The sequence below is a fragment of the Hyaena hyaena genome, unplaced genomic scaffold, assembly GCF_003009895.1.
Source record: "Hyaena hyaena isolate Hyena2069 unplaced genomic scaffold, ASM300989v1 scaffold_6, whole genome shotgun sequence".
Lineage (NCBI taxonomy): Eukaryota > Metazoa > Chordata > Mammalia > Carnivora > Hyaenidae > Hyaena > Hyaena hyaena.
Window position 1 is genome coordinate 5104057 of NW_024080638.1, and position 144179 is coordinate 5248235.

The 144179-nt window shown below is 40.4% G+C and overlaps 1 protein-coding gene across 5 annotated transcripts; it reads left to right on the forward strand.

Annotated features, from left to right (window-relative positions):
* The first annotated feature begins 21813 nt into the window (after positions 1-21813).
* MUSK (muscle associated receptor tyrosine kinase) lies at positions 21814-112449 on the forward strand. Of its 5 annotated transcripts, none has more exons than XM_039240411.1 (15): positions 21814-21892; positions 33133-33259; positions 37951-38102; positions 42749-42876; positions 44145-44286; positions 63232-63261; positions 70664-70788; positions 80071-80230; positions 90337-90343; positions 97254-97517; positions 100721-100896; positions 107359-107560; positions 108193-108384; positions 109749-109897; positions 111266-112449. In XM_039240411.1, exons 1-15 carry the CDS (start codon positions 21814-21816, stop codon positions 111946-111948), a joined length of 2616 nt encoding a protein of 871 aa, XP_039096342.1. In that variant the 3' UTR covers positions 111949-112449. The 5 variants fall into 5 exon arrangements, with proteins under 5 accessions (XP_039096342.1, XP_039096360.1, XP_039096368.1 ...); XM_039240429.1 differs by lacking the exon at positions 63232-63261 and adding an exon at positions 101817-101840; XM_039240437.1 differs by lacking the exon at positions 97254-97517.
* Positions 112450-144179: the final 31730 nt, after the last annotated feature.

The following is a 144179-nucleotide window of genomic DNA, read 5'->3' on the forward strand; positions in this document are numbered from 1 at the left end:
CATTACTCACTCAGCACATGACTGCTAACACAAGATGGTGTCTGTTTTATTCCCTAAATATTCAAAACGTGATTTCATTCAGACCCTTCCCAGATGGACTTCCTTTTTAGTAAAACTAATCAGAATAATCATGGATTGTGTGCTCACTAAATCTATTTTTTTCTTAAACTATTTATCTCTCTTTTATTCTACTAAGTAGTGCATATAAATAAAACTTCACAAATGAGAGAGCTTGGATATTAGCACTGACTTATCAAAGGTAAGGCAGGTTGGAGCTGGGTGGGAACTCAACCTGGAATCCAGGTCATTCCAGTTGAGGATCTGGTCTTCTACTGTGAACGCTTGGAGTCTGAAATTGACAAATTTGGTAAGAAGAGGCCAGTGTACTGGAGGTTGATATAAAAGTAGATTTAGTAATTTATGAGGAGAAAGGCCTCTCATGATGACCAAAACACTTTAAGTCTGCACAATCAGTACATTCTCTTACTATTAAAGTCTGTGTGAAGCCAAAGTATCATAAAATTGTTCAGTGAACATAAAGTCAGAACAAGGGGACATGGAGAAATTTATTTTTAATGGCACTGAGAGCCTGATATGTCTATCTCCCTATGAAGTCTTGTCAAAGGGATTAGAAACACTTTGCCATGCTCCTCCCAAAGCCTGGTACATTCTTTCCCCATTCTTCACTAACTTTTACTAATCCATCTAATCTTAGCTTCATTATCACTTTCTTAGGGACACCTTATTTGGTCTTCTTATCTAAGACAGGGTCCCCACCGAACACTCCAGAGCGCTCTGTAATTTCCCTTTATAGCACTTACCTCACTTGGATACTCATCTGTTGCTTTAAGATCTGTCTGCCTCTAGACTGTAAGTTCTAGGAGAGCAGGAACCATGTTTGTTTGGAGTCCCGCTAGCTCCTCAGTGCCAACCACCGTGCTTGGCACATCTGCAAGCATTCAGGACATGCTTGATAAATGAACTAATGAAAGCTCATCCTGGAGCTGGGCAGAGCAATGGCTAAGAGCACAGGTGCTAGATTCAGGCTTCCTTGACTGAAATGCTGCCTCTGCCTCTTAGTGACTATGTGAGCTGAAGCGAGTTACAAAATCAGATTATTTGTAAAAGGAGGACGGGGCGCCTGGGTGGCTCAGTTGGTGAAGCATCCGACTTCGGCTCAGGTCAGATCTCACGGTTCATGGGTTCGAGCCCCGCATCAGGCTCCGTGCTGACAGCTCAGAGCCTGGAGCCTGTTTCAGATTCTGTGTCTCCCTCTCTCTCTGCCCCTCCCCCACACATGTTCTGTGTCTCTCTGTCTCAAAAATAAATAAGCTATAAAAAATTTTTTTAAAAACTTAAAAAGGAGGACAGTGATAGTGCCCACCTCCCAGCATTCTGATGAGGATTAAATAAATTAATAGATATAAAACACTTGGAACAGTGACCGGCAAAGCGTGAACATGCAAGCAGAGTTAGCTCTTCATATTATCTTGTAAAGGACAATTCTAAGAAAAATGTTAAGCCTGCCTGCTAAAACTCAGTTTTCTTGGGATGTACCTGGGGTGGGTATGATTAATACTAACCTCTGAAGATATTTGTTCATTCATGTCTTCCAAGTTTTAGCAGAACTATCTTTCTGATTAAGAATACTTCAGGGGCACCTGGGTGGCTCAGTTGATTGTCTGACTTCAGCTCAGGTCATGATCTCGTGGTTTGTGAGTTCGAGTCCCACACTGGGCGCAGTGCTGTCAACTTGTCAGCGCCAAGCCCGGTTTGGACCCTCTGTCCCCCTCTCTCTACCCTTTCTGTGCTCTCTTAAAAGTAAATAAATATTTTCTAAAACTAATACTTTAATTAAATAGGTGAATGTATTAAAACAGGTTATACCCAAGCCCTTCAAGCCTGGACCCACTTTATCTTCTTTTCATGATGTTTTGTGTCCATGCACTACCCATCACGCATGAACATCAGAGCATAACTCTAACGGCAGCTCTCTTATCTTTATCTCCAAGTTCTTGGGACAGCCATCTCTGTAACAATGAACTATGGGCAACAATATTCAAGGTGGATATTTTATAACACTTGAAAAGTAAAAAAGAACATTATAAATACACACAATTCCATAACAGCAGAGGTATTCATTGTTGTATTTGTCTTATCTGGTTTTAAAGGCTTTACTGCTAAATACTATGGGGCAAAGCACCATATTAAACAATTACATATTATAATGTTGTCGGGCAAAAATTCCATGGTAGTTAAAATCTTAGTCCCTGGATCATTTGTTGAACCTGTATTTATTGAGCGCCTAATGTGTGTCAGCCATTACACTAGGGGTGGTCTATAACATTTTGGATTTGAACTGAAGAATGATACAAATAGGACTCCGTTATTTGATGAATTGGTATTTCAGTCATCCAACATTAAATGCATTTTTAATGTATTATTGTCTGCTAAGTTCAATGACAAGATGCTGGCAGTGATAATGTGTGAGAATGTACCGCTAAGACAATGAATGTGGTGGGCAACCACCTTTTTCTCCCACCTACATACACATGAAATGTGTCCTTTGATCATTCGCTGTGGGCGATATTCAAAGAGCCTATTTTCATGCACAATTGAGCATTATTTAGTTGAAATTAAAACACATCTATGTCAAAACCTACCTCTTCCTTACTTTTAATGTCATTATGGTAAACCTCAAATCAGGCCTTTCTAATGTGCCTCTCTCTATTTGAGCCTTGATTGTCCATCTTCTCTCTGTTCCAAGCCCCCATCTTATTATTCTCTCATATAAGAGATCTAGCATTTTTAGTCCATAATTACCTGTGTCCACATGAATATCCCAAAGGTTAAACTAAGAAACTGAATCTCAGAACTGGGCCAAACTCAACGATCTCATACAATTACTCATTTGTTGCTGAATTTCTCCTTGCAAAAGAAAAACAAAAAGAGAAAAAAAAATTTAAAAACTGATGAAAGAAATAGAAGACACAAATACATAGAAAAATTTATATGTATTAAAAGAACTGATACTGTTAAAATGTCCATGCTACCCAAAGCGATCTATATATTCAGTGCAATCTCTGTCAAATTCCAGTGGCATTTTTCACAAAAACAGATGAAACAATCCTAAAATTTGTGTGGAACTGCAGAAGACCCCAAAAAGCTAAAGCATTCTTGAGCAAGAAGAGAAAATGGCAGACATCACATGTCCGGTTTTTAAACTACACTACAAAGCTACAGTAATCAAACCAGTATGGCATTAACAAAAAAATAAACACAGAGATCAATGAAACTGAATAGAGAACTCAGAAATAAATCCACGTATATGAATTCAACCAATTTTCCATAAAGGCACCAAGAATACACAATGGGGAAAAGACTGTCTCTTCAATAAATGTTGATGGGAAAATTGGATCTCCATATGAAAAGAATGAAACTGGACCCCTATCTTATACCATACACAAAAATCAACTCCAAATGGATTAAAGACTTAAACATAAGACCCGAAAAGATAAAACTCTAAAAGAGGACATAGGGGAATAACTCTTTGACATTAGTCTTAGCAAAGATGCTTTGGACTTGACACCAAAAGCAAAGGCAACCAAAATAAAAATAAACAAGTGGGACTACGTTAAATTAAAAAGCTTCTGCACAGCAAAGGAAACCATCAACAAAATGAAAAAGTAATCTATGGGATAGGAGAAAATATCTGCAAATCATACAGCTGTGAGGGATTAATATCCAAAATATATGGAGAACTTATACAACTTAATAGCAAAAACAAACAAAACCATCCAATTACAAAATGGGATGAGAGCTAAATATCATTTTTTCCAAAGAAGACATACAAATGGCCACCAGGTATATAAAAAGGTACTCAATATCACTAATCATCAGGGAAATGTAAATCAAAGCCACTATGAGACACCATCTCAAACCTATTACAATGGCTAGCATCAAAAAGACAACATATGACAAGTGTTGACAAGTGGATGTAGAGAAAAGGAAACACTTGAATGCTTTTGGCAGGAACACAAATTGCTGCAGCCACTGTGAAAAACACTATGGAAGCTCCTCAAGAAATTAGCAGCAGAACTACTATACATTCCAGCAATTCCGCATCATGGTATTTAAGCAAAGCAAACAAACTCATTATCTCCAAGAGACATCTGAACTCCCATATTCATTACAGCATTACTCACAATACCCAAGATAAGAAAGCAACCTAAGTGGGGTGCCTGGGTAGCTCAGCTGGTTGAGCATCTAACTCTAGGTCTTGGCTTAGGTCATGATCTCAGGGTTTGTGGGTTGGAGCCCCGCGTTGGGCTCTGCACTGACAGTGTGGGGCCTACTTGGGATATTTCCCCCCTCGCCCCCCAACACATTCCTCTCTCTCTTTCCCTCTCTCTGTCTCAAAATAAATAAATAAACATAAGAAACAACCTAAGTGTCCATTAATGGATGGATGGAAAATGAAAATGTGGTATATACACACAATAGAACATTACTCAGCCTTAAAAAAGAAGGAAAGCCATTTGTGACAACATGGATGAAACTGGAAGACGTTTTGCTAAACGAGGTAAACCACACATTACAGTATGGTATAATTTAGCAGAATCTAAAAAAAAGTTAAACTCATAGAAACTAAGAGTAGAATAGTGGTTCCCACGAACTGCAGGGAGGAGGAAACAAGGAGAGGTTTGTAAAAGGGTACAAACTTTCAGTTATAAGTTGAATGGGTTGTGAGAACCTAATGTATGTCATGGTGACTACAGTTAATAATACTGTATTGTATACTTGAAATTTACTAAGACCATAGATCTTACACATTCTTGCCAAAAACAAAATTTTAAAAAGGTAACTATATGAGGTAATGAATGTATTATTTGATTGTTGGAATCATTTCACAATACATACATATATCAAATCATCAAGTTGTATAGTTTAAACATCTTACAAATTTGTCAAATAAACCTTAAATAAAGGTAAATAAATAACCTGGGGGGAAGGCACCTGGGTGGCTCAGTTGGTTGAGCGTCCATCTTGGCTCAGGTCATGATCCCGTGCCGCGGTCCATGGGTTCTAAGCCCCGCATCAAGCTCTGTGCTGACAGCTCGGAGCCAAAAGCCTGCTTCAGATTCTGTCTCCCTCTCTCTCTGCCTCTTCCCCACTCTGTCTCCTCCCCTCTCTCTCTCTCTCTCTCTGTCTCTCTCTCTCTCTCTTTCTCTCTCAAAAATAAATATTAAAAAATAAATAAATAATAAAGGTGGGGAAAACCTACCATTTTACACTTAAATTAACAATTATAGAGAGGTATGTTAAAATCTTCCACAGAGGCTATAGATTTGCCAATTTCTCATAGTAATTCTATAAATTTTCTTTTATGTATATTGGGGCTACATAATTAGATGTATAAAGCTACAGCATATGACAGTGGGTCAACAAGGAACATATATTAATGAAACACAATGTACAGATATAAAGCATGTTTACATTCGTGTGCTCATGGGAGACATCACTAATCAATTAGGGCACTCTAGTTTGCTCCTACATTGCTCCAGAATGTTTTAGCACATCATTCTATGCAAGCATCTTAGTTGTCATTCAAAAAATTCCTTTTGCCTTTCCCTGGCCTACCAATTTATCACCCTAACGGCTAGAATATTCTAAAAAGAAGAGATTTCAGATCAATGGGATAAATAAAAGATTATTTAATAAATAGTGGTGGAACAATTTATGCCTTAAGAAATAATGTCATATTTCTGCTTTCCATGATAGAGTAAGAATAATTCTGGATTCACTGAAAAAGTCAATATAAAAATTATGAACTCCTAAACAGTCTAAAAGAGAACATAAGTGAAAATAATCTTTTCTGGGGATTCAGAGCACTTTAATGACCACAAAACAGAGGCTGGAGCGAGGAAATAAGAAATAAGTCTGATAGATTAGGTTTTATAAAAATTAAAATCTTTTTTTCAGTCGTAAAAAACAAAGTGAACAAATAAGGGAAAGCGTAGCAGTGTATATGATAAGGTTATTTTTTTTAATGTTTGTTTACTTATGCATTTATTTATTTAGAGAGAGCACGAGAGCATGGGAGGGGCAGAGAGATGGAGAGAGAGAATCCCAAGCAGGCTTCACGCTGTCAACACAGAGCCCAATGCGGGGCTTGAACTCACAAACCGTGAGATCATGACCTGCACCAAAATCAAGAATCAGATGCTTAGCCAACTGAGCCACCCAGGCACCCCATATAATAAAGTTCTTAATGTATAAATGTCTTATAAATTAAATGAGAAATAGACAAATAACCTAGAGGAAAAATAAACTAAGAACAAACAAATACTTTACAAGAGAAGAAGTATTAATGGAAAATACATAATGGCAAAAGGTTACACTTCATACTAACAACAAAAAACCATGAGATATCTTTTTCACCCATCAAATTGCCATAATGAGTTCAAAACTGAGAACATTGTGACAGAGTGTGCATCAGCAAAAACATCTGGAAGGAAACTTGAAAACACATGCCAAGGGCCTCATTATTATTCACACACTTTGACTCAGTAGTTCCATTTCTTTAATTATCGGAAGGCCATAATTACAGCATCACAAAAACACAAGGGACAAGACGCTGACATTTTATTCCTAATAGTCAGAAACTGGACCTACGTACAATGGGAGAATGCTTACACAGATAATAGTGTATCTGTACGTTAAAATAAAATATGTAATAATCAGTGATGGTGGAAATGTACACAAAACCATGTGCAGTGTGCTTCATATCTTATTTAGCATGTATTTTCTCTACATATAATATGAAAGAAGCTCAGATATAAATGCAAAACGTGGTAATAATATTTGTTTTCCAAGTCTAGGCATGTCTGTGAAATGACTGACTATTGTTTTTATTCTCAATATCTTATGGTTGCCTTCTTATTTTTTACAGTGAATGGCTAAAATCAGAAAAAGATTTTTAAAAAGAAAATGTCAGAGAACAAAGGGTGCCTAAAAATCAGTTTATTGCAGTCTCAAATATTTCCTAATCCAGAGACGTACAATCAGCAACCGTCTAATTAGGCTATTGTCAAAGAAACATCTCCAAATCGTACTTTGCTCGCAAAGAAAGAGAAACCACAGAAAATGTGTGCACCCTTGAGTACGTGTTGTGATAACGCATAAAGGCCTGTGTATATCACAGCTCAAAATCTCTAGGACTTTCCCTAGTCAGCACAGTTCTGTCCGGCCCCTGCCCTGCGCTAACCTAAAGCAACCCCTATGTCTGGCCCGCAAGCCACACGCCCAGGCTTTGAGAAAGAGCCAGCAGCGCTGTTGGGTTGCCTACCCTAATCCTGTGATTACCAAAACATCACAAAAATAAGACTTATATGTGGGTTTATATTTTTATTAAATTAAGTCTCCTGAGAGCATCATGGCTATGCATAAACCACGCATACTAATCCTGGCATAGCTCAAAGAGATCCCTGCAAAAATAGACTATGAATAAATTGACCACGTCACACTTACTCAGTGTGCAGCATAGTTTTCCTAGTGTTATTTTGTGCTGCTGAGCCACTGAGTTGCTGAGGGGTTAAATGAAGGATTCTCTTCCCCTGAGGTAGTATAGTTTTCAAAACTGGAAAATTCCTTTCCATGCAGTGTTGATATACGTACACACTTCCTGAGCCTTTATTTATCTAACATAGTCACTGTAAGTGTACGGTGCTATTTATTGAAGATGCTAGAAGATGCATCTAGCATCTAGAATTCATTCAAGATGGCTGAATTCCAGAATATAAAGAAGCATTTTCATAATCTGTGTGTGCAACTTGCAATTATTGCTAGGTAAGGTGAAGGGCAAGTCGACTGTATTCATCTTCTGATCTTTCAATTATGTGGCAAAAATGAGGGCTAGTCATTTTGAGAAGCAATTTGCCAAGCTATCTTAAATATGGTGTTTAAAACAGTTCAAATATTATGCTTTAGATTTCTTTTTTTTAATTTTGTTAATGTTTATTTACTTTTGAGAGAGAGAGGAGAGAGAAGCATGAGTGGGGGAGGGGCAGAGAGAAAGAGAGACAGAATCTGAAGCATACTCCAGGCTGTGAGCCGTCACCACAGAGCCCGACGCGGGGCTCGAACTCACGGTCTGCGAGATCATGACCTGAGCTGAAGTTGAACAGTTAACCGACTGAGCCACCCAGGCGCCCCTATACTTTAGATTTCTGAAGTGAGGATCCCACAAATCAAATTAAATCAAACTGAAATTTAATAGGTGCACAGATTCCTGAGGATTAGTCACATGAAATATTGTCTGCAGCCTTGTGTTTCTGGGCTCACGTTAGCCCTCACCTCTGCAAGTTTGAAATATTCCTCATATCACCAGCAACCACCATGTGGTCAAATCAGATGGCCACTTCCCACTCCTAAACTCCCTCACCCTCTCAAAACCCTTTGACCAAGGTGACCACTCCCATCTTCTCAGGGAACTTCCTTCTTTCCCACAAGAATGCTCGTGCCTGGAGTCCCTCCAGCTTCTCTGGCAGCTGTGTCGCACTCTCTCCTGCTTTATGAATTTGCTCTTCTTCAACACAGCCTCTTACGGTTGACATTACTCGGGGCTCAGTCCTGGGTCCTCTCTTTGACTCCATCTGTACTCGCCCATGACGATACGTGCTGTCTCATTAAACAACATGTGTGTGCTGACGATACCCCAGTTTATACTCAAGCCCAATCCTCTTTTCTGAGCTTCGGTCCTAAATCGGCCCTACCTAGCAGGCATTGTTACTTGTATTGTCACATACCCATCTCAAACCTCATATCCAAATAGAAAATCACGATGAAGAACATTTCCCTGCCTAAACTGGTTTTTAATCCAATCTTCAGCATCTCAGTCCCTGACGCCACACCCACCTAGGCATTGTACCCCAAAGCCTCAACGTCATTTCTGTTCCTCCTCTTGCTTTACCGAGTCCTGTTGTTCTGAACCCCTGACAGAAGCAGCCATCTTTATAGAACCTCATCTCGTAAGTGACATAACATCACTTCTGCTGTGTTCTGGTCTTTAGCAGTGAGTCATCAAATCCAGACCATACTGCAAGAAAGAGGATCGAGCACTGGGGGGCCACCTTAGCGGCTGCCTGCACCACCCCGGCACTGCCAGGGCAGGCGTGGCGAGGGCTGCTCTGACCCCTGTGCAGTGCTCTCAACCCTGCCAAGAGCTTCTCTTCTTACGCCGCACATGGCCTACTGGAAGCAGTTGGTGATGTTTCCTTTGGACTCCAGGGCCTGGCCTACTGCCTAGCCATGACCTGCTGAACTGAACTGAATTGGGTGTTTCTAAGCCAGGATCAAAATATACATAAACAGTGCTGAGACTAAACTGAGAAATGAAGCTCCTAGGATGGGATGTTTCCTTTGGAGGTGATCTCACGGTGCCCTAAAAACAAATCTAACATATTTGAGGGATATGCGGTAGGAGTCTGGAACACTCCAGTTATAATGAAGAAGCAGAAAGGAGACAGGCAGTGAGAAACAGGGAGGAATCTGTCTCCCTGGTGGGAGCTTCCATAATGGTTTCCAGTCTTCTGTGTCTCTTCCTAATGCTTCAGGAAACTCTGGATGAGATTTGCGATTGAGGGAAGCAGAAAAGATGAGCTATAGAAGGGAAGGCTGTAGGGTGTTCATACCAGTTTTATCATAAGAGGAACCAAGGAAGGGCACTGGCTTACCACTACCCTCAGGTCCCCAAATGACAAAGGCCAAAGAAGGCCCAAATCGAATCCACTCTTTTCCTGTACACAGAATATGCCCTGAATTCCTGCTCAACATTTCCCTCCTAATTTAGCCAGATGAGTAACACACATAACCCTTCTTCTCTACCAAAGCATAGACTTTAAATACATAGCACTCAGTGACTCCAGCTCTCCTTTCTCTCCAGCACGCAGTGGGCCTCCCAAGTTGCAGAATGTGGTTCTGTACGATTTAGCCTCCACATGCTACTATAAAGAAAAAGGGAGGAATAAAAAGAAGACCTGAGGGAATAAGCCAAGGAAATCTCTTTAATGCTTCATTCCCCTATCAAGAGAATCCATCAGTAAGGCCTAAAATTCTTAGGGAGAAAGGGGGATGTGGTTTCATTTATCCACTCTTTCATCATAAAATAGGTCCCAAGGGCTACAATACATCAGTAACTCTGCTAGGCACAGGAATCACAGACATACAGGACACAAAAATCAGCCTTCACTAAGCTCACCCCCTTGTGCAGAGAAAGAGTCAAGAGCAGGTAAGAATTCTACTATGCAGTGTGCTGTGGGCTAAGCAAGAGGGGAGCACAGAGTGAGAGCAGGGGGCATGCCACCTGGACGGGGGCATCAAATGAAACTTCTCCAGGAAGCAAGAACCAGGTGGGATCTTGAACGACAAGCCATGTTTGGCTAAAAGAAAACAGGGGATGACATTCCAGCAGAAAGGCAACCATGTGAAAAGGCATGGAGGTCACAACGAGTGTGGTGGTGATTTCAAGGCACTACAGTTTCTCCTTGAACGAGGAGTGTGAGGAAAGGAAGACGAGGAAAGAGGGAGGAGAGGGCAGCGGGGGACTTCCCAGCTAAGGGAGTGCGGAGTTCACCCCCAAAGCAGCAGGAAGTCATAAAACATTCCAAACAGGAGAATGACAGGGCCAATGTATATACTAGAAGGAAAGTTCTCACGTCAGTGCAGACAGCGGATTGGCAGGGAGACCCACTCGCTGCTGCCTAGAAACAGACCGGAAACTAATGAGAATTAAAAGTGACATGGTGAGGGCAGTGAGAAAGGGCTAATCCAGACAGGCCTTCAGAATGTAAACTTGATGAAACTCAGACACATACAGGGTTAAGGAAAAAGAAGGGTGTCAGGGGTGGCTCAGAGCCCAATGGCTTAGGAAGCTGAATAGAAGATGTAATGTTCACTGAAACAAGAGATAAAGGAAGTAAAAAAAAAAAAAAAAAAAAAAGAAACCCCAGGCTTTAGGGAAGGTGATGAGTTTAGGATTAGACATATTGAGGTTATAGGGACTTAGGATCAGTCCAATCTCGGATGCATTTAAATTCAGATAGAGTTTTGGGGGGAGTAGAAATTTAGACTCTAGGTCTTGAGAGCCTTGAAATAACAGTTTGAATTTCATCAGCTCTGAGACTGTGATACCTTCCCAAGCTCTCTCCCCACAACTCCGCATAATTACATCTCTCATTCAGATAGGGTTGGGGCAGTTGGGGACCAAACAGGTAGAGATATGGCTAGGTGTACAGGGCTGGCTCCTTTATCTTACTGTTCTAATCCCTGAGATCACTTGAACGTTGAGAATCATGTGCTACAGATCAACTTAAAGCCATGTCAACTTGAAAAAGCTCTGAATTTATATACAACTCATATGTATTAAATACATTCCACATGCCAGTCACTATTCTAAAGAACCTGCTTTCAGAGAACTCACTAATAAGAAAAAGCATATATTCTTCAACTTTCCCACTGACACCTTCATTTACAGGTTCTTGGAACTGGGTACAGTATTTGGAGGCATGTAAGTTTCCAGAAATATTTTAGCTCAATGACAGCGGTAGAAAGCCATTACAGAGATATGGCCTGTAAAAGTGGCATTTTGTCTTAGAGAGCCTTTTGCAGTGATGGGGAGAGAAAGCAAAGTGTGAAGGTTTCCTGTCCATCCTCTCTGATCTCATTGCTAATTCTAGTTAAATATTAAGTGTTTTTAAGATTAATAATATTATATATCAACTGTTGAGTTTCAGTTGCTTGTGAGCTAGCCAGACAGGTGTTTCCAGCAGAGATTTAATTCAGAGCTACAGGTAAGAGTCATACATATTTAGATGTTGCCTAATGCTTTAAAATGGTCAAAACCACTCCTAGAGTATGTGTATGGTCAAGAGAGGTGTGCCAAAGACTGCACATTTAAATTCTTCATGAGGGAATGGGGCGGGGTAGGGGTGGGGGTTGGTTATGAAGGAGACCACAACAAAAAATAACAAGAAAACCAGGAAATAACTCTATCATAAACAAGCCAGGTGAAAAAGAATTTTAAGTAAAAAGAATGGCTAATACTACCACACACTGAGGAAAATTCAAGTAAGATGCATAATGAGTTATCTATTAGCTTAGCAAGCCGGTTTTTTAATTTCATTTTGATATTTAACTTTTGGCAATATATTTTTTTCTCAAGTGGATTTTACAAGTTGTCAAGCGGATTAATGCTTATATGACTTCTAGGTTTTGTGTCCTACCAAAGGCTTTTTTCATGAGAATATACATATATATGTAATTTATACATTTATTCATTTATTTATATTTTAGATGTGTATATATACATCTAAATAAAAAATATATATGTATATATATATATATTTCCTACAAGTAAGTGTGTATGTGTGTGTGTGTGCATGTGTGCGTGTGCGTGTGTGTGTGTGTGTGTATCATATAACATGAGAGAAAGGGTTAACTAGGGGGAAAGGAAGTGTTTCGGAAGGATACTAGGTAGCTTCTGGAATACTTGGGAATACTGGAGAGGCAGGCAGGAAGCAAGCGGTCAGGTGGCCAGCACCATGGCCAAGCTCTCGGCAGAGGGACAGCCTGGTCAGGGTGACGCAGCTCCCCTGCTGACGCTGGGCACAGCCGCCGGCACTGCCCTCATCGGACACTGGATACGGCTGAGGCACCGGCATGGCTGTGTGCCGCTCTTGGCACCACTGCCACCGAACACTTGATGCCGCCTCCACCAGAAAGAATTCTCACTACCTCCTTTGTGTCACCAGCTCCAAGTTGCGAGTCCCAGCAAAGGCCTCTGATTGTCTGAGCTGAGGCCACTTGTCCATACCCACCTATCAGGGATCACAAGAGCAGGTATTCATTTTTCTCAGCTTACATAGGCGGAGCTGGGATCTGCCGCTTCTAAAACTCACACGAACATAAGAAGCATTTCAGATACTCGGTTTAAAAGCCAAAAACAAAAGTAACTTCACTATAGAGAGTAACGCCTTCCTGGCAAGGCTGAGTTTATGATTTGTACTTGCTCCTAATATGCCTTCTGTAGTTGTCATATTGTTTTATATACAAAAGCTTTAATCAAACCATAAATTGAGGGGGCACCCGGGTGGCTCAGTTGGTCAAGCGTCTGACTTTGGCTCAGGTCATGATCTTGCAGTTCATGAGTTCAAGTCCCACGTCGGGCTCTGTGCTGCCAGCTTAGAGCCTGGAGCCTGTTTCATATTCTGTGTCCCCCTCTCTCTCTCTGCCCCTCACTTGCTCACATTCCATCTCTCCCTCTCTCTCTCAAAAATGAATAAATGTTTTTTAAAAAATTAAAACATTAATTGAATAATATCATCATACTTGACTCTATGTAAATTCTTGTTTTTTCAATTAGCAATAATCATGCCTGTTGACTTACTGGCTACAATATTGCTACTGCACAAAGTTACAGACGCTTTTTTTTTAAGACTTTATTTTTTAGAGCAGTTTAGGTTCACAATACTGAGGAGGAACAGAGATTACTCATATTCTCACTGTCCCTACACTTGCTTACCTCCCCCATTACCAACATCACTCACTAGGGTAGTACATTTTTTGGCAAAGATGAACTTACATTGACTCATCATCACTACCCAAATTCCACTGCTTACCTTAGGGTCCACTCTTGGTATTGTATGCTCTGTGGGTTTGAACAAGTGTATAATGACATATAGCTTTCTTCCTTATAGCATAGAGAATATTTCCAGTGCCCTAAAAATCATCTGTGCTATGCCTTCCCTTCAACCCGCCCCCCACCCCCCTCACCCCTCCCGCTGCCCACCACTGCCTCCAGAAACTACTGATCTCTTTACTGTCTCCATAGTTTGGTCTTTTCTAGAATGTCATTTAGTTAGAATCATATAGTATGTAGACTTTCAAATTGGCTTCTTGCACTTAGATTTTAAGATTCCTCCATGTCTTTTCATGGTGTGATAGCTCATTTCTTTTTTTAGAGTTGAGTAACAGTCCATTGTCTAAATGTGCCACAGTTCACTTATCCACTCACCTACTGAAGAACAGCTTGGTTGCTTCTAAGTTTTGGCAATTATGAATAAAGCTGCTATAAATGTCTGTGTACAGGTTTTTGGGTGAACATGTTTTCACTCCTCTGGGTAAATATCAAGAAGCACGTTTCCTGTATCATATGGTCGGATTATGTTTAGTTTGGTAAGATACTGCCAAACAGTCTTCCAAAGTGGCAGAAGCCTTTTGCATTCCCACCAGCAGTGGGTGAGAGTTCCTATTGCTTCAAATCTTTGCCAGTGTTTCAGATTTTGGCCATTCTAATAGATGAGTAGTGGGTTGTTGTTTTTTTTTTAATTTTTGTAAGGTTTATTTTTGAGAGAGAGAGAGACAAAGTGTGAGCCAGGGAGGGGCAGAGAGAGAGGGAGACACAGAATCGGAAGCAGGCTCCAGGCTCCGAGCTGTCAGCACACAGCCCGACACAGGCTCAAACTCATGTACAGTGAGATTATGACCTGAGCCGAAGTCGGATGCTTAACCAACTGAATCACCCAGGTGCCCCAGTGGATAAATTTTTAAAGAAAAAAATCCCTCTGGAGGCAGCATTAGGGTCCGAACAGCCTGTGGCAGCAGACTGAGGCAGGGTGGATGATGCTGCAAGAACAGCGGCCACCCGCAGCTTTCTCCTGGAGAGGCTGATGGAGCGGACATCCCCCGGAGGCACGGTGGAGGGCTTCTTCTTCCCTCAGTACGACTTACACCATATGTGTAAACTTCAGGGTCTTTGAACTGTAGCCATATGTGGGTTTTCCACTGGGTTTTCAGACTGCCAGTGGGGCTGGATGAACCAGGAAGAAGCGCAGAGTTCATTCAGGTGACCAACGGGTCAGAGGTCTCAGAGAATAGTTCTGTTCTACAGTACAGAAAATCCAGACAAACAGACCCATAGTCTTGGGGGGAAAATCCTATAAATGCTGGGGAACCAAAGATGCACTTCAGAGAGGCAAGGGGTGGTCTGATCTAGAAGCAGTGTAGTCTTTGGGAGCAGGTAGAGAGGCGGGGTAAAGTGTGATATGCCCATCAGATGACTGCAAAGGTACCTGCTGAAGACTAATTGGAGTAGTGGCACACAGTCTCCTCTGGTGTCTGGTGTGTGCTCCGGGGAAAACCGGAACTCTTTAGAGAGACCAACTGGGGTTTCCTTCCGCTTGTCCTGTGGATCTACTTGTCCCCGGCTCTGTGCCTGTGGAAACTGATTTCTATAAACTCTATCTACGGGCTTTCTTGCCCTCCAATTCCTTATTGGCCAATGGTGAGAATCTGCCAGAAATCAAAAGCATTCTCATGAGCTAGCCAAATCCCTCAACCAAAAGTCTTAACTCCTAATAGAGCTGTCCCTCGGCACAGTCTTTAGTTTCCAATAAGTGGTTTTCTGCCCCCTTCAACCCTCAGGCCTAGAGATGGCAAAGAGCACCTGTTAGTAGTTCACAGTCTCTACCCTGATTCTTGTGGTTTCCCAATATTCCCAATACCCTACACCTTTGTATATCGCCTTGTATTCTATTTGAGCAGGCCATCGATTTCATTTTGGGACCCAGACAGCAGCCTAAGATATAAATTTTATAAGATACAAATTGACCATTTTAGTAGACATCTTTTCCTTTTAGAAGTTCCTGCTAGCATACAATTAAATACTCCACTTTCTACATTCACTCCATTTTTCTTCCACCCACCCCTACCCAGTCGCTTGCCCACCCACCAGAGGTTCACTGAGTCTCCACACTCCAGCAGCCTGACTCCACTCAATTTTTCAAGTTGGATATCTGGTATTCATTTTGACTTTATGACCCAGGCTTCTCCATATTTGTCTCCAATCTACCCCTTCTTCTCCATTTACCTCCTTGTCCTTTGTGGGCAGGAACAGTGGCCTCAGAGCTGGTCTCCATTCTGAGAAATGAACTTAACTGCACATAAGCAAAATGGCCCCAGGTCATGGGCTGTGTTCCCAAGGTGGACCCCTGAACTGGCTTGAAGCTACCCCACATCACTGAGTCTCTGCCTTTCCTGTCTTTGCCCCTCCATTGTCTACATGCCTACCTTCTTTGTGCTGCCAGGATCGTCACTTGTTTATTGAGTGTGTCTCTTCTCAATACGTCCACTTTGCTCCCTAGCATCACATTTCCTTCTCTCTTCTGGAATGCTGCTTCCCTGGACTAATGTATCAATAACTAATGCCCTTTCCTCCCCCAGCCCCCAAAATAAACCTACCCTTTCAACATCTGTCATTTGTAAAGCTGAGAAGTGCTGGAGGAAAAAAAATCATACTAGGGTGTATGATATCAGCATAACTTTAAAGCGACAACCTCAACTGTGTGCTCTCTTATTTTCCAGAATAACTGTTTTAAATCTTCTTCAACCTCACCTTCTACTTCACAGAGGTGATAGAAGTCATCAGGTGAGGGCTCAGTAAACTCTTTCCCATTCCCACTAAAAACGTGTCTACTTATCCCTTCCTCATCATTTCCCATTACAAGATCCAGTTTAGGGCTCCAATCCCTCCTGCCTTCCTGGAGACCTTGAACTATCTATTATCTCTCTTTTTCTGTCTTTAACCTCTTTCTCTCTACAGGATCCTTCACAGCACACCTTCAAAATAAATAAAAATAAGTTCTGGGGGCGTCTGGCTGGCTCAGCTGGTAGAGTATGCAACTCTTCATCTAAGGGTTGTGAGTTCAAGCCCCATGTTAGGTATAGAGTCTACTAAAAAGAAAAAAAAAGAATAAATTCTGTCTCTGTCCAACCCCTCCCTCCAGCTGCTGCTTAACTTTCTCCTTGTCACTCTTCTTGAGAGAATCCTCCTCACATACTGTCTCCATTTCCTCACATCCTGTTCACTCTCCACTCTGCGTACACCACTCCGGTGTCTTAGTTCATTCCCTACTGCTCCCCGGGACTGCCCTTCACCAAGATCACAAACTATTTCTGTGATGCTAAATTCAATGGAAACCTTTCAATTCCCTCTTACTTGACCACTTAGACGCGTTCAACATACTACATACTTGCCTTCTAGAAATGCTCTCTTCCCTTCTCTCCCCTTTTGTGACACTCTATTAGTATATAGCTTTCTACCTAACTAGCTGCTTTGTGTCCATCTCTTTTTCTAGCTCTTTATCTTTCACTGACATTTAGAGGTTGGAACGTGTCATGGCTCAGATCTAGGGCTTCCTCTCTGTTCACGTGTTCCCTTTGGCATATTAGATTCTCTTATGTAGCTTGTACTGCAGTCTACATTCCCATGGTGTTTCACTTCTCATAGAATGAAGCTCTTACGGAGACATTCAAGAACCTGAGTTATCTCCCCTACTTGCCTCTGTAGCCTTTTCCCTCACTTCCTGCACTCCAAACAAACTCTTTTAATTTCTATCACAGCACCATGGTCTCCATATCCCCAGCCATCTCCACATTCCTCTCCCACTGCCTGTTAGTCTACTCCCACACCTCCCAAGTCTGGCTGTCTGGCTGTGAGTTATCCTGCAGGCGTGTCCCTCAGTGGCACTTCCTCAGAAAGGCATTTCTTGCTTCTCTAACTAGGCCAGGCTCATTTTTTTATTCAGGATCGGTTTTTATATAATTTTACAATGTAGTGTATCTCTCCAGATTATAATGTATTTATTTAGTTGTGTAACTGTTTTGTTATTCATTCCCTTACCAGACATTAAGCCCCAGCTGTTGTTGCTGAATGTTCCACATACAGTGGGTCTTCAGTATAATTCATTCATCATTCATTGAAGATTTTCTTTCAAGAGTCCTTTCCAATTTTATAAGGTATAGGCTCCAAAAATACTGATGCACCTCTAATAGCTATCCTCACAGTTAATGGGAGATCCATCTATTTAAAATATATATATATAAAATATAAATACATATAAATATATTTATATATATTTTATATATAAATAAAAAATATATAAAATATATATGGTATATATATACCTTGAAAAATATATATTTTATATATATACCATATATATTTTATATATATACCATATATTTTTTTTATATATTTTATATATATATACCATATATATATATACGGAGTCTTCTGGAAAGGGCCATCCAAGTGGCATTCATGACCCATTGTCTGCTGACCAGTGAGGCAGAGAATTAGGTCATTGCCCTTTGTGATAATTAGAAGGGGCTCTTTGCCAATCGTCACTAGATGTATGAGAGCCCGGTGCAGACCAGAAGCGCTAACTTGGTGATGTGCTGACTTGAGCAGGAATGGGGCTCGTGTCGTCAGCTGCTGTACAGCCAAATGCCAGTGTCTAGTTGAAGATGGGGCTCAGAACGGTGCTACCTGCTCTTCGAGTCTCCTTCCTGGGAGTTTGGGCCCACTTCTGAGACAAAGAAGCAAAGATAGCAAAGGTGGTGAGGCAAGCTTCATTGCCATATTTATTTATTTATTATTTTCAATGTTTATTTATTTAATTTGAGATAGAGAGAGCAAGCAAGCAGAAGAGGTGCAGAGAGGAAGAGGGAGACAGAGGATCCCAAGCAGGCTCCACACTATCAGCTCAAAGCCCAACGCAGGTCTCAAACTCATGAACTGTGAGATCCTGACCTGAGCCGAAATCAAGAGTCAGACGCTTAACTGACTGAGTCACCCAGGTGCTCCTGATCGTTTTTTATTAATGGGAAGACTGGCCATCAGCCTCACGTACTCTCCTCAAGCCCTGAGGACCGGCGCCCAGTCTCAGTCCCTGGGGTGAATGAGTCTGCTACTGTAAGGAACAGATTCGCTTGTACTGCAGGAACGAACGCCATTTCGTATCAGGGGTACAAGAAATTGCTGCGGGGAATGTAACTTTGGAATCGGCTGCAGTGTTCCTACGGAAGCCACGCTCCTCATGGGCTTCTCGCTCGGCCAGACTGCTCCATCTTGAGCAGTACATTCTAGTTTCAATTTTTCCTCAACCGAGTTTTGTCTCCCCGTAGCACTGTGTAGTACTGCAGTCACCTTCAGACCCAGGTCATGATGGAATGTGAAGTAGGAAATAACTTCCTGGGGTTCCTGGCCTAGAGGGGGCAGTTTCTACTGGATTCAAGACTGGTGTCATCATTGCTTGTTCTTTATCTTAGGGGAAAAAAGTTGAAAAGTGCTCCCTTACAAGCCCTTCTCCCAGCCATCTGAAGGAAGAGGGTCCTTGGGCGCTCACAAATCTATAGCCAACCAAATTTCCAGAACCCTGCACTTTCCCTAGTGTTATTTACAGAAATGACAGGTAGCCACATTGTTCATCCTGCTGATTCCTAAATTCCTCAGAAAAAAAATGTGCCCATCTTACTAACATTCAAATTTCCCATGAAATATATAGCATTCACAGGATATTCTCAGCAGAAACCTAATCAAATCTGTATCTCTTCTATTAAAACTACATTAGGATTGGGGCGCCTGGGTGGCTCAGTTGGTTAAGCATCAGTCTTCAGCCTAGGTCATGACCTCACGCTTCATGGGTTCGAGCCCCGCGTCGGGCTCTGTGCTGACAGCTCAGAGCCTGAAGCCTACTTCAGATTCTGTGTCTCCCTCTCTCTATGATCCTCCCCTGCTCATGCTGTCTCTCTCTCTCTCTCTCAGAAATAAATAAAACATTAGGATTATTTTGATTGCAGCTTAAGGACTCAAATTCATGTGTAGCCAAGTTTCCCCAAAGGGTGAATCTATTAATTTAAATAACAAAGAAGTCCAGTAGACAGATCTGGCTTTGCGCATTATTTCTTTTTAATGGAACATAAAAGCTTCCAACAGCTCTGATAACCTAGTCCTCACAGGTGCGGATCTAAAAAGGAAGAGCTTTTTTAACATGAGCTCCAGTAAAATGCAAGAGTGACCTCAGCCTGGCCAGCATGAGCCATAAGCCCACTTCATTGTTTTATGTTTTATTTATTTCTGAGAGAGAGAGAGAGAGAGAGCATGAACCGGGGATGGTCAGAGAGAGGGAGACAAAGAATCTGCAACAGGCTCCAGGCTCTGAGCTGTCAGCACAGAGCCCGACACGGGGCTCGAACCCAAGAACTGTGAGGTCATGACCTGAGCCGAAGTCAGATGCTTAACTGACTGAGCCACCCAGGTGCCCCTGTAAGTCCACTTCTGAATCAATCCCTACGGTTTGGTAGCAGAGGTGTTCCACATGGAAAATACTGGCAATATATATAACAGACAGAGGTCATAAATTGTTTATATTGAGCATATATTTAAGATTTCTATAAATAAGAAAAAGAAAAAGAATGTTAGAGGAAGATAGACAAAAGCCACAGAAGAGGAAAATGAATAACAATAAACATATGAAAAATTCTTGTTACCAATAGCGTTCAGTGAAACAAGTGTATATTAAAACAAGGAAATAATCATTTTTACTCTATATAAATGTAAGAATGCAAAGGGAAATGTTGATAAGAGTGTGGGAAATGGGTCCTCTCAATACATTGCTGGGGGACAAATCTGTACCATCACACATGCATAATTTAGAGAACTATGTTGTCAATGGAAATGATGGCTAGTGTGGTACGTATTAGCTTGGTAATGTCTCCAAGACATATCCTTCAGTGAGAAAAAGAAATTTGCATAGTAGAACATTTTGGAAACCATGGAGCTGCACCTTTAGGAAGATCTGCTATAAGGAATGAATTTGGCTGACAGCCCACAGCTGCCAAGTCCATAGACTCACGAGGCCCAAGAATGAGGATGCGCCAAGGCAAAAATGTTAAAACAATGTGGTAAGTGCAATGATAGAGATGTGCACAAGACACACACACCCAGAGAAGGCAAACCAAAGTAACTTTGGGAAGATGAGGAACTTTTGGTCTGGGATGGCTCCCAGGAGGAGATCATGATCACGTTGGGATAGATAAGTGCGTGCAGAGGAGGGGAAAGAATTCCAAACCAGCAGAACAACCTGAGCAATTAACAGAGGGAAGGAAGCCACATTCAGGGAGTTTACAACAGGTTGCTAAATATTAAGATAGAGGCATGGATTATAACAAATGAGGCTAACAAGATAGGCAGGGGCCAGCAAGGCCTCCTATGTCATGTTAGGGAGGTCTGAATGGGTTTTGATGTGGCCAAGATCCACGAAAGCCTTTTGAGCAGGAGAGTCCCTCTGAGAAGAGATTAGACGACAGTACGACAGAGTAGAGGAGAACAGATAGGAGGCTATCGCCATCATCCAGAGAAGGTGAACGTCTGGAAAGGAGATTTGGGGGAGCGTTGTTCTAGTTGGAATCAATGGAAGGGAAGAAATCCAGGAATACGGAGCTGGTACCGTCCGTAGGAACTGGTAATGGGCTGGAGGCAGGAGGTGGAGTCAGAGATGGGGAGGAGCCTGATCAGATACACCCAGGGCGCCGGCGCGAGCGCAGAGAGGTGGTAAACCGAGTCAGATCAGGAAACCTATACCTCAGGGAATACAGGGATGGTTGCAAAGGCATCTGGTATTGTCCTTCTGCCACTGTCTTAAAAGGGATTCTAAAGGGATTTTCTTTCCCTTGTTCCTCCAGCACTACACTCGCATTACTGGCCTAAGTGGATACTCACCAGCTGGCCGTGTCCATCACTACAGCCAAGACTGAGAATTCCTGATTATACTTAGAGCCTGTGGAGCTGCTGACACAAACAGTCATTAGCAGACGACCCTTTAGTAACAAATTATGCTTTAAAATGTAAACTGTGGGGGCATTTTCCTTGCGTTGTCCAGAAGGAACTTTCTCCTGCCTGAGCCTGGATTAATCATGAGAGAGCTCGTCAACATTCCACTGGTACATATTCTCACTTTGGTTGCCTTCAGCGGGACTGAGAAACTTCCAAAAGGTTTGTTTGAGGAATCTTGTCTGCTTCTTGCCTTGTCACAGTTCTAAAGTGCATGTGTGTGCTCCGATCACGATCGATTCATATGATGGTGGGCTTGGGTTTTACTTGGTGAAGTAGGGGTGCGGTGTATGGAGAGGGAGAAAACTGTAGAAACAAGCAGTTGAGTGACGGTCTCCTGTCTACCAGTATCCCTCCCCCGCTTACGTTCTTTAATAAAAAGTCTAGCCACACAGGGCATGCAGAGCCCTCACTTGTAGGAAAACGAAAGCAGGTAGACTGCAAGTTATCAAGGTCTGTTTGGCTTATGTGTGTGTGTCAAACTTCAGGGTGGTCTTAATGGATGATGAAAACCTTTTCACATTAGTTTTGTTGGGAATATAATCAACTCTACTCCCAGATGTCCAGAGTGTTTGCTTCTGAACAAAAATCATTCCCATTTTCCGTTTCAGTTTTGCAAAATTTTAAAGAGTATTTTAGTTCCTAAAAATCGGAATTAAAGAAGGACTTACACAATTTGCCTATATAATAAAAGCCTGAAGACAATGAGTTCTCATTAACTTTGAGGTTGGAGGCACGAGTTGGCTCAGCAAGAGACTGTGAAAGTTTTTTTTCAGAGCCTTTGGAATGTACCGGAAATAACACCACCTCAGGGAAAGGAAAGCAACTTAAGAAACTGACAAACACCTGTTGCAGCAACAAGAATGTCCACAGTGATCTGGTTTCTGGCCAGTGTATTATAAAACGGAGACTAGTGTATTTCAAATCAGGAAGAAAGACAGGAAAGTATGTGATTTACAAAGTGACTGAGGGGCTTCTCTGAAAAATTTTTTAATGATGTGAAAAAGACGGAATGATATCAATGAAAGAGTTTTTGAATTAAGTGTATTAGAGTGAAAAAGCTCTGTGTTTTATGATACACTCAAATTAATTATTTTCCCTTTATGTTACTTTCCCAAAGAACTGAACACCTTTGTATTGCATAGGTAAGTGAAGGTAGTATCTCTATGTAGATGGGAAACATAGCTATAGATTTCGTGGGTCACTAGAATTTTTGGAGCCACAAGGGCAAGATTCACATGCTAATAAGATACAGCTTTCTTCACAATCTGATTTCAGAGACTTATGTTTTGTTTTCTTTTTCTGTCTTACACAAGCAGAATAGTATCTTCAGATGTACTTAAACACTTAATTGCCAACTAATACTTTAAGGTATCGCCAGATAAGGAAGAATCTAGATCTTTTCAAACAGCTAATAATAGCCAGAACGACTTAACATTGGCTTCAGATTATTTTAATACTTCCTGATCATACAACGGATGTCCGGTAAGGTACTACCTGAATGTTCACACTTATGGCCTTCTCTTATAAGTCTTATTTGTGCTCTCCTATACCACAAAGTTACATAAAAGTGGCATGGGTAAATGCTAACATCTACTAAAATTCAGTCTTATCAGGAACAAGACAATTGATTTTCCTGGTTCAAATCAGGATTTGATGCATTAAAGAAAAAAACTATCTCCCTGTATAAACAACTCTTAATTTATATTCTAGAAAGAAATGATTTACAGTTCCCAAACTTTACAGGTAAAGCCCTTTAATTCAAATGCACACCATCCCCATTCTGAAAAATTCAAAATATGGTGATCTGAAGATAAAGCCAAGCATCTTGGACTTCAAATAAAATAATCAGATTGTTTATCTAACTTTATGTATAATTAATTTACTGCTATAATTAGATTATAAACCCCCAAAATTAAAAGAATGTTTTTACCCAGTCTGCCGTATTTACGTTAAAATTTAAATTAGTTATGGATTTAACACCAAGCTTAGCCAAGAACACCAGACCTAGGAGAACAAACATCCATTAACGACACACACCAGTTCTGAGAATAAACATGATCATAAAAACACAGTTCTTAAAATTTTAAATGTTAGAGTTCATGGAATATATTGGTACAGAAAACAATAATATGTTATTATTTTAATATTACTGAAAGTAATAAAGATGTTCCACACAAAGTATCTCAGGGTTATTGTCTCTATTCTTGACAGAGAATAAAAAGAATTTGTTTAGACAGATACCTTTTTCCTAAGTCCTTTAAAAGAAATGAATCAAGGAATCTGCATAATAATGTGTTACAAGATGATGGGTTTTAAATAGCACAAGAGTATTTAGTGGATTCTTTTCTAACTCTCCACATACCATTTCCTCAGTAAAATTAATAACAGACTTTGTAGAAATGACAAGCTCAGTATCATAACACAAGCAGGAGAAATTTACAAACCATCATGTATGAAAGTAACCCACGTTTCATTGAATACTTGCCTGAGCCACATACTTCAATAACAGTGCTTTATCAGGAGATATTAAGTGTGCCGTGGGATTTAAATTCTGTCGAAGTATAGGAGTTCACGTAAGCAGTACTGAGTTTCTTTAATACGCACAAAGAACTCCTGTCCAAACTCCACTTTTTTAAATTACCCCATTTACTCCCATACCTAGAAGTTTTTGAGCCTAAGTGATTTATCTTCAGATATATTTGAGTAACTTCCTCTTCTAGATCGTAGGCATACAAAGATAGGGTTCACAGATTAAACAAATGACTAAGTCAGAGCAGGCACAGCTGTCATTGAAATCCAGGACACCGAGTCCTGGATGAATATTGACGTACATTGAAAGAGCGACTCATTGCGGGTTTGGGGAAACACAGTTGCTTTAAATAATACTGCCCCTTCAAGAACAGAAAGAAAGAGCAGAAATGTCAAGATTTCTGCCGTCTTTCCAGAATAGCAGGCAAGTTTCCAGTGAACTAGGACTTAAAGTCACAGGACAAAGAGACAAGTGAGGGGCATGTACGGGACCTAAAGGATGTGGCCCCATTCAAGAAAGTGAGCACAGAGCGGACCAGAGTCATGCAGGGGAGCTATGAGGGCCATGCTGAGGACCCGGCTGGGGCTGGGGGCTGAGCCTCTATAGTGGCCTTGTTTGCACCAGAGTTTCACTCCATCTAACAATACTATATGAACATAGGAGCAACCGAGGACAGCGGTTAGATTAGTTCAAGGTTGGTTCCTCCCAGAGTCAGGGCGGCTAAAGGACTAGACAGAAAGGGAGCTGAGATTATATGGCAACATACCACACAGCCTAGGCTGAATAACCTAGGCAGTGAAGTGAGGACATTTAAGGCTGGAAGGGAGTGTCAACATCAAGTTCCTTTTCCTAATCTTCAGTGTCTTTCTGTGTGTGTTTGGGGACAGCACGTAGTATTGGAGAACCTCCATTTCCTAATAAAATGAAGAGGTATGTACTAGTGTTCAACATATAATATTAGTTACTATGCTAAGAACAGTCAGGGATTACTGAAATGATCGCTCTTGGGTAACATGCACATTTTAGACGGGTCCCTTTGGGACTATATCTTAACCCAAATGAATTCACCCAGCAGAGGCAATTTCAGAAATTCTGAATAGTCTGAGCCAGAAGCCCCTCTGGCCTATTCCCAGTACCATTCCTGAGGGCAAGGACCAAAAGTGAGTTCTGTGACAAAAAAATGAATGATACAACACTAATAAGTAATTAAGATTATCAATGAAGCTTACAAGTTCCAAAGGCATCATAATAAAAAATAACTTTTATTGTATCACCAGTAGGATAAATGAGCCAGTTTCTAAGATAAGCCAAATGGTGAGCAATGCTAAATAACCTCTTTCTTTGGGGAATCTGAAAGATTTCCAGCACCAAAGTGTTTTATCATATTGAAAAAACAATACTGTATTCATGTTAGAAAAAAAAAAAACATGAATACATCCCAAGTCTGAGCTCTAATTTTACTAAAACAGAAAGGAGCAAATTCACCTGACTTCTTGCTTTACTCAGTCATTTGGTCACGTTAGTCAACAGCTAGTCAATCAGAAGCTGGTCTGTCCATGACCATGCGGATGAGCCCACAAAAGGGTAATGTCAAGTTCCTTCTCATCACGCAGCTAGGATTCAAGTGAAGTTACTCTTTGGGTCCAGGAAAGCGTTGTGCTCAATTTCATGTATTTGTTATTCATGTGGTCCTTGGATTGAGGGAAGAAATAGTGCCCTGGTTTAAACAGGCTCTGGCTGAGATGAAAGCTGGATAACAGAATGAAAGTAAACAGGAGACAGTCTGCTGAGTCAACAAATGTCATTAAATACAACGATGTGATTTTGCCAGTAACAATTTGAAAATGGATTTGTTTGGATGATTTTGAAAGATGGGCAAAGTGAGCTTAGCCAGCTATGCCCAGCCTATATAAATTGATACTAACATAAATCTTCTTTTTCCCTCTGTCTATAACTAATATTATGCTGAAGGCATGGAATTGCTTAGAGTGAAAAGATAGGAATTTAAACTGCCCTTAACCTTGAAGTTTAGCTGTATTATTTTCTGCTTTTGTAATGCTTAGACAGTTATTTAGCCATTCTTAGCCTCCATTCTTCACCTGCAGATGAGAATAATAATAGTATCTACCTTTATGTTTGCTGTGGTAAATGAGATAATGAATGAAAAGTATACTGCGTGGCTCATGGCAGGTTCTTAATTTTGGAGGCTACAATTATTAAAAACAGAGTCAAACAATGCACAAGATTATAGTGTCACTGCACATGATGGGAAGGTGTTAATCTAATAAAGGTCTTAGGAAAACCTCATATATTTCTCCACAACTGTGTAAAGACATTCTAAGATTGAATACTGAGAACAAACTGAGGGCTGATGGGGGAGGGAGAGAGAGTAAGGGGGGTGATGGGCATGGAGGAGGGCACTTGTGGGGATGAGCACTGGGTGTTACATGGAAACCAACTTGACAATAAACTATAAAAGAAAAAAATAAAATGAACTGAAAAAAGACATTCTAAGATTTACTTTCTTGATCTTAATTGATCTCCACAGTTGTAAAAATATTAACAACATACGTCTGTTACCTCTGTCACTTCTGAAGTATCAGGCAAGAAGAAACCAATGAATCAAGTTTATTTTCTTTTATTTTTTTTAATGTTTGATTTATTTCTGAGAGAGAGGGAGAGACAGAGTGAACAGAGGAAAGTCAGAGAAAGAGGGAGATACAGAACCTGAAGCAGGCTTCAGGCTCTGAGCTAGCCGTCAGCACAGAGCCCGACGCAGGGCTCGAACCCACAAACCGTGAGATCATGACCTGAGCCGAAGTCAGATGCTTAACCGACTGAGCCACCCAGACGCCCCTCAAGTTTATTTTCTTAGAAGAATAATACATGGCCATTAAGAACGGCTTTGTGGATACAAACTACAGAAAAGATTAAAATAGGGAGGGCACCTGGGTGATTCAGTCGGTTAAGTATCTGACTCTTGATTCAGGTCAGGTCACGATCTCACGGTTCATGAGATTGAGGCCCATGTCAGGCTCTGCATTCATAGTGCAGAGACTGCTTGGGATTCTCTCTCTCCTCTCGCTCTCTGCCCCTCCCCAGCTGGCTCTCTCTCTCTGCCCCTCCCCTACTGGTGCTCTCTCTCATGCTCTCTCTCAAAATAAATAAATAGACCTTAAAAAAAAAGGTTAGAATAGAAAGTCACCTTGACTTCCAAGACTGTTTGAACATTTATTTTCTTCCATTTTTTCCTATGTATCATAAATGTTTATATACTTCTGCTACCTGCCATTTCTACTTCACATGAATGCACGAGCATATTCTATTTTATTTATCCTCTTAAAAATACCATTCACAGTGATTATGTACATAATATCTTGTTAAGAGTTGCTGATAATATGCTTAATATTTGCCTCCCTGAGACAAAGAAAAAGAAAAAAAGGCCCTGATTTGTTGCCTTTGCTGATTTCTGACTCCAACCACAGCCGATTTCAAGCTAACAATGAACACTGAACTGGGAAGAGATGTACAGTAATGTGGTTTTATATACTAATTCTACCATACAGTTATATTAGGTGTAAATTACTTCAAGAGTATAGATAATAGTAAAGTGTAGGAAAATAATTAGGAAGTGATAAATTTTGAGTATGATTAATTGCTTTTAATATAATTTATTGCATTTTCAGGGTTTTATTTTAATTGTTTACCTTGAGTATAGTTGGCACATGACGTTACATTAGTTTCAGGGGTATAGCGTGGTGATTCAGCTTCTCTAGATGCTATGCTATGCTCACCACAAGTGCAGCTACAATCTGTCACCTAAATTCATATAATTCAGTTGTTTTTTTAAAAATATATATATATTTTTCCTTTTGTGATCATCTTCATTAATTATTAGTTTTTCAAATTTAAGTATAGTTGACATACAATATTATATCAGTATCAAGTGTACAACATAGAGATTCAACATTTATATACATTGTGAAGTAATTACCACTATAAATCTAGCTACCATCTGTCACCATACAAAGTATAAAGCAGTTTTTAATAATGGCTGTATTTAACAATCGTCTCACAGAATTCTGGAGAAATTAACGCTTGGCTTTAGCAAGCCAGTACAAGCCAGCTCCAGAGAACTGCACTTATGAGGCAGAAACGTGGGCCGAAACTTTCTTCCCCTTCAGCACGATTCGTACGATCCAGTACAATTAACCTATCCTGTACAGTGAAAGTCATCTGTGTGCCTTTCCACGGTGAGATTATTTCCTTGGGATAGATTCCCAGAGGTAAATATTAACGGTAAATTTGCAAGTTATCCAGACACTGGGAGAACAATTGAACAGTTCAGGCCTCTGTTTCGAAATTACAGAATCAAATAACACACAGTGTCCCATATGTGCAAAGGACCAATTTAAATGCTTCACATGTATTCATTTAACTAATCCTCATGACAAGCCTCTATGGCCGTTTTATTATCCTCTCCATCTACAGCTGAACAGGCCGAGGCACGAGCTGAGCGACCTGGTGTATCAGGAAGTGACAGAGCAGGTTTTGAATTCAAGCCCTGTGCTAGCTAGCGTGCCTCTCGTTGCCTGGCTACTCAGTGGTCTTTCTTTGTAAACAACAAAGGCATTCACTATTATCAATTCACCTTTGGGCCCTCATTACCTGCATCCCGCAACCGCAACCGTAATATAATATTCATTGTTTTTATTTCTTTATCAATATGACTGTACAATTGATTGTTTACTCTATCCACAGGAGCCTTGATGCCTGTGTATAAAAGAGGTCATTTCAGGGGCGCCTGGGTGGCTTAGTCGGGTAAGCGTCCGACTTTCACTTAGGTCATGATCTCGCGGTTCGTGGGTTCGAGCCCCACGTCGGGCTCTGTGCTGACTGCCAGCTCAGCGCCTGGAGCCTGTTTCAGTCTGTGACTCCCTCTCTCTGACCCTCCCCTGCTCACACTGTCTTTCTCTCTCTCTCCTAGAAATAAATAAAAATATTTAAAAAAAAAAAGAGGTCATTTCATGTAAATATTTTCTGCTCTCTTATTTCAACTATTTGCTTTCAACCTTTAAAAAAAATTTATGCCTTTTATAAAGGCCTCAGCAATACAGCTCATTTAAACATTACATCAGTAAATGTGCTAACCCTGGGGATAGTAAAAGGTCTAGGACATGGTCGTTGGCCCCAAAGCCCAAAGCTTTTATTATGGAGTATGAGATAAAAACATCAACAGATCAGTTTAATAGCATCTGTGTGACAAGTGCTATAAGAGTGACATTTATAGGATGACCCCTAAGGAAAAGGGCATTTGGCTCTGTCTAGCTAGGCTGGGAAACTGGGAGAAGATGCTACTTAAACTGGATCTTAAAAGCACCACATTGGGGCACCTGGGTGGCTCAGTCAGTTGGGCGTCAGACTTCAGCTCAGGTCATGATCCCACAGTTCGTGGGTTCGTGGGTTCAAGCCCCGCATCGGGCTCTGTGCTGACAGCCAGCTCAGAGCCTGGAGCCTGTTTCAGATTCTGTGTCTCCCTCTCTCTCTGACCCTCCCCTGCTCATGCTGTCTCTCTCTCTCAAATAAATAAAACATTTAAAAAAATTTTTTTAAAAAGAAAGAAAAGCACCACATTAAGGAGGAAGATGGGGGCTAAGTAGGGCACTCCCAAGCACCAGGTTCCCTTACGCGCAGCCCATGAATGTGTCTCTGAGTTGAGTGAAAAAATAAGGTTTGTTTAGATTGTGGATGCGTGTTTTATGGCCAGTGTGCCAATTTGCCCCAGGTATCTCATGAGGCTGTCACCCCCTATCCTGCGTCTACAATATTGTTCACACTACTTACTTGGCTCTGATAGGTACCTTGCATTTTACCTAAAATGACCATCTAATTGACTGTTCAAACTCGGATACTTTTGGAATACAGGGAGCACTATTAATAATTATGCCAGGAGAGCAGGCATAGCTATTATAGCTGATCGTTTTATGTATCCGTCCATCCTTATTATCTAGATTGTAGGCTCTTCTTCTTCTTTTTTTTTACACCACAATAGAAACTTACCTTTTAGTGGTTTGTTGTCTATCTATTCTTCTTCCTAAGTATTTATACTTACATTCACATTCATATTATTTACAAACTTGTTTTCTTGATACATGTATCATTTCAAATCTTCTTTTTCACTTAAAAACATATTTATACATTTTTCCATGATATTAGAAATCTTTCAAAAATCTTTTTTTTAACATAATTTATTGTCAAGTTGGCCAACATACAGTGTATACAGTATGCTCTTGGTTGTGGGGGTAAATTCCCGTGATTCATCACTTATATACAACACCCAGTGCTCATCCCAGCAAGTGCCCTCCTCGATGCCCATCACCCATTTTATCCTCTCGCCTAACCCCCCATCAACCCTCGGTTTGTTCTCTGTACTTAAGATTCTCTTATGGTTTGCCTTCCTCTCTGTTTGAAACTGTTTTCCCCTTCCCTTCTCCCACAGTCTTCTGTTAAGTTTCCCAAGTTCCACCTATGACCAAAAACTTATGCTAACTCTCTTTCTTGGACTTATTTCACTTGCATAACATCCTCCAACAGCACTTTACAACAGCCAAATTATAGAAAGAGCCCAAAAGTCCATCAACTGGTGAATGGACAAAGAAGATGTTGTTTATCTATACAATGGAATACTACTTGGCAATGAGAAAATTGTGGGCTCTTCTAAGGCAGAGATGGGCTTTACACATCTTTTTGCTTCTAGTCAACCTGGTGCTAAATAAATCTCTAAACAGTAAATAAATCTCTGATAAGTAATAATAATGATAACAAAGTGGTAATGATGATAATTATTTTAAATAAGGTCATGCAATGGGATAGATTTCCAGACTCATGCAAATACAGGTATTGACACTTTCGTTCCCACACCATCCAGATCTTGAGATGACCAGGACCCCACTCCGTTTGCTTTGGTGGATTCACAGACTTCCTAAATCATTAAAGAGGGCTGCACCCCACTATCAACCGACTCTCATTCTTCTTAACAGCCTCGTCCTCCTAACTCCTATAATCCAGGTGACCCTCATTTCATGGGCGGACAGGAGGAGAGAAAGAACAATGTCAAAGCCTCTCCTATTTTCTCTTTTTGCGGAACACACATACATGCAGCGACACATACACACAAACAATGAAAAACAAAGATAAGACCAGTTTTGAAATATAATTTACATACTATGCACTTTACCCATTTAAAGTGTACAACTAGGGCTCCTGGGTGGCTGAGTCAGTTAAGCATCTGACTCTTGATTTCAGCTCAGGTCATAAGCTCACGGTTTGTGGGATGAGGTCATGTTGGGCTCTGCGCTGAGCGCGGGGCCTGCTTAGGATTCTCTCTCTCCCTCTCCCTCTCCCTCTACCCTTGCCCCACTGGTGTTTGTGCTCTCTCTCTCTCTCAAATAAATTTATAAAAAACTTTAAAAAATTAAAGTTTACAATTCACAGTTGTGTGTTTATCATCAAAATCAAATTTAGAACATTTTTATTACATCTCAAAGAAATCCTGTGTCCTTTACCCTTCTCTTACCCCCTAATCCTTCCATCCACTCCCCCAATCTTAGGCAATCACTAATGTATTTTCTGACTATAGATTTGCCCACCTGGACATTTCATATAAATGGAATCATGCAATATGTTGTCCTTCTGACTGGTTTCTTTCACCTAGCTTATTGTTTCCAAGGTTCATTCATGGTATGGTATATATCAATACTTCATTCCTGTCTTTTGTCATATAATATTCCCTTGTATGGATATACCAATTTTGTTTATCTGTTAATCTGTTGGTAGACATGTGGGCTCCTTCCACCTTTTGGCTATTGTGAATAACGTTACTATGAACATGGTTCTACAAATATCTGAGTCCCTACTTTCAATACTCTTGGGTAGGTACCCAGAATTGGAACCACTGGATCATATGGTAATTCTATGTTTAAATTTTTGAGGAACCACATACTGTTTTCCACAGAAGCTGTGCCATCTTACATTTCCACCACTAATGCACAAAGGTGCGTTTTTCCACTTCTTGGCAAGAGTAGTTGTTATCTTTCTTTCTGATTATAGCTATTGTGGTAGATATGAAGTGGTATGTAATTGTGGTTTTGATTCACATTTCTTTAATGGCTAATGATACTGAGCATCATTTCCTGTGCTGTGTCTCCAACACAAATGAACTTTGTACAAATTCTTTGGAGAAATGGCTATTCAGATTTTTGCCCAGTTTTTTTTTAGTTGGGTTTCTTGTCTTTTTATTTATTGAGTCTTTTCCTACTCTACTCACATGCAGATCTGAATTCTTTATAAATTGGATGAAGCCTAAGCTTTAAAATCTCGTTTGCAGGAGTCCCTTTCTAAGATCCTCAGTGGACATTAGCAATATGTTCATATGAACATATATTATTATGAAATTTAGAAAAAATTGTTTTTAAACAACTGTTAAGATCACTCTTTCAATTCTGACTTCTCTTCCCTTCAAGTTGATCTGTGTTGGGTGGCCACGGATATTTTGTATTTATAATTTTATGTTTTCTTCCCCTCAATGTGTGTACTCAAATTACATTAACTTTGGGCTTCACAAAACCTGGATCTGACCCTACTTATATAAAATAAATTCTAAATCCTACTCTCCTGAGAGCGTTCTCTTTTGGTTCCCAAACATCTATTTTGGAAGTAGAAACAAAATTCTCTATATACTGTCTCCCTTCCTTTTGGCAATTTTCTGCTGTGGGGAAATATAATTCTCATTTAGGTAGATGGTGGCCTCTGACTGCTCACGAGGGTTAGTAAATAGCATTCTAGAATGTTTTCTGATCTCTCCTTGTAGCTCCTGTCATCACCACTCCACTGGAAACAGTGGACGCCTTAGTTGAAGAAGTGGCTACATTCATGTGTGCAGTGGAATCCTATCCCCAGCCTGAAATTTCCTGGACCAGAAATAAAATTCTCATTAAGTAAGTATTCTGCCTTTTGGGTAAGGCTGCCCATGGCTGCCTTGCAATTTAAGTTTGTCATAAATGTAATCACAGCTCTTGGTAGGACCAAAGTTCACCTTCTAAAATATGTAAAATGCAAATTTCCTCATTTTATAATTGTAAGATCTGAAAGTCAGAGAGGTTAAGAGAATTGCCGAAGGCAAAAAAGTGATTTAATTGACATGGGGATGTCAGGACTATTTCATGGACTTCGGGTTAGGACTCAGAGGAAGTTTCAAGTAATGGGGACACACAATGACATCCTAAGTCTGGGGGAATAGGACACATGTTCCAGGACATGCTGGGGAATTAATAGGGACCGGATTCATCTCCTCTATTTCTATTCCAATAAAGTAAAGTATGTTGTCTAGGAACCTGACCTCTAGGTCACCATAGCTTTTTCTTTTGAAAGTCAGAAGGGTTCCTAGTAGATAATGAGGCAGCCTCTCAACCAGATAAAATTCCCACTTGACATGAAAAGGTCATGCTATCTTTTCCTCATTTGCAATAGTTTTCTGATCAAAAATACTCTAAAAAAAAGGGAACCACTGGCTTCCCAGCAGGCAATATAGCTTGCAGTAGAGCCAGAATTCTTGAACTGGTATCTATACACTCAGATCCATGAACCTGCATAAGGAAAATTATGTCTTTATTTGCACTAAACTCCAGTGAAATTTAGTGCTTCCTTCAATTATACATGTTGTAATATGGGAAACTACCCTGTGCTGCAGTCACCTTCAGGTTGTCTACTTGGAAAACTATTCCAGAAGTCTTGGAATAGGAAGGCTCAAAATAAGATGTTTGAAATACAGCTTAGTAAATTTGAAATCTGTATATAGAAACAAGGGGAAAGAAATGGGATAAGTCAACGTACTTAGGAATCTTGGTTCACTTAGTGTTTATATGTCCAGTTGCTCTTATGCCTCAGACTTCCCCACTGCCATGTTCTTACAAGGACCAGAGTGGAGACTGGGTCCACAGGTGGAAGGCACCAAAGCTAATGACAGATTCTTGCACTGTTCGAGAAACAGAAGGACAAGCACCCCTGGCCATGACGATAGCTTTCCAATTAACCTGAACAGTCATGGATTTTATCAGTGTTGCTTGGGGAGAGTGCATGGGACCATAAAGGGACCACATTGTATGTCGCCAGTGGGTGGTTAAGGACTGACAGAGTTGTCAGGCTGGAGATGGCATGATTATAAACTTCTCTTTCTATCTCTTTCTACTCTAAGTGATGCTCTTCTTTATTCCATCATATTTTCTATTTATTCCATCAATCTTTGGCACGCTGCTATTTCATTTATTGCCTATATTCAACACATCTTACCAGTTCTACCTATGTTCCATAAGTGAATCTCTTCCTCATCTCCATTTAACATGAGTCATTGTGCCAATATCTCATAGGCTACTAGCTTTACAATTTATATGCTCAACATTTTCATGAGTTTTCTCTATTATTTATGTCTTTATATTCTCTAGTAAAATTAAATGTCTTTAAATAATACAGAAAACCCTCATTGTCAATATGCATCACGAATAACAGTGGTCATAAAAGCACCTGTGAAGGCACCACAGAAGTTACAGATAGCTTTGTATTACATTACAGCTGCTGCTTAGATCTTGACATATTATTTATGCTCTTCTCTACTGTAAAATTATAATAGTTGTTAGACAGGGGCACCTGGGTGGCTCAGTCGGTTAAGTGTCAGACTTCAGCGCAGGTCATGATTTGAGGTCTGTGAGTTTGAGCCCCACGTTGGGCTCTTTGCTGACAGTTCAGAGCCTGGAGCCTCCTTCGGATTCTGTGTCTCCCTTTCTCTCCGCCCTTCCCCCTCTTGTGCTCTGTCTCTCTTGCTCTCAAAATAAATAAACATTAAAAAAATAATAGTTGTTAGACAGTCAACTTTCAATATTCAAAGATCAATGATCAAAGACTATTCTCTCCACCATGGTCCTCTACCATGTCTGGGAAGGAAGTTTGATGCCTATATCATTAAATAGCTTAGAAAAATATGGCCCTGTGATCCTTTCACAAGTTTCTTTCTCAGTCTTACAAGGAGATGAAGAAATGAACAATGGAAGAGTTTTTCTAATTACACAAAGAAAATTGACATGATAAGAATATTAAACAAAATCGCTTAATAAATTTGAATCTTCCCTTTATTATAATGCAAAATGTTACAAATACATAAGAAATAAATGGAGCTATAGTTTGAATAGTCAGTTGTTAGTCAAAGGATCCGTGAAATAAGAAGAAATTACATTTTGAAAATATGTTTGTATTCCCTTTTAGGAATACCGAATAGCTTTACACCAAAGAAACCTGACAAGCACTACCTCAGCCAGGTGATAAAGGTCAATAACAATAGTGGGAAATCATATCGATAGCATGCACCCTTGTTTTTTATGTAATAAAATGGCCTTCTCCTTTTGTGATCCTCCTCCCCAAAGCCACAAACCCAATTTTATCATAATAAAAACATAAGGTAAACTCCAATAGAAGGGCATCCTACAAAATACTTAGCAAGTACTCCTCAAAACTATCAAAGTAATCAAAAACCAAGAAAAGTCTTAGAAACTGTTACAGCCAAAAGGAGCCTAAGGAGAGATGACAAATAAATGTAATGCAGGGTTGTGCATGAGATCATGAAAGAGACGACATTAGGTAAAATGGAAACAAATCTGAATAAGCTAAGACTTACATAAACTAGTTATTAGTGTCAATATTGGCTCATTAATCGTAACAAATGTACCACACTAAGATGTTAACAACAGGGGAAACTAGATGGAAGGTGGTATATGGAAAGTGCTGTCTTTTCAATTTTTATATAAATCTAAAACTGTTCTAATGAGTTCTTTTTTAAAAATTATAAAGACTTAAGCATCCTCACCATCTACAAGCAATTTACTCAAGTTAAGTAACAATGGTGCAACAGCTTATAAATCTTGGAAACTTTCTATTTCACAGAGTGGATGGACTCTTGGTCCACAGTTATGTCTGTGAAATATTCTAATGTTCATATCTTTCCACGAAAAACATAGCAAAACCACATTACGTGGCAGTGAGTATCATGGCTTTCCACAATTATTTACTGTGACTCTGTGAACCATCCAGTGATTATACTATCCTCAGTCAGAAGAGACCAAAATGTACTACATGCTTTTATTCTCTTTAGGATCAGGATGCGATGGTGGGCACCTGTTGAGATCAGAACATCAGGAATACACTTCCTTTTCCATTGTTTGTTTGCATATTAGTTTCCAATTTCTACCATAAGAAGGTATCACAAACTCAGTGACTTAAAACAATATAGATTCATTATCTTACAGTTCTGGGAGTCAGAAGTCTGAAGTTGGTCTCTCTAGGCGAAAATCGAGGTGCTGAAAATCAAGGGCTGGATTCTTTCTAGTGGCACCGGAGAATAGTCTGATTTCCTGCCTTCCCCCAGCCTTGAGGAGGCTACCTGCCTTCCTTGGCCCCTACCTGCACTTTCAAAGTCAGCAATCGCAGCCCTCTGCCCTCTGCCTCAAATGTCACAACTCCTGTCATCCTTCAGCTTTCTTCTAGCATCTTTTAAGGACCATTGAGATTACATTGGGCCCATCTGGATAAGCCACGATACTCTATTTTAAGATCCTTGACATCTGTAAAATCCCTTTTGTCATGGAAGGCAACATATTCACAGATTCTGGAGATTAAGACCTGGGTTGAGGTTGGGGGGCATTTTTCTGTCTTATGTATACATTTTGCATAAAGCATCTTTATTTGGTCATAAAACCCACTTTTATGTTGATGCTTCTGCTCACATTTTTCTGTTTCCCTAATTCCCTTCTCAACAAACAGCATGTAATTTACTGAGATAATATATGTAAGACATATTTTCAGTTTGAAGCTGTTTTGCTTCCTTCTATATTCCAAGGAAGTAGAACTGTGCTTGACACTTGTTTGGCACGCAACAAATATTTAATAAATGAGTACTAAGCTAATTGTTAGTTACACCCCTAAGTATTTAACTCTCCCCCCGGTCACATTTATGTATGTGTGTTCGTTCTCTAGCTGTTACTTCCCAGTAATTGTGGGGAGAAGACTCCTATATCTTGGTAATAATCTACTTTCCTGAATAACGTAAACTTTACATTTGGTCTCATCAGTAGACATTACATTTTGAAGGCATTTTTTTTTTTTTTTTGAGAGAGAGAGGGAGAGAGAACAAGCATGGGAGGGGTAGAGAGGGAGAGAGAATAAGCATGGTGGGGAGAGAGACAGAGAGAGAGGGAGAGAGAGAGAGAGATTGAGGGAATCCCAAGCAGGCTCCACACTCTGTGCTGAGCCTGCTGTGGGGCTTGATCTCACAATCGTGAGATCATGACCTGCACCCAAGTCAAGAGTTGGATATTCAACCGACTGAGCCACCCAAGCAAGCGCCCCTGAAAACATTTCTGAAGGACTCAGGTGCTTTGATTATTGGAGCACAGGACAGATAAGAATGTGAATCTAGCTTTATATTACCAAATAAGGCGATTCTATTATTCAGAACTCATCCAAGTTTCCTCGTGCTTTTAACCTGCGTCTTCCACTGACAGGTCATCTATTGATCAGTTAATCACAGCCTGAAAAAAAAGCACACAGGAGGCCCTAACCTGCCATTTCTGTCTGTGACCTGCAGGCTCTTTGATACCCGGTACAGCATCCGGGAGAATGGGCAGCTCCTCACCATCCTGAGTGTGGAAGACAGCGACGATGGCATCTACTGTTGCACGGCCAACAACGGCGTGGGGGGCGCTGCGGAGAGCTGCGGGGCTCTGCAAGTGAAGATGAGTGAGTGGGCGAGAGCCTCTGCTCTTGATGTTAAAGCTGACTTGGTACCCTCTGAAGCAGGCACTAAATAGAGCCCCCAGCATACCTGGGGGCTCCACCACCAGACAAGCTCAAGTTCAAAACACAACCCTGAGGAAGTGAATTCTACACCTTGTATTCCTGTCCTCAACCACAGGCAAGCCCCTCAGTTCTCTAAGCTCCCCCTGGTTTCTAGCCTGTACTCAGCTCCTGATTTGCTCCCCCTTGACTCCCTCCACCAGGGAGCTTCACTCTAAAATCTTCTCCTCGCTCCCTTCAAATGGTTCCGTTACAACCAGACACGCTTTTTATCTCTAACCTCTTTGCAGACACTTCTGCCCTTCGGCCTTATTCCAAACTTGATTTTCTTGGGTGACTTTTCAAACTTGAGTGGCGTTTCTGCTTCATTGGAGGCTTTTTTATTTTTTCCCCGCTTTTCCTGTCTACAAGGCAAGCAAGGACTCGTGGTTAATCTCCTAGATCTCATTGTGGCTTTTAAGCCATGACCTTTACATGGCTGTGCAAAGTCTTTCTTCTCATGAGGGCGTGAGTCGTTCTGACCATTCTCTCCTGTAACTCTATTCAAGTCACCTACTCATTTCCAGGTACTGCCCTCAGCCCCCACCCCCGCCTAATAGCTACCAAAGACTTTGATTCCTATCTACCATTATCTTCCTATCTACCCACCCCGACCCCTGCCCTGCTGCCATCGGGAATTGTACCAGACCATGAAACAGCCTCTAGCCACTTTGTCCCTACACCCCCTGACCTCCACAAGTCCAGTAATATTTGCCTTAACTTCTTATCAGCCTATCCCATCAATGACCTTGCCACCCCCAGGAAATGGTCTGTATTTAAAATCTTAAGCTCCAGTACGTCATGCTCACAACATGGACACTTCTATTCCCAGCGCTGTCCCATGAAGAAAACACTTTCCCACACTCAGGATGTGCCTCCGTCTGTCTCTTTCTCAGTTAAGAGTCAAAGTCAGGCTCTCTCCCTCCCTTACTCCCACTGCAGAGCCATCAGCAGCATGTTCACATTCTCCTCCTTTCTCCCTTCCCCCGACCCCCATGCGGGACTTAGTAACTTCTCTCTTCATTTGGTTTTGTCTCCCACCTGGTGTTGTATCTTTAAGCACTCTTACCAGCACCCTCTGATCTCATGACTTCCTTGCTAGAAGCATTAGCTGCTTGCAAACCATCTATCCTGTCATAACTTTTATTTCCTTCTTTCTGACATCATGCTGCTGAGGGCAAAAATCACAAAACATCCATATTGACACCATACGAATCAGCAGGGTCCAGGTCCACCTGAGAACTTTACTGCAAGTTTTGTTGTGGTTCTTGACTATCATCACTAAATCTTCTATCTTTATACTTTGTTGTCATTGTTTTTGCTGAGTTCACTGCTTCTTTTCAAAGTGTGAGCATGTGATCACATATAATCTGAGCATATATTTTCTGAATCTTTGAATTGCTGAAAGTCTTTGCCTTGCCTCCCGGATAATAACTTGTCCAGGTACAGACAAGAATTTAAAAAGGCTTTCCCCTTAGCTTGTATTGAAAATTATTCAGTATCATATGAGCATGCTATACTGCAGCTGAGAAAGCTTTTTCTTATTCCTATAGGTAAATCTAATGTTTATGTTTCTTAAAAATATTACTATTTTCTCTGTATTTCTAGAATTCATAAATTTCTCCCATTCATAGGAATATGTTAAATGTGTTCTCTTATGATTCCTATGGAGTTTTAGGTAGGCCTTCTGAATCTAAAGCATAAGGGTTGTTGTTATTGTTTTTTCAAAATGAGGTATATATTTTAATTTTTCTCCCTCTTTATTTTATCTCATTCTTAAACTTTTTAAATTAACACATTATATCTCTGTTTTTTTTCCATTTTTCATAACCCCAATTTTTTTCTCCTCATACTTTCTACAAATCTATCTTGATATTCTACCTTATTGGAGATATATTTAACTTTTCCTTCTATATCATGAACTGAAGTCTTCAATATGACCATTCTATTATTCTACATTTATACTGATTACTTCGATTTTAAAAACCCGTGTTTTTAATTTCTAGGAATTATCTCCCTGCTCATTTTTTTCTCATAGCAAACTCTACATGTTATATGATGCAATATTTGCTCATCTCTGTAAGGATAACACTAATGCATTAAAAAAGAATTCTTCTTTTCCTGGGGTGCCTCGGTGGCTCAGTTGGTTAAGCATATGACTTGGGCTCAGGTCATGTTCTCACGGTTTGTGAGTTCGAGTCCCACATTGGGTGAGTTTGAGTTCCACATTGGGTGAGTTCGAGTCCCACATTGGGTGAGTTCAAGTCCCACATCAGGTGAGCTCAAACCCTGTGTTGGGTTTTGAGGGCCCTGCTTCTCTCTCTCTCTCTCTGCCTGCCTCCCTCCCTCCCTCTCAAAAATTTTTGCCTTCTTTTCCTTATCTTATTTCTGTTTTCTTCATGAAAAGTTCTGATTTTCCTTTGGTTCTTTTCTTCCATGTTCATGTTTTTTCTCAAACATCTGTTAATCTTTTATGTTTGGTCATACTTATAAATGAAGTCCTAGATTCATTAGAATAGGAAAGTAATAGGGCTAGTGGGACATTGTGGGGAAGCTATCTGAGGGTTCAGTAAGTGGATAGGGATGTACCCACAAGAAGGCATTCCTTACTCGGGGAAATCAAGTAGGAAACTGGAATGTTCTCCTTTGCTAAATAATGAAGTCTTGATTCTGAAGACAGAGCACATTTAAGCATTTCACAACTTTGTGGTGCCACCTTTCCTTTGAGCATTTCTCATATTCTCTCTGGCACCAAATGTTCATTACTTTGGTTCTATCCCAAATCTTCTTTTCTTCTTTAGGTAAACTCACCCAGTCATGTGGGTATATGGTGGTGTGGCCATCCCAGTTGCTAACATTTTAGAATGCTCCCACACCACTTGGTACTGAGCTTCTTCCTGAGATGCCCAAGACTCACCCCCCCCCAACACTACTCCATCTCCCCCCAGGAGCTCCCTCTCCAAAATTCCCTGTCACCCATCAGAAAATTGTTCCATGCTGGCACAGCATGAAGTTCCAGCATCTCACTTCAGCCAGATGATCAGCTCATTTTAGTCGGTGCTCACAGTTCCACCTGAAGAGTGCTCTCTGACAGGGGGGAATCTGTGACTCAACATCAACGCTCAACTCATTCCTAGTTCACTTTACATTCAACTTCCTACAAGGGTTCTTCTCACCTCTCACCTAACAGATGACCAAGATATCTATTTCACTGAGAAGACAGGAGTTAATTGCTTTAAACAAAGGTCATCTACTTAAGACATCTGCCATAGGGATCTTCAAGGAGCCCAGTGGAAAGTATGGAAAACACTCTCTGACTATGTCATAGGAAGATCAACTTTTAAGCTCGGCTTTTGCCAGCAGCTGTGTGACAACCCAACTCATAATTGAGGTGGCTGGCCATCATCTAAATGGAGGGGTTCACTGTTGTTGATTAGGAGAGTTGTGTGCTTTAAATAGCAGGCAAAGTGACAAAGGTGATATTTTCCTATAACATGTTTAAAGCCTGTCTTGGTTTTTTTTTTTTCTTTTTTTTGCCACAATGCAAGATCATACCAACTCTAAATGGCACTAAATGCCTAGATTAAATAGCAATAGACCATGAAGTCTTTGCAAATATCACTTCCAAATACCATCAACTCCCCCACACACAAAGTAGAAGGAAAAAAGTCCTTATTTAGTGCTTTTCTGTCACAGTAGCACACTGACTACAGCACATGACCTAAAAGAAATAAAATGCATCCATTTCTCAGTAGTTTTACTCGCAGAGACAGTCCTCTGCTTTAGATCTATAACACGAGATTACTAAGGAAATAAGTGTAGTTTTCATTATTTATGAATGCTTCAAGTAGTAAAATAACAGGCATCCTGAACTTGTCAATTCTTCTATACATTATATTTAATAACTCCTGAAAGCTTACTATTAGAGAATAAACAGGAGCTGGCATAAACTATTCCTTCTGAAGGAATTAAGAGTGTTCAAGCACAGTAAATTACAAAATTTTGCCTTGCAGACTACAGTTACCCTATGTTCTATAACAGAATTTCTCCAATTACTAATATAATATCTTCTCCTTTACTTTCTAGAGGATAAATATATCTATTTTTTAATCACCAAATTTAAGGGCCAAACTAAGATGAAACTGAAGGGAAAGTAGGTCTTACTCAGAATTATATGAAAAATAGACCAAAAACGTCTCTTCAAAATTTTCATGTCTGTTGGTATGAATTAAACAATATTGAATTTTTATGGTGACAGTTTATCTTACTCAACTTTTTATTAAATATCTTTTAAAGTGAAGAATACTATGACTTCAAACTCCTAATATGTTTATGCATTTGTGTTTTGCAAATAAGATATTAATAAAACAGAGATAACCTAAACTCTGAAAAATGATTTCTGTTGTTATCTGCTAAAAACCTCTCAGCATGTGGTAAATTCTATAATGTAATTAACTATTCTTAAAGTGGATATTTAGAACTAAATAGAAAAGAGAAAGCTTCATGCAGCCACATTGCATATTTAATTTTGATGTTTTATTTCCCTTTAGAACCGAAAATAACCCGTCCTCCCATAAATGTAAAAATAATAGAAGGATTAAAAGCAGTTCTACCATGTACTACAATGGGCAATCCCAAACCATCTGTGTCGTGGATTAAGGGGGAAAGTGCTCTCAGGGTAAGTCATTATTATGAAAACATGTCGATACAACAGATTTTCAAATATGACAATTTTGTGCAAACTCAGTTACATGAGTCCAAATTTCTAGCATAAAAGTCTCCCCTTTTATAACATTTTAACCAAACTTAAACACTCCTGTTCCCATGCACACAAACTATAAGGCATTCTAGCCGCGGGGTGGCTGGTGGGGGGGGGGGGGGAAGAGATGAAAACCAACAATTCTCTTTAGGGATGAAGAAGGAGGCAAAGCCGAAGCAAAGTCCGAGTGGGTTTTGTTGGTTGGCGGGCAGTTGGCTCATGTATGTTGTAACACTGAATCTTCGAGACGGGTGATGAAAAGGATTAAACTAAAATCCAGGTGTTAGACCCGACAAACAAGTTTCTGGGAGGAGAGAGAGAAAGGAGGTTTGGAAGAACAGGCATGAGAGCCTCTGGAGTGAAGTTAGAACACCAACACTCAAGGCCAGTGAACTCACACCCTGACAAACACCTCAGTCACAGAGCAGTCAAATTAAAAATCTGTTGCTTACATGCTTATTTTATACTGCTTTCCAATCCCATACCTGGGAAACTGTTACATTGTATCCTCATTGTCACCTACTACCTGTGAACTCAGTGAGGCTGTTCATCTTACACTGCTCCGAATATTCCAGAGAATATGTAGGGGTTGACATACGTCAATCAACTGGAATGAAGTATAAAATCCATTAGCTTTGTTTTACTTAACAGACATAAAACAGATGACGTTAAACTGTTGAAGACAACCTAGATAATTTTCTGACTTTCCTTTTGTTATAAATATTGGTGGGTTTCCTACAATGAAAAAGTAGGAATTTTTGTATGAGACTGAATTTAGAGTCCCCAAAGGTAAATGTGATATCTTAACTTCAAAGACCACCTTTTTTGTTATTTGTAGAATTTTCCAATTTTTCAAAAAACATATATTCCCCTAAAGATACCTCATAGAGTGTTTTGAATCAAACAGACTTGGGTGTGACTTTTGGGAAATCAGATAAGCTTCGGTGTCCTTGTGTGATGAAAGAAAATGAAAATAAACTATATATTACAGAACCACTGTTAAAATCCATTAGGTAATCTTATACTGCCTCACTTAATATTGTATGTTATACAAAACAAACATCAAATAAATGTTCAAATCATATTTTTGATGACAGCAAGCGATGATGATGACCTGATGAAATAAGGCAAATATTTCCTTGATTAAGCCATGGATCTTTTAAAATTCATGTCCCTGTACCTGGCAGGAAAATTCCCGCATTGCAGTTCTTGAATCTGGAAGTTTGAGGATTCATAATGTGCAAAAGGAAGATGCAGGACATTATCGATGTGTGGCAAAAAACAGCCTCGGGACGGCATATTCCAAATTGGTGAAGCTGGAAGTTGAGGGTAAGGAGTTGCATCCCTTCCCATTCTGGTGCTGTTAGAGGGGCCTCACATTCAACTGTGAAGGCTGGACATAAGCCTGCAAAGGCAGAGGTGTGGGTGGACCTCTTCCCTCAACTGTTCCGCATACTAGGCCATAAGTTCAAAACTACGAAACTATGAAAAGAGAAAGAAGTGTTCACTGGTATAATAGATCATATTCTGTCTATTGCCCACACTCACTGGTAATTTTTTAACGAAACAGACTAAATTCACTAAGATACTAAAACAGTAGAACACCAGTTCAGAACTTCAGTCTGGCTTGGACAATTCTCCCTTGTTTATAAGTTTGAAAACCCTCATTTTTATCTCTCTCAGCATATAGATGTGACTTTTTAAAAGGTCAAAAGAAGAAAAGTAACTCTTTTTTTCAGGTTGTAGTCCATCACAAAGGGTTGAAAAAGAATAAAATACTGACTCCAAACGTCTGACTAAACACGTTCCTAGCTCTATGAAGTTACCTTGTCAACCTATTTTTCATTTTTCAAAATGTTCTTTTAAAGTCAACCAATTCAGCAACTGGTTGGCAAGGTCTTCACTGAGAAATCATAATGCAGATAGGGCTAGGTGCTCTACCCACTAAAATCACATCCCATTTTGCTTACAAGTAGAGAGTACCAGCATGCCTGTGCTAGGTACACAAGCCAAACACAAAACTCTCCGTAGCTCTTTCTATTCCATGCTACAGAGCCTCTCTCAGTTTTCTCATCTGTAGAGTGGAGTCTGCTATGAGTATTCACTGAGATAAGGTGGTGACAGTATCTAGCAGAGTGCCCGGCCTTTTGTAAACACTCAGTAAATGTTGACTATAAGAATCATCACCTATTTTTCAGCTTTTCCCTAATCTGAATGATAAATGTTTGGACTGTCACACGCTAGCCAGAAGTATTGTTCAATGGGGAGAGACTTCGAGAGTTCCCCATGGCTTACATCTATTTCTTCCTATTCATTTAAGCTCACGTCTCTTCCTTCTCAATCATACAGTTTTCTATTAGGTCCTTTTAGACTATTTTTATTTCCTAACTAGACCATTTTCTCACAGCATTAATAATCTTATTTCCCACATTTGCTTCTAACTGAGATACCATGTTTATTATGTCTGTGAGCATCCATCGCTCACAGAATTTCTATTAACTTCTGACAGAAAAGAATGAGGATGGATGATAGGAATAATGACTGTCAGATGTAAAAAAGATATATTGTCAGCATAGCTGCTATAATTTAGTGTCTTCGGCATTAGCAATGATATTTAAAGCTCAGTATGCAATAACCAATTGATGTGACTCATTCAGTGAAAAATAAACATACAAACATATTTGGTCACACATTCAGACATATTGACTATCTGCCTGGATTCAGTGTTTCCTTGAACTGTATGTGGAATGATACAGACTGAACGTTATCCATTGGTATATAATATCATAAAGATTTTCTTCTTGAAGATATTAAATATAAGCCCTCTGTATAATAATATAGAATACGGATAGTTTAGGTCCCTGTCTTCATAGATACTGAAACTATTTGCTTTAGCAGCGACTTAGGGAAAATTAAAACAAATCATAATTAGTTAGAGTCCAGTTACATAGTGTGGCCTGGACTTACCACTTAATTTTGTCTCACACCTATCAGTAAAACTAAATACTGTCTTCTTTCTTCTTAACATTTAAGGGGTCATGCTCATTGCTTTAACAATTAATAGAGAGGTTTTTATTAAACTTTATTAAACTTTTATTAAACTTTTATTAAATATTGAGAGCTCATAATAGCATTTAAGATTATACTAACAGGTATGATGATCTTCTTAGCACACATCTCTTTTTATTCCATTTGAGTCTCTATGAAAGTAGCCAATATATATGAAAATTTGCGGCATGCTTAGCATGGTTGCTGGTACATAATAAGCATTTAATAAATGGCATCACTTACAATTATTACTATTAGAACATAAAAATTGTAGCAAATCTGTATATCTTCTCTTGAAGTTTGAAAGGTTGGTTTCCACTTCAAGAAATAGTTCAGGCATTTCCACAAGATAAATGCAGACGTGATCTATTTAAAGGAAAGGCCAATTTAACCTACAATTCAGAACAGGTGAAAAACCAACTGAAACGCAACTGGCACAAGCCCAAAGTATCTGTGAATGCCTCGTAACTAGTAATAGTATAGCTGAAGATAAAGCCGGCCCATAGCCAGTGAGGCAGATGAACATTCGTTATGCATTGTGTCAGGAACTCTGAACATTCATTTGACTAAATTAAAATGAGAACTCCATAACGCCATTCAATGCTGCTAGCTTCTAATGACGAGAAGCATGCCCATTGCGGACTTGGTGGAGTACACTCACTAAATCTTAGCTGCCATAACAAACATGAAACACCCTCAACCCCAAAGGAAAGCTCCTTTTCCAGACCGCCATCCTCAGTCTGCTGGATTTCTGGAATGGCAACATGAAGATCCTCCACATTTCTGTCCCATCTTAAAAGATCCAAACAGTAAAATGCAAAATTACTAATGAAACCATCTCAGTCCAGCGCGGCCACACATGGATGTCTTTCCAAAATGCTGAGGAACGGGAACGCTAACATTTTAAAATGCCAGATGCTTACGTGCATTATTTTATTTAATCCTCACTAACAGTCGGTGAGGAAGGTCCTATCATTGTGCCATTTTACGAAACTGGGGAAAAGAGAGGACATGTAACTCACAGAGGTGTCTAAAGGATTGACTAATGCTGGCTACTGCTCCCTTAAAGAACAGATAACCACGTGTGACACTACCAAGAGCAGAGTCAGAATAGGGGTGAGAGAAAAAGCCAAAATTCCCCATAAATGATGGAGAATGGAAGCTAAAAAAAAAAGAGATAGTGGGGGGGTCAACAAACTTTTCAATAAACTTGGCAGAGAAAAGGGAAAAGTCAAAAAAGTGAGCAGGAACTAGAGCAGGTTTACAGGTCATGTTGCTTTGCAAGATTTCTCTTTTAAAAAGATTAAAATGTAAAAAAAATACTGAAAACATTAAAATCTGAATGAGAAGAAGCTCAGAGAAAAGGACATTTGAACATAGAGGAGAGAGGTGGATTATTCAAGGGAATATAGAGCTTGAGAAGGCAAAAACAGCATATTTAGGGGACAAGTAGAGTGATAAGCCATACACAGAGGGACCACTTGTCCCAGTTTGCCCAGGACAGCTCTGGTTTACACCTGTTGTCCTGGCACAATTATTAATAGAGTCCTCCTTTTACTTTCAAAATATCCAGGCTTCAATGATAAATTCTATGATCACTGTACTTAGGAAGAAGGAACTTCCTTCCTTGTAATAGGAAGGAGAAAAGCTTATACTTATTCCAGTATAAGCAAGGTAATGAGTTTGGGGGATGGAATATGATAAAGCTCTGTTGGTTTCTATTTTCTTTAGAAAGTAGAAAGTAAGTTTATCTTCTGAAAATACTTCTGTATGGGGTGGGGGGTGGAGGGCTGTGGAGAGTGGAAAGATTTTAAAATAGTTGTGGGGAAGACGAGAGATGACTCACAAGAGGAACTAGGGTTCCTAGGTCACATTAAAGTTTGAGCAGAGAATGGAAGTGTGAAGGCGGAGTGGCAGGAAAAGTAGAAGTTCAGAAAAGGTAGAATGGCATTTCCAAAGGCAAGATACCATTTTGGAGTTTGCCAGGAAGGAAAATAGGGCCAAGGATTTGGGAGCTATTGCAAGAGAATGGTTGAAGCAATGAATCATGGCACCTTTATGTACCAAAAATACAACTCTAGGATTAAACACTTAGAGCTTACAGACAAGATAACATAAACATCTTCCTACTACAAACACCCAGAAGTGCTGGGTTAGTCATACAACCCACAAGAATAAAATTAAATCTCCAAAGGCCAGGAATGAATTGGGAGTGAAAAAAAAAACAGAGCATTAAGCTGGTAAGCTGGTTCTGCATTGTCCTGGAGGTAATGACCCAGGTGCCCATCTCTATGACCTAGAATATTGGTTGTTTAAGACTCTTAAAGGGACAGGAGACAAGGTCTTGGTCCCCTGGGAAATGGACGTTAGCACTGAGAACCTTCTATAAAGCTTAGAATAACACAAGTGAGAAGATGGATCAGAAAAATTCCTTTTGATGGCACAGAAAGACAATGCAGAGGCTTGTCGGTCTCCATCTGAATTCTAGGCATGAGGGAGAAAAACACCACATTTTTTAATGAATGAATCTGTACTCAGTGCTCAGGACTACATCTCACATAGGTCTAATATTGAATTCATGCTGCCAGCACAGACTGGGGCCCTCCAGCTAGAGAAATTAACATAAAAATTGGTTCCAGGCAAAAAAAAAAAAAGTTAACAACCAAAAGCTTAAAAAAAATCTGACCCAGATTACATAGGATTTTCATAATAAAGCCATACCGAGGATGAGTTCACAATGCAAAATTACAGCATCCCACTGAAAACAAACCACCTTAAGTGATAGCGGACACAATATACAAAGGGATCAAAACCCCAGGAAATTAAAGCTAACACAATATAATAGAGACTCAAAATTAAATATGTTTGAACTAATTAAGACACAAGAGGAGAAAAAAGAAAAATACATAAGAAGAAAAGCAGTTCAGATAAAGAATTAAACAATTTTACCAAGTGAAAAAATAGGATTATAATTAAAATTCAATGGATGAGTATTGGTATGCTAGAGATAAGGAGGTAATGTACACCTTAGAAGTCATCACTTTAGAATTTGGAAATCAGTGCAGAGAAATGTAAGATACAACTGAATTAAAGAAATAATTCGCGATATGCATTATAGAAAGAGAGAAAAGAGAACATATAAGAGAGGTTATATGCAAAAGCATGACTGGAGAAATTGCCAAAATTAGTTAAAGACCTAAATCTTCAAGTACAAGAAGCACGCAGAGTCCCAATCAGTAAAGACAAAGAGCAGTATATAGTTTCACACCCAGATGCATCATGATAAACATCAAAGAGGTGATCTTAAATTATTGACAAAAAATCAGATTATTTATAGAAGACAATAATTAGGATGAAAGCAATAAAGAGGGTGTGGGGAAACCATTATTTGATATAATCTAGTGGAGGTCTCTTTGTTTGCTTCTAATAAAAACCAAACTTTATTTTTATTTATTTTTTTATTAGTTATTTATTTAATATTTATTTTTTCTTTTTATTGAAATATAGTTGACACACAATGTTACATTAGTTTTAGGTGTACAACATAGTGACTGGATAAGCCTATACCTTATGCTAATGCTTACTACAAGTGTAGTTACTATACAACACTATTCCAATACCATTCACTTTGTTCCCTGTACCTTTCATCCCTGTGTCTTATTCATTCCATAATTGAAAGCATGTATTTCCCACTCACCTTCACCCATTTTTCCATTCTTCTACTCCCTTCCCCTCTGGCAGCTGCCAGTTTGTTTTCTGTATCTACGAGTCTAAATGGATCTTAAATACAGAGAAGGAAAATTCAGGTAGAACAGAATAGGACAAATATTTGGGAAATAAGGTAAAAGAGGATCTAATGTGCTGGTGGATCTTTGCGATTGTTATAATGGTCACCTTAATATGAATTTATACACTAAAATGTTGTAGATTCATACAAAACCCAAATTACCTGAAACCCATGTTTTCTGCATGAAGAAAGAAGATTATACAAATCTTAAACTCTTATATATTAAACAAATAACCTAAAAGCACTACACTTGGCTTTGTAGCTTACTTAATGGAAGACGTTGGGTGGAGACAGTGGAGTTCATGAAGATTGTGAGCTAATAGTCTGTAGAAGGCTCCACTTGTTCATGGGGGAGTCCATTGTAGTTTGCGGAGTATATAAAAACCAAACTTTAAGATATGTATACATTGGTCTCAATAATTTAACTTCTGATAATTTATCTAAAGGAATTATTTACACAAGTGTATGTTCGAGATTATCACAAAGTTACTATAATAGCAAAAGTATTTAAAGAATTTAAATTCACATTAATAGGAGACTGATAATATGTGATAAAGTCCGGTGCAGCCATTAAGAAGAATGAGATCAATCAATACGCATTAACTGCTACAATTATCCACCATATATGTAATTTGGGTCTGTATCCCACCTGTGGCTTCAGTTTCCTCACCTCTAAAAGAGGGATAAGAAGCCTAGCACCTACCTCTTAGGTTGTTGCAATGATTACATGAATTAATATAGGCACACAGCAAACAGTATATAATTATTTGCTGTTTTTATATTTATTTAGTAAGTACTTATACAGTGCTTATTATGTGCAAGGTACTGCTCTCCTTAGTAATATTAACTCATTAGAAATATTAATGTGTTCATAAGTGAAAAAGTTACAGAACAGTATGTTTTATATATTCTATATTAGAGTGTATAAACCATGCTATTAATAGTCATCATTTCTGTATGTGCAATGACATAGGAGGTTAACATCTATCATATACTTCAAATAGTGCTATACTTTCTGGATTTTTATAAAAAGACCTTCATAATTAGGAAGAATCCATACATGTACTTATGCTTTTGAAAAAATTATTTCTTCCAAATGTTACACTATTTTGATAAAATGACATCAACCTTTCTGTTCATTGATTTGATATACTATTTTTGCAGTTCTCTTGCTCCATTCTGCTCTAGAACAAAACTCAGGGGTGGGAAAAGTTGTGTCAAGAGCAATTGATTCCTATGTTGATTAGATATTCACAACACTTGGCTATTGGCTGAGGATCTGGGGTTGAGGGTGAGGTCCTGATGAACAGAACATGAAACATGCCATTTCCTTAGGGAGGGAATCCATCCATGAAGACAGTAAGGTTGAGATCTGCAAGAGGAAGTCAGGGAGCCACGGAGATGGAGTGGGAATAGAAGGGGTTGAGAGAGTAGCACCTGCTAGTGGGTTCTCCCTCCCCCCAACCTCATTTGACTCTTCTTTCTTACTATGGGCAGACCCGGAATTTATGATTCCTTAGCGGCTTGGAGGATCCAACGCCAAAATTAAATTTGGGTTCTCATTTCTCAATGACCATTTTCTACAAATGTTTGGATGGTAACTGACTCATAAAATAAACAAAGGTAACTTCCCATGGAAAAGTGAAGCACTACTGCTAGGTAAGAACTATCCGGATAAACTGACTTAACATTGGTGGGAAAGTACCTGTGGTTTCCCTAATTCCACAGTCACTCGAAATGTAGCAAATAGTTCTCAATCTCACAACTATGGAGGCTCTTTCTTAGGAAGGTTTAACCCCGTGTCATGTACCTCTGTGACAATGGCCTTTAGGATAGGTAACAAGGGCCAGAGAAATCTCCACATGATATGACATTTCATAGATTGTAAGATGTTCATTTTAAATAGTTACCATATCTGGGGTGATCCTTGGAGACATTAGTTTCTTACAATCATCATTGGCTAAAACTTAGTTCCTTTGTTGTGCATTTTAATATCTCTGAAACTGCGATTTGTCTTATTGGTCTTAAAGGCAATCACATTTGGTTTGTGGTTTCTGCCCTCAAGCTCAGATCTTTCTTTAGCTGTCTCCAAATATGAGAATGAATATGAAATGATAAACCAGAAATAAGACAATTGCATTGGTTCATAAAGATCTCCTCATATTTCACTAGAAATATTCCTTCTGCTTCAGACCATTTCTTTCAGTCACTTCCTTGCAGAGGCGAAAGCATCATTTTCCATGGCAGGATTTCATGTAATCTCCCCACCAACCATAATTATATTTGCTGCATATTAGTTTTGTCAGGCTGGAGACAGAGACAAAGGGACTTTTCAGTGCCCCATGGAAGAAATTCTTTTCTAAAAATCAAGAGACAGTCTAATGTGCTCCATGTTCTACTTTAGGTATGGTATGTATCCAAAGAATGATCCATACTGTTTTTCTCCTGTACCTTTACTGAAAGTTTTCTCCCGAGTATCCTACAGGCCAGGAAGATAGACACACAGTGGCATGGGGGTGTGGCAATGAATAGGATGATTTGAATGGCAGGGCTGGAATTTTCAAGGAGAGGCTGCATCATGGAGGCTTCAGATGACCTCCAAAATGGAAGTGGAAGTGGAAGTGGAAGACTCCGATTTTTACTTTCCTGTTTTCAACAAGAAGGACACTCTCCCTTCAGAAAGCCATGTTTAATAAACACTATACCACAGAAATTTAACACTTTTAACATGATAATGTAATTCTTGTTGGGTGTGGGGTTTTTGGGGTTTTTGTTTTTTGTTTGTTTTTAGCTACAGCCAGAGAGGTCACTGTTATGAGGTTTTTAATCACTAGAGGAGATCCTCTTACAATTTTACAAATATGTCATTTTCTTATATTTCCCTTACATTCTTTGACTTAACTATAATGAAATGATTCACTCATTTGGAGCTGGGTGTGGATTTTATTACATTCTGTGAATTTCACATTCAGACAAATTCTGCTTTAGTACATGGAAACTGGTTGGGTGTAGAATGTTTGCAACTCAATTTAAAATACATGTATGTTGGGATGTATTGGATTCCCTGTCAACTGTATTTTCTACTACTATCTTGTTTACCCCCGGAGGTTTAAGCCATGAAGGAAAATATTGGGCAGAAGAGGAGCCAGAGGCAAGGGAGGTTTCTCCGTCAACAATCAGAAGTGGGAAAAGGTGGCTTAGCACTAGTCCAAAGCTGCAAATGAGAGCTCTAGAAGCAGAACAAGAACAGAACCTTCTGAGGCAAGAGGGTTAGTGTAGGCTTCCCAAATGTTTCAAGGAGACCTCATGTGCATCGGGCCTCAAAAAGCAGAACCCTGTCTCAGCACTCGAAAGAGGCATTTTAGGGAGCGAGGAGGGAGGGTGAGCCAACAGGCAAATCTAAGTGGCCTCAGTGAATGAGTCTCCATCACTTGTGAGGACCCTGGAGGGCTTTCAGTCTGTTTCCCTACAGTCTAAGGCTTTACCATGTATTGTTAGGGCGGACTTGGTCTATCAGAGGCATTTTTTTTTTGACAATTATTTGCAGACATATGCAGTATATCAGACAACAGTAGAATCCCAAAAGATAAAAACAAATTATTATATATACACATACATACATATCTGTATATGCATACATATGCATATGTATGTATGCATATATACACCTACGCATATATACACGCATACACACACACATGTGTGTGATGTCCCAGAAGCAAATATCAATAGGCCTAACTCTAAGAGATCAGCACGGTTTTCAAAAATGTTAGACTTCTGTCTGCCTTCTTTCCTAGATATCAGATTTCCTTACTGCATCTAGAAAAATGGAAGTGATCATGTAATGTTGACACATTTGATTTGCTTTTTCCTTTGTTTATGCTACAGCTCTTAATATGACAAATGCCACAGAGAGAGGTATTTAAATCCCAGCGTGTGTGCTGTGTTCTCAGTGATTGCAGTTTTAATAAAATTTGCGGTGACCCTGTTCCCGGCATCAGTTCTACTTGCTTGATGCCACTAACAGGTTTGATTTGCTGTCATGAGTACATTGTGTATCTAAAAACCAAACCAAAGAAAAAGGCATAAACCTTTCATACCCCTGGGGGAAGTTACCATGGGGAAAATTAAATCTGCATGATTAATAAGGTGCATGCTCTAAAATTACAGGAGTTCTACCCAATGATTTCGACTTTAGGGACTACCATGTTGCGTTCCCATCTCAAAAGCTCTTGGCTGCTTTCAAGAAACAACGGCAAAGTGGTCCTTTAGGTGAAGAGCTGCCAGTGAAATTCTCTAAGAAGAAGTTATATAATGATCACAGCACTGAACAGATAACATTTCAAGTTAAAGAACAAGGTGGCCCTCTTTAATTGCAGGTTTGAAGAAAAAAATGTGCCTCAAAGATTTGTCTTAAATTGTTCAAGTTCATCAAATTATTTAATATAATGTGGATATCATACTATTTGAAATGAAAAGTTACTGTGACCTGAAATACGCATACTCTAATCAGAGTAAGCTTTGATTTTCGTTTTTCAGGTTTTTTAGTTCAAGCATACATACACAAAAAAGGAAAAGTTCTTTCTCTTTAATACATTAATTCATCCAACAGGGACTCAACTCACACTGTGCAGACAGAGAGAGAAGGCCAAGCCTCACTGGCCTTAATTTCAAACTGCAACGGTTTCAGATCACGAAAAGCTATAACAGGAAGCTATTAGAACTTCTATGGCAATATGGAGCTCAAATAATGTCACCTTCAGTTATCTCCTTCAGAAATCAAGTATATGACTTTCAAACTGTAATTAGCATATGCATCTACAGGAATGATACGCTAGTCAAGCAGGATTTTTAGAGAGAACGTAATGTACTAGCTAATAACATGGGCGCTGCGTGGGACCCAGAGACTAGAGTAAACTCCTGAGTTCAGATCCTGGCTCCACCACTCACCCACCTGTGTAATATTAGGAAGGCTACTTAGTCTCTCTGTGCCTCAGTTTCACCACCTGTAAAATGAGGTGCATTTTACATACAGAGCATACAGAGCAGTTACTCAGATCCCAGCTATCAGTGTCACTTCTAGGACTAATGTAACTTTTGCACAACAGAAGCATTGATTTAAAAACACTTGTGGAGATAGTTACAGCATTTTAGTCCGTGTGGCATATTTATCTTTGAGGTAGAAGCAATCAAATTCAATGACAAAAAAAAAAAAAAAACCTACATTTTTCTTTAAAAGCAATTTTTATTAATTTTGGTTCCATCAGAAGAGTAATCATAGAATTTAAATCTGAAGTCAAAACTGAGTCTCTCATTCTGCGGATCAGGAAACTTGAGACTACAAAATCAGTACTTTTTCCCAAGTTAGCAAGGAGCTTGGACATGTTGATTCCCAGGCCAGGATATCTTCCACTGCCCCATTTGTGAGTTTTTCCCTTCTCTATGTTTGTGTTTCACAGACCAGCACGCCAGAGTGCCCACATGCTTTAGCACCATACAGCTCTGGGTGCTAATCCTGACTGTGCCACTTGCCAGTCATGTGAGGTCGGATTATTTACTCGACCTTTGCAAGTCTATTTCCTCATTTGTGAAATGGGGGCAATATTAGTTAGAGGGTAGAGTTCTTAAAGTGGCCTAAGAGAGCATATATACTGTGTCTACGTGGTAACTCTTTGATAAATATTGGCTGTTGTTGGTATTGTTGCCTGTTGTTTACATGGTTTACATTCTACCCAGGGAATATTGCTGGTTAGGCTTCTCATATTTCACAAAGAGAATGTCAACATTACCAACTGCTCCTCTTGTTTCCAAAGAACATAAATCTGCCCTCAATCAGCAATGCTTTATACCTGCATGCTTGATACTTGTTAGAGATTATAACTCTGGTTTGGCCCCACTGTGACAAATGATAGGAGAAAGCTTATCTAAGACATTGTGTGTGTCAAGACGTGCTTTTACTGGCAAACTGGGAAGAAGCTGCTTACAGTCAACCTGTACAAAAAACATCATCCACACAACAGGAAAGTCAAAGCAACCTTAGTGTACATCCTGAGCTACCACTTATTTTACTCACTACAGAAATAGCTGTTTGCCAAAAAATCTTGTTGAAAATATCAATCATTCCATCACTCACTCCTTTAAGATAAATCATAAGTGAGAAATTGCTTTAAAAATTTAGCACCAGGGGGAGGGGAGGAGAGGAATGGTCTTTCCTAAGAAATTGGCCTTTTATTTCCCTTCTTGTAGTGAGGAGGCTATACTTTATTTTTACTTTGTTCTTTTGCCCTACAAGGCATGTATCTCAGAATCCAACTTGGAACTGAGTCAGTATCTATTACGCTAAACCAACCAGAAGTCTCCTTTTCCCTGATATCAATGGGTTGTTATTTCATTTAATTTACTGTCGCACGATTGATCATATTCACTTCAAAACCTCTACAGTAAGGGATGGAAAAAAAACCCCAATTGTTGGATTAATGAAACTCCTTCTCCAAGGTAGGGGTTCTCAAACTTCAGTGCACATCAAAAGCATCTGCAAATCTTATTAAAAAGTATAGCTCTAGGGCACATTCCCCAGAGATTCAGATCCAACAGGTCTGTGTTATGCTCTTTTAACAATTTCCCAAATGATCCTTGCCCAGGCAGTCTACAAGCCACACACTGAGAAACATTAACTTGAGGATTTCTACTTGGAATGTCTTTATTCCAGGTGTAGACTTAAAAATTTAAGGAAGAAGTTAGCTCATCCATGATTAGTTAAAATGAGTTAAACTATAAGGTTTAAGTTTAAATGAGCTTCATGTTGATTCATTTGTTGAGTGCCTACTATGTTTCAAGGAATGAAGCTATTCCTAAAGAAATGGAGATAAAGATAAAGCTCATTTCTTGAAAAGTTTTCAAATTCAGTGAGGAAGATGGGCACACAAGCAAGTAATCACAATAATTAAAGCTTAATTATTTGCAACGATAGAAGTTTGTGTAGATGCATACACAGGACGGGGAGAAGGAGGGAGGTCAGGGACAGCTTCAGAGAGGGGAGGTCCAACAAGGCTTTGATCTACGGACAGCAGCTCACGGTACACATCACACCACAGGGAGGGGGTGCATGGGATGCGGGTTTATCATGAGAGCACAGGAGGCCTGCTGAGTCAGGAAGTAAAAGACGACTAGGGAGGAGGAGAGAGTATCTATTGGGATGCCATCAAAACCAGAATGGGCTGCAATTTGATTCACAGACTAACACTGAGATTATAACCCCTGGTATCCTTTCTTAGATGTGATTTTCAAATGTTATCTTGTTAGCACGGGGACCTACAGTTTGGAGGCCTGGGGTCCTATTTGGGAATCTGGAACTCCATTCCCAAGGCCATAGAAATGCTCCCGAGCAAAGCCACTTTAGACAATGAGGATAGAATGGTGTCACTTAAGCTTAAGGTTATGGCTTCTGTTTCTTTTCTCAGCTAAAATCTCTGGTGAGCTAAAATAATAATAATAATTTAAAAATTTAAAAATTCTTGCTCTTAATATACTTTGCCTTCTTTGAATTCAGTCAGAGCTCAAGTATCTTCCTTTTCATGAGATTAGGTCCAAAATATTATTTAAAAGTACACTAAGTTTTTGATAAATGTACCATAGTTACATTAGATGTTAACATTAGGGCAAGTTGCGTGGAAGGTTCCTGGAAACCCTCTATATTATCTTTGTAACTCTTCTGTAAATCTAAAATTATTTCGGAATTGAAAGTGTTAAAAATTTTTAATGCTTTTATTTGTTTTTGAGAGACACAGAGAGAGACAAAACACGAGCAGGGGAGGGGCAGAGAGAGAGAGAGGGAGACACAGAATCCAAAGCTGGCTCCAGCACAGAGCTGTCAGCACAGAGCCCAAAGCGGGGCTCAAACCCATGAACGATGAGATCATAACCAGAGCCTAAGTTGGCTGCCTAACCGACTGAGCTACCCAGGTGCCCCTAGGATTAAAACCTTTTAAAAGGGTAAACCAAGAAAGGCTTCTGTCCTGGTAATTAAGTAGCTTAGCACCTCCTCCCATTAAAACCAGACTATCTACTTCTTTAAAGAATGAAAAACATGAATCACGGGACACCTGGGTGGTCGGTTAAGCGTCTGACTTTCGCTTAGGTCATGATCTCGCGGTTCGTGGGTTCGAGCCCCACGTCGGGCTCTGTGCTGACTGCCAGCTCAGAGCCTGGAGCCTGTTTCAGAGTCTGTGACTCCCTCTCTCTCTGACCCTCCCCTGCTCACGCTGTCTCTCTCTCTCTCTCTCTCTCTCTCTCTCTCTCTCTCTTAGAAATAAATAAAACATTAAAAAATTTTAAAAAAAAAACATGAATCATGACTGAAATCCAACTTTCTCATTGGCTTATGGTTAAGCTTCTAATATATTTTCAGAACCATTTTAACAAAAATATTCTTAAGAGTTGCTCTATCTACATCTAGGGCCGAAGCAAAAACAAGTTAACTTCGTGTGGCTCTTATCTGATTGACTTCGATAAACACTTCTTGCTCAGAGTCATTATTCACCATCCATATTTACAAGCTCGGAAAATGTTATTATCCCAAAGGCCACAGAAATGTTCCTAGCCCAAGCCACTTTAGAGAATCATGATGTCACAGAGCCAGGCCGACCTTACTTTGAAGATGCAGAGGAAGGCTGTTTGGGAGGGCGCTGTGTGTGTTTTCTAAAGAAGCTGTGTCCTGATTCCTCTGGAGACACAGCCAGAGTGGAGAACCCTCACGCATGCTGGGCTTCAAAGGAGACAGAAATGTAAACAGCCGCAGCACACCAGGGTCGGGTTTCTTTCCTTCAGCTACCAAGAAGTCAGAAAAAGAAAACAGGTATTTACTTAGGTTTATTGTTATTACTGTCACATGTTCTTTGAATGATTGGAAACCAAAAGAAGACTCTATTCATAAACAGAGTACCACAGAGCCTTAATAGGATTACTTTTCAACAATCCCCTGGGCCAATTCTGTTTCAGTAAAAAAGAAACCCTTAAGCTGTTTGTGGTGCTTGCCTTCTACCAGGCATCTCCAACACAACATCTACTAAAATACAATGCTACAGGAGACACACGTAGCCGATTTAAGAACAGACTCAAAAATCTAGTGCGGATTCGCGTCCAGGTTTTAATAATAAGGTCTGAAGAATGATTTCTCCTTCTCCAGAATGATTCCTCTCTTCTCAGATCAGTGAGGGATAAATTTCAGCATATGCTTTTAATGCCTACTTGAAGCAGTAAGTATCTGGAATGTAGCTCACTAAGGCAGACTGAAATTTAAAAAGAAAATAAAATAAATGCTTTTTCTTTGGAGGCCGTCACCAGCCAGGAAGATAATACAGAGATGGAAATAGCTCTGAAAAAAATAAATAAAAGAAAAGAGCAAGCCAGAAGACCTGGCTTCAAAATGAGCTTCCAGTACTTTGCAGTTGTGTGATAGTTGCTATATTAACTGCTTTGCGCAAATCATTTCACTTAAAAGGGAAAAAGCCTGGGGCGCCTGGGTGGCTCAGTCGGTTAAGGTCCAATGTTGGCTCAGGTCACGATCTCATGTTTCAAGAGCTCCAGCCCTGTGTTGGGCTCTGTGCTGACAGCTCAGAGCCTGCTGTCTGCTTCAGATTCTGTGTCTCCCTTTCTCTCTGCCCCTCCCCTGCTCAAGTTCTGTCTCTCTCAAAAAATAAATAATATTAAAAAAAAATTTTTTTTTCATGAAAAAGCCCTAAAATGGTGTCCTGACATTACCAGATGGTCAGAGATTTCTTTAAGGTATTTCCTAGGAAGAAAATGGTAACTAGTGCCATCCTACAAAGAGCAAAGAATGTACTATCGTAGCTTCCAGCCCTAGGTGACCAAAATCCTATGATCTTCCTGGCTCTCCTCACTCTTGCAGTCTGAAGAATGGGAGCCCACCCCACCGTACTGCCTGTTTTTTCCTCTGGTCCATTTCTTTCTTCCACAAGGTCTATGTGACCTACATCATCTTACTAAATGTGTTCATTTATGCAAGGGAATCTTGATGGCTTTCTTTCTTCCTATCTAATAATACATTTCCCCGCCAAATTTCTTCTCCAATCAAGTAATACAGTGATCAGATAGGAAAAATTTACCTTTCTTAGTGTTGGATATTCATGATTTGCAATGGAATATGACCTAGCTGTATTTTTATACAAATGCAAATAAAAACCCAAGCAAATTTATAGTCATAGAAGTAGCATATTATAAAGAGTCCTACTATTCTCTGAATTTGTAACACACTTTTAAAGTGTATGTTCATTTCTGCTCTGGGTACCACAAAGGGGTAAATTAACAAGGTATGATAAGAAAGTTCAAAAGTGAGCAATTTACATAGGGACCTGGGGCTAGCAAGTTTGGCAAAATGAAAATATTTGATGGATTTTTTTTTTTTTTTTTGTCCAGTGGATAGAAGTAGAAACTAAGTCTTGTGGGTGGTTATTAGAAAGAGACTGATTTTGGTTTGATTTAGAATATATTCTTTTTCTAACAGAGTATTTTAAATGAGTTGCTATGGTAGTACTGAGTTGCCCATAAATCAAAGTATTCAAGAAAATGATGGATACACTATTTAACTTGAATGTTGATTATGCCTGAGTTTATTCCAATAAGAAAAGTCTCTGATTCTCTATTTTAATGTCTTAATGAACAATTCTAAGAAAGCAGAGAAGGAAAATGAATCACTGCCCAGCTCCTTTTTTAAAGCATTTTCTTTTCTATAAGACACTGTGCTAAATTTTAGGGGGAAAAGAAAATAACATAAGTATACCATGCTGCCCCCTGCCTCCGCCTTCGAAAGGAAATTCCACATCAGTTTGGAAGACAAGGCTGATGCATTACACATAAAGCAGCTAAATGAGAATAAAGACCATGAAACTGAATATTTACAAATCGACAGGTGGTAAAACAGTAAGTTCAGAGGTCAAGAAGGATCATAGGCTAAGCAAGCAAGATACATGTTCAAACTAGGACTACAGTCAGACCTTGAAATGACCAATAATCTCATATACCGAGTGAGTGTGCTCAAGCTTAGATAGGTTTGGCAGATTGTCCTTGCACATTGTCTCTAATTTAAAGCAATCTCAAGTGTGTGTGCGCGCGTGTGAATGTGGTACATGTGCGTATGAATATTTCTGCGCATATAAATATATGCGTATAGAGCTGTATATCCGCTCTTGTGCACAGAGAGAAACTTGGAGGGTCTCTCTATGAACATGTCATTTCTGGTAAAACTGCTAAGCCTCCTCCTAGGAAAACAGCAGATCCTAGACAATCTTTCGTCTCCTGAATTGCTTCTGCAGATCCACAGTGGAAGAAATGGGTACATTCTTTCGAAACTTCACAGCGCTCCCAACTGCAAACAAATCAAGAGAGACGAAGGCAGCGACTACAAAGTGAGAGATGGCAAAGGGAAGTCAGCACGGTCCCCATGGTCTCCGCTGAAGTACAGTTCAGTAAGAGATCACTGGAGAAAAACTGAAAGGAGGCAGAATTTACCTGCCCTTGCTCCAGAGCCTAAGAAAGAAGAGTGTAAGAGGAGGAAAAAAAAAAAAAAAAGATGAATGAATAAGATTCTCAAAGTTTACTGAGGCCTTTGAAGTTTGGTGGAAAACATTTTGGAGATCCTAGCAGCCAGGGAGTGAGGACACTTAACATGCCCATAGGAGTCCATACCCATCTCAGCCACTTACAGTCACCTGGCTGGTGGAAAACCAAAACGAGATTTAGAGATAAGCACAACTGCCCTGAGAAGCTAAGAGAACACACTTAGCCCAGAGGCATTCGGACACAATTTTTCAGGTCTAATCTGGCCCAAGCAAGGACCTTCACTGATTTTTCCTGATTAATGTCTATGTTAGAAACAGGGGATCTCTGCAGTTCCAAGGGCCCACGTGACCAGTTTTCGGTATGAAAAAACTGGTGTCTAATACCAGGCACTGTTGGGGGTGTTGTAAAAAACAATTTTCTTTGTTTAGGTTCATTTGACAGAAAACCTCTAACTCTCCTTTTAACCATAAATGTATTCAATTTACAGCTGTGTGTGTGTGTGTGTGTGTGTGTGTGTGTGTGTGAGCCCGATACAGGCTCAGACTCACAAACCATGAAATTATGACCTGAGCGGAAGTCAGACGTTCATCCCGACGCCCCTCAATTTACAACTTTTAAGTAAACTTTGACTTTGAAAAAATAAGACAGGAATGTGCCACTGACCTAGTTGGTGAAGACAGGGAATGTTCAGTCAGAGTAAAATCTAAATGGGAAATTATAAGTTCATTTAAATTTAGGATTGGGTATTAAGTGCAAAAAACGAGGGCTTCTTACTATGATGCTACGTTAGAACAGAGAACTTGATGTCTGAAAACTGGAGTGGCATTTCTGGCTCTGTACCTGCAGCAAAGCCCTAAGTTTCAGATTCCTTGTCTAGAAAGTGGGCTGAATAATATCATCAGGTTTAATCACAGGGATATGATCAGGGTAAAGGAGATAATGTCTAATGTATCTGAAAATATCCATAACTTGTGAAAAACTATGCAAATGTATTCTTATCATTGAAACTATTGCTATTTTAAACTTATAAACAAATGTTGCAACTGGCTTGTCGCTAATCTGAAAGAAAGGTCTAAATTGACACAAACTTCTCAGGAAAGAAAAGTAAAGCTCCTCATGGGATCTATACCTGATACAGTATTAGGTTAAACGTTTTGGAACAATTGATTTGGTTGTCTCTTTTCTAGGATTTAAAACCACCGTAAATTCTCAATTCCGCATCCCGATGGCAGGCATTTTTACGTTTCTCTTTGTCGCTTGCTCCACTCGTAGTTTCCTACACAAGATAATGTTTGCTCCTCTCTGCTCTCTGAGCAGCCTCCCGGGAGTTGGTACAAGGAGACTCTCGGCTGGTGGTAGACTCTGTTCTTCAGAAACCCCCTAATCCTCTGTTTACCACAACATGAGCCTATTGCCATAGAAATGATAGTTGAGATCCCAGAGTCAACCTCACTGCCTTCACAGCAGGGCCTTGTAAAAGGAGAAGCCATGCTAACAAAGGGAAAACACAATTTATCAGAATAGTAGGCAGTCTGTTGCCTTGAAAGAAAGGGTAATTGTCAACATTAAAACAAAAATGCATGAATGAGCTATGCTGTTGGGTGTGCTGGAGTTTATTTTCTGTGTAGTACTGCCCTACGACTAAAAGTAGCAATTTGAAATTTCATGTCCTTTAATAGTTTGCTTGTAAAGGTCAGCAGTTTCCCTTGATTGCATGTTTCTTATTGAAATAAGAAACAAGCAGATTCTAATTAATCTAGTTGCACAACTGATGTTTCTGTGGTCAAAGATTTTCCCTTTTCATGATGTGTTATTTTTGTTTGTGTGTTTATTGTGTGTGTTTGTCTTGTTTCTATTAATAGAAGAAAGTGAACCTGAACAAGATACTAAAGGTATTTTTTTTTTCTTTCTGCACTGCTTCTTTTTCAATGTATGGTTCTATTCAATTATTTATTTTTGCTGACCTTATAAACAATTTTAAGTACCGTTATTTTTTTTTAAGGAAATAACAAATGATTCACGGGGAATACTGTCAGCATTTAACAGAGGGTTATGAGATATGCTGCTTTATTTTATAATGTATTTATCAACAATTTACTTTTATTAAGGCAACTCTGAACATGGAAACAAAATGACATAAATCAGCATGAGAATATAAATCTCACACAGATTGGAATAGGAAAAAGCTTTTTGGCGGGGGTTTGGGGTGGAGAGAGGGCAGGGAAGGGTGTTACAATTTTTGAAGAGATGTAAAAATGTCAAGATGCCAGCTTAGATTTTTACTGTTATTACTTCAAGAGGACAAGTATTATGCAAATGTCCCAAACCAAACCAATCAAATTTAAATTAATTTTAACTGTACACAGACATATACATATATTTAGTGGAAATGTTTGGAGGAAAGTGGGAAATCAAATTTGTTTGGGGGAAAACTCTACTATCAAATAAGAGTTTTTCTTCCAAGAAAGCACCTTCCATCCAGATGAAGTTTCAAACTTTGTGCTGTTCTAACCTAAACTTTTATGTTTCTTTTTGGATAAGATTCGCAAGTTCTCATGCAATACAGTTTGGCTTTAGGAATAAACCTTGGGCTGGTATTATTTGAAATGGCACCTCCTTTAGTATTTCAAATAAAGTATTTGAGATGCTTTTCTATTTCTCAACATCAGGCTGCTTACAACAAAATTTAGATACAATCATTTCACCAGCTCCTGAATGATTTTAATTTTTGCTTTTGCTTGCATTCAACTTCCCTCCATCAGTCATTGCTGGTTAGAACTGAGAAGCCTAAAAAAAATCTCTTTAAGGGACACCAGGATAAAATAAATAAAGGAAAAAATGAGAGAAAATAAAATCCATGTGAGCTCATTGTGTCCTTTTAAGATAATTGCTCTGAAAAAGAATTTATAAGGGACCTAAGTATTTCTCTGGTCATACTCCCTTAACAAGAAAAGAGAAGTAATTCATCTCAAACTGAACTGCTCATTAATTTCAGGACTTAATTTGGGTCCTCTGCCCTAGCCTTTCCATTGCACCACCATGCAATTTCAGACTGAATAATAGCTCCATCTCCTTATTACAAATTCAAATTACCCCTTAAAATGACGATCAATAATAAGATTTATTATGTTTCTGAAAGTGCTTTAGAAAATGGAAAGAGACGGGGTGGGGGGAAGGAAAGAAGGAGGGATGGGTGAAAGTGAGAATATAATATAGCTATGTTATAAAGGACTTTGGACGCGCTGCCTGCTTAAGCCCAATTTGGATGTAGGATTCTCAACCTTTAGTTAGCGCTGTAAACTTATCCAAGAGAAATCAAAGCCCAAAACTCATAAATCCCATGAGAAAAAACCCAGGGATAATTAGATTGCCCATGTGTATTTCCCATGATGCAGGCAAACAATAATGTTTTTGCCACAGGAAAGCAAGTGTGATAGAACTTACAGTGAATTGGACAAGGATGCATAAGACTATTTACAGAAAGAAGAGTGGCATCATGTTAAAAATCCATGTCAAAACAGTTGTTAACCTAATGTTATGCCCCTTCTATTAAGCAGTCTGTTTATGTAACAAAAACATTTTAATATGGTCTTGCATGCAAAAAAAAATGCAAGTTAGGGATATACAATGGACATTTTATTCGATATAAAACATACCATATCACTTTTAAAATTGATGACCTAGAATGCATTTTAGGTTTGGGGCTACCACTAAAATAATGGGAGCTTATTACTCAATTCGATCTAATTTTATTATTACCGGTCTATTATTATCCATGGAGGTTAGTCTGGCACTTAATTTTAATGGTAACTGGATTTACTGTCTTCAGTGTTTGATAAATATGGAGGAATTTCATCCACCCTTCACCTTTTATGCTTGGAACGGGTAACAAATGCAGATGGGTATTAAAATATCAGTTTTATTGCTGACAAAGCTGGATCGAAAAATAAAACTTTCTAGTTTCTCATCCAAGAATTCGACCACCATAACTTGTTTCCTCATCCTCCTCAACCCTTCCCCACTGTTTAACATTTCATCCTGAGTTGTAGGATGGAGAAGCCCTGACCTGGGACCCTCACAGCACATTAACCCCATACCCTTCTTGTTTGAGGGCAACTGGGAGAATGATGGCCCAGAGAGGGCTGAGATGCTCCTAACACAGACAAATCTATTTCTCCAGTCTCACCAATCAGAAGAGTCATTCATTCGTTTATTCATTCACTCATTCATCAAATATTTATTGAATGCCTACCACATGCCACACAGGGCTGCCTATCAATCAGCCTGTGTTACTGAGCAAAGCAAGCTCTGGCCTTGTGATGCTTACATTCCAGAGGAAGAGACAGCCAACTAACAAACAAACAAATCGATAGTTAGGACACGGTGGAAGGTGCCACGAAGAAACACAAACAAGGGTCAGGAGATGTGTTGAGACACATTTTGATAAGGAGACATCAGTGACCTTCTTTGGGGGAGAGAAACGGGCCAGAATGGTGGAAGCCATCTTTCAGTAATGAAAAAAAGGGAGCAAGTTCCAATTTTATCTTTTGGCAAGAATGTGGGCATGCAGAAAACAGCTTCCCTTTAATTCCTGGCCTTTTTTTTTTTTTTTTTCTTCTACCCCACTGGACTTAATGCGGTTGAGAAGCTGGCATATTCCATTAAAAGCATGTAGATTGTGATCTGATGAATGAGGGGGCACAAGCCATCCATGCGGGCTCAGCTTCCCGGCCCCCACTTTGAGGAAGTGAAACCCATGGGGTCATTTTGATCGAAGGCATAGTTTCAACATATCCACACAAAGGGAGCAGAATCACAAGCCTTATTATTTACAAATCCCAGAAGCACGGGTCTGGGGAGCATGCACTGAGCCGAGGGCAGATCTCTGACCCGGGTCACAGAGGAGATAGAGAGCAGAGTACCAAGCACCTGTACTTATAAGGTGATTGGGGTGGAGGATACTAACTTTTCTTGGGCTTCACTTTAAGTGGTTATTTTAAAAGGTGCCCAGGCAGAGCAAAGTGGGAACTTAGGATGGATGTCCTAAACTCAAATCCTTCTCTAAATGTCTAGACTCTGGGTGTAGTAGGATTATCGTACTATAAAATGCTGAGATACCAACTCAGAAAGACAAAGTTGTTATTTTTCAAAAGGTGTTTTCCTTATCACACAATGAAACCCATGGTCAGCCAAGGGTATATTTGTCCTTTTGGAAGAAAAGACCAGAAGTTTATCAGCACAGGCATACCTTCATGAAGCCACTGCAAATGTTAACAGTTCTCCTTTATGTACCATCCTGTGCCTACGGGACCCCCCAGAAGGTTTTGATATGGGACAGAATAAGGAAATTCACTGCGTTGAGCTCTCAAGTGATCATTGAAAATAGATTTTCTTTACCATCTCACATTATGCTTAGCTGTGTTGTGCAATATAGATCATAAAGGTTTTTCAATGAGCCCAAGTGATATTCTGAATAATATTATACCACACAAAAGAAAAAAAAGCTGTACATTAGAACAGAAAAAAATTTCCCTGATTACTGCATTTCCAGGAAGAATTTACAGTTCCCAAATGAAAACTCTTGCCTCTATAAATTAAAGCAGAAAAAAGTATCTAGACTTCATTCTTCTCCAATTTGTTATTCTCCTCTTCTGCCAGAAGGCCCTCATTCAGGTTCAAGGGTAAAGCGTTATCTGCAGGAGCTGCTGGCTACATTCTTCCCAGCACCTATGGGATTGAAATAACTCCACTCCAATCTCTCAAGGATCCTCCTTCTTTTCAGATTCTAAGAGGCAATGGGGCCCATAAGATGATGGGTCTCACACTCAGAAAAATGTAAGACACACAAGTATCGCCCCAACCCCAACAAGTTACTTCAACCAAATGATGAACGTGGACCCAGATGTGTCGTGCAGTCTAGGTGTCCATTACTGTTTGCAGAAAACATTAGAAAAGGGGAGAATACTTAGGAGAGCCCTTGCTTGGATGCCAGTCAGTCTGTGTCAGTTGTCAAGACTTTACAACCTGTGAGCTAAGACTGAGCTGGGAGAAATCTCCCATCAGGTGATCCCATGGGTCACCGAGGGTCAGTCTGGTATATCTGGAAGAAATGTGCACCGCCTCCTAGCTGGCTGGCTTTCTTGAAAATTGAGAATTTCCAATGTGCACAAGCCTTTAGTCTTGATTGACACTTCCTTCAGACTCATTCATTCTGTAACTTTTTATTTCCTATTCCACCTTGGAGCCTTGCTTTTCTAGAATTTCCATAGAGGTACAGACTTCACCCTCTCTTTTAAGGCAGCAATTTTAGGACTGGCTCCATAATTTGTGGGCCAGGTGCAAATGACAATGTGGGGCCTTTAATTCAAATACCGCTAGTAACTCCAAGACATGGACAGCAGAAAATCAAACCAAGCATGGGGGTGCCCTCTCAGCATGGTGCCCTGTGAGACTATACAGGCCACTCACTCTTGGAGCCAACCCCGCGAACCACGCTGGCTACTGTCACTCATTTTCCATCGAATTTTTCACCTGTAAATATCACCTGCTTGGGAAAGTTTTCCCTGAGTTCCACATTTTGTTTCAATTTAGAATCATCCCTCATTGAATTTTGAACTGAAACTGTTGTAGATCTTTCTGAGGCTCTGAGGACCTATGCCTCTGCCAAATCTTCCTCCTCAGAGTCTTACTTTTCTTCAGTTTGGGGTTTTCTAAAACTCGATGCTATTTCAATGGCAGAAGAAGTGGATATCTTATCACGTGTTTTCTGGAGCTGTGGGGTAGGCTCCACAGCAATTTTTAAAAATGTTATTATAATTAAAATATAAAATAAAATATAAAAAAATAAAATATAAAAAAATAAAATAAAAAAAAATAAAATATAAAAATGTTATATAATTATAATTAATTATAATTTTAAATAAAAATGTTATTCAACCTTACAAAAAAGTAATTACAGTGATATAGTGAACTCCCATGTTTCCATTACTCACCAGCAACAATGATCAATAGCCTACAATTTTTGGTTCCTTGATTCCACTACTATTTTATTGCTGCTGGTTTCTTCTTTTTTTTTTTTTTATATATTTTTTAATGTTTTTTTATTTATTTTTAGGAGAGAGAGAGAGAGACAGCGTGAGCAGGGGAGGGTCAGAGAGAGAGGGAGTCACAGACTGAAACAGGCTCCAGGCTCTGAGCTGCCAGTCAGCACAGAGCCCGACGCGGGGCCCGAACCCACGAACCACGAGATCATGACCTAAGCGAAAGTCGGACACTTAACTGACTAAGCCACCCAGGCGCCCCCAAAGTCTGACTCTTAACCAACTAAGCAACTCAGGCACCCGTCCTTTGTTTTTAAATACTACTCATCTAAGAGTAAGTTCTAGAGTTTCCTTTATTTGGTATCACNAGTCACAGACTGAAACAGGCTCCAGGCTCTGAGCTGGCTGTCAGCACAGAGCCCGACGCGGGGCTCGAACCCACGAACCGCGAGATCATGACCTAAGCGAAAGTCGGACGCTTAACCAACTAAGCCACCCAGGCGCCCCAACTGCTGGTTTCTTCTAAAGCAAATCCCAGACATTAATTCAATCAACTAATATGTAGGTTAGTGTAAAGATTTTTTTAAAAACATATAATACCATTTTCATTACTCCACTCATCCCCAATGAGCACTAATTTCTCAGTACCATTTACTACCAGGACTGCATAATTTTTATCCAAATGTCTCAAAATATCTTTCTACATCTGGCCTGTTGAATAAGAATTGAAGTAAGATCCATACATTGCATCTGGGGTTATGCCTCTTGAGCCCTTTTAACTCAATGATTGCTCCCTCTTTCTTTTTTTTTTCCTCCCAATACATTTTATTTATTGAGAAAACTACATAATTGGTCCTGTGGAATCATCTATATTCTCAATTTGAACGAACTGCATCCCCATAGCGTTGTTTCACATGTTCCTTAACCACCATTTTTTGTAGGCTGGTAATTAGACCACAGGACTTGTGAAAAGCAGCTCAGTTTTGTTGGCGGGGATTGGGCGTGGAAATTCAGCTGTATTTTAAACATTTGGCGCATTTTTTAAAACCACCTCTTGCCTTAAGACGGGGGCTTCCTTGCTTCTCCTTTCTCTTGGCTCTTGGGCCCAACATTGTATTTCTAACACATTCTTTGAGATTCCATCTCTTAGCATCCTCAATTTTAAAAAAATAGGAAATCTGAACCTGCAAATCTCAAATTAGAATCTGCAAGGGCCGCCTGAGTGGTTTAGTTGGTGAAGCGTCTGACTCTTGATGTCAGCTCAGGTCATGATTTCACAGTTTGTGAATTCGAGCCCTGTGTCTGCACTGTCAGTGCAGAGCCTGCTTGGGATTCGCTTTCTCTCCTTGTCTCTGCCCCTCCCACGCCACACTCTCTCTCTCACTCTCAAAATAAATAGGCACTGAAAATTAAAATAAATAAATAAATAGTAAAATTAGAATCTGCAAAAAGCATCCAATTGTCAAATCCTATCTTCTCTGAACTTTCTCTTATCTAATCAGGAGGGATTCTATCTCCGAGTGGGATATTAATTACCTGTTCTGCTCACACTTGGCCCAAAATACTTCTTTTTGGCCCAATGTGCCTCATCTCATTCTCTAAAAAGTTTGACAAATTTTGTCTGTCCTCCCACTATGATACAGTTGAAGATATAAAGCATTAATTAATTATTTCATTAACTTACTTAAACTACTATTACTTTGGTCAAGCACTCTTCTAGGCACTGAACAAACAGGCTAGGTTTTTGGTTGCTGAAAGCTCACAGTCTGCTGGGCATAAGGGGGACAGGGAGGAGATAGACATTAGATGAATAAAAAATAACTTCAGAGAGTGGTGAGGTCTGTAAAGACAATGAAACAGGATGATGAAAAAGGGAGTGGGGGAAGGGTTATACTTTATGTTGCGCAGTCGAGGAAGGCCTTTCTGATGAAATGCCGCTTAAACAGAGACTGGATGATACAAGGAAACTGCCACCTGGAGATCTGGGGGATGAGCACTGGCGGCCAAGGGAAAGCGTGGACAAGCTCCCAAGGTAGAAAGAAGCCTGGAGTCTCCTGGGGTGGTGAGAAACATAGGGTTCAAGCGTAAGTGGCTTAGGAGCCAGGGCATGGCATTCGGTATTATGCTTAATACGGAGGGAACCACAGAAGGATTTCACACAGGAGCACATGATTTGATTTGCATTTTTAAAAGACCACTCCAGCTTGAGTGTCCCCTATAGGAGAGCCACTGACCACTTCTGTTTTCCTAACAGTTTTTGCCAGAATCCTGCGGGCTCCTGAATCCCACAACGTCACATTTGGCTCCTTTGTGACCCTGCGCTGCACAGCAACAGGCATCCCTGTCCCCACCATCACCTGGATTGAAAACGGAAATGCCGTGAGTGCCATCACTATGGGGACTTGTCTGGGGAAGACTCACTGGAGAGGAGTCTCACGATGGGCCACATATTTGTAGAGTTACCCTGATCTCTGTCACTAGCCCTAGTGGCACCTCTATGTCTCAGAGCCTTCCAGGATTTCATCCTCATAGTCGCTGCCCTAGAAATTGAACTCCATGGGTTCGTGTCTTTCCTTGTATCATGGGGAAGAGTAGAAGATCAAATTTCCCTTTATGCCTTTGTGTAAAAGGGAAATGGTAGCAATTCCTTCCCACACAGGTAAAACAATTTTCACAAAACTCACCAGCTTAAGAATTAGTTCACTCCTTGGCTAAAATGAGCAAATCAGAGAACTCTAGATGCTGGCGAGGATGTGGAGAAACGGGCACCCTCCTACACTGTTGGTGGGAATGTAAACTGGTACAGCCCCTCTGGAAAACAGTGTGGAGGTTCCTCAGGAAACTAACAATAGAACTCCCCTATGACCCAGCAATAGCACTGCTAGGAATTTACCCAAGGGATACAGAAATGCTGAGGCATAGGAGCACATGTACCCCAATGTTCATAGCAGCACTCTCCACAATAGCTAAAACATGGAAAGAGCCTAAGTGTCCATCAACAGATGAATGGATCAAGAAGATGTGGTTTATCTATACCATGGAATACTACATGGCAATGAGAAACAATGAAATCTGGCCATGTGTAGCAACATGGATGGACCTTGAGGGTGTTATGCTGAGCGAAATAAGTCAGGCAGAGAAGGACAAATATCATATGTTTGCACGTATAGGAGGATTAGGAGGAACTTGACGGAGGAACAAGGGGGAGAAGAAGGGCGGAAATGGTGGGGGAAAGGGAGAGAGGCAAACCATGAGAGACTCTTGAATGCTGACAAAAACTGAGGACTGATGGATGTGGGGGGGAGGGGGGATGGGCATGGAGGAGGGCACTTGTGGGGATGAGCACTGGGTGTTATGTGGAAACTAATTTGACAATAAACTATTTGTAAAAAAAAAAAAAAAAAAAAAAAAAAGAATTAGTTCGCTCCTGGAGTATACTCTGATGAAAAGTAATCCAGAATTAAAACCCATGACTGTCAGTTTAACCATCTTTAATTCATTTTTTCATACTGCTAATAACCGACATATATCAAGTGATCACTATGTGCGAGGCTCTGTTCTAAGCCCTTTACATGTGCACATTCATTTATTGATTCTACAAATATCTACTGAGTGTCTCCTGGGTGTCAGGCACTATTCTGGACGTTATGGATACAGGCGCAAACAAAACAGGGAAAGTTCCCTGCCCTCAAAGAACTTACACTATGATGGGGAAAGACAAACAGTAAAATAAAGCCAATAATCTATGCAGATCGTGTCAAATACTATGGAGGAAAATGAGACAGGAAGTGCAACCTTATGAGAAAGATTTCTTTTTCAACAGAGTGGTCAAGGAAGCCTCATTAAGATGTAGAGAATTGAGGGGTGCCGGGGGGGCTCAGTCAGTTTAAGCGTCCAACTCTTTTCTTTAAAAATTTTTTAGCATTTATTCAGTTTTGGGAGACAGAGAATGAGTGGGGAAGGGGCAGAGAGAGAGAGGGAGACACAGAATCTGAAACAGGCCGAGCCATCAGCACAGAGCCTGATGTGGGGCTCGAACCCACAAACCGTGAGATCATGAACTGACCTGAAGTCGGATGCTTAACCGACTGAGCCACCCTGGCGCCCCTAAGCGTCCAACTCTTGATTTCAGCTCAGGTTATGCTCTCATGGTTCATAAGACTGAGCCCAGTATCAATCCCTGCTTGGGATTCTCTCTCTCCCTCTCTCTCTGCCCCATTTACGCACATACAAGCATGTGCTAGCCCACACTCTCTCTCTCTTCCTCTCAAAATAAATACAATTTTTTAAAATGATGAAGACTTTTGAGCTAAGATCTGAAGGAAGTAAGGAGGAGATAACTGTAAGATAACTACTGTTACCTGTGGTTGTAGATACGTATGGGAAGAAAACTAGGGAAAGTCTCTGAGATAAAGGTGCATGTGGTATATCAGAGGAATAACAAGTTAGTCTGTATGACAAGAGGTGAGTGAGAAAAGAGGAAAGAGGTAAGGGGTGTGTGCAAGAATTATAGATCATATAAGCTTATGTAGGGTATTGAAATAACTTTGGCTTTTAATTGAGTGAGATGGGATGCCATTTTAGGTCTCTTTCTCTTATCTGTTTTCTTGCTGACTCTTGTTCATTGTGTATTGTTTCCTTGTGTGCCTAGTTATCTTTGACTACCTGTTGTTCATTGTTGGGGGCGGGGAGGGCGAAGTTCAGGAATAAATGTGAGGTCTAGATAAAGGTACTTTTCTCCAGAAAGAATTTTTGTTCCTTTTGGCTAAGGACTAGGGGCAACTACTTATCCTGGACCAACTTAAACTGAGTTCACGGTTTGAAGCTCCTTGGCCATCCCAGATCATCATAACACAGTCTGCAATTCTGTATGGGCTATGTCACTTGTAGTTCACGTTGGTATGTCCCTGATCTCTGGTTCTTTGAGATGTTAGTTTATTGTATCTCTTGTTACACTCCTCACCCTTACGGAACCTGACTTTTGATTTGTGTCCTCAGTCTTCAAGGCCATCCAAAGGAAACAAATTTTTCTGGGTTGGAAAAATGTCAGGGAAAATAGAAGCTACTTAGTTTGTTACATTTGTTAAAAGTATTTTTCCAGAATTATAATTTTTTCAACCTACTATAGGAAGTCTTATATGGACTCATATAATATATGAGTTATTATATATATATATTTTATACATGTGAAATATATATAATATATGGCTGAGATGTCTCAGCCTAGTGCTATATGCACATGTAGTAGCTCACAATGTTCTTCTGCTACTTTACTAACTCTCTCAAAGTCGGCTCCTACTTATAGCCCTGCTATCTGAACTCTGGATTTTTCCATGACTCTATAGGGAAAATTTATCCATTCTCCTCTCAGTGAACTTTAAGGTGTCAGCAACTTAGTTGATATTAATTTTTCTACCAACCCAGTCACATCTCTTTGTATCTTCCAGAGATTGCTGAAAATTTCTGGCCCTTTGATTATAATACCCTTCCACCCTTCTTTGGATTTATTTTTCCTAATTTTAGATTTTATTTATCTTTTGGGTTTCAGGTAGAAAATGGAGAGTTAAGCACGGGGGCTGAGATTATCGTTGTAACTCAAGTGTTGGCCAAGCATGACTTGCATGTAATACAACTTTATTTAATATTTTCTCTCCCCGTTAAGTTTCTTCAGTAGGGGAGATTCTTTTCTCACTACTGAGGTTTACCTCAAGCAGGTTCTGTGACTTCTCTGGTTGCTTTTAGGTGATTTTAAATCACTAACACCATCCCAATTTAGTAATTTTAAGTACCTAACCCTGAGTAATAACCAAAGCTTCCAAATGCAATTCACAGATGGGACTTTTCCCTCCTCCCACCTCGCACACCTTTTTTAAGATTTTATTTTTAAGTAATCTCTTCACCCAATGGGGGGCCTGAACTCACAACTCCACGATCAAGAGTCACATCCTCTACTGACTGAGCCCGCAAGATGCCCCACCTTCCTCCCTTTCTTAGGACTACTGCATGCATGCTTCCTGCCTTCCTCAACAGTCCTGTGGTTAGCTTCTTTTCTCACACTCATTCGCTCTTCCCCCACTTCCTAACTGCTACTCAAGACCCCTATAGCTTTGGGGTTGAAAGGAGGGAGGAGCAGTAATTGAAGTGGAAAAGTTCTCATTTAACTGACATTCTTTTAAGTTGGCTTTACCCCCACTGTGCCCAACAAGCGTTTAAAACAATTCTTTCCATCGTGGACACACTGATGATTTTTCAGAAATCAAGGGATATTCAAGATGACCCTATGACCTATTTTCCTCAGGGCAGCCATCTCCCTCTTAGCCCCCAGTTTGTTAGTTGATGAGAAGTCTTTCTGTCAGGGTCCCGTCAATGCCCCCAAAAGATCTTTGGGGAAGACTGAAAATAACTCCACACCAGATCTTCTATAAAACCTCTGTATTCACAAACTCTTGGATCTAGACCTCTGAACAAAGCTACTCTCCCTTTTCTCCTTCCATTGGAGCTGCTAGGCAGCCTGGCTCTGCCCTTTAGATTTTACAGGTGGCTATCACATACATCTCGGCTGTGTCAACAGATTGCAGGTGTGTCAGGGTCCCCAAGACCACCCTCAAGTTTGATGATTCACTAGAAGGACTCACAGAGCTCAGAAAAGCCATTATCCTTATGGTTACAGTTTATCACAGTGAAAGGATACAGACTAAACTCAGTAGTGGGTAACTAGTTGTTCTCTCCCAGTGGAGTCCCATGGAGAGCACCTAATTCTCCCAGCCGTGATATCAACAAGTACGGCATCTTGTACCAAGGAAGTTCACCCAGCCTTGGTGTCCAGGGTTTTTCCTGAAGGTCAGTTACATAAGCATGGAGGGTTCACATGACTGACCTTAGCTAGTCTCTAGCCCTTCCAAAGGTCAAACTGATACAGCGTAGTCTAGAGTCTCTGCTGAACAAAAAGAGCTATTCACCATCATTTGCACTTGAACATAAACTATCTGGCATAGCTCATGGTCTCAGATACACAAAGACACTCTTATGAGGCAGGATTTTCCAAAGGAGGAGAGGTTATCTCTCAGAAGCAAGGCAAAGGCCAGTCCTTTCTGAGTTTGAGTGCAGGCTTCGGGCACCTCAAGTGCAATAAGTTAACCCTTTATTACACAGCAGGGGACATTCATCAATACTGCAGGTGGTCCTATTGAAGACCCTCTGTCATGCCTTAAGGAGATGGGGTGCTTTTTCAAGCCAGTCCCTTGGGTGGGGTGAGGATGGCTCTCACTACAGCTATGCAACTCAGACTGATAAGTCTTCTAAGGGGGCTCAGCCATTTTCATTACTCATGTCCCCCAGGATCGTCTCACTCCAACTTTTTGGTATCTTGGTTGCAGTGTGCATACATTGTCATATTACAAAATATTAACAGCACCCTTGTAAAGTCAAAGCAGTGTTCTACATGAGGAGAAAAAAAGGAAAGAGAGGAAAAGAAGGTGAGGATGGGAAAGAGAAGTAGGACACTAGACACTGGAAGGGAAGAAGGCAAGGGAGACAAGTGTGTAGGAAGCAAAACGTGCCCCTGTGTGAAATTCTGGTGGGTGTGCTACACTAGGAAAAAGATGCCAAAATCTAAGCCTAGCTGAACCAATAAAGAATGTCATCTTGCAAAAGCAGCCTCTTTAGGGCTTACAGTTCATTTATTACTTTGTTTTCACTATTGTTTTCGCTGAAGGGTTGTTTTTTCTTTTCTGATACTTGAACAAAACCACTTTTTCTCATAATTTGTGTTTCAAACCAATTTAGCTTGTCTCTTCAAAATACAGTAAATGAATTAATGTCATTTTATAGACTTGCTACATGAGGTATCATAAATAAGAATAGGTGCGGGGTTAGCAGACTTAAGATTGAAATGGCTCTCTTTAGCTAATGTAATTGTAGGGAAGTCCACTTACCTCTCAGACATGGATTTTCCCATATTTTTAATGACAGAGGTGTCAGGTGGCTGGAGAAAATGATCCCTGATATGACAGGAGGGCTGAAGTGCTCCAAGTTTGTTAAGTTACAATCAAGTAACTTGTAGTTCCTGTTCTTCTTCTAATTAAAGTTCTCTAATTAAACTCTTTAATTAAAGTGTCATTTATAATTCAAATCTTGGGATGCCTGGGTGGTTCGTTCAGTCAGTTGAGCATCAAACTCGACTTTAGCAAGTCATGATCCCAGGGTCGTGGGATCAAGCCCTGCATTGGGCTCTACAATGAGTGTGGAGCCTACTTAAGATTCTCTCTCTCCCTCTGCCCCTCTCCCCAACTTGTGCTCACACTCTCTAAATTAAGTAAGTAAGCAAAATAAATTTCAAATCTTATTTGTCAGTACGTTTTGTGGCTCTTCTGTGGAAGTCACTGTAGTTGTCATAGGCCTCTCAAGGTAGTATAAAAATACGTGCTAAGAAAGCTGGGGAACTGATGATCGGACTTTACTGATTGGCTTCCTCTATGAAAACAGGAATAAAGAAAATGGAAAGACACATGCTTTAGAAAAAATTCAGTGTTTTCAAAGGCTCATAATAGTTCAGAACTGGAAGATATAGGACTAGACTCTCTCGGAGTTCATGACTAATTAAAAAATAGTCGAATGGTTTGGGTTAGTTTTGGTCCTACTGAGACCCCAACTTAGTCCTTCAAGATGTGATTCACAAAAAGATGTGAATTCACCAGATTCAAGATATGATTCACAAAAAGCAGGAAGCAAAATAGACCCGTTGCCTCTGATTCCAAAACAGGAATAAAACAAACTAATAGTGACTTTCTTCCAGGAAGAAAGCAAAAGTACATCTGTGGTTCTCATGGTCAGAGAGAGGGTTGCTCTTACAGCCAAGTTTCATTCGTGGTGATACGACCCACGTCCAAATAGAAACTGAGACGATCTTGCTCGTGCTGACACAAATCACAGGAAATGGAGGCAATCTCAGGCATTGAATGCATCAGTGGCAACCAGAAAATTCTACTGAGAACAGGGAAGAGCCAAGAGCCTTGTATTATCTGGGGTGGACTGAACAAAGTTGAATGCAGAGCTAGGAGCTAACTGGCACAGAGTAAAACAGACTTTAAACTGTGGTTCTTCACTAACTCCAAGTCCATGAACTAACTTCACTAACACACTCCTGAGAACGGTGACTATTCTAAAGGGTGTGAAGGCTCCTTTCCTCCCTGCCTCTGTGAACACATCAATAATCTAAAACCCTGAACAGTTAAACCAAAGAACAAGAGAAAGGCAAGCCACATGCTCTGAAGCAGTCAAGAATTATTCATTGCTTGCTTTAAAAATACTTTACATGTATTTTTAAGAGGTAGTATTTTTTGGTTTGAAGTACATGAGCTTTGGAGTCCTCTCATCTTACTAACTGTGTAAGTTAAAATAATTACATGTGTCACCTGTACTATACTGCCTGGAATATTGAAGTAGCCAGATTGAAAGAGGTAACTATGGCGATGTTCATCACAAACAATGTGGAAGATTTTCTCAAGCTGTTACCCCTGTTTCTTTAAAAAAAAAAAAAAAAAAAAAAAAAGTTTATTTTGAGAGAGAGAGAGAGCAAGGGAGGGGTAGAGAGAGATGGAGAGACAGAATCACAAGCAGGCTCTGCACTGTTAGCACGGAGCCTGATGCAGGGTTTGAACTCATGAAACCGTAAGATCATGACCTGAGCCGAAACCAAGAGTTGGACGCTTAACCAACTGGGCTACCCAGGCGCTCCTAGCCCTTTTTCTATGATGCACATACAGACATTATTCCAACTCCCTACACATGGACCCTACTGGGCCATACCCTCTGGCTCCGTGAGGTATTCTCAGCAAGCTGGAACTATTTGTGAGACAGAGCCATCGAAGCCAGAGGCCTTCGTATGCTAAGGCCAAGTCACGCTGAAGTGATGAGATTATTCATACCTGCGAATAAATTCTCTCAAAACAGCATTATTAATGTATTGATGTAATGATACATAAAAATATTCCACAGGTCAATACTACTTTGCCACTTTCAAAAAGCTTTTACACACATTACCTCAGGTGTGAACCAAGGTGCCTGTTTATGACAGTTTCCCGTCTGACTGTCTCTTTTTGAGGTCACGGTCTCAGAAAGAGAACTCTACATACAGAGCAGAAAGCTGTTTATCCAGCAAGTTCAGGGCAATATGCCTGCCTGACTTGCAGAAAATAACATACTTACTGTAAATCCCCAGATATAGTCACCTCAATGAAGTACTCGGTTTTGCCTAGGCACACCTTGGTCAAAACTCGTAATAATCTGAACCCGAGGGGCAAAAAGACCAAAATGGAGGGCAAGGGGTGGTTTTTATTTTTAGGTCATCAAAAAAATACCAAACTGTTGGTCAGGACGATCCATGAAGAAAGAAAAACAAATTCACATTCTGACTAACAAGGCCTGCTGTGCGTGAGTCACGAACCGAATCAAGCAAGGCCTCTGGAAACAGGAGAAAAAGCATTTAGGAGCCTCGCCATAATCCAGCAATGGGCCTTGTAACTTGTTTGTCTCCTTGCTGAATTATTTCAACACCCGAATGAAGTCCAGGAGAAGAGAGGTCAGCCGCTTTAAAACTTATCTTTGTTCCTACCAAGAATGTTTTCAGCAACCTTGAGGAGGAGTTTAGGGATGACTTTCTTTGGTGTGAACATGAAAATAATGCTAGTCTCATCAACCTCAGGGGAAAGACTCCTTCCCAAGTCATCTCCCAGGCCCTGCACACACCTTGTTTTCTAATAACTCTCCATTTTTTCTCTTCTAGTGCTAGGGAAGGCACTCTAACATAATAATGAAAAGCACGGGCTTTGGGATCAAACTGGGGCACAAATTCTAACTCTGCAACCTCATAGAAAGTGCTAGTCAGCTGTCTTTCCCACACAGCTGAAATGATGATAATAAATAAGCACATACATTAATTAACCTGCCAATGAGGTGTTAATATTGCATTGATATCCTGGCTCTTCGAGGACATTTGATTTTCTGATTTAAATAGTATGACAGGATGTATGTCATGCCTCAGAAACAGAATTTGCTTTATGGTCCTTTTTCTTCATAACCATCCATCCATGTGTTGTGCATTTGTGGAGGACAGAACAGGGGTTAACCTTTTAATAATGCTCATAAGCATGTGGGTTGACTGGGTGGTTTTGCCTATTTGGGCCCAGATTTCGTGATCTTGGCTGATCTAGTTCCTTTGACTGGCACGCTAACTGGGGGCTAGTTATGATTCTATGATCTAGAATGGCCTCACTTGTATATCTGGTGGTTGTTCTTGGCTCCCAGCTGAGCCAGTGGGGATAACTGGACCGTGTGTGCCTCTTCCTCAAGGAGGCTACCTCTGGGTTGGTCATAGGAGGTCACAGGCTCCAAGAGCAACAAGAAAGTAAGCCACAGGGTGCAAGAATTTTACAAGTCTGTTTTTGATGTTCTAAAACAGGTACAAGGCCAATTTAGATTCAGTGCATGGAGAGAGATGCTACTTCCTGAGGGAAGAGCTACAAAGGTTTGGGCTATTTTTGCAATCTACCCCATGCCTTTTGATCATCATTTTAATGCTTTCTCTTTCAAGTCAACCTGGTACATCACATTAGGAAATCCCTGACCTAATTCTATCTGCTTTTTCCCCCTCTACTCCCCCAGGTTTCCTCTGGGTCCATTCAGGAAAGTGTGAAAGACCGTGTGATTGACTCGAGACTGCAGCTGCTTATCACTAAGCCAGGACTCTTCACATGCATAGCTACTAACAAGCACGGAGAGAAATTTAGCACTGCAAAGGCTGCGGCCACCATCAGCATAGCAGGTACGATGGATTTTCACAATCGCATTGCTCCGGAAGAAGGGAGAGTTGGCACTATTCCACATAGCATTTTGGGGGAAATCTGTTTCCTTTTATTTCTTACTCCAGTCCCCTTTGGGCTATTTCTCCTCATTGGGGACATTCCAGAGGTTGATCTAGATCATTACATTGGGAGAGTTACCACCTCGAAAATGAAATCCTCAAATACCCGTCCTAGTGAGGGGTAATTGCTTCCAGGAGTTCGTGTCTCTCTTTTCCCCCCTCCCTTTCTTTCCTTTCCTCCCTCCCTCCTTCCTTCTTTTCCTGTTTTACTTTTTCTTTCTTTCCATTCCTTCCTCTGTCTCCTCTCTCTCTCCCCATCCCCCTCTCTTTCTTTTTCCTTTCATGGAGCCAATCACACTTCTCACGGGTCTCAGAAATTAACTTGGCAGATATTTAACATGGTTGTGCCAATTTCTGCACGGTTATTTCTTGAGGGCATTTTTACTTATGAGTATTTGATCTACTTTGTGGCCTTTCCCTTTCCTGTTTCAGGAAAGTGAATGCAGGACTTACAGGTGTTTTCAAGGAAAAGAGCTGACATACGGATTTCTAGGATATTTGTGTTGAGTTATAAAGGTTTATTTTTAAAATATACATGCGCCAAAGGCTTCTGAGAACACTTGCGGATTTCCTAGAGATGGAAATAATCCCCGTATCAGGAAATGCCAGGCATGTCACACTCAGAATGTGTCCACTGCCCAAGGGTCAGCAGGGGTGCTTGGCCTCACATGTAAGGCAGGCACTGGCCCAACCTGTGCCCAGGGCTGGCTCCCCAGACCCTGCTATTTCTCATCGCTGTGCCACTTCTTTGATCTTCCACGATGGGGAGATTGCTAGTAACGTTTGTGATTTTCATATGAGGGGAATAGAGACCATAGGGAACTATATAGGGAGAACTGGACAAGGCTGGCCGTCTTAAAGCATGCCGGCAACGTGAGGAGAAGATTCAAGGATTCCTTCTGCCTTCTTCTCCACGGACATATCTGCTTGTAGTTATCTTGATATGTCATATCAGTTATTCTAGAATTTTCAGTGATGGGAAATTATTTCTCCCAGAGAGTGGTGAGATTTCTAAAATTAAATTTAACTCCATTTAACAAGTAATAAGAAAATAATTACTGTTTATAAAGCGCCTTGTTTATAAAATACCCTCGCATGCATTTATTAATTACTAGACTCAGGCCATCATCAGGTAGAATAAAGGATGCACACTTAAGTAACAAATGGGATAATTAACGATGCAGTGCCTGCCTTCCAGGGACTTTCAATCCAGAAAGGAAGCCAGTTACCCATATACATTACGGCACGGACTATGTTCTACTGCAGAAGCAGAGACAAAGTATAAGAGCAGAACAAGAGAGAGACAGTTTAAGTTTGGGAAAGAACTACCACTTAAGCAGGAGACAGGAGCTTGAGACAGAAAGGCTAAAGTGTGCTCAGAAAAGAGCAAGTGGGCTGGCAAGCTTAGAGCATGATGGAGACTGAGAGTGAGGTGGCGAATGGGAAGAACGGTTGGAAATGTGGGCTCTGGCCAAGTTATGAACAGCCTGAGTAGGTTGAATGTCTTCTTCAATCAGTGAGAAGTCATCTAATTATTTTAGAGAAAGGAGACCAGCGATACGGTCAGATATATCCATGGTCAAGTGAACAGACGCTGGGTGTACGAGAGTAGGAGGCATGCATGCAGTTAGGTGGCTATTCCAGGAGTCGAGAAGAGTAACGAAGGACTGAGCAACACCTGCAGCACTTGGTGCAGAGGCGAGAGATACAGGACACCTATCAGGATAGAAGCATAGGAGCTGAATCCTAGAATGTAGCAGTGTAGTAGAATGGGTTAAGATGTGAGAGTGAAGGTGTCTAGGATAAATAATAATGGATAAAATAGAATTTAAAAACAAGACCGTGGAAAGAGAGAGAGACAGAGAGAGGCAGAGAGACAGAGAGAGAGAGAGAGAGAGAGAGAGATTTGCACATGACTACTCAAATACAAGAAAATAAACTGATTTAATCTAGTTTAACCTATACCTCCACGGGTGGAAGAGAAAAATTAATGTTGCTAATCTTAAGAGCATTTCATTTTAGGTAATTATTCAGTCATTCACATATTAATTCCCTGCCGGGGCTCTTCCTTCCCTCCTCCCTGCCTCTCCCCAGCCGGCAGGGGAAGGGGGACTTGGACCCATGCAGTGGTGTCCTCTGGAACAAACCCCTACCCCATTCTCTGGTGAAATCTACAGCTGGAGAACCTGTGAGCTCATCTCTTGGCTTTATTAGGACCCAGAGGATCCCCCTGGCAGGCTCAGCACCTTCGAGGCCTTGAGGCTCCTCCTGTAACAGCACTGTCCCCTATATTTCAGTCACATCCTTCATCCAGCCCCTCTCTTGAGTCTACTTTGCAACCTCGGCAACTAGGTCACCCTGTCTATCCCTATGAAGGCAGGCCTGCCCAGTTCCAGTTCAGCTCCCTCCTTATCTGGGCCCCGAAGCAACTTCTGCGTCACTTTCATGTTATACAAATCCGAGAGTCAGACTGATTGACCCAGCTCTGCAACACAGAGCTACCATTTTTACACACATGTGGCCATCCCATGTCAGAATAAGGATTCCCTATAAGGTTCCCTGCTTCTTTTTTTAAAATTTTTAATGTTTTATTTATTTTTGAGAGAGAGACAGCATGAGTAGGAGAGGGTCAGAGAGAGGAGGAGACACAGAATCCAAAGACAGGCTCCAGGCTCTGAGCTAACTGTCAGCACAGAGCCCGACGCGGGGCTCAAACCCGCGAACCATGAGATCATGACCTGAGCCGAACCTGGACGCTCAACCGACTGAGCCACCCAGGCGCCCCTAAGATTCCCTACTTCTAGAGTTCTAAATAAGAAGTCCAGGCCCTCTTCTTTGGCTTTTTCCTTAATTTATGCCTCCCTTCGAGGATTCTGGTCAGAGAAAGTAACCTATAAAATGTATATTTGAATTCCTAATTCCTCTACCTTTCTCCTTTCCACAACATACCAAGAGGGACTCCAGCTTTAGTGTGGCAGCCTTCATAGCCTATCATCATAAATACAAAGATGACTGTGAAGGCAGTGATATGGCAATAAAGAAGGAGACCCTAATATAATGGGTATATCTGCACACACCAAGGCAGATTCATTGCATGGACATGACCTTCAAGATGCTGAAATGACTATAGAACAGGACTGCCACCATACTGTATACAGCACCACCACCCCTGCATCCCTGACCTAGCTCTAAGGAGAGCCTGATCCAATTCCATTAATTAATGGAATATGCCAACAGAGGAGACTGTAATACTAAAAAATTAATGATATCTTCTGGTGGGAAAAAGAGCCTTAAGTTACGGCAAGCAGCATAGAAAGCAAAGGTCTCAGGGTGGAGGGAGAAGTGGTCTTAGGGATCCACACTGAGTGAGGATGGAGGCAATCAGCAAAGGTAGCCTGGGGGGAAATAGCAGTAGTATTTGCATGAGGAACAAGATGGTGGACCCAATGCATGGCGTGGCATTAGCAGCAGAAAGGACTAGGAACCTCCTGTAGCTGCAGAGTTGAAAATAGATGAGAAGCTGTCACCTAAGTAGGAGTAATGGTTATATAGACTGGAACCGAGAGCTTGACTTTAGCCAATGGGCAATGCATACTTGGTAAGTGTTAGGTGCTATAACCAGTGTAAACCCTTCTGTATATGGGGAAAAGAAATGTTACTAAACTGAGTGAAGAGGGACTCCCTTAAGAAGCTAATTCATAAAAAGCTACAAGATCTTTCTGTTTATCCCCTGATCTATTTTTCCCGTTGGTCTCACTTACTGTGAGACTTGAAGCTTCCCTACTTTTCCTAAAATTTCCCCAGGCAGATCTGACGAGGGTGTCTCATGAGTGCAAAGGAATAAGACCTCCAAACCCCATGAGACATCTAGCATTTTCTCTTCCTCTCCTTGGCCCATTCTTTTCAGTTAAATCTGCTAGATGCCTCATGCTAACCCCAGTGCCATCACTGAGGAAACTACCTCCTAATGCTGGGGTGCTCCCTGAGGCAATACTCCAGGAAAGTGAGGCCACATGGGTGAAAACCAAATCCATGAAGCCACTTAATTCAGAATCATTTTTAAAAAGCTTGGTCTTACGCTCCCCAGACCTCCCAGAGCATGAATGTGACATCTGCTTTCTGCATTTTTGCTTTCGGCTCCCCCACCTCCTTTGGCCTCTGATGGCCTCAGAGGTGCAGAGCTTCGAGTCAGACATGGTGACTCCTCTCAACTCTCTGGCAATGCTTCCTTACCCCAGACTCTCCTTGCTCTCATTTCAGCCAGTCCCATCCTCCCCTAGCATTCTGTAGTCAACAGCCTCCTTTGTCACATTCTCTGCGTTTCACTTTAAACCTTTTACTCCATCTGCTTATTTACTCATCCCAGCAGGAAGACTGGAAATGGAAAAATCTGGTCTGGTGCTTAGGATTTATGTCTAATGATATTTCTAGTGTTTGAAGGAAAACAAAAAATAACGATCAGTCTTCATTTTCCCAAAACTCTTCCATGTGTGTGTCTGAATCCTTATGCATTGTTCAAGAAATGTGATGGACTTCTTTCTGACTCATTTACATTTGCTGTTAGTCATCAAACGGAGTCAGGAGAACTTTTGGAACCTCAGCCTATGAACCAGGAAGTTGCATTTCCTTCCAGCCACAACCTTGAAAGGCTCAAGTTGCAATGTAAAATCATCAGGATGCTGGGAATTTGGCCAGGTGCCTTTGTCATTAGGACCCTCGGCTCTATGACAGAGACCAACAAGACAGCCCATGATCCCTGTAATGAGCATAATTCTGAGCCAGATGCCACCAAAACACGCACAGGTACTAATTCTACCAAGTATTTAAAGAAGAATTATCACCAGTGCTTCTTACACTCTTCCAAAAATTGAACAGGGAGAAATGCTCCAAAATTCAATTTACAGGGCAAGCATTACCCTGACACTAAAGCCAGACTAAAGATACAACAGGAAAAGTACCGACAGCTTACCCTGATGAATACAGATGTAAAACTTCTTAGCAAAATATTAGCAAGCCAAATTCAATAGCATATTAAAAAGAGAACTTACCAGGGTGCCCGGGTGGCTCTGTCATTTGAGCATCTGGCTCTTGATTTTGGCTCAGGTCATGATCCTAGGGTCGTGGGATCGAGCCTCACATCAGTCTCTGTGCTGAGCATGAAGCCTGCTTAATATTCTCTCTCTCCCTCGGCCTCTCTCCCCTGCTTGCTCGCTCGCTCTCTCTCTCTCTCTCTCTCTCTCTTGGTCTCTCTAAAATAAAATACAAAAAAAAAAAAAAAAAGAGCTCTCATCATGATCAAGTGGGATTGATCCCTAGGTTGCAAGGATGGTTCAACATATGCAAATAAATGTGATATGCCACATTAATAGAAAGATAAAGGTCCTATTATCTCAATAGATGCAGAAAAGCATTTGAAAAAGTGCAATATCCTTTCATGATAAAAATGCTCAACAAACAGTATAGAAGGAACACACCTCAACACAATAAAGTCCAAACTTAACATCATACTCAGTGGTGAGAGGCTGAAAGCTTTTCCTCTAAAATCAGGAACAAGACAAGGGTACCCAATCTCACCACTTCTATTCAACATATTACTAGAAGTCCTAGTTAGAGCAATTGGGAAATGAAAAGAAATAAAAGGCATCCAGATTGAAAAGGAAGAAGAGGGGCACCTGGATGGCTTAGTCAATTAAGGGTCCGACTTTGTCTCAGGCCATGATCTCACAGTTTACAAGTTCAAGCCCAGTGTTGGACTCTGTGCTGACAGCTCAGTGCCTGGAGCCTGCTTCAAGTTCTCTGTCTCCCTCTCTCTCTCTGCCCCTCCCTCACACATACTCTGCCTGTCTCTGTCCCTCTCTCTCAAAAATAAATAAAACATTTTTTTAAATGTTTTAAATAAAGAAAAAGAAGAAGTAAAATTATCTGTTTCCAGATCACATGATCTTATATAGTGAAAATTCTAAAGACTCCACCAAAAAACCATTAGAACTGATCAACAAATCCAGTAAAGCTGCAGCATATAAATCAACATACAGAAATCAGGTGTCTTTTTATACACTAACAACAAAACATTGAAGAAAGAAATAAAGAAAATCCTCCCATTTACAATAACATCAAAAACAATAAAATACCCAGTAATAAGTTTCATTGAGAAGGTAAAAGATCTGTATGCTGAAAACTCTTTAGAAGAAAAGATTTTGATGAAAGAAATTGAAGACAAGAATAAATAAAAAGATATCCTATTTCATGGATCAGAAGAATTAATATTGTTTAAATGTCCATATCACTCAAAGCAAGCTACAGATTTAGTGCAATACTTATTAATATTCCCATGGCATTTTTCACAGAAATAAAACAATCCTACAATTTGTATGGGAACACAAAAGATCATGAACAGCCAAAGCAATCCTGAGAAAGAACAACAAAGCTGGAGGCATCACACTTCTGATTTCAAACTATATTACAAAGCTATAGAAATCAAAATAGTATAGAGCTGGCATAAAAACAGACACAAAACCAATGGAATCAAGAGCCCATAAATAAGCTCCCATGTATATGGTCAATTAATTTACTACAAAGAAGTCAAGAATACACAATGGGTGGGGAGCACCTGGGTGGTTCAGTCAGCTGAGCATCTGACTTGGTTCAGGTCATGGTCTCACAGTTTGTGGGTTTGAGCCCCATGCCGCCATCTGCGCTAACAAATGGTTCAGAGCCTAGAGCCTGTTTCAGATTCTGTGTCTCCCTCTCTCTCTCCCCTCTTCCCTGCTCATGCTCTGCCTCTGTCTCTCAAAAATAAATAAATGTTAAAAAAATTTAAGAATACACAATGGGGAAAGAACAGTCTTTTCAATAAATGGCACTGGGAAAAATAGATAACCATACAAAAGAATGACACTGGACCCCTACCTTATACCATACACAAAAATCAACTCAAAATTGCTTAATGTCCTAAACATAAGACCTGACCATAAAACTCCTAGAAGAAAACATAAGCAGTAAGCTCTGTGACATCAGTGTTGGTGATGATTTTTTGGAAATATGTCACCAAAACGATAATGATAAAAAATCAACCAGTGGGATAATATCAGACTAAAAGGCTTCTGCACAGCAAAGGAAGCCATCAACAAGATGAAAAGGCTTCCTATGATATGGGAGAAAAATATTCTTAAGTCATGTATCTGAGAAGAGGTTAATATCCAAAATATATAAAGAGCTCATACAACTCAATAGCAAAAGACAAACAATTCAATTAAAAAAAAAAAGGGCAATGGGTCTGAACAGACATTTTTCTTTAAGACATACAGACGGCCAACATGTACCTTTTCAGGTACATGCAAAGGTGCTCAACATGACTAATCATCAGGGAAATGCAAATCAAAATCCCAATGAGGTATCACCTCAAACCTGTTTGAATGACTATCCAAAAAAGGATGAGAGTTGGCATTGGCAAGGATGTGGAGAAAAGAAAACCCTTGTGCACTGTTGGTGGGAATGTAAATTGGTTGAGACACTATGGAAAACAGGGTGGAAGGTCCTGAAGAAATTAAAAATAGAGGTAACATGTGACCCAGCAATTCCACTACTGGGTGTTCATCCAAAGGAAATTAAAACTTGACATTGAAGAGGTATCTGCATTCTCATGATTGCTGCAGCATTATTCACAGTTTATCTAAACAGTAGATACCAGTTACAAGATATGGCAGCAACCTAAGCTTCTGTCAACAAATGGATAAGGTCCATATATACATATATATAATATCTCATCATATATCTTCTGGTATCTCGTATACATATATACATACAATGGGATATTCTGCAGCCATGATAAAGAAGGATATCTGGCCATTTGTGACAACATGGATGAAACTTGAGGTCATTATGCTAAGCGATGTAAGTCAGAGAAAGACAGATATGTATGGTATCACTTATACGTGCTATCTTAAAAAGCCTAACTCATAGAATCAGGGACTAGAGTGGTAGTTACCCCATGCTGGGTAGTGGAGGGAAATAGAGAGATGTTGGTTGAAGGGTACACACTTCCAGTTATAAGATGAGTAAGTTCTGGGAATCTTGGTACATATGGTGAGTATGCTTGCTATGAGACTAGATCTTAAATGCCCTAACCACAAAAAAGAAATGGTAATTATGTGACAAGATGGAGGCGTGGGCTAATGCTAAGGAGGTAATCAATTTGCTTTATATCAGTATATACCTTAAACTTAGACATTATATGTCAGTTATATCTCCATAAAGCTGGCAAAAAAAAATCAGACACCTGTTCAGTAGAGGAGAAGCTTGTATTTCCCCTTCTCAGTGGCATTGATAGGTCCCTCCTGGAAGACTGAGGTTCTGAGTTCTATCTATCCTTATCCAGCCTGAGAGTGCAGGAATGAGTCTGTGTTCCCATTCCTCCTCTAACACAAGCCACTCCATCTACCAACACCCCCACCATCTGCAATTCCCCTTCTCTGGACTGATCTCAATGTCTGGGGCTTCCAGTCACTCAGTTTAAAGCTCAAATAAATATATGTAGCATATCCAAAAATAGGCACATGGAGAAATCTGATGTAGTAATACTGGGGTTCCCCACCCCCACAAAGGACCACATATGTTTATAGTCTGTATTTTAGGAATTGATGTTCCACACTATTACCATAAAAAAATGGAAGTTTGAGTTATATTTTCACAATCGATACAGCTAATGAATATATGTTATGTCTCATGGTCTCTCTCGTGTCCGAGAGTCACATTCCTCTGTCTCTGCACTGTTCTTCCCAGTAACAAGACACGTGGCGATGTCGCAGGGGCTCAGGATCACCTGTTCCACTCACTGCTTGAGCCAGGATAGGTACAGTGCTCTTCCCAACAAAACAGACACCGCGCCCTGGTGTTTCCTGGTGGCTTTATTTGGCTTCAAACTGATTAAAGGTGTTTGTTTTTGTTTTAAATGAAAGGGAAAAGAATACATGAGTAACAGCCAGCAGCCACCTTAAACGGCTGTCCCGCAGTTAGGCATACGGGGCAAGCATTCTTTTTACAATCGGGCAGCTTTCTCATATTAAAGTTTACTGTGTACTTTAGAAGACAGCCAAAATTGTGCTGACTTTTCCAGATAAATGTAAGGATACTGCACATATTGATGACTGTTGGAAATTTTTGGAATTTTAAAAAATCTAGTTTTGAAATCAAAGCACTCATTTACAACTGCAAAGTTCTTGGACCCCTCGCCTGCTCCCCACCTTCCCACCAAAACAAAATGTGACTGGCGGAATATCTGTCAGAAACACAGGCAAACCTTCTGATTCTCTTAATATTCTCAAGACATCCAAGCACCCTTAAATTAGTTTCATTTTTCTTTCCTTACTTGTCCTCAAAATAAAAGCCTATCTAAGCTGAGTACCTCCTCCCAAATACTCTGGCTGGGTTCTCTTTGGCACTGACTGGCACATCTTCATGGTACTGAATCCTTTTACATCTCAAATTGAGGACTCTTTCATATACATAATCTTGGTCATGGTATTTCAACAGTTTTTTCTGCTCAGCTGCTATTAGAACCTGCCTTTATCCCTCCAAATATATACCATTTTCTCTAGAAGAATTTCCCGATGTCTCTTTTCATCTCTTCTATCTGCCCAGGGGCAGAGCTGTCTTGTGGTCTGGGTCCCGTAGATGCTTTAGGTAGGCTGGTCTCTCATCTTCAGACTTGATACAAAGTCCCTTGGTGGCTAGCGGCAAGGAATTTAGAGCTGCCTGGGCTGATAATGCCCGATGTGGACCCAGCCTGTAAAGAATACAGTTCCTGGAGACCCTGTTTGTGCTTCATCTCCTCCAAATACGCCTGTTGATGCAGTATCTGACTCCTAACTGAAGAGAACTTTCCAGAAACTTAGGAATTAGAGCTATCAAAGTTATTTCTTGCAAATGTTAAGATTAAAATGTACTAACTTTTGCTTCTTTTTCCCTTTAATGTGATTTCCTGTGGGACCTTCCTTTCCTGTTAATAGAGTGGAGGTAAGATATGGTTGTCACATCATGTTTCGTTATGATTTTTTGTTTGCCATTCGTTATTTGCTGAATACTGTAATCTTTCAGAATTTCTAATCCTTTTAATACTTTACAAGATAATAATGAAGATGAATATAGGTAATGTCCATTGAATACTTACTATGTATCAGACACTGTGCTAAGAATTTTATATGTATTATTTAAATTTATCCTGAGGCACCTGGGTGGCTCAGTTGGTTGAGCATCCGACCTCGGCTCAGGGCATGATCTCACAGTTCATGGGTTCAACTCCCAAACTGAGCTCTGTGCTGACAGCTCAGAGCCTGAAGCTTGCTGCAGATTCTGTGTCTCCCTCTCTCTCTGCTCCTACCCCAATCATGCTCTGTCTCTGTCTCTCAAAAATAAAATAAACATTAAAAAAATTAAATTTATCCTCAGGACTTCCCTATGAAATAGGTACTGTTATTACTTTTACTGTATAGAACAGGAACTAAGAGAGTTTCTTTGAACTGGAGAGTTCCAGTGACTTACACAAACAGTAAGTGATAGGCTTAGAAATTGAACCCGGAACAAACCCCCTAACCCCCACTCATAGCTTTATCTCATAGATAAGAAAGTATCACCTTGTAATAGAATAGTTTGCAACTTACAGTGTTTTACTTTCAGTAAAATTAGTGGACCTTCATAAAAACTCTATGAAGTGTCATAACTTTGTATCTAATTTTAGAAGTAACAAAACTGTAATTTCAGGATTATCAATTAATAATAGTAATCAGTATAATAGATGTTTTGTGGTATATTTATGATCACCATTTTTTATATTAACATTTCGGTGACTTTATAAGCCAAGACCTACTAGTATCCCTATTTTTTAATAGAAGGAACCTGATACACTAGGAGCTGTCCAGATCACACAGTTGGCAACTATAAAGCTGTCAATCTGAGCTCAGGTAGACAGACTCAAGAACTGAGACTGGTAACTACTATACTAACCCAGACGGCACAGTACCTGAGCAGGACCTAGAACTCCACCCTTAGATTCTCATTCCATGGAATAGAATAAGTCACTGCACTAGTTCTTAATCTTGTGCCAATTTGGGTATCTTTGAAACATTCATTCATTTATCACAATTCTAAGAGATAGTTCTGTCCCCAGGGACTCTACAATGAAGCTGAATATCTACTGAACAGATGTACGACATAAATGTGGTAAAAGTTAGGTTAAAACACGGGCCACCAAGAGAAGAGATCCCATCTTTCCTTCACATGCCATTATGCATCCTTCCTGTCCTTCCTATGCATTTTTATTTATTTATTTTAAATGTTTATTTATTTTTGAGAGAGACAGGGAGAGGAGAGGGGCAGAGAAAGAGAGAGGGAGACACAGAATCTGAAGCAGACTCCAGGTTCTGAGCCTTCAGTACAGAACCAGATGTAGGGCTCAAACTCAGGAGCAGCGAGATCATGACCTGAGATGAGGTCAGGTGCTCAGTCGACTAAGTCACCCAGGTGCCTCCTTCCTATGCATATTTAAACCACTCACTCTATTTCTGACATTATATTGGAAAGCAGAAAAACAAAACAATTTATATGTATTCACGGCCCCCAAGGAATTTACATTTTCCTAGGGGTGCACATGTACACACAGAGATTAATTACAAGACAACATAATAACAGAAGCACAAACAAATTCCAAGGACTCAAGGACAGAAACAGATCATTCAAATGCAAATGCAAAAATTAAGCTCATTCATAGTCAAATAAATGGTAATTAAAGAAAAAGTCCATACTATTTTTCACTTGTGGTAGAGAGAAAACTGCTGTAATCCCCTAGAGAGCATTTGGCAGTTTTTATTAAGAACCTTAAGATGGTTCTATCTAATTGATTGGATAAACCCACTTTTAATTATCTATGTTAAGAAAATAATAAGTGTATGAGCAACAAAACTGAAAACAATATTATATTTATTAGTGAAATTTATGAGCAATGTCAATATCTACCAGTAAGGGAAATTGTGATTAAAAACCACGCTTTTGAAAAAATATAATAGCACAGGAAAGTGTTTATAATACCATAATAAATAAAAATGCAGGAAACAGGGGTGCCTGGTAGCTCAGTCGATTAAGCATCAGACTCCTGGGGTGCCTGGGTGGCTTAGTCAGTTAAGCGTCCAACTTCGGCTCAGGTCATGATCTCACAGCTCGTGGGTTCGAGCCCCGCATCAGGCTCTGTGCTGACAGCTAGCTCAAAGCCTGGAGCCTGTTTCGGATTTTGTGTCTCCCTCTCTCTCTGACCCTCCCCTGTTCACACTGTCTCTCTCTCTCTCTCTCCTAGAAATAAATAAAACATTAAAAAAAAAAAAAAAAAAAAAAAAAAAAAAAAAAAAAGCATCAGACTCCTGATTTCGGCTCAGGTCATGATCTCATAGTTCATGAGATGGAGCCTGCTTGAGATTCTCTCTCCCTCTCTCTCTACCCCGTGCACATGCATGTGCACTCTCTTTCTCTCAAAATAATTTTTTTTAAATGCAGGAGGCAAAAATATATTTACAGGATAATTCTAAATATACTATACACACAACTATGTATTACGTATATATGCTATATACAGTACATAAAACACTATATGTGCTTATGAATATACTGATTTTTTTTAATATACTGATTTTTTAATGTTTTTTTTTAAATTTATCTCTGATAGAGAGAGACAGCATGAACAGGGGAGGGTCAGAGACAGAGGGAGACACAGAATCCGAAACAGGCTCCAGGCTCTGAGCTAGCTGTCAGCACAGAGCCCGACGTGGGACTTGAACCCACAAACTGTGAGATCATGACCTGAGCCTAAGTCAGATGCTTAACCGACTGAGCCACCCAGGCACCCCATGAATATACTGATTATAACTGATATGTGTACAGATACATAAAGTATATACACAGTGTTTATATATTTGGCTAATATAATTTTCACATTTTTAATTAAAATTCTTTCTTCTTTACTTCATCATTCCTTACATCTTTATTTTACACAGAAACTGAGCATGAATTTTAGTCCACAAATGTCTTCCATAAAGGATCAGATATGCAATATATTTGGCTTTGTGGCCATACAGTCCCTGTTACAACTGCTCAGCTCAGCCATGGGCGACTCATAAACGGTTGAACATGGCTCTGTTCCAATAAACTGTTACTTACGGATACTGGAATTTAAATTTCGTATCATTTTCACTTCTTTTGACTTTTTTTTCCCACTTAAAAACGTCAACACCGTTCTTAGCTCGCAGGCAGTATAAAAACGGGCAGTAGGCAGAATTTGATCTGTGGATTCCATTTGCTGACCCCCACCTCAGAGAATCAATTATCTACAAAGACACCAGGCATGAAAGAATAAAAATTATTCCAGTTTGCTTTGGACGGTGGAAGCGGTATTGAACGCTGTCATCGCACTTGTGAGGAAGTACAGTTGCTACCTAAGGAAACATTTTAGGGCAGTTCCCCCTTATCCACAGGTGATATGATCCGAGCCCCCACGTGGATGCCTGAAACACGGAAAGGCCTGAACCCTACCTATACTGTTTTTTTTCCCTATATATGCACACCTATGACAAAGTTTGACTGATAAGTCGGGCACAGTAAGAGACTGACAACAGTAATCCTACCATAGAACAATGATGACGATACACTGTAATGAACGTTGCGAATGTGACCTCTCGAGATATCTTACTGACCGCACTCACCCTTCCTGTGATGCTGTGAGAGGGGAAAGGGAGGTGAGTGACGCAGGTGGGAAAGCGTGGTGTGACCTTCTGAGGCTGCGTCAGCAGGGGCATCGTCTCCGGCCCCTGGCTGACCTTGGATGTGAGACCAGGGTGAGCAGAAGCGCGGATAAGGAAAAAAACACTGGGCCCGAGGACGGCTCTCGGGTGTGCCACGCCAGGGAGGGTGAAAGAACTGAGAGTTTCCACTGGAGGAGGGGGGTTGCCTTAACCCAAACTAGCCTCAGCTGGTCCTCTGGACGTGCCCTTGAGAAAGGAGTGTGCGTTCAAAGGGAGTGGAGGTCTCCTGCAAAGAAACTGCAAGACCACGTACAAAAATGCCCCATTGGATGGGATTCCTATCTGTGAAAGCAGAGAGACAGAAGAGTAAGGGGTGTAGTGAGAATCCTTTAAACGTTCAGTTTGACCAAGGAGAGTTGTGTGTTTTAAGTTAAAGGAGAGACCTGAGATCATATATCCACTGCTGCCTCTAAGAAGAAAAAGTTTACAGAAAGGGAGGTCAGCCAGGTTTCATTCGTCACGAGGCAAGAGAGGGACTGGCTCCACGTGCAGCACGAACCGGCACTTCTGGAGCCTGTCCCGCAGACCATTCCAAAATCACCAGCGTTCTGTGAACAGACCCCTGTGACCTCTGCCCCGCTGTTCGAAAGCCCAACAAGGCCCACTGCTTCTGGGGGGGGGGGGGGGGGGGGTCTCGTCATTTGCAAGCGAGAGCAGAAGACACCAGTGGAGATTCTTTACATTCATCTCGTCCAGTCCCCTAAACGTTGAAGTGTTGGGTTAGGATGAGGGACAATGGTCCCATATGCCCCCTCCAGGGGCTGCCTCTAAGATTTTTGATCACTACAAACATTACATGTTTAGGAGTCAGTATGTTTTCTGTTTTTTTGGGGTTTTTTTTTTTGCTTTTTTCTTTCACATTATGTAGCTAATAAATAATGAGGACTCAATACCATCTGGCCAACTGAGGTTCGAAAGATTTTTCTCGGCTTTTATAAAGACAGGCCACAGAAAGGGACTGCTTATTAATTGCCAGTCATCCTTATTTCTGAGGCTATTTTTATTAATTTTTCTTTTGTGTACCTTTTCTGTTTTATTGTTTTGCTTGTATAGTTAAAGGAAACATCATGAATTTTTTAATTCAAAAAGTACTTATGGAAAAATAAAGACCGAGTCATTCAATGGTTAACACGTGAAGGCAGAACCTGGGGGAATAGGCTCAGCCCAGAGACACTAGGGGAAATATTTAACTTTTACGTGACACAGTTTTTGTTTTAAATGAAAAGAATCCTGCCTGCTTTTATGTATCCCCCCTTTATACAAAGGTATTATGTTAAAAGGTGAGACCACGTAGTAAGGCAGTTTGAAGTGTTTCTGGGTCTTAGGTATTATTCTTCAGTTTCTTAAGAGCTTAGTATCCTTGCTTCTCTTGAACTTTCTTAGTGTTATCATAGACTGGATTTCCCTGCGTGTTTGCTCAACCTTATCCAGCCCAAGTTTTCATGAGAGTTTTCTGTTTTCTTTTTCAAGGCCATCATTTAAAAAAAAATTGAATATTTATTTTTGAGAGAGAGAAACAGAGCGCGAGTGGGGGAGGGGCAGAGAGAGAGGGAGACACAGAATCTGAAGCAGGCTCCAGGCTCTGAGCTGTCAGCACAGCTCCAGCTCAGGAGTGGTGAGATCATGACCTGAGACGAGGTCAGATGCTCAATCAACTGAGTCCCCCAGGAGCCCCCAGGCCTTCATTTTTAAAATGAACTACAAACTACAAGTAATGCAGTAAAATTCGTGTTGCCTGATTAGTGAAAGGCTAGTATGAATTAGAGGAAGATTCTATTATATAAAACATTATTTGAAAGTATAGAATTTCTTGGAAGTTCATTGTTTTACATGAATGAGCTATATACCGTCGAATAGATTTTCTTAAAACACTAGTCAGTGACAGTTTCTAATCCAAGTCTCAGTTGTTTGAATTCAAATTGGGGTCTCTTCACAATTTAAAAATTTCCCACAAATTCCAATTTGTTTAATTCTCTTGCCTTAAAATCCTTTATGTAAAGATAATGAAATGGGCGATCCCAACAGTTGTACAAATCTAAATGAGAATACAGCTTGGTTTTTTTTGTCATTGTTAACAATACAGGTCTGACGGAAAGCATAAGAACATGTTGAGACGGTCACCGTGTCTACACATAATATGTGCCCAAGAAATGGGTGGCAGGGGAGTATAGGAGTTGTTATTATAATTCCCAGCATTCCGCTAGGGGGCAGTGGATGAGAGCAGCGAGTATCAGCAGTTATTTTTTCCATTCTGCCTATCATTCTCAGTTGTTATCGCAGATAAGCTTCTAACCTTATTTTTGTGCTAGCACTATAGAACTTAGATTTTTTCCTCATATATCACCCATTAACACACAATCTGAGTCCCAAATAATTACTTACATCACTCAACAACAGATAAGGACTTTGGGGCTCTGGGTGATCAGATGACTTTCCCCAAATCATGTAAAGAGAAAATAGTAAAGCTGAAGATGCTTTACTTAGCTCCCCTAAGAGCGATATCCAAGCTTCCTCCTCCCTAGGTGGCTTTCTTTTTCTTCTTTAATGAAATGCTGGGAAGATATCTGAGTGAGAGAATCTGAGTATGGAAGGTGTTGCAAAGATGCACGTGTTCTACAAAATTCAGGTACTTAACAATCATAACACACAAACCATGTTCATAAAGCTGGCTCACCATGATTTTATACTTAATCATTTGTTAGTCATCACAGTAGATATGTTTTTAAGATGTCTTTTACTTGCTTAAATCAGCTCCATTTGTAAGAAAGTTATGAGGTGGCTTAACTAAAAGTAGTTAAGTTCTACTTATAGGTAAATAATAAAAATTCTCAAATCTATTCAGTCCTTGATAGTTCTCAAAACTGTCCACATCCATTTTCACATATGATCTCATGATAGCCCTCTCGAGTAGCTGGAGGTGATTACAGCTGGAAATGAAAACAGTATTCAGATAGAACATTTCGGCCAATTTTCTACTACAATCTCCTCCTATTTTTCTGATGCAGAGGTGGAAATTGAAGAAAAATAGACTGAAGGCTAAGAAACACGGCATGATTGGGTACATTGTTCCTTTCTTCTTTCAGTAAGCTACAGAAAGATAACAAAGGCTACTGCAGCCAGTACAGAGGGGAGGTGTGTAATGCTGTCCTGGCCAGAGATGCTCTTGTTTTCTTCAACAACTCCTACGCAGACCCTGAGGAGGCCCAGGAACTGCTGGTTCACACCGCCTGGAATGAACTGAAAGCAGTGAGCCCATTTTGCCGGCCAGCTGCTGAGGCTTTGCTGTGTAACCACATCTTCCAAGAATGCAACCCTGGAGTAATACCTTCTCCTACACCCATTTGCAGGTAAAATAAAAGAAGAAAAAAATGGGGAAATTCTTTTGACCGCAAATAGGGAGAGTTTTTAAAAGACACTCTCATGTGCAATGATACAGGCCAAAGGTGGCTCTTGTCCAAAATAGAAGGTAGTTAATTGGACAGAATTCCTACCATTTAAATCCCTGATGACCTTCTATAATACAAGGGCTCTAAGCTTCTAGAAAATGTCATAAGAGGTACAATATTCTATTATACGTGTTATTGTTCATGTTAGTATTATATTCATAAGTACCCCTGCTTTCTATGAAATAAAAAAATACAAAATCCTGAACAAACATGGACCTCAGGAGTAAGCTAAGATAGTGAAGAGAAAACATCCATTTCAAATGTTTCAGCGTTATTTGTCAACAAATATGAGATGTTGGGGAGCAGTTCAGAATATTATTTTATATCATATGTATATTATTTTAAAATACATTCCACTCAATGCTCTTATTGAAGTACTAACACTCTCATGTGAGAAGAGACTGTATTAAAAAGTTATTTCGTTAAAACCCCCATACTCTTTAAACACAGAAATTCATAAATCCATATTTGATAGAATTATCTTTGCCTTTATTTACTTGTTGTGGAGAAAAGATAGGAAGCAATCTGGCTTTTGAGCCAAGCAGAATGAAGTTCAAATACTATTTGTACTCTTTTCTAATTACATGTGACCTTGGCTAACCTTCAGTTTCCTCATCCGCAAAGGAGAGACAATTACAGGATCAATTGAACCTGTGGTATATGTTAGAAACTGGATTGATATTGTTTGCTTTTGAAGAAAACACATGAAAACTACCAACACAGCACATTTCCACCTCTGTTTTGATAAAACCAGGTCATTATTTTTAGCTTTTACATATGATTGCATCATCATATATACACCTACCTAGTAGAGACCTCTGTTATTTATCCCTGATGCTCACTGTCACTTATATCATAGAAAATCTTTCTTAAGTTCTAAATTTTGATTCATCTCTTGTTCAGCTGGAGAAGATGATTTTTAGAAGATTACATGTAAACATTTTTCCCCATAATCTTGTGATCGTGTGTGAGTGCGTGCGCGCGCATTTCTCACTGACTATTTAGGTCTTAGGTTACATTCAATTATCCTCAAAATCTTGTGTACTCTTGATTGGTTTTTGGCTGTGTTGTAATGAAGAACATATAGGGCAATCCTGAATTTTGTTCCTTTGTAGGGAATATTTTTCTCTTGCCAAATGGTAGGAGGATTCTTTTTTAATATTTGAGATTCACAATATTTGTAAAATTCATCTGGGAGTAATTCTTTTTTCATTATTTTCTTTCCTATAATTAATACCAAAATAATGGATAATGTACCTTGATTATCAGGTTTACTTCCTTCTTATCCTAAGAATGTTTTCTTTTAGTACGTCTTTGAGTATCTTCCATTTTTTGTGTGCTCTAGTTTTCTTATTGGGAAAGATTATCTGTGCTCCGGATTTCTTGCTGGCTCTTCCCCCTCAGCTGTCTCCTCATACATCATTTTCACCATTCATCCAGTCTGTCAGTATTCAGTTCTGACTCGTAAGGTTTTCCTTTGTTACTTGTTCAATGTCTGACAGTGACATTTCTTTGCTGGCTTTGATGACAATTTTAGTTTTGGTGTTGATTTCACTTCTTTGTGGCCTTTATTTTCTTCAGTTACTACTATGTTCAAGCTAACCTAGTTTTCAGTTTATTTTCCATTTCATCCTGATTTTTTTCCCCTGTAAAAGACTCTTCTATAGAGGTCCTCTTTAATACACGGCAATGGAAGCAAAGCAAAACAAACAAAACTTTCTCTAATGTGTTCTCCTGTTTAGAATAAAAAAATAACTTTCCAGGGCATTTGCTTCATCCACATGATGTGGGCTATGGAGTTTTGTTTTTTTTTTTTTTTCACCTAACCCCTACTGATTTTTGCATAGTTTAACTGTGCTGTCTGAATGCAGAAAGTTGTGTTTGTGTGACCCAAGGGTGGGACCCAGGCAGAAGTGGAAGTAAGCTAAGTAACTGCTTGCGTTCTTCAGGCTCTCAGAAGCCTTGAAAGGCTCACTGCTCTCCCTTCCACTGTGGACACATCAAGAATTCAAAATCCCATTGTTGTTCTCATGACCCCTATTGTATTCTGTCACATTTATTCCTATCCTATACACATGCATAGCCCTTTCATTCCACACATGTTCAGTTGGCCCTTACTGACAGGTGGTTGCCCAGAAAAGTGGCAGTATATGCAGTACTATTTTAAAAAGACACCACTGTGACACGGATATGTATATGTATACCATACATGCACACACACAATTTCTTGCTCTCAGAATCCTTTAGATATTGAATGAACAACATTGCTAGTATCTCTAAGTTCTTTAATAATCTATAACTTCCTTTTATTACTAATCCAAAATATCTTAATTTGGAGTTAACCAGGTTTCTCCTAGGTAGTCTATCCTATTTTTTATAGGACAAGCTGAGCAAATATTAATGCACAAAATTCTAATACAACTAGTCTTTCTTCAGCCTCTTCGCTCCTAATAAAACACATGGACAAACAGAACATTTCATATTTAAAGTGACATCACTGTGGCTTTCTCAGATGGAAGCATACACGGAAATGGGATAGGAGGCAGCTTCTCCAAGGCTCGGGTAGATAAGGGTCCACATGCCCTCCTGTAACCTGCTAGGAAGGTGGGGCTTTCTGTTCTGTTGAGCAAAGCATGCGGATGTGCCAGCTGTGCTCCAGTCCCTGACCATTAGCCCTGAGATTACAGGAGAATCTCTCAGGCTAGAAACTGATTGACAACAATCTATGACTTTTATTGTGTGCGTTTTTTAAACTCAATGTACCTTGTTTCTGTACCTTTGCATTTATGTTAATATGAATAAGAGAGAATGCATATCAGGGATTCCTAATCTATCACCTTTTGAGCTTAAAAATTCTTTTCCCCCAATAGCCTTAGCTACGCTTTGAAAACCAAAAAAGACGGCATTTCGTCTCAGGGATATACACTATATTTCATGAAGTCTCACATTATTTACTATAAAAGGATCCTTTCAAAAATGCTTTTGCAAGAACAGACAATGTACTATGGTGATTATTTCCGAATATACAGAATCTAGGCTCTGCCACAAATTTGGCTTTAGCAAGCTATGATTAATCAAGTTTTGTTCTCCCTGAAATATTTTAGAGAATATTGCCTGGCAGTAAAGGAGCTCTTCTGTGCGAAAGAATGGCTGGCAATGGAAGAGAAGACTCACAGAGGGCTCTACAGATCTGGCGTGCACCTGCTCCCAGTGCCAGAATGCACCACGCTCCCCAGCATGCACTGGGACCCCACGGCCTGCACCAGACTGCCATATTTAGGTAACAGAGTTCTCTCAGTGCTCTAGAGGTCAAGACAAGTTTACACTTTGAAGAAACTAAGTTGTGAGCTTAAATCTCCTAATATTTCTAAGCATTTCTTTTTTGGGGGGGGGGGTTTTTTGTTTTTTTTTTTAATGTTTTATTTATTTCTAGGAGAGAGAGAGAGACAGCGTGAGCAGGGGAGGGTCAGAGAGAGAGGGAGTCACAGACTGAAACAGGCTCCAGGCTCTGAGCTGGCAGTCAGCACAGAGCCCGACGCGGGGCTCGAACCCACGAACCGCGAGATCATGACCTAAGCGAAAGTCGGACGCTTAACCGACTAAGCCACCCAGGCGCCCCTATTTCTAAGCATTTCTAATTTATTTCTTGAGTCCTGCCCTTTTTAGATACCTAATCACAGAATCCTACCATATATCCTAATTGCACTGGTTAGCATAAGGGTTTACTCCACTTGGTTCAAAAAGAAATTAAAGAACACTCTTAACTGCTGCTTAAGATCTTATTTCATAAGGGGATCTTATGAAAGCTTGTAACATTTTTTGGAATGTGCAGAGAATGGCTAAGAAACCTCATATTATGTCAGATGAGTGGAATAAAAGAATAAAGTCCCCCTTCTTAGCCGACGAAGCAGATTTCTAAGCATGCAAAAATAAGCCACATGCTTGAAAATGCCGATCTCACAAAACAAAGCTGAATCGCTGCATGTTGTTTAATGAACTTTGTTTGTAAGGAGCTATGTCATTAGCCCTAACGGCTGCTTTAATTTTAATGACATAATCCTTTCTCATTTGAATGCAAAGCATGTTTACCAGTTGTATATTGAAAATTGAAAGAGAACTTGCATTTCTTAGCACTCTCTCACAGATATGTGAGATATCTGGATGCTCATTTAAAACAAATTTTTGTCCTTTCCCCCTCAGATTATAAAAAAGAAAACTTAACAAGTAAGTAATTTTGTTTGTGCCCTTGAACCCTTATGTGTACGTAATTGAATTCGTGCATGCATATTTACACTCCTGCTACATGGTGTCCAGAACAGAATGTACGTCCCCTCTCAAAGGTTTGCTTTGCTTACTGGGGTAAAAGATGAAGGAAGATCATCAGAGATCTTAGCTTAAAGCTTCTAATTGGGCCATCAAAAGCACCATATTTAGTGAACGATACAAGTAATACCCCCAACCCCAAGGTTAGAACTTGCTTTATCTTTTCAATGTCTGCAAAATAAGCAACTGAAAATGCCACTTTTTGATTCTGCATTCTTGATTTTTATACCATTTAATGATTTACAGATGAAAACAAATATTTGTTTCTTCATTGAGCTAATTCACGATCTTCATTTGTGACAAGAGATCCTTCTTTTGGAAGAAGGTGTGTTTTTAAGAGAGTTGATTCCCCAGCATGAAGTTTACAGGGTCAAATCAAATGTTTTTTTTTTTTTTAATGTTTGTTTATTTTTGAGAGAGAGAGAGCGAGCACGGGCAGAGATAGAGGGAGACACAGATCTGGAAGCAGGCCTCAGGCTGTGAACCGTCAGCACAGAGCCCGATGCAGGGCTCGAACCCGTGAACTGTGAGATCATTACCTAAGCCAAAGTTGGATGCTTAACCAACTGAGTCACCCAGGTGCCCCCAAATCAAATGGTTTTAAAAGTGGGTGCCTCCAAATCCCTAGGAAGGAACTCAAGAAGGTTGCTTAGAAAGAGAGGTCCTAGATAAGAAGTTTAATCAGATGATGCTTTAACCCTACCAGAATGCAGACATCTTCAGAATGAAATTGGAAAAGTTTTTCATTTCAATTAACTTCCTCTGATCTGAGCTTTCAAGGGCTTCAATCATATTTATTTCCTATGACGTATATTCTGGGCCTAATTACCTCTGCACCTGGCAAAGTGCCTGGCCTTGATTTTACCAGCTTCCTTCAAGAGCTAAGACTTAAAGTATTAAAAGAAAGAATGCTGTTGGTCCCACTTGAATCACTCAGCATTAATAAACAACAGCGGTACGGAAACCCTATAAATCTGTCACTCTGTAAACCTGTCAAATTGTTGTTTCCAAATTGAAGGAATGAAAAGGAAAAGCTTCAATCCTTTGTCATATAAGTAGCTAAAGTCTACTTTGATTAGACTTTTAATTGGTGACTGTGGTCTTTGTTATCCTTTGTTTACTCATTCGTCCATTCAAGCACTCACTGGGGGTTTACCGTGTGGAAGGTGCTGACCTTCAGTCCCATATCAGACAGGAACACACACAGAAAGCATCCATATTTCTGCCTTGTATACTGATTATAAAAATTGTTGGCTACAATTAGCTAACCACAGACCAATTTCCTACTCTTAACCTATTTTTATGAAATCTTTGGTACATGTCAGAAAATGAACTCCAAATGTCATCAACTGATCATTTCACCTGACCCTGTTACTCAGAACTGGCTTAAAATGTGCTCTCTGGTTAAATGCAATTAGTGTTAAAGAAATTGACTTGAGCTTCTCAGGTAGGTTGATAGTTAAGCAAAGAAGTCATCTTTATGCAGTAGAGTGTCCTTATTTTATGGAGTGTATAAAGCCCTCAAATATCTCTTGAAGGGTTTCTTGATTTCTGAGTAAACTCTATAAAGGATATTGCCAGTTCACTTAGAAGGGTGATGGAAGATTTTCTATTTTTTGCTTGAATATACACAGTAGGATTTCAGTAGTTTTCATTTGTATAACTTCTTTTGCTGAAGTGAAATATCTTTTTGAGCTTGCAATGTCTTTGTACTGTTTACCTTGTCTGCTAACCAGGCATCTCACTACTGCTGAATTCCACAAGGCTGCACATACTCTGTGTATTCCCTCAGATGGGTTTGTGGGTGACAGAGTCTCTGTTTCTTTGCAAATGTTCACATTAGCTTGCTTTTGCCTGGATAGCTGAAAGCTAGATGAGCTGCATCTAGTTTTGAGTGATATTCTCTCAGTAATCTGTAAATGTGATTTCACTCTTTTCCAGCTTCTAGGTTTGAAAATGACTGGTCGTCTGGTATGAGTCTGGTTACTTTTTCTTATAAGCAATATGTTCCTGTTTAGAAAGAAACTTTGAGATTTTCTCTTTATCCTTGTTGTCTGCATGGTGGCAATCCTATGCAATGGGGCCTTACTGAACACCTCTCTCCAACTCTGCCTTCAGGACTTTCTTTCTCTTGGTAGCTTGAAATCAGCCACGGAAGTCAGACCCCAGGCACGTGATCTTTCTAAAGCAAAAAGCTGATCATGCTGCTCCACTGTTTAAAACCCTCTGATGATTCTCTCCATTTACTGCAGGGCCAAGTCCAAATTACCTACCTTGGCGTGCAAGGCCTTTTACGACCCAGACCTGGTTATCTGCAGCCTTACCCAGACACCCTCCCCAACTCAACAATGCAACTGTCAGGTGCACTTTTAGGAAAGTGGGCCAACTGCTTGGTTTGAACGCTGATACATGTTACTCCTTCTTTGCGGAATACTACCTCCCTACCTGATCCCCCCTAGTTCCATCCACACACAAATGCCTTCTACTGGGTGTTCCCCCTTTTTTAAAAAAAATTTTATTAATGTTTATTTTTGAGAGAGAGAGACAGAGAGACAGAGACAAAGCTCAAACCCACAAACCGTGAGATCATGACCTGAGCCAAAGTCAGGCGCTTAACCGACTGAGCCACCCAGGTGCCCCAATATGTATGATATTTTTGATAAAAAAATTATCCTTATATTTACTAATGAGATTACACTACCAATTTTACAAATTATATTGCATTTCTTTCCATGTTAAATAAGGTATGAACTGCCCTATAAAATCCAGATACAAAAATAGTCACCTCTTCCTGCCTTTCAATGATTACTCCTACTTTATTATTAGCAGGAAGTCCTGCTTTCCAATTTAAGCCTCCCCCCTCCCCACCCATCTTGGATTGAGGGTTTAAAAAAAAATTTTTTTTTTAATTTCTGAGAGAGAGAGACAGCATGAGCAGGGGAGGGTCAGAGAGAGACGGAGACACAGAATCTGAAGCAGGCTCCAGGCTCTTAGCTGTCAGCACAGAGCCTGACCCGGGGCTCAAACCCACGAACCGTGAGATCATGACCTGAGCCAAAGTCAGATGCTTAACCGACTGAGCCACCCAAGCACCCCATGGATTGAGTTTTTTAAAAACCCTTCAGATGACTCAGTCCAAAGAAAGTCAGATCGGCTTCCCAGCCAATCATAAAGGAACCTGGGGAGGCTAAGTCCACTGTTGCTGTGACACCGATGAGAAATGCTGTTGTTGCTCGGAAATGCACTGTGTGCCGTTTTTCCAGTTCCAGTCCTGGGCTGATGTCCTTCCTGTCACAGAAGTGGCCAAACTTGAGCTCCACGGGCTTTAAAACCATTTGCTAGCTACTGGTGCTCAGGTCGTAATAACTGTCCACTCCTACACTAAGAAGTCATACAAGGGCACCCCTTGTCATCTCTGCTTTTGCAAGTGTCCTATTTCAAACGCCTTTAGGCATCTGCCACAATAAAAGTTTCCTTTTGATTTTGTGATACGTTATATATTTCCTTATACCAAACACATAATTCTTTTGCTACATTGCATCCACTTTATAACGTTTCATTTAGGATTGTTTAAATCTATGTTCCTTAACCTACGTATGCACTTCTCTTTTGTGCTAACGTCGCCAGGGTGTGGTATTAGTATTATAATAACTCTCTAAAATAATTTCACGGATCTTTCTCTTACTATAACATTTTATAAAATCTGGAAATTTTATTTCTTCTGAGACCCAAAGAACGTCTCCATGATTCTTTAATGACTTTTCAATGTTCTGGTTAAGACTATCTTCAGATTTTCTGATTTTTCAAATTTGGCAAATGTAGTGCTACCATTTTTCTAAAGATTTAAAGAATGCTATTGCACAATTACATTCTACTGTCATAACTCCTTTACCATTCCTAATTTGATATGTTTGTGCTTTTCTTATCTTTTAAAAATTAAAATTCTACTTACTAGACTACTTTATAAAGATAAGACCAACTCATGACCTATTTTTAAGTTCTAGCATTTGTGGTATGTGTATTCTAACCAATTAATTACTGCTTGTACATGGCTGTTTATCATCTATTTTTCTCTGTTTTCTGTCGTTTTTGTTTCTTTTCCAGAAGTCTTGAGTTAAACGCCTAGTTCATTCACTTTCATCCTTTTTATCTAACGGAAAGAGACAACACTTAGTTTACCAATGAGCACGGCTTTGGCCAAAGCTTATATACTCTATCAGGAAATTACTTTCGAATCTGTCACTGTGGCTACTTTTTAATCTTTGATTGAAAAGTTATTGCATTTTTTTATTTTTCTAGATGTCCCATTAGATTTTACTTAGTCTACTGTTACTTGCATTTTAGTCAAGGAATAAGTCCACATAATTTCTGCCTTTGAAATTTGAGAGTTACTTTTGTGGCCTGACAAAAGATTGTGTCTGTCAGTATTTCACAAACATTTGAAAACAGGGTTTACTCTCTCTGTGTAGGATACAAAGTACATTGTTTGCTATTAGAACATTCTTATCAACTATATTATTAAAATACTCTATATCTGCATTTTTGTCTTTACTCAGTCAATTAAAAGAATATAATACAGTTTGTTTTAATAGATACACAGTGGACTTTGCACTCCACAGAGTGATATGAACATGGCATCTGATGGTTTCCAGGGTAATGCAGATTTTACCTTGTTTTCATATTGCATTGACCTTTTTTTTTTTTTAATGCTTATTTATTTTTGAGAGAGAGGGAGGCACAGAATCCAGAGCAGGCTCTAGGCTCTGAGCTGTCAGCACAGAGTCCAACACAGGGTCCAAACTGATGAACTGCAAGATCTTGACCTGAGCCAAAGTCGGACACTTAACCGACAGAGCCACCCAGATGCCCGCCCCCCCCCACTGACTTTTTTAATAGGAGTTTGACAGTTCCATTTTTAGATGAACTAACTTCTCATTTGTGTCTAAAATTTCTACTCTTCATCTCCTATTATTTTTGTTTTGTTGGTAAATCAACAGTAAATGTGTATAAAAGCTCAGCTGTAGACAACCCTGACCTCAAATATAATTTCATGAAGTTATTTTATCTCATAACTTAACAATTTCCATAATTGTTGTCAGGTCATTAAAAACATGATACAGTGTAAACAGCACTAACCCAGGATCTGCATTTGTCTTGGAAAAAAAATATTTCCTTTCTCTGGGTCTCATCTTTAAAATACAATGATTCTGTAAGTTGGATTTACTTACAACTGGACCTCTGGATTCTTACACTTAGCCTTTAGAGAGGTATAACCAGGGAGGACCTGATCCATAGAACATATCCTTAAAATTAAATTTAGTTTACTAAACTTATTTGAATTTAGCGAAGATTGCTTGAATGCAAAGATTGCCTCTTAAAAGTTTAAGAATGAATGAAAAGATTTATTGTTCACTTACAGCATTCCCACCAATGACGTCCTCAAAGCCGAGTGTGGACATTCCAAATCTGCCTTCCTCTTCTTCCTCCTCCTTCTCTGTCTCACCTACATACTCCATGACTGTAATAATCTCCATCATGTCCAGCATTGCAATATTTGTGCTCCTTACTATAACTACTCTTTATTGCTGCCGAAGACGAAAACAATGGAAAAATAAGAAAAGGTGAGATTCTAATTTAAGCTAATCACCTGCAGTAATATATTAAAACCTACAGACTTAATATGGGAATTGGGGATGGGAAGAAGGATCTATAATAACATGGCCAGTCTCTTTAGGACGTCAGTTGCCTTAAGATCAAGCACCCCACCATGATCATTTAAAATATCAGTAACTTTTTGCATAGGATCACATGTCCCAAGCTTAACTTTTCACAGTAGAGAGAATCTAAACAATAATTTGGAAGAATATGGCTACTCCTGCTCAGCCCCATTGCTATGCCACATGGGATAGTGACAAAGTTCCCAAGAAAATGTGCTTTGACTCCAAGTAAAGCACTTCTTGCTCTAAAACTGAAGGATCTTCAGCTGCCTTAGTAGAATTTGTTTTGTTTCCTCCTAGTATCCTCTCTTTAAAACCAAAGCCTGAAGTCGGATGCTTAACTGACTGAGCCACCCAGGTGGAGGGCACTTGTTGGGATGGGCACTGCATGTTATATGGAAACCAACTTGACAATAAACTATGAAAGAAAAAATAAATAATTAAAAGATTAAAAAATAAAAATAAAACCCAAGCCTGAGTACAAAGATCTCATCTGACCTTGAGTTCATTATTGGTCTTGCCTGTCTCACCTGCAGAGAGTCAGCGGCAGTAACGCTCACAACGCTTCCTTCCGAGCTCTTACTAGACAGACTTCATCCCAACCCCATGTACCAGAGGATGCCACTCCTTCTGAATCCCAAACTGCTGAGCCTGGAGTACCCAAGGAATAACATTGAATATGTGAGAGATATTGGAGAAGGAGCATTTGGAAGGGTCTTTCAAGCAAGGTAAAGTTGCCCATGTGAAAAATCTTTCCACCAAAATTTGTATCTGAAAGGCTACCAAATCACTACTTTGATGCCTACACTGAATGTATGATGCTTATTATCAAATAATTCTTCACATCACCTTCTGGAGTACTATACTTTGAGTCTTAATAATTTTTCGTCTCTGCTGAAAAATAGGGCTGGGTAGAAGGAGAGAATCTTCATTTATGCCATATTCAAATTATAAGCAATTAGCAAATTTAATCATATTTCCTTTTCAGAAATAATTTTATCATACATTTTAATCATAATTTCTTGCCTTCTGTTTAGTAAATAATTCTAAAATTTACTTCTCTTCCATTTCCTATCGCTATATTCTTCACTTCATTTAAAATTGACTTTAAACTACTGTCTCCATTTAAGAATTCAGACTCTTGGGGTGCCTGGGTGGCTCAGTCGGTTAAGAATGTCTCGGTTCATGGGTTTGAGCCCCACAATGGGCTTCATGCTAACAGCTCAGAGCCTGGAGCTTGTTTCAGATTCTGTTTCCCTCTCTCTCTGCCTGGCCCCCTGCTCACACACACTCTCTCTCTCTCTCTCTCAAAAATAAATACACACTAAAAAAATTTTTTTTGAGAATTCAGAGTCTGACACACGTAGATATTAAATGGATGTCCGTGAAATGGCAAAAACAGAAAAGGGAAAAAAATAATGTGAAAATGCCAGAATACAATAAGCTCAAGGAAGGAGTACATATGGGGATCAATACTAGCCCATTTACTGCCTTTCTGTGAATTGGAATGACATACCCTTTCTGCATGGATGTGCTCAAGACACACAAATGGGCCAGAGAATGGGGACTAGGTTTTAATCACTAATTGTCATTTTGTCCTGGTGTTCTTGGGCAGGACACAACCTCAACTCCACTCATAGTGGCCCTGGTATGGAGGTTACATAATTAATGACAACCTCACACAAATTCTTATTGGGAACCAAAAATATGCAAGGCAGCATTTGAGGCTTTAGAGGGATTTAAAGATGAATAAGCCATGGTCCCTGCCTTCCAGAAATTTAGATTCTGGCCAGACATTAAGGGTTTAGGATGGTAATGACAATCTCATTGGATCTGTGTACTTTAGAATTCCTGAAATGTACAAATAATGCATTTTTCAAACTTAATCTGTGTTGAAAGGAGTCCCAGTGCTTCTTATTAATTGGAGTCAAGGAGTTTTAAGTACAATCTACTGTTGGCATCTTCCTTTGATTCTGTGGCTCTGGGAAAGGCTGCAGAAGTGGAGGGAATGTATGTGAATGTGGGTAGATTAATGTGGGTATGTATAATGTTCCCGATCTTTGATTTCCTTCTAAACAAACATATCTCTCAGGGCTCCAGGCTTACTTCCCTATGAACCCTTCACAATGGTGGCAGTGAAGATGCTCAAAGAAGAAGCCTCAGCAGACATGCAAGCCGACTTTCAGAGGGAGGCAGCCCTCATGGCAGAATTTGATAACCCTAACATTGTGAAACTCTTAGGTATGAATACAGAAATGAGGGGCGCCTGGGTGGCTTAGTCGGTTAAGCGTCCGACTTTCGCTTAGGTCATGATCTCATGGTTCATGGGTTCGAGCCCCGCGTCGGGCTCTGTGCTGACTGCCAGCTCGGAGCCTGGAGCCTGTTTCAGAGTCTGTATCTCCCTCTCTCTCTGACCCTCCCCTGCTCATGCTGTCTCTCTCTCCTAGAAATAAATTTAAAAAAAAGAAGAAGAAGAAGAAATGAAATGCATTGCGTCCTCCAGACAGAGGCTTCCCTCATTTTCCTCCTTTATCCTACATTTGTGCTTTTTCCTTCACTTCTTAGTCAGAGAGACATCCCTGTTCCTTCCCACATATTTTCTACACCAGGGAGTGGAACGTTACATTACATAACGTCAGTTCAAAACATTGCTTTTTTTTTTCCAGTTACTCAGAGAAATATGTTGTCATTTCTATAATTTTCTCTTTAGGATATATAAATATACTGATTGCTGAGTCCCTAGAATTAAACACCAGGCCCAATATAAATAAGCCAAGATAATAGTATTCATTACTTCTCTTCCTTTTTGACCAGAGACTTCTAATTTTTGCCTGAAAAAAAGAATAATAGGTCTAATAATCTATTTTTACTGTGATGTGAAATTGTGCCCAAGTGATCTAATATTTCAAGGTGTCCTATTTCCCTCTCAAATGGAGCAAGACTTTAAGATTTGAAAATGTCCTGCTGGCACTCACCCTGAGACTCTATGTTAACACCGTTTTTCTTTCTAGAATGAACATCCTAAAGCCTAAATTTTGCAGTTTTACTGAGCGCATCACCTAAGATTTGGGATTGTTTATGTTATCCTTTCCAAACAGCATACACCTTCCTTATCATCCTTCTCTGCAGAAATAGCGGAAACACAGAGCCATTAGCTTACATGCTCAAAGCAAGCACCATTTGTTAAGTTCACTCATCAAGCATGTACCAAGCCCTTGCTGTGCCAAACACGTGGTGTATGTGTGGGATTTTAAAAAATAAGCCCCGACTTCTTTCAGAGCGCTAAGATGTTGGAGGAGAAACCTCAGACTAACGGATGATTGTCACAGGGCCGTAGGTCCTCCGCTACAGGCTGATAGAAGGCAGTGTCCTTCTGATACAGGCAGTGTCCGCGATGGGGGCATTTAGCAGGAGTGATGGATAAACTGAATCTTAAAAGGTAAACAGGAGGTGTTGACCCACACAAACGGGGTCGGGGTTCGAGCGCGATGCTGTCCACAGAAAACGGGGGCCCCCTAGTCCCTGATCTGGCCACGTGCTTTGGCAGCCCTCTTTCCAGGGCGTCACTTGACACACCCAGCCTAACGAGGGCCGCGGTTTCCGTTGCAGGCGTGTGCGCCGTCGGGAAGCCCATGTGCCTGCTCTTTGAATACATGGCCTACGGCGACCTCAACGAGTTCCTCCGCAGCATGTCCCCGCACCCCGTGTGCAGCCTCAGTCACAGCGACCTGTCCGGGAGGGCCCAGGCCGCCAGCCCGGCCCCGCCGCCGCTCTCCTGCGCCGAGCAGCTGTGCATCGCCAGGCAGGTGGCCGCCGGCATGGCTTACCTCTCGGAGCGCAAGTTCGTGCACCGGGACCTGGCCACCAGGAACTGCCTGGTGGGCGAGAACATGGTGGTGAAAATCGCCGACTTCGGCCTCTCCAGGAACATCTACTCGGCGGACTACTACAAAGCTAACGAGAACGACGCCATCCCCATCCGCTGGATGCCCCCCGAGTCCATCTTCTACAACCGCTACACCACCGAGTCGGACGTGTGGGCCTACGGCGTGGTCCTGTGGGAGATCTTCTCCTACGGCCTGCAGCCCTACTACGGCATGGCCCACGAGGAGGTCATCTACTACGTGCGCGACGGCCACATCCTGTCCCGGCCCGAGGACTGCCCCCTGGAGCTGTACAACCTGATGCGCCTGTGCTGGAGCAAGCTGCCCGCCGACAGGCCCAGCTTCCCCAGCATCCACCGAATCCTGCAGCGGATGTGCGAGAGGGCGGACAGGACGGTGGGCGTCTGAGCGCGGGGACCCCGGGATGCCCCGCGGGCGCGACTCAGATTCTGGGAGCCTGAGGAATCCGAGCCGCTTCCCTCCGCAGGAGGGCAGCACGGAGGACCGAGCCGCGCGAGGAACCGATGGATGGCGCCCCGCGCGAGGGGCGTGGCGGTCAGTTTCTCGCGAAGAGCGCAGTGCAGAGCTCCTCCCGCACATAGGCCACCGCGCTTGGAAAGGCAGACTGGGACCTATATTACGGGTAAGAAGAGCATCCTCTTGAGTTCCTGGCTCGGCTGGCAGCAGAGGGAAACTGCTGGATTATATTTGAATATGAAATGTGATACAGAGCTTCACTTTATTCAATAGAGTTTACTCCTGTCCATATGGAAGTGGTGTATCTTTCTGTAAGACATTTCGGTAAAGCACCGAACACTAAGAAGAAAAAAATCATTCATTGTCTCCCCACCCAAAGATGAAGGGTGCTGGGGTTTTTGTTTTTTTTTTTTTTTTAATTGAATTTCTTTCTCGCATTTACGCGTAATTTTATATTTGTTTGTATTCCCCGGAGTTGTGGTTGTGCTTCATTGATAGAGGGCTTCTAAGGAATAAAACGATAAAGCAGTCAGGCTATGTCCCTACTGTGATTTTTAGTTCCCTTTTCCGTCTTCGTATTTCTTCTCCTTTGGAAGTTTTTCCTTTCTGGGCACTTGTCCTAAATTTCATCTGCTTATTTTTTTTCCCCTCCAGTTTTTCTGAAAAATGTTTTTGCGTCTCAATTAATTTACCTTTTTCTTTGAAATTTTTCTTGGTATCTTTTCCTTTGCTTTCATTAATTTTTTTTCACTTGGCAGGGCTTTCTGTCCTTTTGTGATTACTTTTTTTTTTTTCTTTTCATCTCATATATACAATGTATAGCCAGGCAGAAATAAGAACTTTTAAAGTAAGACTGTAGACTGATGTATATATAACTTTTGCCAAGTAATACCATTTTCTTCCGTACTTGCTTTTGAAGCTACACATTTCAAATTTGTCATCCACTAATTTATTGCCACAGTATATTAAATCTCCTAAACCATAGTTTATGAGATTTCACAAGATGGTCTTATGGCTCCAAGTTATTTCAAACTTGATGTTTTTGTGCATTTTGACATTTTTCCCCTTCATTTTTTCCCGTTACCTGTTACTATAGGTAACAGCATTAATATAGTGCTAGTTAACAAATTTTGCAGGACTATCAACCCTATCTTGTTACATTTTATGATTCTGTAAAAAATAAAAACGCTAGGGGCACCTGGGTGCCTCACAGTCAGTTAAGTATCCGACTTCAGCTCAGGTCATGATCTCGCCATTTGTAGGTTCGAGCCCTGCGTTGGGCTCTGTGCTGACAGCTCAGAGCCTGGAGCCTGCTCCAGATTCTGTGTCTCCCTCTCTCTCTCTCTGCCCCTCCCCCACTTCCATTCTGTCTTTCTGGAAAATAAACATTTAAAAATTTTTAATAAATAAATAAAACTAAAAACCCTCTGGAATTCAGATCCCTGATGCACAGGTTTTTCAGAGGCCCCATCATGATGTATCTTTTTCTAAGGTCAACATGAATATGAATTTATTTCTGAAGTGATATGAACCCAAATACTCCTGAAAAGCAAATAAACAGTGAAAGAGAAAATTACAATCTACTGTAGAACAACTTACTTTAATTCAAACTAGGTGGTAGTTAGGGCAATGGAGAAATGGTCTGAGTTTGTAAAAGTAGATTTTCAGCTGTTCTGCAGGAAGAATCCACCTGAAATCTCCAAGCTTCCTTCATGCAATAATTTGTCTTTGCTGGAAAAACTGCCATTTCTTGTTCATAGTCCCTCCACACAACCTAGACAAAAGCATAGAAATTACCCTGAATTTTGCCCACTCCTTCCTCCCTGATATTATATCAATTTTACTTTCTAAAACCCTCCTTCCTGCTCACATCCCTTTCCTTCTAACCCACCTGCCCATTACACAGATTCTATCACAACCTTCCTTCCATTTCACACCCAAGCAGATTCCATTGCCATGACAATGTAAGGACATGCTGATTCATGAATAGAGAAGTCAGAGCTCAGGACTGAGACCTAGAGAGGTACTTTAGATAAAAGTCATGATTGTAAGTCCAAAAGTCAGACAGTCATCCAAAGGGCTAGCTGAAGAATAAGGTCACAACATAAATCCGTAACAAAAGGCCGAGCGGTCAACAGAGCAGAAAAGCTGGCGAGGCCCAGTATACAGTGTGCATATCCTGTGTAGATATCCATGGCATACTTTAAATGGTTCCCACGTGTGTGTCATACATGCTCTGCAAACTTCAAAGATGTCCTCAGGCTTCCTCAGCTGAGAAAGTTTTATTATATAATTTTTTAATGTTTTATCTATTTTTGAGGGAGAGAAAGGGAGCAAAGAGTGAGTGGGAGAGGGAGGGAGACACAGAGTCTGAAGCAGTCCCCGGGTTCTGAGCTGTCAGCACAGAGCCCAGCGCAGGGCTCGAACTCCTGAGCCATGAGATGACCTGAGCCCAAGTCCAACTCTTAACCAACTGAGCCACCCAGGTGCCCTGAGAAAATTTATAAAAGACATGGAAGCCAAGCCAAGCCTGAAGAAAATCAGGGTCGGGACAGGAACTCCGAGTACCCAGCGTGTGGCTCGTGCTGCAGGAATCGTGGTGCAGAATCAGGTGTCTAGAGCTCTGGTTCTGTGGCCACTTTGAGCTATTCTGTGTCCCTCCCTGCTGCTGAATAACCGCCCTTACTTTCCTGACTCTTCTTCGATGCTTCTACAGCCTCATGGAGTCTCTGTGTGTTTTTTAGGCTCTGGTATTCAAGATCTCAAAGCAAACAAAGCATAGGGATATAGGGAAATGCAGTGAGTGAATGAGCGAGTTAGTAAGCAAGTAAATGTTATGGAAGCCATTCAATTTTCTTAAATACGTAAAAGTAACCAAAAACCAGAATAAGCAAAAGTCCCCTGATAACGGTAGTAATGAAAATACTATCAGCTAGTACTTAATGAATGCTTACCATGTATATTCTAAGGTCTCTAAGTATATTAACTTCAGTTGCATAGCATCCCTGTGATGTCAGTACTGTCATTATGCCCATTTTATATGTAACTGACCCAAACACACAGAGCAACAGAGCCTAGGTTATGACCAAAAGAGGCTGAGCTCTCAACCACGATACTACGGTGCTTCGGATGAGTACAGAAGGGAACAGCTGAATCTTGATGCCTATATGGGGGTTATTTGTAATTTGCATGTAGTTTCAAAGAACACACTATATCCATTATACTGCTAATTGCCTCTCCAAGTCTTGAATAACAACAATAAAGTATATTTTGGGATTGTTGATTCAATCACAAAGTCAAATAAACGGTGTGTTTACTTTTTTGTTAGTTCTAAGTGCATTTTCAGGTTATGTTAAGGTCACCACCTTATTTCTTTAGCACTCACCATCAGGTTCCATATCTTAGGAACACAGACCCATTTTTACCAGTACTGTTTTGTTAGATACAGATCTTTCCCATTGTAAAATCACTGTATAAATTCATAAGGAGGGACAAGAGAGAGACACTCACAGTACCATTGTTATCAAGTGTTAGAACAGTCACCAACACGCCATGTTAAGTGGTCAAATATCAAATGTGCCAAGAATACCAGGATATTGCACGTGGCACCAAAAGAACATATTCCCCGGTTTTGTGATAAAGCAGAAAAAGAACACTTCTCTCCACTTTATAGTGCAGTATAAACTGTTCTGTGTCATTAGCTATTCTTCTAGAAGTCCAATTTAATTTCTGAATAACGTTCCATTTTATGGATATACCGTAATTTAGTTAACTTCTTTTTGGACATTTGAGTTTTTCTAATTTTCGCTGTTACAAACAATATTGTGATGATCATCCTTATTTGCATGTGTGCATAATGGTCTCTTAATGGAAATTCTGAGGAAGGGAATGAATGTCTGGGCCAAATGGCATGCACAACATTAAGGCTTCTGTTAGGTATTATCATAGTCTCTAGATACATTGTTCCCATCTGCATTGTACAAGAGATCTCATAGCACTAAACATTTACTGTCACAGAGAATTAATTCTCTTACTTTTTTAGAAGACTTGTTTATTTGGTACTAGGAAAAGATGACCTTGTTTTGATTTTATGTTTTAAATTACTAGTGAGGTTGAATTTTTCTTGTTCCTAGGTCACTTACAGTTTTTATTTTGGGAATAATCGATAACCCATTTTTCTGCTGTGTTGTTCTGTAAGTGACTTGCAGGAGTCATTTTATAAAACGAATATTTAAACTTTGTGATACTTTACACAAAAGGGAAAATATATACATGCTTTTACCTTAAAATAGCATTTACTTTTTTGCTGCAAAAGCAATATTTGTTTATTTTTTGAAAAGAGAAAATAATAAGCAATAATATGCAATAACATATAGTGTAAAATAATAGAGAAAATGAAAAAACACCAACCGGTGAGAACTAACATTAACAGCATGATAAATACGGTTTCAGTTTTTTTCAGATAGGTGCATTGGTAGGTAGGCAAATAGATAAATGACAGTTAGAGATAGACAATGAAACCCAGATCATACTGTTACATTGTTTTGAGCTTTGTATTTTCACTGAATGAATCATGAACTTCTTTCATATCAGTAAGTATTTATATGCCTTACCATTTTTGGTGGTTGAAAAATATTCTATCATAAGGACCTATAATATTTAACTATTACTCCATTATTGGACATTTAGTTTTATTTTTCATTGTAAATATTTTGATTAATAATCTTCTTGCTAAATCTTATGAGCATCTATCTCAAGTGGTTTCTTCAGTTATAACTTCTAGAAATGTAATTTCTAGACCAAAGGATATATATATACACACACATATATATATGCCCTTTTCATTCTTTTTAATATATTGATAAAGTATCTTCCAGAATTATTTTATCAATATACAAATCTTCCAGCTAAATGAGTGAGCCTGTGTCTTTCAGATTCTCCAATATTGAGCATTTTAATACTTGCCAGTAGAATAGCTTAAAATTTTATTTTGTATAGCTTATGCTTGTATTTCTTTAAATGAGAGAACACTGAATATATTTTTAATGCTTTGAGGATAATTTACTCTGATTTGCCTCCTCCTCCTATTATTTTTCTACTTGGTGTATCTTTTTCTTATTGCTTTGTAAAAAGCACTTTAAATATTAAGGAGTTAAAATTTGTCATATACGTTGTAACCACTTTTATCATGTCAAACATATATACTTCTATTTGTCTTTCACTATAAGAATTTATTAAACAGGAAAGAACGTTGAATTCTCAGTTTGTTGAGATAATTGTGGCTTTTTCCTTTATGAATCTGTTAGTAAGTAGAAATGTATGAATTGATTTCCAAATGTTCAAATATCCTTATGTTCTGGGAATCAACTCTCTTGGGATGTGTCACATTAAACTTTTAATTCACTACCAAACCTGTTTTGTTAACATTGATTTGCATCAATATTTATATATTCATAAAATTAAACATTTACCATTTTCTTCTTTGTTAGAATTTGGTATTAGCATTATGATAGTTTCAAAAACTTAGGAGTTTTTCCTCTATGATCCTGGTTAGTTTATTTTAAAATAATGGTTAGGGCGCCCGGGTGGCTTAGTCGGTTAAGCCTCCAACTCTTGGTTTAGGCTTAGGTCACGGTCTCGCGGTTCGTGAACTCAAGCCCCACAATGGGCTGTGTACTGTCAGTGCAGAGCCTGCTTGGGATTCTTTCTCTCTCTCTGTCCCTCCCCTTTCTTTCTCTCAAAAAAAAAAAAAAAACCTTTAAAAAATTAAAAATAAAATAAAATGGTTGCTCATTAATGATAGCAATACACACACCTATTTTTTAAACTCTCCTAAAAAGAGTAGAAATAAAAAATTTAAAAATCCCCTCTTCCAATTCATCTCTAGTCCTAGTTTCAGCACAAACCATTTTACCCATTTCTGATTTCAGTTCCTCTCTTGATTCTCACTGCAATTCTAATAAATACATTTACTGTCTAACAAATATTCTCTCTGAATCGATCAATTAGAAAAGCTATGTCATATCTCCCTTCATAAAAGATGGGCAGTTCAGAGTACTTTTACTCAAAGTCCTCTTGAGTTAATGTTAATTAACTTATTATCAGTTATATTGCTTATTACACTTTTTAAAATAGACAAAGATCACCTGCTGATTCTGGACTATGTAAGATACGATTAGAGCTCCCACACTTGCACTGCTTTTCCCTTTCTCCCTGCATGCTGTCAGCTATACGCCTGTTTCCATATTTGCATTTGGTTCTGCAACAAATTAAGATTTGAGTGTTGACAATAGGTTGATTCTAATCATGAAAAAAAGGAACAATATCTATAATAACGTGATTACGTAAATAGGCATTGCCAAAGAAATGATATTCAATTATTTCAATGTTATAATGCATTTTAATATCCATTAATTCTTTTTATTTCCTTTTTTTATAGATAATATGTCAATTAAAATATCACAGAATTTTTAAGTTCTGTTATTTTTTTTCCTTTCTTCTGCCTCTCTTCTCTCATAGTTTTATTTTCCACAAATGTCCAGTGATCATTTATTTAACATACATAATTACAAAGAAGAGTTGTTTTGATTCACCTGGGTAGCAGGAGTGCATTTTTGCTGCAGATCTGCTGGTCTGTTTATGCAGCAGGCCTCTCTTTTCTTTTTTTTTTTTTAATGTTTTTTATTTATTCTTGAGACAGAGAGAGACAGAGCATGAGAGGGGGAGGGGCAGAGAGACAGGGAGATACAGAATCCCAAGCGGGCTCCAGGCTCTGAGCTGCCAGCACAGAGCCCGATGTGGGGCTCGAACCCACAAACGTGAGATCATGACCTGAGCCGAAGTCGGAGGCTCAACCGACTGAGCCACCCAGGCGCCCCACAGCAGGCCTGTCTTCAATGGGCTGGCTACACCTATGGGCTCTCAGTATGTGGTTCCTGGGGAGAGCACAGGCAAGCCGAGTGAGTGCTCCCACAGCTGTCCAAGTAATGAAAAGCCTCCACTCTGAGGACCGAATACTTGAGTATATTTCACCTCTGGAGAGAGCGGTTTTTCCTTCACCCCTCTCTTCCCCAGTGAGAGTCTGAGATTCTTCCCATATTTCACTCTGCTTCCCTAGCAGGCAAATCCTCCAGTCTATTCAGAGAGCATTTCCTGGGGCTCCAGCTGGTGGGGAAGCCTCTCAGCCCACCTGTTCTATATGCCAGCCTTTTGTCAACCACCCTGATGGACAGCCCACAGCCCATCCCTGCTCTCTCTGTCTGCTCACTCAGAGCCCGGACTCTTCACTCTGGTGAAATCACCTCCCACCTCCCTGACAGCTGGCTCTCGCATCCTGCGGGCTGCACTTCACGGTTTCCTGTGCCTGCGTTATTTATGAATAAGAACATTAGGGGAGCCTGGGTGGCTTAGTCGGTTAAGCGTCCGACTTTTGCTTAGGTCCTGATCTCGCGGTTCGTGGGTTCGAGCCCCGCGTCGGGCTCTGTGCTGACTGCCGGCTCAGAGCCTGGAGCCTGTTTCAGTCTGTGACTCCCTCTCTCTCTGACCCTCCCCTGCTCACGCTGTCTCTCTCTCTCTCTCTCCTAGAGATAAATAAAACATTAAAAAAAAATTAAAAAAAAAAAAAAAGAACATTAGACGCCTTCTGCTTTCCAAATACTCAAAATGATGGCACTTAGGTTGGTCTCAGCATGTATATAGGTTTATCCTCATTCATATACCTTTCCTGTCACACCTGTGAAATCTTGAGGTGAAAGGAAAGAGTTCAGGCCTACCATTTTGACCAAGAAGCCTTTCTGGAATCATTTTAATAGCTCAGAAAGTACCTGCTCCTCCTTAATCTCCTTTGTTGTTCTGGTCTTTCCTCCCTCTTTTCCCAGCCTCTGAATATTGGAACATGCCACCGCCCAATCCTTGGGCCGCGTCTCTCTTACCTGTCTTCTCCCCTAGTGATCTCACGCAGCCGTCTCATGCAAGGCTAAAAATACCACGACATGCTGAAATTTTTATCTTTAGCTCAATCCTTTCTCCCCAGCTTCGTGCTCCTATTTCTAACTACCTGTTATGAATGAGCTTTAAATTATCCCCTCCCCGCCCTCTCTGCTCTATCTCTGGGGCTGATCCAGGAGCAAAGGTGAAAACCACTTCACAGCTTGGTCTTTCTTGCCTTTCGCGTCAGGGAGGAGACTCAGAGCCCCGCCCCCCTGCCCCTGAGCGCACACTCAGTGTCCTGGTGCTGTCAACGTAGAAACTCATTTTCAAGAGGCCGGAGTTGGCCTGTTTTAATAGCTTCCGATATCCTCACCCTTTCTGTTACAGTTGGCAGAAATTCACCAGTATTTTGCAGGTACCTGTTACCCATTCCTGATTTATAGGGTAGATGTGGATGCTTCCCTCTTAACATGGTCCATGTGTCACTCTGTGGGGGTCCTGGAGGAGGGCACTTGATCCTGTACTCAGTTCATCCCTTTAACCACAGGAAGGTTCCCCTGTCCTCGCGCATTCACATCTTCATAGCACACGTATTTCAGGTCCCCATTCTTGTATTTGTTTCAGGTTGATTTAAGTAGCACACTCACCAATATACATGCACTTGTGAACCTTTCCTTTGGTACAGATGACTGTAGCAACACATAGTTTTCGGTATTGAGTCATTATGTATAAGGGTCAGCAAAGACTCACAGGCAAGAGCATCTGCTTAAAAAATAAAAAGTCTTTGGGGCGCCTGGGTGGCTCAGTCGGTTAGGCGTCCGACTTCGGCTCAGGTCATGATCTCACAGTTCGTGGGTTCGAGCCCTACATCGGGCTCTGTGCTGACAGCTCAGAGCCTGGAGCCTGCTTCAGATTCTGTGTCTCCCTCTCTCTCTGACCCTCCCCTGCTCATGCTTTCTCTCTCTCTCTCTCTCTCTCTCTCAAAAATAAATAAAACAATAAAAAAAAGTCTTCGCCAGTGCATTTCTTATCATTATAAGTGTGTGTGTGTGTGTGTGTGTGTGTGTGTGTGTGTGTGTGTGTCTAGATGGTTACCTTGCCTTCTGAAAGACCATGTCATTTCCAATATAAAACAAAATAAAGGTGAAGGAAAATAATTATATAACTTCTAAACCTTTACATGGCTTCCTTACGGAGTCCCTCTGAATTAAAAACTAAGAGATTCACAAAGGATATTTTCCTTATGAGCTTCATCATCATACCTGCAATTACATAAGAAGCCATCATTACTCTTCTCTCAAACCACAGCCTCTGGAAAGTAGGTGCCATATTTAGAATTGTGCCTATAAGAAGAGAAACCACCTGCACCAAGGTTATGTCAGGGAGATGTTAACCGCAAAAAAAAACCCAGACTTAGATACACACTGTCATTTTCTGGGTGTGCTCTTAACTATTTAGAGCTATGATTAAAATTAGAAGTGTTGGCATGACACTAATTTCTGACTTTCTTTTTTAGCAATGTTGGCACCGTGGTGGTTAGTATAATGCTCCATCTTATTTCAGTTGACGTTTCACACCCGTATGGACCCCACATACACGATTTAACGTCACCTCCATTTTTGCTACCTTGGTTTTTTAAATCATTGGGATGGATTATATTTAAGGATCTTAAGAGGGTGCATGAAGTGTCAGGTAGTCATTCATTTTATCTTTACTCATGTGACTTAAAGCACCTTCCCAGGAGACCCTCAAGATCATTCTGTCCTGTATCACTCTACTTGGGTGGCTTTGTTTATGGCAGCCTCAAAAAAGAATTACCCTGGTTTCATTCTATTCCTGAAGATCTCTCAGAAGAGACAGACAATGAAGAATAAAACCACTGAAGAAGAGAGAAAGAGGAGAGACATTGAGAGAGCAAAGAACCACAAATAAATTCTGTTTCTAAGGCAAAGAAGACCAGGAAATGCCTGAGGAGTCACAATTTTTAAGATTATTTTTTAGAGAAACAGAGCAGGGTATGGGGAGAGGGAGGGAGGAAGGGAGAGAAAGAGAGACAGAGACAGAGAATCCCAAGCAGGCTCCATGCTCAGTGTGGAGCCCATTGCAGGGCTCATTCCCATGACCCTGAGACCATGACCTGAGCCTAAATCAAGAGTTGGATGCTCAACTGACTGAGCCATCCAGGCTCCCCAAGATCATTTTAAATAATGAACCTTTCCTACCATAAGGAAAACCTATTTATCTTAGTTTCTATGTCTTACAAACCCAGTTTCCAATTATGAGATCAGTTTCTCAAAGCTTTCTGAAAACATAATTTTTAATTTTAAAATACTTAAGACAATTTTGGAAGGAAGCATGCATCCATTCATCCAATGTTACAGCAATTCAGAGAAGATTCAATTTTTCTTTTGAAAGGCCTCATTTTGCAATAAATGTGAATTTATCTGGCATTTGCCCACAACTTATTACTGGGTAAATCATTGTATTCTACGATACAGTCAATAAGATGGCTCTGAGGCTCCATAGCTCTAAAGGAAAACCCAGTGGTACCTTGGTGGCTCAGTTGGTTAAGCATCTGACTTCAGCTCAGGTCATTATCTCACAGTTCGTTGAGTTCAAGCCCCGCATTGAGCTCTCTGCTGGCTCTCTACTGTTGACACAAAACCTACTTCAGATCCTCTGTCCCCGTCTTTATCTGCTCTTTCCCTGCATGTTTTCTCTCTCTCAATAAATAAAAAACAAAAAATATTTTTAAAAAATAATAAAGGAAAAACCATTAATCCTTTGACACAAATCTTTTATGCTTAGATGTTGCACTTTAAAAATCTACATTTGGGACACCTGGGTGGCTCAGTTGGTTAAGCATCAACTTTGGCTCAGGTTATAATCTCAGGAGTTCAAGCCCACATCAGGCTCTGTGCTGACAGCTCAGAGCCTGGAGCCTGATTCAGTCTCAGTCCCTCTCTGCCTCTCCCCCACTCGTGCTCTGTCTCTCTTAAAATATAAATAAACATTAAGAACATTAAACATTAAAAATCTACACTTATATTCCACCCCCCAAGATTGCCTTGTTGTTTAGTAACTTCCCAGTTTTCCATGATCAATTTGGAACATTTTTTTGTAGTTCAAATATGAACATTGATAACATTATTTTAATGGCTGTGTAACACACCATTATATACATGTGACAGAAGTGTTCTCTAGAAAGACAACAGACGGAGGGGTGCAAGGCATGGACTCAGGCACAGACTCAAATCCCAGCAATTGACTTAATTCTTCTGTCTGTCAACGGTCCTCATTTATACAATGGGAATGAGAATAACACTTCATTCACAGGTTTTTGGAAGGATTAAATGCATTAATATATAGACAAGGCTTAGGAAAAGCCTGATGCACGGTAAATGTTTTCAAGGGTTTTGCTTTATAATTGCGTCTAATTTTTTGCTGTTATATGAAGAGCTGCCATGAACCATACTAAAGTTGAATCATTGCTCATATCATTTTCCTATTTCTTAAAGATAAAGTAATAAAATTGAAAACATTGGGTCAGACTCAATAAACATTTTCAAGACTCTTAACATATGTGGTAAAATTATCATCCCAAAATGTTACAACAGTTTACACAACCAAGAGCAGTATGTGAAAGTACCCATTTTTCATACTCTGGTTAACTTAGAATGCCATCAAATTTTCATAGTTAGCCTGTTTGATAAGGGAGAACATTTGTCCCCTTGCTTTACTTTTTCTTTTTAATCACAGAGATATTATGCGTTTTTTCACATCTTTCTAAAATTTTTTTTTTTGTCATTTTGTGAATTGTCCAGCATGTTGCATGATTTCTTTCCTACTGACTGTTATCCGTTTAATTCTAGTTTTTTGGAATCCCTCTTAGGATGTATGTCCTGAGATGGCCCTTCATGTTTATGATCTTTACTCTCATTGTATTAATTTCATACCATTTCTCTCTGAGATAGGATAAATGTCTTAATTGACTTTCTTTTTCTTTTTCTAAGGTTTATTTTTTACATAATTTTTTATTTAAAATTTTTTTAATGTTTTATTTATTTCTGAGAGAGAGAGAGAGGGAGAGAGAGGGAGAGACAGCATGAGCAGGGGAGGGTCAGAGAGAGAGGGAGATACAGGCTCTCCTGTATCTCAGCTAGCTGTGAGCAAAAAGCTCAACATAGGGCTCAAACCCATGAACCATGAGATCATGACCTGAGCCGAAGTTGGACACTTAACCAACTGAGGGATCCAGGCATCCTTTTTTCTTTTTAATGTTTCTTTTTTGTTTTTGAGAGAGAGAGAGCACGCATGCAAGTGGGGAGAGGGGCAGAGGGAGAGAGAGAAACAGAATCTGAAGCAGGCTCCAGGCTCTAAGCTGTCAGCACAGAGCCCGACGCAGGGCTTGAACCCACAGACCATGAGATCATGACCTGAGCCAAAGTTGGAGACTCAACTGACTAAGCCACCTAGGTGCCCCTAAAGTTTATATATTTATTTTGAGAGCAAGAGCGCAAGAGCAAGTGAGTTACCAGGGGAAAGGCAAAGAGAGAGAGAGGAAAAGAGAAGCCGAAGCAGGTCCCACACTGTCAGTGCAGAGCCCACCACAGGGCTTGAATCCACAAGTCAGGAGATCATGACCTGAGCCGAAACCAAGAGTTAGACAATTAACCAACTGAGTCACCCATCTGCCCCACCTAATTGATTTTCTAACTTATTATATCACTTATTTAAGGGATCCTATCCTCTTTTTACTGTTTCCCTGGCATTATTTTTATTTAATTATTTTTAAAAGTAATATATTTACTTAAGTCAACATCGAAAGGTTATAAAAGCCCATACAGCAGACTTCTACTTCCAGGAAGATAGATGTGTTTTTCCATGTGCCTCCCACTAAATACAACTAAAGCTCCTGAACATCATGTATAAAACACATATAGGGGGATTATAAGGGAGAGATGGTAAATTGGCTAAAAAAAAAAAAAAAAAAAAAAAGACCCAAGGTATGACACATGGTGAGTTCCCTAGATTTTCTTTTTGTCTCAAATATCTCAGACTTGGAGCTGAGAAAGCTGGCAAACCAGAAACACCAATGGACATATACCAAAAACAAAAAACAAAGCCGTAAGTAAAGTGTGTTCTCTTTAGCCAAAGGACCAAGAAAAGGGCAGCCTAGGAAGACAGAAAATGTTTAAACAGTGATGGTTCTACTGCAGCCAAACACCGCAGAAAAACTGACCTCACCCCTACCCAGGCCAGCAAAGGCCAAGTGGGGACCTGAACTCCTACCCTCACTAGATAATGAGATACTCAAACCATGCCCAAGTGGTGTCAGAAAAGTCTGAGTCTGACACCTCACTGGATTCCGAATGTGTGTGGAGGAAGCATTTAAAGCAATTACATTATAAGCAGAGGAGGCTAAAGGGATTAGAGAGAGGCAAAGCTTCCACACTTCATTTGAACTGGTAGAATGTTGGCACCAAGAGACTATGACAACTTGTGCACATGTAATGTAATACCTAGAGCAACCACAACAAAACCGTACAGAGATGCTTAAGAACATTATAGATGAATGAAAACAGAATTTTAGAAACTTCAATTAGCCCACAGGAAGTCAGGAAAAAGAAAACAGAGAAACAAACAACAACAACAAACCAGAAAGCAACAAATAAAATGGCAGACTGGGGGTGCCTCGGTGGCTCAGTCAGGTAAGCATCTGACTCTCAATTTCAGCTCAGGTCATGATTTCACAGTCACGAGATGGAGCCCCAAGTCAGAGAGGATTCCCTCTCTCCCTCTGCCCCTCCCCTACAAGGATGCTCTCGTGCTCGCTCGCTCTCCCTCTCTCCCTCTCTCCCTCTCTCCCTCTCTTTCTCTCTCTCTCTCAAAACAAGAAAAAACTGTGCTCGCTTCAGCAGCACATATACCAAAACAAGAAAAAATTAAAAATAAGTAAAATAAAATATAATAAAATGGTAGACCTGAGTCCTAACATATTATTATATTAAGTGTAATTATTGTGGAATTTTAAATGTTTTGATGAGCTTCCAGTTTAAGATGGGAGAGGGTGCATGTGTGTTTGCCTCACCACCTCGGGCCCCCGTGGACTGTAGATTCTGCTACATTGCTGCAAGATAGAAACTAGATGGAGCTATGCTGACAGAACACAGAAAACAAAAGAATGATATAGTGGAGGTAGAGATCATTTTTCTTGGCTAAGCCCTTGAGAAGCTAAATAGAATCTATTTCCCTGGACCTACGAACTAAAATCTTATCAGCTGGCGAGAGTAGGACTCGCACCCCGTGGATGGTGATTTATCTACTGTCAGAGCCTGGGCCATATAAGTAGATATTTTTAAAAATTTCTTTAATGTTTATTTCAGAGAGAGAGAGAGAGGAGAACATGAGCAGGGGAGGGACAGAGAGAGAGGAAGACAGAATCCAAAGCAGGCTCTAGGTTCTGAGTGGTCGGCACAGAGCCCGATGTGGGTCTCAAACTCATGAGCTGTGAGATCATGACCTAAGCTGAAGTCAGACACCCAGCTGACTGAGCCACCCAAACGCCCCCATATCAGTAAAGATTTTGACCCTCACACCTAATAACCAGTCCCCTTTCCAGTCATTTCTTCTTCCTTCTTCCAACCCATCTATGAATCTTTTTTTTCCCATTCATTTAACCATTCATTTTTCCATTCATTTAATAGTCACTTAATAGCTACTAAATGCCAGTCACTGTTGTAGATACTGGGGAAACATCAGTGAAGAAGATGGACAAGGCCTGGGATGTTGTGGATTTTTCATTCTAGTGGAGAACAAAGAAAAACGTGAAAATAAAGATATAAACAAGATAATTCCAAATAGCAATTAGTGCTAGGAGGCCAAGATGTTGCACAAACTAGTGTATTTACCTCCACCTGCTCCCCACAAATCAATTTATTAGCGACTCCACTTCTACCATACCAAGGGCTGCTGATACTCTACCTACCCCAGGTGATGGGGTCCTTGTTGCCATCAGTGAGTGATCAGAGTCCAGAATCCCGCCCTTAGAGTATGCGTTCCCAGGCCCCTGTTTTAAGTCAGGTTCCCTAGAAGCCAAGGATGAGGTGAGGATTCCTGTGCCAGTGATTTACCGAGGGAATGTTCTCAGGAGAAATCCTCAAGGAGGGAGGGAAGCAGGATTGGGCAACAAAGGAGTTGGACAAAGGCATGGTTTCAGCTGAGGTGTGGCTAGCTTGACCTCACTGGGAGGTCACAAGCATGAATTATACCACAGAGGTTGATCTACTCCAAAACAAAGGAGACTGAACTGGTATGCCTGTGCTTTGGTCCCTTTGACCAGGAGCCACCCCAGGGCAGGGGCGGGGGGAGGAGGTTGTAGCAGGTAATCTTTCAGGCAACGCCATAGGAGACAGCTCCTGCATTGGAGGACAGTCCCCTAGAGAAGGGTGTTGGGTAGCAGCCAGGAGATGGGTTTCTGGGCCTGGGAAAGAGGACCTGAGTGGAGCTTTACAGCATCTGCTATACCACTGTCATCTTCAGCTCTACCACTCTGGGTTAAAGGAATCTACAGAATTCTGCTGGATGAACACCTTTTCTCACTGCTTCTTAAACAGTCTTCCATCATGAGTCATCTGTTCCAGATTCACCTACTCCTGTCTTACAAAAATATCCTCAAAGTTTCTAACTTGTAGATGATACCCTTCCCTAGTTGCCATCACTAATATGTTTCCTATCGCTGGATTTTTTTGACTGACTCAATCAAAATACAGAAGAGAAGGCATTAAAGGGTTAAATGGAATGCTGAAATCACTTCCTTGAATTCAACTCCTGAGTTTGACTTTCCAAACTCTTCAGTTTGGAAATATCCTTATTATTTGGGTTTATTTTTGTGAACGCAATCCCCATGTGAAAGAACCATGACCCATTAGCCTTTTATATTGAACACCTTCCTTACTATGGCTAGCAGATATGGCATAAATCCTGGTAACTAAACCAATCGTTTTGGTTGATCCAGGGCCAACCTGAAGTTCAGGGGAAAGAACACACTCCCCAGCTTCAACCTTACCTGACTATCAGAGAAATGAGATGGAAACTTCCTGTTTCACCTTGTCTCTATGGGACGCTAACAGCACATATTTAGCTCATTAGTTAAATGGTCTTCCTTGTAAGAAAGCTACTTCTGCTTCCAAGTCATGGGGGTTGTACATTTTCCCAAACTTTTGGAGTCCAAGTGTCACAAATGCCCAGAACAGACAAGGAAAGAGGAAGGTGAAGAAGCAGGAAGACAATCTTCTGTCCTCCTTACGATTTACCATCCAGTGTGTCCCTAATTTCTATCATGGATGCAGCTGGGGTTCCGAGCACTTAAGGAATCAAGTGTTTCCCACAGCTCTGATGAGGAATATTCCGGGAGGTCTATGCCTCCACCGCGCTGCAAATGAGAAAGGGAAAGTGTCCCGACTGAAGTTTGCTAAACCATAACTCTTCCCGTTGTCAAGGATTTCACATCTTTGCTCACCCTTGGAGAAGTTCTCAAAGCCGATTTGGCAATATTTCACAAACACCACTAAAGGACTTCTCAGCAAGGAAAATTCCAAGCTTGGCCCAAAACAATGTAATCTATCAACTGGCACCCGTGAGTCTCATTCATTATGAATAATCCACAGCACAGACCAGTAGCAACCATAGAGCTGGGCAGGAGGGGGCCCTGACTTCAGCCCCACAACTGAGAGTGCCTCACTCTGGTCCTTCTGCACCGATGACCCTCCCTATGTGGTGAGAGGCCCAAGGAGCCACCAAGACATGCCTAACTAGGGCCTATATGGCTCCTTGTAAACCATGTTCTGGGTATCAGCTACCCTAGCATTTCAGGACTAGCAGGCCCTGTCCTGAGTCCCTCTATCCCAGAGTGGACGGTTTTGGTAGGCACACCTCTCTGCTGGGGGGAGGGGGGGGGGTTGGTCAAGGGGCACCACAAAACCATCTGTGGCAAAGGAAACAAAGGCCTGAAAAGTGGGAACAGAATCCAGAGAGGAAAACTATCGTAAGTATCTCTGAGCTTTCCAGCCACAAAAAGAAAAGAAGTGATATTTTAACAAATGATCATGTAGGCAGTATTTGACTTGTACACATTTTGCATTATTTGCATATTCTAAATAGCACTATAAAAATCATTGTATATGTGCCTCTATTCTTGAGATGAATTTCAAATAGCAGAAACAGATTATTGAGGGGCCCAGCTTAAACAAACATAGAATGAGGTTATTCATTTCACGGCTGAAGGGCAAAGGAGAACCTTTGTTACCGGTTGGAGTTTTCATTTTCCGGAGACTGCTTCCTTAATATATGCTGAAGGCAGGGTAGACTAATTTTCAGGAAGTCAACAGTTTCCTGGAGGAAACTCAACTCCTTATGCTGAGGTTCAGTTAGAGAACTTGTCAGAATGGATTCGGATGGTCTGACCAAGTTCTGCTAACAAGACTAGCAAAGCCCCACAAAAACCCTCACCGGAAGAGAGAAGTGTGGGATGGGATTGGACCTCAACATAGGGGTATGAAATTTGGTAGGGGAGGCTGGTTCTAGAACAGCAGGAGGGTGAAGTGAAAAGACCTTCTGGACCAGTGACCTACGTGAAGGTTTGCTAGTCCAAACCCTTGCCCAGACCCAGGGATGGGTTGGGACTAGCAAAGGCATCACAGCAACAGGGGACAGCACCAATCACAGCTGGAGGGCTGATGGACTGATTCGGCCGGTTCCCTCTCTCTGGAATGCTACGGCAGAGCTGGCCCCTTTGACTGAGGTCCTTCCTTGTACGATTGAGGATGCAGGAGCAGAGAACTCAAGAGGAAGAATTTGTGGGTGTTTGAATTAGTAACTGGAAAAATAAGAAATGTGAACACACTTGTATCTCTGGAGAAACGAGTCACTAAATACATATGCTATCAGTCACAGATTTAGTCACACCACAGTACAGAGAAAGGGTAAGCTTCTTAATTGCGTCGTCATGTATTCCCACCTGCTGCATGGAGAAAAGAAACTCTTTAGTTTACAGTACACTGACCATTGACGTTATTGAAACAGTCCTTCAAGAGCTCCATCACCTCATCTGAAATCCTCTGGCTCTCAGGTAGATTCGCCCAGCCTCTGTCCTTTTTCAGGAAAGGATCCGGGCAAGTGGCAGAGGGACCCCCTGGCCTCATGAACGTGAGAAAAGGGTGTTCAAGATTCCATGCAGTGCCCCTGGATCCTTGCTGGTCCCTACAGAAGAAAGCATCTCTGTTTGTCCCTTGCACTGGTGACCACTGAGGCATGCACAACTGGTCACATACTATCGTATACAACCAGAGATGATGGCGTGAGCTATTTTGGCCTCATTCCAGAATTTCTACCTTGTGCCTACCATAGACCAAACAAACAAACCCTCAAATGAAATCAAAGACTTCAGTTGGAAATAGTTCAAACACTAGCAGATATTGAGAGTATGAGATTATCCACAGCAGTGTTACAATTATAATGTATGCATATAAAGGACTAATTGGTTTAATATATGCTCTTTTCTCCCCTCAGTATGTCCCGGCTCGCTGAAGTTAATAAATTCCAAAACAAGCCCAAATGCTTTCTATTTAAGTTCCAGGAATTATAATTATATGCCTTTCATGATTCAATGGTCAAACAAAATTCCAGCCAGAGATAAGTTTTCCAGTGTCCTAGGGGCAAAAAAAAAAAAAAAAAAAAAAAGGCATGCTATTATGAACACGATTAGAACCGTTTACAATGACACTATATGTATGCAGTCAAGATTTTCATTTCTCCAAGCCAGGAAAAAGAGAAGCCTCCCACCAAAACTTCAAGGCAAAGTGATGAAAGAAGGGGTCACTCTCCATAAATCTTAAACCTCAAATATGGGGACAACTAAACTCGAGGTTTGTGCTGTTGGATAACCCCTGGCGGCTGGCCAGGGTGCAGGGTGGGCAATGTGCCTGAAGTACTTGTGAGCCTGGAATCTCTCGGGCAGAACCATTGGCTTGAGAAGAGTGGATCTCCAGGAAATTTCTTTGCTGGGGGCAGGTGGGAGGGGTTGAGGGTGGGGGCAAAGAGTCTACTTGAGGCTTCTTTTCAGTAGAGAGATTTCAAAACAGTCCTCACGTAAGTCTAAATGTGTCTTCTCCGGACAGATTGGTTTCTAAGAGCCATGGAAGAGTTTTGGGGCGGCTGGGTGACTTAGTCGGTTAAGCGTCCGACTTTCGCTCAGGTCATGATCTCGCGGTTCGTGGGTTCGAGCCCCGCGTCGGGCTCTGTGCTGACCGCCAGCTCAGAGCCTGGAGCCTGTTTCAGAGTCTGCGTCTCCCTCTCTCTCTGACCCACCCTTGTTCACACTGTCTATCTCTCTCTCGCCTAGAAATAAATAAAAATTTAAAAAAAAAAAATTAAAAGCCATGGAAGAGTTTTAAGGGAAAGATTGTTCATCCGAAGTCACACAGAGCCTGAAATTGCTTTGGACAATCTGCCTCTGGCATGGCCAACACCAAAGGACAGCCAAGAGTGGGTGTTAGGAGTATGTGCCTTTTGAAACGCAATCTTTACAATTCATATCCTTTTGGGGCGCCTGGGTGGCTCAGTCATTTAACAATTAATATCCTTTTTTTTTTTTTGCCACAAAGGAAAAATTGAACATGAGGTGCTACAAGTGACAGGAACTGGACAGTGCTAATATAAATCGACTTCCATGTATTCTTTCACTCGAGGATTTAATGTTCGGTAACGTCAATTTGGGAGGGGTTTATTGTGAGGCTGTAAATGTTTAGATGAGCTTTCAAGTTCAAGATGGATGACGAACCACGCGTGTTTGTCTCACTATCTGGGGCCTCAGTAGAATGCAGATTTGAAAAATTTATGGAAGATGGAAAGCAGATGTTGACAGATAACAGAGCACAGGAAACAGAGAATGAAGCAGTGAGGATAGAAGCCATTCTCCTTCGCTAACCCCCTTGAGAGGCTCTGGCTAGGCAGACGCAGGTATAAAGAGTCAAAAGGGAAAGAAAACTAGAAATCTCTTTCTGTCATGGTAACAGCTGCTCCTCTCAGCCATTCACTCCTTTCCCAGGCCCCAGGCCACGCAGATGGATGGGTGGTACCAGCATTGAACCCCCACAAAAATGAGAGGCTATTCTCTAAAATAGTCATTACCAAATATGGATGGAATCAAGGTTGCCCATGTGGATACTAACATCGCAGAGTAAAATGATCCTCATTTGGATATTTGCCTGCTTTTACTCTCTAAATTAAAGTGTACCAAACCTGCAGTCCACTTTCCCACTCAGGGGAGAGGCCAGTTGGAGGAAAGGCTGACCAGAAAAGCTCATGGCTATACCTTATGTTACTCAATCCAATCCTTCACTAAAGGAAACAGAGACCCAAGCATCAGCAGACATGAGACAAACCACGGCACTGATGAGAGGTATGAGTGTATTATAAAAAATAATGACCCCTAAGAAAAGAGCCATGTTTCACAGAACTAAGAAAATCTAAGGAAAAAAATATTCTAGTTAGTATTCTCCAAGAAGTTTGAGAAGATACTAAGAAACTGCCTCCAAAACTGTAAGAACATTTGCTACATAAATGGAGGGAAAAACAGTAAGTTTTTTTAAAAAATGTAAATAGTTGGCTAAAAGGGAAAAGTTAACAGAAGAATACATGGTTCATGGACTATGCTAATGTCCCCATTTTTTCACCTCTGACTCTATCCACATCCTTCGCTATTTACCATCATGGTGCCTCCCTTATTTGTCTCTGGGTTTGCCCATGTGAATTCCTTTAGCCAGTGATGCTAGCAAATGTGACACAGGAAGAATCTGGAAAAAATACGTTCCAACTCTTAGACACTATGGAGCCCAGCAGACGTTAGAAGAGGAGACATTCATGTCTCAGCTAACACTTCCTCTCAGGAAGGCTTTCCCTGACCCCTCCACCTAAGGAACTCCTCCTTGACAGGTATACTGGTCCCCTCTTATCCACAGGGGATACATTCCAAGACCCCCAGTGGATCCCTGAAAGATGGATGGTACTGAGCCCTATAAATAATGTTTTTTTTTTTTCCTACATACGTACCTATGGTAAAGCTGAATTTATAAATTAGGCACAGTAAGAGATTAACAATAGCTAATAATAAAATAGAAGTTATAACAACGTACTGTAATAAAGTGATGTGAGTATGGTCTCTCTCATAAAATATCTTACTATGCTGATAGCATGCCCACTAGATGAGACCAAGGGAGATGAACGCCTTGTGATGTAGAGTTAGGCTGCTATTGACCATCTGATGGTTCGTCAGAAGGAGAAACATCTGTTTCCCAGTCAGGGGTGACACAGTGACAGAAACTCCAGGAAGGGAAACCACAAATAGGGGCGAGGACTATTGTATTTCATTAGGTTTACGCCGCCTTCATAGCACCCGTCATTACTAAATGATTGCATCTACATCTCTGTGTTCATGTTGATTGTTCTCTCTACTCATATGTAAACACCACCAGATTAGGGAACTTGTCCATCATATTCACTAGTGCTTCTCTGGCATCAACAACAATGCTTTGCATTTAGTGGGTCAGCAGTTAAGTATTTGTTGAATAAGTGAATAAAAAATGAATGAATGTGTTGGCAGGATGAATAACTGGAAAGAACATTGGTTCTTAGGAGTGATCATTAAAATATTTACCAACTGAAGTGGCCCAGGCACTGATAGATGAGAAAGGTAACCATCCAAGGAAGCACCACCCCCCTCCATCTTACCAGATTAGTAACACTTTAGTTAGTGGGTCTAAGGAGGATCCAGAAGATCCTTGAAGTATTTAATTTTTTAGCAACTGGGTTGACCCCTGGTGCATACCATTTGAGGACCACTCCCTCCTTTAGGACAACTGTGTGATATACAAAGTGTATATCAAAGTCCAGCAAACTGGACAAATCCATCAAGTGACTCATTTTCAAGTGCTCAGTAGTATCACTTCAGTGCCCCCAAATCACACATTGCTATTGTTGGACCTCATATCTGTGTATCCCTGGCTCTGTAAAAAGAGCTTGAATGCCGGGCTCTCAAGCATCCCTTTTGCTTCATGGGATTGAAGTCATTTAAGGAAAAGAATGAGATCACTTACACTTCTTGAAAACTGCGGGACTCTGAGCTTCCCACCAGCCCCACTCACATTTCTCTGAAGTCAGTGAGGCATTACTTCTGCTTGGCAAGAAAGAACTGCCCTCTCTTATTTCCCAATGTCCCCCTCCTTTGCCAAGATAATCTTTCCCAGACAGAGACATTCAGAAGGAATAGAAGCCTCCAGAAATGGGAGGGAGGGGGAATCCCACAGAAAAGGCCCTGGCAGTGCCTAGTTAAATGAATTTCACGTTTGGATAAGAACCAGCAGCTGACACACATATGAGAAGATTAGGAGAGAATGTGTACTGGAGAGTTCACCAAAACAAAAACAAAAGAAGTTTAATTTGGGGGCCCATGGAGAATTATGCTGGTTGAAAGAATAAAGCAATTAATTTTCCATACAAAATAATCTGTTAACCACAGTTAACTGCTAACCAAGCCAATTAACATGATAAAATGTCATTTGTTTGGCTGAAAAAAGAGGAAAGATTATTGATCAGAGCAAATTTTTAAAGAGCGGAATGGCTGATTTCTATAAATGCCCTTTTAATGAACAAATAAGGGTAACGACTAACAGACATCTGGAAAACCTATCAAGAATGAATGAGAATAGTTTTAATGACTTCAAATTGTTATATTTGGTTGCTTCTAGCATACATAAAAATAGATCATTATCTCTGTATTAAGTCTCCTGCCTTGTTTCTTAGACATCTCTTTCCCCATTCATGTTAACATTGGAGGCCTCAACCCACACAATGACAGGATGATTAAAACTACAAATAAGTCAGACATTAATTAATGAATTTTTCCATTTCTAGGAAAACAGAAGCATTATCCCAGAAAGGGATAAAAGAGCTGTAAGTACACAGCTCTTAACCCTACCTCCTGCTGCCAAGAAGCTCTTAAATATTTGTAAACAGACAGCAACCATAAAAGAAAGGCTTTCTGATTAATGGGGGCAAGTATCTCAGGAAACATTCAACTTGAAAGATATTCTTTTCCCTGCCTAAAGCCAAAAAAAGTCTCCAAACCCTCTCCCACTATAGCTTCAGGAATTTTTTAATGGCTTTTGTTCCCAGAACCATTAATATTACAAAGCAGATAGAATGCCAGCATCCCTATATTTTACAATAGTAAGAAGAACCCAAAAAGAATCAGAGTAATAGAAAAATTTGATAAAATTATGTGGTCACAGTAGAAATTACCTTAAAGACTAAACTTTGGTCTGTTGGTCTGTTATACATGTTGGTTTGTGTCTTGTCTAAAAATCAGGTGGTAACTAACATAATATATCCCATGTGACATGACGTCCAGAGAAGACCAATGTAGTAGTGATCACTCCATGTTCAAGGTTTAACCAGTATCCTAATAATTAGAACTGGTAATAATAGAGACATGTCATAGATAAGTATATGGAAGGAGAAAGAAGAATGGGGTAGTCAGTGATGACTAAGGTTATTTTTAAGAAAGTACCACACTTCATTCTATAGTTTGGGATGACTCATTGTTTTATAAACTCCCAAGCTGAGTCACTTCATTATCATAAGCCAAGAAAGATGAAATGAGAGACTCCGTTGGCTTGCGTCCTTACTATCTTAGGGCAGAGACTGGCAGCCCTAAACCAGAATGATGCCTGAACAGGTCCAATTTCTCTTTCAAGTGGACCCCCACACCAAAACTGGCACAAAATCTCTGTTCTAACACTTACACGCTTATCCTAATTATAGAAAGACCAGGAACTTATTTTGAGAATTAAAGTGTAGTTAAAAAAAAAAAAAGGTGTGAAACTCACTTATCTCCATGTTGAAGTAGTAGTTTAGGCACTTTGTTTAGTGATGTCAGATATAGATTATTACTAAGCCAGTTGTAACAAAGCTTGAAACCAAGGTCAGACCAAGAAGACAGAAGGGCAAAATGTAAATGTTGAGCAAACGCTGAGGACAGACTCAAGTCTAAAATTAAGAGCTCAGAACACCAAATGGCCTTACAGGGAAGTTTAAATACCACAGGCAAAGAGGCATGTTCAAGATCAAGGGCATAGAATTTGGAGGAATACATAGTAGGTGTCAGAAGTCATCTGCAGTACCTCTGAGAGCCAAATTCCATATCAAGAACAAAAATGAACAGGCAAGTGCAGATAAAAGAAAGAGATGCACAGGGTGGGAAGACATGAGACTAATGAGCCGAGTCCCTCATTAACCTTATATATCCTGGTTCTAATACTGTTTTTTATGGTCCATCTCCAACTCTGTCTTTGAATTGTGAATTGCCTGTGATAATTCTGTATTCTTATATTCTTATAATAAACTCCCAACCCTTTTCCTTTAAGTCAATTCAAGTTGCTTCCTGTTACTTGCAACCAAAGAATTTTAATTAACATAGCATATGTGCATTATAAAGATCTTGAAGTATATTGCCAAGTTGTACTCCACCAAGTTCATAGGGATTCATTTATTCAACAACAGTGTCCGGTTTTTCTCCACTTTTATTAGCTCTGGATATTTCCATCCTTTCAAATCTTTACAAAATTCTCTTTTATATTCTAATGGCTGGCATTGTCAGAAATAGCTTTTGCACACCATGGCCTCACCACAGAAATATAGAAGGAATGGATATCAGGAAAAGATTTTGGACACAGAGAACAAGTGCTCCTATTGATACAAATTTGCGTTATCTTCCGTTGGGAAAACAATGAGATCATCTGTGGCTAAATATGGGATAGTAAGATCACGCGAAGCACGGGGATCTTGGAAGGAATGGACAGAAGGGTGGGTAAGTGTATGCTGCATCACAGTCTAGGAGGAATGGATCCCAGGGCACATCTCTTGAGTGTCAAGAAAACTTCCCAACCCATAGGGCTTCTTCTCATGATCCTGCTGATGTCCAAAGATGATCCTTCAAAAGGATACCAGATCCACCATACTGTATTAATTACAGTAAAGCCTTGGATTACAACTTGTTCTGCAAGTGTTCCGCAAGATGAGCAAACATTTCTCATAAATTTTAACTTGATAGAAGAGTGAGGTTTTGCGATACGAGTAGTACATGATCTCAAACATCACATGTTCACAACTGAGCCAATGGCTCTTGAAATTCACTCTAATATGCAAGTACTTTGGATTACAGGCATGTTTCCAGAACAAATATGCTCACAAACCAAGGTTTTACTGTATAACTTTATGCAATAAGACAAGATACGGGGTAAATATTAGAAAGGAGTAATACCATCATTTTACAGATAAGATGGATGGCCTATGAATAACTGAAAGTCATAAGAATTTATGAAAGTTCAGGGAGGTAGTTAAAAAATAAACATGTCCAGTCAGTTAAGCATCTGGCTTCCAATCAGGTCATGATCTCACAGTTCGTGAGTTCAAGACCCACATTGGGCTCTGCACTGACAGCACAGAACCTACTTTGGATTCTCTCTCAGGCCCTCCCCTGCCATCTCTCTCTCAAAAATAAATAGATAAACATTTCTTTAAAAATAAAAAAATGTATAAATCAATATATTCTAGATAAAACTTGTTAAAAATGCAGTGCAGATTATGTCACTCTCAATCACAATCAATAGAAAATATCTGGGAGCTGACATGAAAATAAATCTGTAAGATCTACATGAACAGCAACAACAACAAAAAGCTGAAAATAAGGACTGCTTAAGTTGAGAGACCTATGTTTTGAGCAGGGACTAATTAATATTAGAAGATGCAAATTACCTCCTGAATTCAGTTAAAATTCAATGAAGATATATTTAGAATTTGACAAAAATATTCATCTGGAGGAAAAGTCCATGAGGTTTATAAAATGTTGGATTAATGGGGGCTGTTAGCCAAACACATATTAAAGAGTACCATAAAACGGTAAGCAAAAAAATGTGGTATTGGCAGAACAAACAGAAAAAATTCAATTAAATAAAAAGACCAATGTGGGACAGAGACACATGTGACTTGCCCCCTGGCCTGGTCTCCCAGAATCCTGCCATAGCCAGAGATCAATAAAGAAGGGAGAGTGGGAGGGGGGAATAGGCTAAAATACATAGGAGTATTTGGCATACGATAAAGGTTACATTTCAAATCAGTGGGAAGAGAATGGATTAATTAATGAATTCTATTTGGGAAAAATAAAGTTAGTTTTGCATCGATCACATGCAGTTGCAAAAACCAGTATCTTCTCCAGCTCGTTTATGCAGAAAGGAATTTATTACATGGTACTAAATGGCCTACAGAATCACAAAGAGGACTGGAAAAAAATAGGCTATAGGCTAGATTTCCAGGAATGACTCCCCAAAGCCACAAGAAAAGTTCATCCAAATGGCTAAGATGTTTCTACTGTTGCTGGATCTGAAAACTTCCTGCCTCGGCTAATTTCTGTATGGCTGAAATGGGTGTCACACAGCCCACCTGTCTCCCCATTCAACTCCTTGGCAAAGTCAAGTCTCACTTTATTACGTTCAGTTCGCAGAATCTAAATCACATCAGAAACACTACTTGCACAGATGTGCGAGAGCTTCAGGTTTTAGCCTTCTGCTGTGTGCAATGCAAGGAGGTACGTTACAGCAACTCACACAAACCAAAACAACCCTGGGATTATTTACACACTGACAACCGAATTAGATATAGATAGGTTTCTTTTAAGTATTTAAACTAATTTTAAATTACAGTCGCATTTTGTGAATTCTCCTTATAAATTGTGTTATGTGCATTAATATGTATATTACATGCCATATACATATTTAATTTATAGTATAGAACAAAACCCATATGTGCACGTATTTACCTGGGACAGAGAGAGAATGAACAAGAAACCAAAAGGCGGTATGCCAAAATGATAGCAATGGGATTGTGGGTTCATTTTCTTTCTTTTTTCTTGCTTATAATTTCTGAAATGGAGGAATAATAATATTGTATCCCTTTTATTACAAGAGGTTATCTTTTAAAAAATGAAAAGCAGGAGGACAATAAACAAATATTATTTAGAATAAAAATTTTTTTAAATCCTAAGTAAAACATTAACTAAAATTATGTTTTTTAACTAAAAAAATTTTTAATGTTTATTTTTGAGAGAGAGAGAACACAAGCAGGGGAGGGGCAGAGAGAGAGGGAGACACAGAATCAGAAGCAGGCTCCAGGCTCTGAGCTGTCAGCACAGAGCCCGATGTGGGGCTCGAACCCACAAACTGCGAGATGGTGACCAGAGCTGAAGTTGGACACTTAACCAACTTAGCAACCCAGATGCCCCAACGAACAAATATTTTAAATAAAAGTTAACATTTACTGGGAACTTACTCTCTAACAGATACTATTCTTAGTGTTTGAAAAGTATTATCACAACCCAGGAGGTAACTACTATTGTTATTTTCATTTTACACTGGGGAAACCGAAGACATAAAAGGGTTAAGTAACCTGCCTGGCGCAGTGGGGAGGTGGTGGAGCCGGGTAAGGCAATCCTGTTACAGAACCCGAGCTCTCACTTGCAATGCTAAATATTGTTACTAGCATTATATTGTTATCAGCATTAATATTGTTAGCTAACAAACTGGGCGTCAATATACAGTACGATTCAGCCATTTAAAGTGTACTCTTCAATAGCTTTTAGTATATTCACAGTATCCATCACAATGAATTTTGGAAACATTTTCATCACCTCAAAAAGAAATTCCACTTCTCTTAGCCATCACCACCCACCGCTCCCTAAGCATCCTAGCTATACCAATACCTCACTGACATAATCTATTTATCCTTATAACTCCCTATAGGATAGGGGCTAATATCCCCACTACAGAGTTGAGGAAACTGAGGCACAGAGAGATTATGAACTGTGCACAAGTTTATGTAACTAGTAAATAGGGGACCTGGGACTTTTTTCCCAACAATCCATCTCTAGAACACTTGGCTTACCTACTGTGTTACTCCAACATCAATATATACTATTACAAAAATGAAAACTTATGAACAAGAATGATTCCAAGAGTATAAGAATGGTTTGATTTAAATAATCCATTGGATTGAATTATTGAATATGTCAATAAATATAGTTTAAAAATATCATGCATCAAAAAGCATTCAATAACATTCAATATCTATTTCTAGGGGAAAAAATAACACAGAGACAGATGAAAAAAGGCCCTAAACAAGTACTGAAGAATGCGGACGGATAGATCTCATACAGCAATAACACATAACAGTGACGCAGTGAAGGCACACATAAATAATGAAGATAAAACATGCCCACTGTTAACTATCCTGACTTAAATTTATTCCGGGAGTTTCACCCAATGCAGCAAGTCAATAAAAAAAAAATAAAAGAAAGAAAAATTTCTCTTAAAAACAAAAACGCAAAGGGGTGCCTGGGTGGCTCAGTGGGTTAAGTGTCCAACTTTGGCTCAGGATCTCATGGTTCATGGGTTCGAGCCCCGCATCAGGTTCTGTGCTGACAGCTAGCTCAGAGCCTGGAGCCTGTTTCAGATTTTGTGTCTCCCTCTCTCTCTGACCCTCCCCTACTCACGCTGTCTCTCTCTCTCTCTCTCTCTCTCTCTCAGAAATAAACCATTTAGAAAAAAACAACACAAAGTAATTATTTCTATTTAATAGATTGCATAAATAGGAAAATACCAGACTATCAGCTTCAAAACCTTTTCAGCAATACAACATTCCAGTCATCTAAGAAATTAAACGGAAGACTGTGCAAAATAAAATTACAAGATAAAAACATGGGGGAGTAGTCGTGGGATGGAGGTCGGAGCTCAAATCTGTCTTCGAGGCTTCACAGCCCCCAAAAACTGGAAATCATTAAGTCTTGCTTCACCTCCCAAGAATGCACACCCGTTAAGATTCTTTACATTCTTTTTCCTTGCCTATTTTGCCTGGAAAAATACTTGAAACCACAATGTTGGACAGATAGTTTATTTTTGTGTGTCAGTATTTTAACTGGAAGGAGAAGATTTGTCATGGATCTTTAGGTTACGGTGATTTGACATTTTATTAGTTACAGGATTTATCGCCCACATGGAAAAGGAAACACTTGTGCAAAGGAGAGTGGTAAAGCTTAGGACCAACATTACGTACGCCCTCCTTCCCTGACCAGGCAGTCAAAACCTCCACTTACATGGAATAAAAAGAAAGAACCGCAGAGCCCTCTCATGTCCGTGAGGCTGCGAGGAAATTACAGAGTGACAAAGTCATGGGGTATCTCACAGACTGCTGGAGTCATCGGGGATCCAGCCTGAAGGGAGTTCTCAGCTTTACCCAGGAGCCCAAGTACACCTATCTGTTCAACTATAGTCTATCAAGATATCCAAGAGCTATAGCTTAACAAATTTACCAGACCCTTTTGGCTAAACCGTTCATGTATGCTTCTTTACTCTCCTCCCTTCCTCAAAGCTCTAGTGGCCAGGAAATCAGAACATTAATTTGTTTTTAGAAATAGATCAGCAGCTGAGAGTTACCAGAGGAAAACTGACTGGAAGCAGAACCCTGTTCTGAATACCAAATAACCCACTTAAGCAGCAGTATGTGCTGGGTCGCCTGAGTGGCTCAGTCAGTTAACCATCTGACTTCGGCTTAGGTCATGATCTCAAGGTTCATGAGTTCCAGCCCCATGTTGGGCTCTGTGCTGACAGCTCAGAGCCTGGAGCTGCTTCAGACTGTGTCTCCTCTCTCTCTGTTCCTCCCCTGCTCACGCGCTTTCTCTCCCTCTCAAAACTAAATAAACATAAATTTTTTTTAAAGTAGTATGTGTGACCTTGGCTGAGCCACTCAAACCATCATTCATCTAAAATTAGCCTCCTGGATGTCACCTTTAACCTGCTGGTACCCAAGTCCAAGACACCTTTTTATTAACGTCTCACTTAACCTCTTTATGGCTTTGGACCCTGCTGAACACCTTTCCTCCTTGGGCTTTCATAACACAACCTTTCTGGGTTTCCTCCTACCCGATTCTCCTTTTTTAGCTCATTCCTTGTATCTAGGATCTGGCTTCAGGACTCAATTATTTTGGTAATTCAGTTATTTAGGTTTAAATCCCTTTCCCTGGGTAGCCTCATCCAAATCCAGAGTCAAGTCCCAGATCTTTATCCTAAGACCTAGAACTCCAGGCAGGTCAGATATCCACAGACCAAAACACCAGAACAAACCAGAGACCAAAACACCACAGCCTTCAAACCGAACTAAACATCCATCCTGCCCCCACCCCCAACACCATCCAAATTAGAAAATGAGCTCCGCATGTGAAGCCGATACCACTAGTCTGTGCATCGCCCTGTGAGGAGCAAGCCTTTTTTTCACGGCTCTAACAACTAGCTCCTCAGGTTCTGTGGATGCTGCCTTATTTGTATCCTTTCACTTCTCTTTATCCCCGCCTCCACTGCTTTAATTCAAGATCTTAGGACCTCACCTTCATGGCCTCTCTTGTCTCTCTACTGATCTCCTTGACACTTTTCTGGGCCAGGCCAATATTTCCCACATACTTTTCCCAGAAGGACCTTTACCAAAGGCAAATCTAAGACACTAAAAAGGCTTTCCATGGCCCCAAGTTATCAAAGTTCCTTTGCTTTGAACACAAGGCCCTTTGTGGTCTGTCCTCTTCCCATCTGTAGGCCTTCATGTTCAATCACTGGCCCCCATCTCTTGCACCTCAATTAATTTACTTCTGTTCTTCCCCAAACACATCATGCTGTTTTGTGTATCCTTGCCTTCCTACTCTCCCTTCTTTCTTCTGGAGTGCCATTCCAAACCCCTGAGCAGACGCCCCTCCTCCAAGGATCGATTCATTTGTCCCTCTCCCAAGAAGTCCTTCTTCTACCCAGGGTGACTGGCTGCACTAGTGGCCATGACTTTGCCATTCTCTGCATTTGCCTTTTTGCCATGGCTTATCATGAGCAAACTACACTTCCCCCCACTTACCTTTGAGATTGGCCTTGCCCCGCTTTGGCCGATAGCACAGAAGCATGGATGATAGTCTGTCTGTTTCAAGTCCCTTTAAACAAATTTCTGACATCAATGTGAGAAGAACAAGTGAGCCTGTCCCAGAAGGAACAGAAGAAACTCACCAAGCAGAACTTTTCCAGGGAACTGATCTAACCAAGTCAGTCCAACTCGGATCTGCTCAGAGGACTCACAGTGAGGGAGATTAAAATGCTTATTGTCGGGGCACCTGGGTGGCTCAGGTGGTTAAGCATCTGACTTCGGCTCAGGTCAGATCTCACGGTTCGTGGGTTCGAGGCCTGAGTTGGGCTCTGTGCTGACAGCCAGCTCAGAGCCTAGAGTCTGTTTCAGATTCTGTGTCTCCCTCTCTCTCTGACCCTCCCCTGTTCATGCTGTCTCTCTCTCTCTCAGAAATAAATAACACATAAAATAAAATGCTTATTTTCATATACCACTGAGGTTTTATGGCTGCCTGTTAGGTGATATATTGCAGATTAGTGACACAGCCAATGTGTCCCATTAGTTTGTCCTTTCTGTCCCTCCCATTGTATCCTTGCGTGTCTTCACCCAGTTTCTCTCCAAGACAAATGAGAACGCAAAGCTGCCTTGTGTTCCTGCTGCTATTAATACTAAGCATGTCACCAACTTCAGTCAGAGGGGGGAAACTGCATTCTCATAAAAATTTTTTAATGGCAAGGACACTCTGCCCAGCTCTATTCCCCCAAATAAATAAAGCCTGAGCTCTTTCCTTTAGATTATTCTCCAACCAAAACAATTTCATGCTTGACTTTCATAAGCCTGAAGCCTTCACATATACATGAAACTTTGTGTACAGAGGACAATCGTGTGAAGAAACAGGCTTTTCCTGCCATGAACAAGCTAACTTTAAGTTATTCCGGAAGCCCAGCTCTCTTGAAGTCTGGAGTGCCTTACGGAACTTTGCAAGTAAAAATACTTTCATTTTTCTAATGCTTTTATCTCAGTTTTTCTTTGTCACACACAAAGAGGCTGGACGTTGGATTGTGTCGAGGGCTCAAGAGTCCAAAAGCCTATGTCGTACAAGGGTGATGGTCGATCAGAGATGGGTCTCTGAGACAGAAACCTGAAAGGCACCGTCTTGGGGAGATGCTACATCAAAAAGACTGGCCCATGGTCCA

Excerpts from the sequence above, each read along its gene's own strand:
- MUSK (XM_039240411.1), top strand. The coding sequence starts at position 21,814 with ATGAGAGAGCTCGTCAACATTCCACTGGTACATATTCTCACTTTGGTT. Across the intron at positions 42,877-44,144 it reads AGGGGGAAAGTGCTCTCAGG|GAAAATTCCCGCATTGCAGT; the intron begins GTAAGTCATTAT and ends TGTACCTGGCAG. Across the intron at positions 70,789-80,070 it reads GGATTGAAAACGGAAATGCC|GTTTCCTCTGGGTCCATTCA; the intron begins GTGAGTGCCATC and ends CTACTCCCCCAG.